The following is a 121,896-nucleotide window of genomic DNA, read 5'->3' on the forward strand; positions in this document are numbered from 1 at the left end:
ACTACAAACTCTTCTTGGCAGTATTCCAACAAAAATGTGTTTTATGCAATAAAAAAGTGTTACTAAATATCAGGTAAAATGATAACTAAGTAACCATTAACTGTGACACTCGGAATATCTTTTGCACACCTGAAGAAGAGCTCTGTATGGCTCGAAAGCTTGTCTCTCTCACCAACCAGAGCTGGTCCAATAAAAGGGATATTACCTCACCCATCTTGTGTCTCTAATAGCTTGGGACCGACACAGTTACAACTACACTGCATACAACTAAGCTACCATGTTATACAACATCAAATTAACAGAACATCAAAAACCCTTTTAAATTGTGGTTCTACTCTGAAAAGTGACTAAGAGAAGTTCTATACTGTAAAAAAGAAAAAGAAAAGACCCATGGAAGAGAAGCTCAGACCTTGGGTCAATCACAGATGCGGGAAGTAGGGGTGCTGCAGCACTCCCAGGTTTTATGGAGGGCCACTGGCCCAGTGCTCCACTCCCCAGCAAGGGTCTCAGGGGCCAGCCCCACGCCCCGCTCCCCAGCCACTGGCTCTGTGCCCAGGGCCCTGTTCCCGACACTCCACCCAGGACTTTGCTCCCCAGGGCTCGGGTCCCAGCCACCAGCCCCGCTCCCTGGCAGCTGGTCCAGTGCTCTCCATGCCACACCCCAGCCCTGCACCTGGGGCCCAGGTTCTAGCCGCCAGCCTCACTCCCCAGCTGCTGGCCCTGTGTCCGTGCCCAGGGCTTCACTCCCAGTCAGGTGCACGGGGCTTTGCTCCTGGGGCCCCGGTCACTGGCCCTGCTTTCCGGCCACTGGCCCCATGCCCAGGACCCCTGGCCCAGCCCCCCTTCCCAGGGCCCTGCGTCCAGCCCCACAGCTGGGGCTCTGCTCCTGGCCCCACACGTGGGGTCCTGGCTGCCAGCCGGCCCCTGCCTGGGGCTCTGCTCCTGGCCCCACGACTGCCCCCAGCTGTGGCCACAGCCTTGGCCCTCTTACCCCTGTCTGGGTCCTCCCCTCCTAGAGACACAGCCCTGCTCCCAGCCTCAGCTTCGGGGATGGGGGAAAGACAGGGGTAAGTGGGCTGGCTTTCAGCACCCCCACTACTAAAAATGTTCCAGCACCACCGGGGTCAACTGACTCGGGCTAGTGCTAAAAATAGCAGGGTGGATGTTTGGGCTTGGGCTGCAACCCAGGCCCTGAAATCTGACAAGGGTAGGGCTCCAATCCTGGGCATGTCTACATTACTATTTTTAGCCCCTAGTACAAGCCCGAGTCAGATGACCTGGACTCTGAAACTCACTGCTCCAAGCCTTTTCTTTGCAGTGCAGATGTACCCTATGTAAAATGGCATCTTTTCACTTAGCAGATCTACATCAGGGTTTCGAACTGACCAGTCAACCACACACTTCATTTGGAACCAGAAGTACACAGTCAGGGAGCAGCAGAGACAAACAAACAAACAAACAAACAAAAAAAGTGTGTGTGTTGGGGTAAGTACAATACTGTGTTGAAGGTAAAGTGCTAAAAAAAGGGGAAAGCAGCATTTTTTTCTGCATAGTAAAGATTCAAAGCTGTATTAAGTCAATGTTCAGTTTTAAACTTTTGAAAGAACCACGATAAAGTTTTGCTCAGAGCTATGAACATTTCAGAGTGATGAACTTCCTCCATTCCCGAGGTGTTCATAACTCTGAGGCTCTACTGTACTTCATGGGCCTGATCCTGATCTCATGTGCACTTTTTTTGTTTTTGTTTTTAAACACTTGTTTATTTCCATTGTCCTCAGTTGAATATGTGCTGGTGTGGGATCAGACTCAGCCCTCATGTGTATCCAGTGTTATATCTCATTACTTCAGTGGCTAAATATATATTTTTACTCCGGAAGTGATGCAGAGCCAACTTCTGTGAGGGAGAATGTACCTCAGCATAAAGGTCTAGTTGTTTTTGACTCAACCTGACCCCTTCCTTTCCCCCCCAACTTGAGTCATCATCATCATCACCACTGCCACCACCTCCTGCTCCTGGGTGAGCTCTCCTCCTCCTGCCCACGTGTTTAGCATGGTGGTGGCTGCATGTGCTGGCAGCTGCAAGCCCTGTTTCTGCTGTTCACTGCCCACAGCTGTGCTGTGTGCATACTGCAGAGTGAGAGGTGCTGCAAACATTTTGGGGGCACTCACTCTGTTTTCCCACCCAACACTTGTAGTTGGGTCCCGTTGGATTTTGGGATCTACCTCTGCAGCAGAATTATTTACTAAATTCCAATAACTTGTATGCGTGCAAACCCTTTGACAGCTACAGAGTCACATAAATGTAAATGAGGGCGGAGCTTGGCTTATGAAACCTTTATTATTGATGATGATGTCAAAGAATGAAAGAACCCAGCTTGGTTTTCAGATCCCAAGTTGCACATGCAGCACTAACAGAACACATCTTCTTACCTGGAACTGACCACATTTGACATAGAAATTGAGAGCTAATAAGCCTGGATTCTCACAGTCATTTAAACAAAGTTACATCTCAGAGTAAAACTGCACTTTAAAAGAGAGTTTTATGATTATGGATTCTGTTACCTCAGAGCACCCATCAATATATCTGTAATATTTAGAGCTTGATAGATTATGACAGTAGCATCAAATTCTGTGTTAACTTTGCAACAAACTGAAAGACTTGTGTGACTAGATGCAGCAAACACCTGACTATGGAGACTATACACATCCCACTTTAAAATAACGCTCTTTGATAAGCAGACCTAACAGCTGACAAGCATAGACTTCAAGTCATTGTTATTGCATTGGTAATTTCAATAATGAAAAAAATGCCACCTTGTTATGCCAGTTTTACAGGAAGTACATAAAAAGGTATGGAACTTTCTTTCCCAATGTCATTTATTATGACTCCAGAGAGGATCAGCAGACCTGTTTCCTGGCCTGTAACTGTAACTCATCTTTTAATTACATATTACTTCAAAGGAGGATGGAGGCAGATAACAACTACGCTGTGTTGCAGACATTTAAAAAAAATAAAATGGGAGTATTTTATGGTGGTAAAAGGTGCCAGACTGACAGCTTTGAAGATAGAACCGTACAGCACACTCAGCAGCAGTGCAGGCTTCCTTGACACAGCCCTGCCTACAAGTTTCATCACTGTCCTGGAGGAATCACTAGCGTTGAAAGGGTATTTAATTCCCCTTGAACTCTGTTAATGCTGCCAACAAGGGGCAACTGATGAACACAGATTACAGCATTGTCCTCAGTGCTGAAAGATATGCCTTGTACCTTGGTGTAAGTAACACATGAGCTATCCCAAGGTTAAAAAAAAAAACAGTGAAGACAAGGTACTTCAGTTTTAGGATGAGATAAACTCTTCAAGGTCAGCCCTATACCCCCACCTAGGACTGACCTCACCTAGTTTACCTCATGCTACAACTAATGTGCCTTGTCTTCTCTGTGTTTTTACCTCAGGATAGCTTATGTGCATTAGTTACCCTGAGATTAAAAACAACTTTTTTTAGCAGTGAAGACAAAGCCCAGAATGAGACCACCAGTTTATTTCATACAGACCACTGAACAGTGATCTGACAGGAATGGTTTTTAGTAGCTATCCTACACTGGGTCAGAATCAAAGAAGAGATTCAATGATAATGCCACTCGGCTCTTATATAGAGCTTTCCATCAGTATATCAAAGCACTTTACAAAGGAGATCAGTATCATTTTATGGACGGGGAAAGTGAGGCACAGAGAGGAGAAGTGACTTGCCCAAAGTCCAAGAAGGCTAATACCAGGAGTAGAACCCAAGTGCGAGTCCAGTGTCCTATAAAGAACGTGTACATACTACTTCAATCCAATGAAAATTCTTACTTATTCTCTCTCTCTCTCACACACACGCATATCAAGGCTATATATCTCCCTTATTCAAAAAAGCACTTAAGCACATGTTTAACTTTAAGTATGTGCTTAAGTCATATTGACCTTAGGTTAAGCACATGCTTAACCTATTTCCTGACTAGGGATGGGTTTCAGCCTATTCTTAAGTACTTTCATGAACTGATCCTATGTTTGGATCTCCCTCCCATCGTGAAACACTTGGGTTATTATTTCGAGCTGAAAAGCATTCTCTTCAATGATCAGATAACGAGGAGTCATGGATGAAATGAAGAAAAGTCAAAATTTAGACTGAATATTAGGAAATATTTTCAAACACAGAAATTGAATCTAGGGGACTGTGCAACAACACAAGGAGAGTGGTGGAAGCCCTGGCACTTGTACCACATAAAGTTGTTAGACAAAGTACAGCAGATTACAATGAAGAGAAGGAGAGGAAAGTAGATGACCTGCTGGTTCCCTCTCCTCCCCCCCCTAATTTTTATGATTCATATATAACATGTGTTGACATAACATGCTAGAATATATTTCAAAATAGAGTTATTGTAAAGATTTCAAGACTTTGGTTTCTAATCATGTGAAAAATTTCACCTTACCATGCCAGTTTTACAGGTATTACAGTACGTTAAAAGATAGCTAGGAACATGCTTTTCCCACAAAATTTATTATTGCACTATGGAGTTAACCAAACTTGCTTCCCCTGCATATTTCTGCCCACCTTTTAATTACAAAAATTCTAATGAAAGTCCCAGAATTGGACACAAATGAAGTATTACGGATTATGGGTCCAGTCCTGCAGGGGGCAGATGACTCTGGCATCAATCCTGCAAAAGCACTTAAGCTCATGCTTAACGTTAAGCATAATAAATCCCAATGACTTCAAATTAATTGAATAATCTAATCTGAGACAAGACAAACCTGCTGAAGTCAATGGGGACAGCTCAAGTGCTTTGTGTACCAGGGTAAGAATGCTCAGCATCAAGCCCTATATCACCTTATGGGTGAGAAAGGACATTTATCCACATTCATATGTGGCTTCAGAACAAAACATCTGTATTCACATCATGCATATAATTGAAAAAGAAAATTGAATTAACAGACTTCACCACAGAAGGTTTACGCCCTGCCTACCTCCTCCCTCCTTATTAATAGAGACCTTGAAGTCAGTAATTGTGATAAGGTATTTGGTTACATTGATGTAAATGTACTTTTTCTTATCAATAGGCAAACAGCACCCTAAATCTATTTATCTCCTTCACATTTTATTTACAAGATTTTTCTGTCTTTGAAGATGGCTTTCAAGTTTCAGTACTTGATGGTACCAAGCTGATTTCTGAAGCAAACAACATTCATTATGTGCAGAGGGGAATGTTTTTTTTTTTTCAGTTGCATTTTCCAGATTTTATCTTCTTCATGCTGCTTTGATAAGCATGCCTCAGTTGTGCATCTGATTTGCCCCCTTCAGGAATGCATTTGTGTAGCATGATCTTTTGGTAGTACCCTTCACTCGTCCCTCTTTACGTTCATCTCACTCAGTTGTTGTGTCTTGTCTTAGATTGTAAATCCTTTGGGGTGGGGAGCACATCTACTTAACATATCTGTCTCACCCACAGCATAATGGGGCCTCTAGGCTTTACCACAGTATAAACAAGTAAGTAGGGTTACCATACGTCCGGATTTTCCCGGACATGTCCGGCTTTTGGGGGCTCAAATCCCCGTCCGGGGGGAAATCCCCAAAAGCCGGGCATGTCCGGGAAAATCGGGAGGGCTCGGCTGGGGCCTCTTTGGCCAGGGCCGGTGCGGGGCCGGGCCGGGGTCGCGGGGCCGGGAGCCAGGGGGTCCGCTGGGTCCGCTGGGCCGCGGAGCCGGGAGCCGGGGGGGTCCGCTGGGCCGAGGGTCCGCGGGGCCGGGAGCCGGGGGGGTCCGCTGGGCCGCGGGGCCGGGAGCCGGTCCGGGCCCGCGGGTCCGCTGGGCCGCGGGGCCGGGAGCTGGTCCGGGCCTGCGGGGCTGGGAGCTGGGGGGTCCGCTGGGCCGGGGGGTCCGCTGGGCCGCGGGGCCGGGAGCCGGTCCGGGCCCGCGGGGCCGGGAGCCGGGGGGTCCGCTGGGCCGGGAGCCGGTCCGGGCCCACGGGGCCGGGAGGTCCGCTGGGCCGGGGGCCGGGAGCCGGGCCGGGCCCGCGGGGCCGGGAGGTCCGCTGGGCCGGGAGCTGGGGGGTCCGCTGGGCCGGGAGCCGGGGGGTGCGCCGGGCCGCCGGGGGCCGGCAGTGCTGGGCGGGCCGGGGGTGGTCGGCCGGGGGCCGGGGCCGGCACCCCAGGGCCCGAGCCGACCCAGGCTGGAGCCGCCGGGGGGCCAGCCTGGGCCGCGCATCCTCCCCCCACACCCCCTTACCTGCTACAGGCTTCCCGCGAATTAAATATTCGCGGGAAGCAGGGGAGGGGGCGGAGACTTTGGAGAAGGGGCGGAGTTGGGGCGTGGGCGTGGGCGGGGCTGGGAGGCGGGGGCGGGGCCCGGGCCCGTGGAGTGTCCTCCATTTGGAGGCACAAAATATGGTAACCCTACAAGTAAGGGATAATGGGAAAGGGGAAGAAGGGGCTGAACAAGACATGGAAAAGGACTTCTCTCACTCCTTCACTTCTGTTGCCAGCTCTTTTCTCCCTGGAGAGGTCTTTCTCCTCTCTCGTTTCCCCCCTTCTGTTTAAGGGTCAAATCTTGGCCTCATTAAAGTCTATCACAAAACTCCCATGGACTTCAGTGAGGCTAGGATTTCACCCATAGCCTTTTTTTACTTCCTCCATGTCAATTTGCCTTTTCCTTTTCATCCTCTGCTTCCCTGGTCTTTTAAAACTAATGTTGCCTCGGTCTCTAGAAAATCACCTGAGGCCAAATCTGGTGAACACTCTGTACATCATTCAGCATCTTAGGCTATGTCTACACTACCACTTATGTCAGTATAACTTATGTCACTCAGGGGGTGAATAAGCCACTCCCCTGAGCAACATAAGTTATATGATCTAAGCGCCAGTGTGGACAGAGCTATATCAGCAGGAGAGCTTCTCCTGCTGACATAGGTACCTCCGCTTGTTGGGGGTGGATTAATTAAATCGACAGGAGAGCTCTCTCCCATCGGTTTAGAGCACTTACAGCACTGCAGCTGCACTTCTGCTCTAAGCTCTCTACTGTAGCCATAGCCTTAGATCATATAAATATATTGTACCAGAGTTCTTAGTTGGATTTACTAGTGGCCTTAACTTTTGGCTGAGGTAGTCACATTCCTACTAGAGAGGGGTGCATGAAATCCAGGAATTTATTTACATGCTAACTTTTAGAACAACATCGTAACACACACCTGGAGGCAAGGAAATAGCAATCTCTGATTTCTTTCCAGGAACTTGTGGACATTGGAGTAAAAGCCATAGCATCCCATAGTAATACTGGGCATATGATGCCATCACTTTCTTTCCCCATTTGTTTCTCCCTGACCCTCACCTACTGCAGAAGGCATATGGTGAAGTCTTGTATTCTAACTATTCCAATAGCCTGCCCCAAAGGGGCAGGTAATTTCTTTTGGTCATATAACTCCAGTGGAATTCAAGCTCAAGTCAGTGCAAAATAGATCAGTGAATGCTAAAAATATTATACAATAATAAAAGTTTCAGAGTAGCAGCCGTGTTAGTCTGTATCCGCAAAAAGAACAGGAGTACTTGTGGCACCTTAGAGACTAACAAATTTATTAGAGCATAAGCTTTCGTGGACTACAGCCCACTTCTTCGGATGCATACCATACATAAATAAAATTATGCATACATAATAAAAGTGTTTCAGCACAGATAGATGCTATCACGGGGAATTATTAGCCCCAAATGCATACCTGCAGTTAACATATACATACAAACGATTGTTTTTAGCTGGACTATGTCCCAGACTCACTTTTTGCAGAACTGCAGAATGAACCATGGGTAGATATCTGAGTACTTGTACCTCCAGTTATTCGACTGGCACTTGCAGTTACTTACTTAGTGGCACAAGCACTCAGACTTCTACTTGCAAATTAACTGTGAACGTGGGTTCAACTTGTGCCTGCAAAAGGGAGGCCAACCACCTGGAACATGCTCCCATAAATTTCCTGCTATATTAAAATGGAATCTTTATTATATTTTGGTCGTAGGGACAAAATGCTCTGTTTTCATTGTTTGAAAAAAATACAGTTAGCTATGCATTTAAATGTGGTGTGCAATATGGAGATGTTTTAAACCTCTGGCTCAATAGTTGTGCTCTTTGGATTATCTATTAATTATATGGCCAGTTTCTACTACCACTGGATCCGTAGCAGCATCCTGTCATTTGTTGTCTTAAGTGCCTTTTCTGTTTAGACTCTTCTTTTAATAGTGGTCTGCATTTTGTATTCATTTATCTGGAGATCTTTTGCAATTAATCCAGAAGGCTGCTTTTTTTAACCCCCAAACCAAACTAAACCAAAACAAAAACCAAAGCGAATGAACTTTATTGGCTTGTTTAGTGCTGGATTGTGGCATGTAGCCACTGGCCTGAGGTGGATGCTCCTTCCTAGGCATGAGCAGAAAGGGATCCTAGCTTCTACTGCTTATGAGAACCAATCCCACCTTTAGCTCCTGACTGTAGTGGGGAATATACATTCTGCAACCCCTAGTGTGCCTAGCAGGGCTGGCTCCAGGCACCAGCTTAACAAGCAGGTGCTTAGGGCGGCCAAGGGAGAGGGGCGGCACTTGCGGCAATTCGGGGGTGGCAGGTCCCTCACTCTCTCTAGGAGCGAAGGACCTGCCGCTGAACTGCCGCCGCCGATCGCGGCTTTTTTTTTCTCTTTTTTCTCCAATTGCCACCGCCAATCGCGATTGCGGCTGGAGCCGGCCCTGGTGCCTAGCCCTGTAATTCTCAAACTGGGGGTCAGGACTCCACAGTAAGTCACATCCCCATTTTAATGGGGTTGCCAGGTCTGGCCTTAGACTTACTGGAACTTGGGCTGAAGCCTGAGCCCTGCCAGCTTTGGCCCTGGGTGACCAGACTCAGGTTTGACTTTGGCTTTGGCCTCCCCCACCTGGGGAAGTGTGGCTCAGGGTTTGGCTTTGCCACCCCCACCCGCCACGATGGCAGGGCTCGGGCAGACTACGGGTTAGGTCCCCCCTCCTGGGGTCATGTAGTGATTTTTGTTGTCAGAAGGGGCTTGTGGTACAATAAGTTGTTTGAGAACCCCGGAACAATGCTGTGGAATGCGTACACTTGGGTATACTGTTCTTATAATTGTTATTCTTCAGACTGCAGAGGGATGAGGAAGACAGACACACAGACACACACACACACACACACACGGCAAGGACAGGAAAAGACTCAGAACAGAGTCATATTCTGAGAGGGCGATCGAGAAACAAAGTAATAATTATACTGCTATGGCTATGCTGGTAAGTTTCCCTGGGTAGACAAGCCCTAATGGATAACAGGGGCTCCACAAAGCTCCCACAGCAGAAGGAAGGTGGGCTTATGGGATATTTTTCAATGGGGAGGACGCACTTCTTTTCTCACAATGAGGAACCACATGAAATAAATAAATACATACACACAATATTCATTTACATGGCTCCTTTCATCCTAGAGGGTCTCAGAGTACTTTACTGAGTTACACCGACACTATACAACTATTCAGTCATCTCCCAGTGAAATGCAAACAGATCCGTGGTGAAATACAATAGTAGCTTAGTAGAACACAGGCACATTATAAAACAGTTTAGGAAAACAGAGGGGAGAATAGTGAATCCAATTTATACTGTGCAAGGAATTTAAATGTAGTAAAGCACTACCTCTCTGATTTGGTAGCATTTTACAATCACTTTGCATTCATTTTGCCCAGATGTAAGGAAGAACACAAAGCAGTAAAGGAGGAGAGAATCAAGACCCAAGAGTGCAAGCTTAATGGCTGCTATTGGCAGACTTGAATGTGAAGAGCAGGACTGTTGTGTCTTTCTTGGCTGCTTTTGCTGAAGGACTTAATGGGGGAAGACCTATCCATCGCTAAGACTATGGGAGGCTGATTTGGCCTTTAGAATAAATAACAACAGTGCCTACCTCTTATATGGCTTTACAATCTTTAATGTATTTATCCTCACAACATCACTGTGAGGGGAGGAAGAGTTCTTATCCCCCTTTCACAGATGGGGAATGGAGGCACAGAGAGGCGAAATGACTTGCCCAAGATCACACAAGAAGTCTGTAGCAAAGCAGGGAACTGAAGGCAGGTCTCCCAAGTCCTAGGTTAATGTTCTAACCATTGGCTCATCCTTCAGGCCAGCTCTAACCATAGTCATGGTGGCTGTAGCCTTTTAAAAATAAATAAATCTGAACTTTAAAGTTGGGGTGAAACTCAAACTGTAACCCACGGAAAGCTCGCAGCATGAGGTGCGGTATTTAAAATTACCTATTGTTCAGTAGCACATTCCTACTGTAGGCACAATGGAGTGAAATAAAAACAGAGTTTCAGCTTTGTCTTCTCTTGAGATTTTGGCCCTTAATTGTAATAGCTCTATTGGAATCCACAATGTTCCAGCTTAAACCAGGAAAAAGTATAAGAGAACGTTCCAGGAAAATGCATGGGGATTTTGAATGTACTTTGATCAGGTTCTCATCTCTTTCACAGACCCTTTTTTTTAAAACTTGTGCAAATTTTTATTGAATGATGCAGAAACCAAAGTTTAAATGTGCATGCATAAAGATTTGCAGTAGGAATGGATCCATTCTCCTCCAACGAGGGAGCAGGCGTGATGTCATGTGGATTAATTGACCAGTCACACAACGTGAATATTGAGTACTGATTATGTGATTGTGAACAGTTTGCTGCACGTAAAATTAGATGTATTTTAATGTTGTTAGTGACTTCACAGAAGGTATTAATTTGAGAAAACAGAGAAAAAGAGTCAAGAAGATGTTCTTTTTCCTCTGGGAAAGCAAAGTACAACATTTCCCCCCCTCGCCCCGATCCTTTCTATATTTTGAAAGGGCATTTCTGAAAAAGCATTTAGGCAAATAGTAACATGTAACCGTCAGAATTTGGGTGGCTAACTCCTCTTCATGAGAAAGACACCTAAAGGTTGGTTTTTAGTTTGTTTGCTTTGAACACAGGATAGGCATAAGCATTTTCATGAATCTTCTCCCCACCTCCAGCTCTTCAAACAATGAGACAGAAACTTGGTTTAAAAGCTGATTATGGCTGAGTCTCTGCAGGACCTTACCTAGATACCAAGCTGTGAAGGATATTCTCCTAGAACAGGGGTCTCAAACACATGGCCCATGGCCCGCATGCCCCCCCCCAGCCTACCTCCAGGCCAGGGGTTGGCAAACTACACCCATGGGATTGCCCCCCTCGAGCCCCATGCTGCTCCCTGAAGCGTGAAGCAGCTGGCATCATGTCCCTGCGGCCGGGGGGGGGGGGGGGGTAGGGAGAGCAGAGAGCTCTGTCCGTGTGTTGCCCTGGTTCCAGGCACCACTCCCCCCGCAGCTCCCATTGGCTGGGAATGGGGAACCGCGGCCAATGGGAACTTCGGGGGAGGTACCTGCAGGCGCGGTAAGCAGCACGCGGAGCCCTGCATCCCCCTCCCCCAGGGGCCGCAGGGACATGGTTCCAGCTGCTTCGTGGAGCAGCGCGGGGCCGGGGCCGCGCCGCTGCCACTTTAGGTAAGCGGCTCCGGGCCAGAGCCCGAAGCCCTCCTGCACCCAGCCCCCCAACTCCCTGCCCTATCCCACATCCCTCCTGCACCCCAACTTCCTTCCCTGAGCCCCCTGCTGCATCCCACACCCCCACTGCACCCCAACTCCCTGCCCTGAGCCCCCTGCCTGAACCCCACCCCCCTGCCACACCCCTCACCCTTCCTGCACCCCAAACCCCAACCCCCTGCCCTTAGCCCCCTGCACCATGACCCCCTGCTGTTCCCCTCACCCCTCCTGCACTCCACACCCCAACTCCCTGCCCTAAGCCCTCTGTCGCACCCTGCACACCTCCTGCACTCCCTGCCCTGAGCCCCCTGCTGCACCCTGCACCGTGACCTCCTGCCGCCCCCCCCCTCCTGCACACCCCAACTCCCTGCCCTGAGCCCCCACCACACCCCTCCTGCCCCCTGTGGGGGAAGGGAGGGGGCAGAGTTGGGGTGGGGACCTATGAAGGGGTTGGAATGGGGGCAGGGAAGGGGTGGGAAGAGGCGGGGCAGGGCCTCATGGAAGGGGTGGAGTGGGGGCATGGCCGGGGGCAGTGGGGGAGGGGGGTCAGTGATGCGGCCCTCGGGCCAATGAACTAGTCCGCATGTGGCCCTCCTGGTCATTTGAGTTTGAGACCCTTGTCCTAGAGCTTGCATTTGTTTCCTTGAGGGATCCTGAAGACTGTTGTACTGACATCTCTTGAGCTTTTGCAGGGCTTACTTGCATGCTTAAGAAGATGTAGGATTTGAGATCCTTTTTCCTTTGCAGCACCATTCTCCCTCTTACCCCACATCCCTGATTTTTCTCTTGAATTTGGGAGTTGGGTGCCCAATTAATTTAAATTTTTGATTGATCAGTCATAAAAGATTAATAGACAAATCATTTGTAAGTTAGATATACACTGTATGGTGTTTTCTATGGGACAAACATGCCCCCTGCATAAAGGTTTGCTTCTTTGGAAAGACAGACCTGTGGCCTCACACAAATACAGATGTGCATATTTTACTGCCTCATTACTCAAAGAATTTATTTTAGGGCATAAAGCTTAAGGGTTTTAAGTTCTTAATGTGTCTAATGCTAGAATGTTACCAAAGCCTTCAAAGATGCACATTTGAATACAGTATATGGGAAACACCTGGCTTTAGAAACATTTTGGTAAAATTTGCTGTTATCCTTCTGTTTGACAAAAGGGTATATTTATCCCTTGACTTTTTGTCATGACCTTTGCATTCTGAAATGAATTAAAGGTTTATGTGCTGGAATGCAGAGAGCAGGAAATCAGGAAATAGCATGGGAAATGGCTTTCCTGTCCCATTTCACTGCTTTACGTACTGTAACGTCATCAAGGGCAGAGATTGTGTCAGTTTATGTCGGCATCACTAATTTGTGATGTGCAGGCCATATTGTTCGATAATGGTGAACAGAAGCAATGCAGTAAAATGAGATCTCTTAAAGGATACATTGTTGCTTTATCATATTGATTTCACTCCATCACTGTAAAAAGCACACACTGATCTCAAATTGATTAATAAATCCACTTATCTGCAAAAATAATAGACATGCTTGGTGTAGTTGCATCCAATTATACCACTGGTGAATTTGTTCTTAACTGCTGTATAAAAAGTAAAAGCAGCAAAAGAGATCAACTCTATCCCAAAGACAGACCTCACCCAATATTTTCGCAAACTCAGTTCTCCCTAAGAGGCTATTCAACTTGGAAAGAAAGTTATTTATGAATACAGGAAAAAATTTGCAATTTATAAAAAAGTCCCATAAGCCTTTTCTACGCTTTTAAACACTGTAATAAAGAACAAGGTAGACAAAGTGCACGACATATTTAGTGTTGGAGTTTACCACCCGGGGAGGTAATATTTTCTCTTAACAGTGCCTAGTCATAGTGCATTTAAATACTGTGTTGTGTGGAACAGCTTGCTAGCTCTCTCTATAAAAATAATAACTTGCCTGAATTGTTTTCCAGTGCTAATTCTGAGCTACAGGGCCACAGGACAATGAAAGACTAACCGATGCTATGAGGTGCTGGGCATCTCATGCGAAGGTCTATTGTCAATATTTTCAGAGGTGATTAGCACCTGCAGCTCCTACTGAAATTATTGGAAGATGAGAGCTCTACGACTACTAAATAGATTGGGCCACTTTTAGATCAGAGCCTAAATATGAATGCAGCTACCCAATTTTAGTCACCCGCATTTTAAAATTTTGACCCAAGTGCCTGTAACGCATGTTGAATTAACAAAGGCCTTCTTGACATCTGTGAGAAGTGAGGATGCTCTGCACCTAACAGAATGTGCTCAGCCCTTTGCATTAGCAAGACCCTAGTGCCAATCTTGCAATACCTGGCACATGTGTGCTGTTCTATTGAAGTCAATGGAATTACTACTCATAAAACCAGGCTAAGAGAGATGAGCATCAAGCCTTCTGTCGTTACCTAGCAATATCCTCGCCTGTTAAACAGGGCCTGATCCTGTCCTTATTAAAGACAATGGCAAAATTTCCATGATCGTTTACTTCAATGGAAAAAGAACAGGAGTACTTGTGGCACCTTAGAGACTAACAAATTTATTAGTTCAATGGAGTTGTTCCTAGTCGATACTGTTGTGAGTGAGATCAGAATAAATCCAAGAGTGTTTAACTTCTCTTAAAAAAAAAACAAATTAATATTCTCTTCTATATACTCTGGATATTTCCATATCTTAATTTACGCCTCCTTATCTTGAATGCTAATTTATTTTTAAAAACAAACCCACTAAATTTGTTAAAATGCATAGTTTTAAAATGATCATTTACTCACAAAACTGTTTAAAATATAGTATTTGGAATTGGATTGGTGTTAGCAGGAAACTGCAAAGTAGGCGTGTATATTTTTATGCAGTAATTATTTATTGTTTAATATACCAACTGAGAAGGCAAAGAACAGCACAAATGCATAATTGTTACCAGGCAGGGAGAAGTAGAGCATTAGGAGATAGCATAAATAGTCAAACGTGACCTCAAAAGGTCAAAAGAGAACTAAACAATTTTGTCACAGCACTCGCTTATTTAAGTAAATGCAAGCCCAATTTCCTCTCTGCTGTTTTGCCTGGTATTTTACATTGTCCAGTATTACTCTTATTTGACAGAAAAAGACACAGGGCTGGTTGTCCTAAGTACATTTATTAGATGTGTGCGAATATTAGGTAAGGACCACCTAAAGCATTTCACAAGTCAAACGAAACTATTTTGACTGTCATGCCACCCAAAATACTAAACTGAAATGTCTATGTTATATTAATTTCTAAAAATGATTTACTGAGGTCAGTCACAATAAAAATGCAAGTCAGCTGTGGAAGCATTTTGTAACATGGATAATTTTTTTAACCCTTCTCGTGCTGTCACAAACAAGATTGCAATTTGGTAGATGGAAACAATGAAGATCAAAATGTAATTTAATAGCCCAGCTCTCTTGCTTTCAACAGGACTTCAAATTTATCTCTGGAACAAACACCACTTATTAAATTCATTCATATTTCTGTAAGTTTCCCCCTTTTTCAACATAAGACTAGGCTTTCATTATGGGAGCATGGGATCACAATGCGTTCACTATATGAATGAGAGGCTTATTTGGTTTTACATTTAAGATCATGTTCATTTTTGCAGCACGCTCTGAACAACAAAAGGACATTTTATTGTCACATTAAAAAAAAATTAGTTTCCTATGGACAGTTATAAAAATCACTTAAAAGCTAAGGGGGAACTATGCCTCAGTGACAAAACAAATTTGCCATAAACCATTTTACAAAAGAACAGCAGGACTTTAGACTAAACTCAGGAACTGTTCCTATTCATCATTCATTTGTTTTGGAAACTCCACCCTCCTCCTGCCATGTTCAATATCTAATTGGCATTCTGACACTTCAGATAACTAAACATCTGCTGCATGGATGCTTCTTAGAAATCTTTTGTTCTGTAAGATGGAGTTCAAGGGATACAGCTCACTGATACACTAGATTCTTGCCATTGTTAAGGCAACTACTATTACGGAATAGGGGAGAAAAAACATTCAAAAGACAAACATGAACATTTTGCACAAATATCTTTCCCCCTCTGACAAGTTTTCTAGGCATTCAGATGTCAAAGGATTGCTGCCTCCTACCTATTTCCACAGTCTCTGGAGTATTGGGGTCTTTGCAATCCTACCATAAACAGCGATTGACAAAAGGTTAATTACTGTTGCAATGACAAGCATGTTTCATAATTGATTAACACTCAATGAATTTTTTAATATAGTAGTTCAATTAACATAAGTGGACAAGGTAGATGATGCAAGATCTACCTTTCAGGGTTGCTGTGGGACTTTAATTAATTAATGTTTTGAAAGCATTATGGAATAAATGTGAAGTAATATTATTATTGGATCAACAGATAAATCATATGCAAGGTTTTGGGATCAAAATTTCCATCCGTCTGATGCTAGAGCCTTTTTTGCCCGAAGGCTTGTGTTGCGTAATGTCGCTACTGATCTAATATTACTATTATTATTTGTATCACAGTAGCATCTAGAAGCTCCACTGTGCTGAGGGCTGTACAAAATGAGACAGTCCCTGCCCCAAAGAACTTACAGTTTAAACTGACAAGACAGACAAAGAGTGGGCAAGGAAAAAGGCAGAGAGAGGTGAAGTCTAAGGTCACACAGCAGGTCAGTACCAGAGTCAAGAATAAAACCCAGGTCTCCTGCCAGTGCCCAATCCACTAGGCCACACTGACTCGGTTTCCATATAGATATATTTTCCCTCTTTAACCTTTCACAGGGCCCAACATAGTAATATGGTTACACAAACACTTTCTACATTTCAGCTTAATATACATTCTCCTTTCAAAAAGATTCACTGTTTACAGGTACATAATGCATGTTTCTAATCAGTGCCAACATCTGGTTGCTATACAAGTTTTAAATGAGATCCACTGCTGGAGCTGTACAAAAAGCTTTGCTCCTAAAGCGATACCAACAATGGAGATCTGGCTGCGTTAGTCAATGTGAGGTACTGGGCCATCATCAGCGATAGACTGACTGTTGCAATAGCCAATGAGAGCGTCTGCTTCAAGGCTCCTGTTTGGCTGTCAGAGTGAGTCTGGATACTGTAGCCAATCAACGCATGTCTCGTTGTCTAGTCATTGGCTGGTGGGTTTTCTTTTATGAATCTATCCATGACTATAACTAAGTTATTTTAAACTCTCCGAGCCAAGTTTCAGAGGAGGACATAATGCATGGCCCTGCAAAACCCACTGTAACCACATTTGCACATACAAATGACTACTGAAAGTCCCACACAGGAAACTACCTGCATGGTTGTCCTTTTGCACACACAAACAAACTGCATGCATATGCATGAGCTTTGGCAGGCACATTCACTTTGCCCACCATTAAAAATGTCTCTCTCCTTATTAATTTAGAAAATGTTCAATTGTGTATGTTAAGGGCCTGATCCAAAGTCTATTGAGGCAACAGAGTCCCAAGTACTTCAATAGGCTTTGAATTGAAGCATAAAGTAAGTAAACTAATGTTATTAAACTACAACTAAACTGTCCAACAGAGGGAAGGAGGAGTCATAGCTATCTACCCATTACAGTGACTGGGACACTTTGGTGACAGAATGGTTCTCTCATGAGGGACTTTTGCATTTGATGAATCCTAGCCCACTCAACCCCCCTTTTTCATTTAAAGGGGTAAGGGACTCAAGAGGGGCATCTGTTAGTCTCAGTTGATGACACTGTTTGAAACTGCTCTTCTTGTCTTCTAAGTGATGATGTACACCCAGTGTGGAAGGCTCCAGAAGAGGAAAGATGACCCACTGCTTAGAATGCTAGCCCTTGGACTTGGGAAATTTGGGTTCAATCCCTGTTTCGCCAAATAATTCCAGTATGATCTTGGGCAAGTCACTTAGCTACAGAAGCACATTTGATGGATTGAATCATGGGCTTCTTGCTGGGATTGGAACAAAAGAAGTAGAGAAATAACTAGTTTTCCTCCTTTGTGGTCAGAATGAATATTCTGGTACATTTGACATGATCTCCTACTCTACCAACTTGTAAATATGCTATTAAATGGTATATGCTTTAATGTAACTTCTATTAAATGATTACAAACCCCACTCTCTCTCTCTCTAGATACTTGTCTTGCCTTTTAATTGGAGTTCATCGAAAAACGCCAACCACATTTGGTGAAAATCGTGTGTTCCCTAGATTTGCTCACAAAGCAAAACCCAACAGGAGTTTGTATTTCATCGAGAAATCTCCACTAGCATCACCTCCTCCCTCGAACCCTTTGAGGTTCCTGCAGAACTGACCCCCTAAAAAAATAAAAATAAAAAAAATAATCTATGAGATAGTTAAGTATCTGACAAATAAGTTAACGGGGTGGGCAGCAATCCTGTTTTACTGCCGTTAGGAATATAGTAGTAATGATATTATTCTTATCTGTATTACCATAAAGCCTAACCATTGTACTACATGCTGTACAAACTCATTTGCCTGTGCATAATTATTGCTATTGAGTACTATTCCATGTTATTTCAATATCCTTGTTGATTATGGGTAATAAGGATACTTTCCTGCTCACCCTTAATCAGGTTTCCCATTTTGCACCCCCACTTTTGTCAGCAAAAATAAACACCAGGGTCTGTTTGATTCTGCCAGGCTGGGTTGAGACCTTTCAAAAATCAAGTGCAGTGTCCTTAGTCCATGTGTGTTTCCACTGTTTGGCTCCAAGGAGCAATCTTCTTTTCACTGCCATTCCTCCCTTTCTCATGCCCCATGCTCCTGGCCTCTTCAAAGGAATCATCTTCTGCACATGACTGTTGGAGCCTGCTGTCATTTTCCCTGGCCCACTTTCCCTTTTCTTCTTGACTAGGGAAAAAAAAGAAGGTGACCATCTATGTCAATGAATCCCTGACCTACATAGTCTGACCCTGAAGGTTCCATAGATAATACAAGAGATTCAATTAGGCCAGCAACTGAGGAAAGGGCCTCTATAAAGCGAACTTTTTAGATGTGCTTTGCTGAAGCCATTACTTTCTCAGAATAGTGTGCATACATTCTAACCTTTTATGTCTTTTGAGGTCCTTTTGGATTTACAGTGATCAGCTACCCACATATTTTTGTCATGATTGCTAAATTCAGAGAGAGGGTGAGGAGGGGAGCTTCCTCATCTTCTCTGTCATTTGCCCCCTTTAAGGTATTGCTACGCTTGAGCGGATGTGACAAACTCAGTTCCAATAAACATAACGGAATCTGATCAGCATCACAGTTCCTTTCACAGGACTGAGATTGTACCATCTCTCCGTGTACTACATAACTTTTAGGGAGAAGCTCCCTTTGTCCTGTACAGAAAAACCCAGAGAGCAACCATGTATACCTCTTGTAAAGGGAAGTTAACACAAAGCAGGTAAGATTCAAGCTGATTCAGATGGGGCCAGCTTCAACATGCTTATATGCACAAAATGTCACTCTATACCACTCATACCTGTTTTAAGTCATGCACAAAACATACTAAAGCTTTACATGTGAATCAAAGGTCCTGCTGCTTTCTCATTTGCAAAAAGAAATCTCTTTACCTGTTGCTGAGAGAGGGAAAGAATGTCAGAATCATATATATTCATTCACAGCATGAAACAGGCTTCTTTACAGATGGTAACATAACATCCAGGTGTTAGGCCTCAACCCCACTTCAACTATTGTTTATTGCCATTGCATGGATTAATCCCCGCTGTCAGTCCAGTCCACAAGATGCTCTTAGAAAGAAAGGTCTGCATAGCATCACAATTGTCAGATCCTGCTTTGATACACTTTATCTTTTCTTATCCCTTCAGACTCACCATGACTGCTCTGACTGACATGCTAAGAAATGCTTTAGAATCGGTGCATATGGACTAAACTTTTGTTGTTGTTGTTGAGAACAGAACTCACTGTGGATCTGATAAGAAGTTTGCAGAGTATTCCATTACAAACTGGGAATCCCAAGAGTCAGTGATTCATTAGTAATTATCCTAGAGTTACAGGAAGTAAACAGCTTTTAGATGTGTAGTTTGCATCTAATTATGTCATAGTTCACTATCAAAGGTGTGTGGTTTTTAATTTATTACTCTGAAAAACAGATTTTACAACAGCATCTAGAAGTCAAATAGCTAAACAATTTTTTTTAACATAAGTAAAACACCTTTGCTACACAGTCAAGGCATACTGTGTCATTTGTTGTTTTAATTTAATTTACAGGGATATGAAAATGTAATTTTCTGGATGGACATGCTCTTTGATTTGATGTTCATTGTCTGCCTTCTAAGGAATTCAGAATAGATTTCTTTGTTTTTATATTTACACCACATTCACTAGTAATTTAAATTAAGTGACTAATAATTCATATTCTTTGTGGTAGCCACATGGGGCCCAATTCTGCTCTCAGATACAATGGAGGAAATTATTCTGAATTTATAATGGTGTATTAGAGGAGAGAGCTGTGCTCTTAGGATTTCTCTACACTTGAAAGTTCTTTCAGGTTAAATTGAGGTTTTTTGAATTAAGTGCCTTGGGGCCACACACAAGTTTGTGTTTCAAATTATCTGGCTTTTCAACCCCCATTAGCCAACCCACTTTGGAAATAAGTTGACTGAGATTTGGGATGAGTCTTCAAACAACAAAGTAGTTGGGACCATAGGGACCAACCTATGACTGTAGAGGTGTTAACAGGCCACTTTACATTACATAGTCCTTTACAATATGTGCTAACTACGTATGCTAAACAATCTGTTCCACCTTGCATTTTGTTGTGACTCTCCAAGTATCTTTCCCAGACCTGAAGAAGAGCTCTGTGTGGCTTGAAAGCTTGTCTCTCACCAGCAGAAGTTGGTCCAATAAAAGATAGGTTTCAGAGTAGCAGCCGTGTTAGTCTGTATCCGCAAAAAGAAGAACAGGAGTACTTGTGGCACCTTAGAGACTAACAAATTTATTAGAGCATAAGCTTTCGTGGACTACAGCCTGCATCCGAAGAAGTGGGCTGTAGTCCACGAAAGCTTATGCTCTAATAAATTTGTTAGTCTCTAAGCTGCCACAAGTACTCCTGTTCTTCTTTTTCCAATAAAAGATATTACTTCACCCACCTTGTCTCTCTAACATTCTGGGACTGACACAGCTACAACTAAACTGCATACAACAATGTTCTGCATCTGGCAGTCCTCCCAGTGCTATCCTGTACCATTTTGTTAGCTACCTGTGTGCCCTCTACTGATCTTGAGACACACAGACCGGATGTCATCTTCCCAATGAAATGCTGGTCTGTGGTCCTTTGTGATACCAGCTCATGTCAATTTCACATAGCCAGAGTCAAATACCAATTATAGAGCAGCCATGCTTCATGATTCCATATAGACCCACGGTGAGGTCTGGCCCTTCACTAGGGGAGGAGTGTGACCCAATTTATCTGAACAGGACAAATGAGTGAGAGGGGCACTCCTGGCACCTGAGCCAATGCTGTACCAAGGGAAAGGTGCTCCAGCAGGTTTATAAGACGGTCAGGTACAATAATGAAAGACCTCTGGGAGAGCTTGCATGGTCTGCAGATACGATCGTGAGCTGGATGGTATTTTTGGCAGACATGCCACACTGAATGACAGCATGTTGTGGACTCCACAAAGGACCCCACAGATATCGACCAGGATGCCAAGCTGATGGAGATTGAGATCTTGGATTTCAGGATCTCCCCAAGCTACTAAACCAGAGAGACTGCCAGAGACACAGGAGGCATCCAAATCACAGGCTCAGAACTAACTTGGAGAGGGGAGCAATTCCTGAAAATAATCTGTGTTATATTACAATAAAAGTGCACTGGGGGATTTAAACACATTTGTCCCGGATACTGTCAAGGTGTCAGCATATTGTGCTAGCCTCTCGCTGCCGCCTCAGCTTTTAACCGTTGGGTGCTCAAAATGGCTGGCAGCTACATCAGAGAATAAAAAAGCAAAATATGCAAGCACACAACCACCCCTCAAGGTTTCCAGGTCATGCCTTTCAACCCCCTTAACATATCGCTTACTGACCCCCCCAGCTGACCAAGATGACGGCACCACATCGTTAAAAAATAGCATACGCTGAATGGAAGACACGTTTTTTGTAGTGACAAATACAGGAAAGAAAAAGCAATCCTAACATTTTTCTGCCTCTCAGTTTCATTAATGCCCTCAGTTTTGAGCTAGCCTGAGATTTTACAAGGCAAATTGCCCAACTCAGGCTACCCAGACATTTCAAAATGCATAGAGAGTTTAAGGCACTAGAAGACAGGCATACTCCCTCCCTTGGATTCAGAAATTCAGAATTCTATTTAGTCTGCAATGCACTTTATGCTGATCATATAAGAGAATTTAAGGCAAAGATGGTGCTCTAATCTGGCATGCATGTTGCATAATAAATGCAGCTCTGGGAAGACTGCCCATGTAGCTTGTGATTCTCTTGCACCCCCACACCAGATTTGGGGGAACCATCCTGGCAAACAGCAGCGTGGTATAGCTTCCTGATTTGTTCATTGCCTTTCTGAACAGGATCCTCCTCTGCCTTTTGGGGACACACCTCAGGTTAACAACATCCAAAGTAAGGACAGCCTGCAGAGGTGCACATGCAATTACTGGCCTGACCTTGCTACTACCAAAACCACCTTCTAATCCCAGACCACCAACAATTTGCTGGAGGTACATGCAATTTTTAACCGTCTTTCCAGGTGTCTCAATCAAAACCTCCCAGCCACCACCCCACCCCATCTTGGGGTCCTATATAAATGGGGAAGAATATTTGAAAATGTCTTACCATCTCCAAACACACTTCAGGCTGGGAAGAGCCCATGGGAATGGAATTCCAAAATTTAGAAAAAGCAAGGTTTAAATGGTTGTTGGCATAGAGACTAGAATTCAGACAATAACTACTTCTGTTGTCCACTCCCCTTCCCTAGTGCTGGCACTGGACATGCTACAGTCCCCATGGACAGAGAGAGAGAGAGAGAGAGAGAGAAGAATGAAGTACAGGGTCCATCCCAACCTACCAACAGCCCTCTCCCTCTGAGAGCTCTGCATACTGGGATGCACCCTTCACTTTCCCAACTCCAAGGAACTGGCACTCCAAGGAACCCTCAACGATCCACATCACAGGACAACAGTGGATATTGAGAGAACCCTTAACTCCCATGATCTAACCCCATCCCATACCCCAAGACACACAGAACATTTTAACCTCTCCTCCCCTGTATACCAATGTGAGATCTTGAAAAAACAGACATGCAGTTCTTTGTTTATTAGTTCTGCTTGGATTGGGTTTTAAGTTATGGATGTTCAACAGAGGTTTTGTTTTAGCTATTCACAATGTACAACTTGGTGGATTATTTCTCATTTATTAAAAATCCTTTGAAAATGTGGGCATGTGGTTTACAAGTTTTATAGAAGCGTTGGACAAATCAACATAAAAATACAAAGTGAAGCTTGCACCAATCATCATAATCAATCCCTACACAAAGCATGCGCACGCGTGCATGCACACACACACAAAAACTTACACCAAAGGTTCACAATATTGTTCTAGCTTCAAAGGAAAAGCATAATGCATCCCTGACCTTGTGTCCCTGACCATTTCCAGCATTTTGTAGAGGCCACTTTTGTTGGCTTTTCATAATGTGCTCAGTAAATCTGTCCACCTCTCTCCTTGCTCTCACACCAGATGTTCAGTATAAGACTTCATAAGCCAGAAAAGCAGATGGTAAAAACTGGTCCTCCTAGAATGACAGGTGGAGTCACAATATCATCAGTGTCTATATTGGTCCTTGGAGAAAAAGTTCCATTTTTCCATTGCAGAAGACAGGCTAGCATTTCCAAAAGGTTCTGACATTATGGTCCTTTTACAGTGACCCCCCAGGCCTTCCAGCACCATGGAGAAATACCCCTTTGTGTTGATCAACTTTAAGTCCTGCTGTAGACAGCGAACAATAGGTGTTTGGGTTCCATAAATGGCCCCCAATACAATTTGGAAACCCCAACTGTGAAAATCCATCAATAACCTCCCAGGCAATCCTTATGACCTTGGGGAATAGTACTTCTTGATAACAGCACACACCTCCCTGACAGGCGATTTAGTAACAAACTGGTTAGCTAGTGGTGAGGTTCCAGCTGGTGATGACCATGCACTTCTCCATACTGCAGGGAAATCATGTGGGTGGCCCAGCAGTGCAGCTCAGGAATGAGCTATGCACAGATTTTTAGGAAAGTCATCTTTGACATCCTAAAGTTCTGCCACCACTATTGTTCATCCCAGGTCTGCATCACTATCCTGTCCCACTCCTCAGTGCTAGTTGAATGAGCCCAGAAGCAGTGCTTCTGCCACCAAGAGAAGCTACTCTAGGCATAAATCATACAGAAATGACTGCTCAAATTCAGCCATCTTCTCCTCAGGTACCCATATAGCCCGCCTCTCAAGCCACTGCACAATTTGAGATACAAACTCAGCAACCTGTTTGTGCTAATGATGGGGTCAGGATTTTAATGCTCAGCAGGGTTTCCCCCAATGTCGCCTGATGGCACTCTGAAAATGGTGTGAGCTTGCCAAAGAATGATAGGATGCAATGAGAGGAATTATGGGAATTATTTAGTTTGACCCCAAGTCCTAGAATTCCAGTAGCTTTCTGGTAGCTATCTCACAATGCTCAGCAAGAAAAAAATCCCAGAATGCACAGAGCATAGTGGAGAAGCATTGCACCATGGGACATCTGCTCAGAATGCTGAGTGCTTATTTCAAAACAACACAGCATTGTATGGACACAATGATTCTAGGGGGAAGTAGCTTAATCCAGGATATCAGTGGTGTAGATGTTATGTCCTGCTTGCCCAACAGTTGTTTTGGATCACTTAATGCAGACAAATATAACTCAAAACAGCTGTCAAGTGGGGACAAGCCCTGAGTTTATTTTCTGATTTTACCTGTCTGTAAAGTTTCCAAGGAGTTTCCAGGAGATACTAATTGGGATTTATACAGTCAACCACTTTCATTCACACCCTTATCAACAGGCCACATTTTCAAACTTCAAACTGATTTTGTTCACCCCCTTGTGAGAAAGACTGATTGCATCTGTAAGTGGGGCATAATCTCTATGCCCCAAAACACAGCTACTTGTGCATGTATATCAGACATTAGGTATTCAACTGCAGGGTCTGCAGGTGCAAACATGAGTCTTGTATTGCCAAAATAACACACACCCCTTTTTGTGGAAGTAATTCACCGCATGTGAAAACACAGGTGCACTAGATTGCAAGTTGGCTTGATGAGGTTTGAAAATTTGACACTGTATATTATAAGGGAGTTAAAAAGCATTTTAGAGCTGGGCTAGAAGTAAATGGGTATAGGAATATAGGAACTGACACAATGAATCACGACAATGCTCCATCTAATCCAGTGTCCTGTTTCCAACAGTGGTTAGCATCATATTCTCCATAGAAAAAGTATAAACCCCTCAGAACAGACAATTATGCATTAACATACACAAGAAGGAAATTTCTTCCTAATCCCTGACAGTTTGTAGTAGTCTTAGGCCTGGTCTACACTATGGACTTTAATTCAGATTTAGCAGTGTTAAATCGAATTAACCCTGCACCCATCCACACAACGAATCCATTTATTTCGAAATAAAGGGCTCTTAAAATCGATTTCTGTACTCCACCCCGATGAGTGGAGTAGCGCCAAAAATTGATATTGTCATTTCGAATTAGGCTTAGTGTGGCCGCAATTCGATGGTATTGGCCTCCGGGAGCTATCCCACAGTGCACCATTGTGACCGCTCTGGACAGCAATCTGAACGGATGCACTGGCCAGGTAGACAGGAAAAGCCCTGCGAACTTTTGAATTTTATTTCCTGTTTGCCCAGCACAGGAGAGCACAGGTGACTACAGAGAGCTCATCAGCACAGGTAACCATGCAGGCCGATAATCGAAAAAGAGCACCAGCATGGACCGTATGGGAGGTACTGGATCTGATCGCTATATGGGGAGAGGATTCAGTGCTAGCAGAACTTCGTTCGAAAAGACAAAATGCCAAAACTTTTGAAAAAATCTCCAAGGGCATGATGGAGAAAGGCCACAATAGGGACTCAGATCAGTGCCGCATGAAAGTCAAGGAGCTCAGACAAGCCTATCAAAAAACAAAGGAGGCAAACGGTCGCTCTGGGTCAGAGCCGCGGACATGCTGCTTCTACGCCGAGCTGCATGCAGTTCTGGGGGGGCCGCCACCACTACCCAACCTCTGACCATGGAAATCTCATCAGCTACACCTGAGGATTCTGTGGACAGGGAAGAGGAGGAGGAGGAGGACGACGACGACGAGCTTGCGGAGAGCACACAGCACTCTGTTCTCCCCAACAGCCAGGATCTTTTTCTCAGCCTGACTGAAGTACCCTCCCAACCCTCCCAAGCCAGTATCCAAGACCAAGCAAGCGTTTTTTAATGATTACTTTGCCCTGAGGACTTGGGATGCATTCATGGCCAGTACAGCTACTGGAAAAGTCTGTTAACGTGTCTGGGGATGGAGCGGAAATCCTCCAGGGACATCTCCATGAAGCTCTCCTGGAGGTACTCCAAAAGCCTTGCCACAAGGTTTCTGGGCAGTGCAGCCTTATTCTGTCCTCCGTGGTAGGACACTTGACCACGCCATGCTAGTAGCAAGTAATCTGGTCTCATTGCATGACAAAGCCTGGCATCATATGGTCCCGGTGTTTGCTGGCATTCAAGCAACATCCGTTCTTTATCTCGCTGTGTAATCCTCAGGAGAGTGATATCGCTCATGGTAACCTGGTTGAAATACGGGAATTTAATTAAGGGGAGAGAGGTGGCCGTTCCTCCTGGGCTGCTTGCCTGTGGCTCAAAAGAAATCCTTCCCTGCAGTTAGCCAAGCGCGGGGGGGAGGGGGGGAAATTGGCCCTGAGCTTTTCGCTTTTGGCTAGCAGGGATCTTCCTTGATACTAGCCACGCAGTGGGCGGAGGGATAAAGTGATCATCCAGAGAACTGGATGGGAGGGAGGGGTTAGTTTGTTTACTGCTGCTGAAGGTTAACAGGAAAACCGCAGCACTCAACGGGCTTTGCTTGGTATGTGGGAAAGGAGGGCGCAGAAGCCGAAAGACAATGGCTTACCATGGCCGCATGCAAGCCGAATTCTGTTGCCCGGACCTGCGTCTGTGATCTCTAGCAGCAAAAACACAGACACTCAATATTAAGAGGCAAAATGCAACCTTGCACAGAAATCACATGTGCTATGTAATGTGAATAGTGTTGGTCACCGTGAAAGAGTATAAGCATTGTTCTGTAAAATGTATTTTTTTAAATACTTCTCTCCCTTTTTTCCCTCCCTCCAGCAGCTGCAAATTTTTCAAGCCTCCCTCCTCCGTCCCGAAGGCTATCTCAGATAAGGCGTCGGAAAAAGAAGACGCGAGACAAGATGTTCGCGGAAATCATGGAATCCACCCGCAGTGAAAGAGCTCATCTGAATGAGTGGAAGGACACGGTTTCAAAGTATAGGAAAGATGCCAGTGAACGTGAGGACAGGAGGGACCAATGTGAGGACAGGAGGGACGCTCGAGATGAGAGGTGGCGGCAGGAAGATCAGAGGAGGCAGGATGCAACGTTGGGGCTGCTGCATGAGCAAACAAACATGCTCCGGCATCTGGTGGAGCTTCAGGAACGGCAGCAGGATAACAGAGTGCCACTACAGCCCCTGTATAACCCCCCCTCCTCCCTCACCAAGTTCCATAGCCTCCTCACCTAGACGTGTAAGAATGCGGGGGGGGAGGGGGGGGAGGCTCCGTACACCCTCCCATTCCACCCCAGTGGACAGCCCAAGCAAAAGGCTGTCATTTTTTTTTACCTTTTTTTAGTGGCCTTTTCCTTCCCGCCAATCCTCCTCCCAAACCCCACCCGGGTTCTCTCCCTCTTTTTATAATCAATTAATAAAGAATAAATGATTTTTAAATGATAGTGACTTTATTTCCTTTGAAAGCAAGCTGGGGGAAGGGGGAGGGTGGGTTCCTTACAAAGAATGAGTCAATAAAGGAGGCGGGTTTTCATGAAGGAGAAATAAACAGAAATTTCACACTGTAGCCTGGCCAGTCATGAAACTGGTTTTCAAAGCTTCTCTGATGCACAGCGCTTCCTGGTGTGCTCTTCTAATCGTCCTGGTGTCTGGCTGCGCATAATCAGCACCACTCCGCCATAAAGGTCTCCCCCTTACTTTCACAGAGATTGTGGAGCACACAGCAAGCAGCAATAACAATGGGGATATTGGTTTGGCTGAGGTCTGACCGAGTCAGTAACGATTGCCAGCGACCTTTTAAACGGCCAAATGCACATTCTACCACCATTCTGCACTTGCTCAGCCTGTAGTTGAACAGCTCCTGACTCCTGTCCAGGCTGCCTGTGTATGGCTTCATGAGCCATGGCATTAAGGGGTAGGCTGGGTCCCCAAGAATAACTATTGGCATTTCAACATCCCCAACGGTTATTTTCTGGTCCGGGAAGTTAATCCCTTGTTCCTGAAGATGCGAGCGTCATGAACCCTTCCCGGCCAGCCCACGTTGATGTTGGTGAAACGTCCCTTGTGATCCACAAGTGTTTGCAGCACCATTGAAAAGTACCCCTTGCGGTTTATGTACTGGGTACCTTTGTGCTCCGGTGCCAAGATAGGGATATGGGTTCCATCTATCACCCCACCACAGTTAGGGAATCCCATTGCAGCAAAGCCATCCACTATGACCTGCACATTTCCCAGAGTCACTACCTTTCATAGCAGCAGCTCAGTGATTGCTTTGGCTACTTGTATCACAGCAGCCCCCACAGTAGATTTGCCCACTCCAAATTGATTCCCGACTGACCGGTAGCTGTCTGGCATTGCAAGCTTCCACGGGGCTATTGCCACTCGCTTCTCAACTGTGAGGGCTGCTCTCATCTTCGTATTCCGGCGCTTCAGGGCAGGGGAAAGCAAGTCACAAAGTTCCACAAAAGTGCCCTTACGCATGTGAAAGTTTCGCAGCCACTGGGAGTCGTCCCACACCTGCAACACTATGCGGTCCCACCAGTCTGTGCTTATTCCCAGGCCCAGAATCGGCGTTCCACGGATAGAACCTCCCCATTAACAGACTGCGGGAACTATGGGATAGCTATGGGATAACTACCCACAGTGCAACGCTCCAGAAATCGACGTTAGCCCCGGTACATGGACGCACACCGCTGAATTAATGTGCTTAGTGTGGCCGCATACATTCGACTTTATACAATGTTTCCAAAATTCGAATTATATAAATTCAGATTAATCCCGTAGTGTAGACATACCCTTAATTAGGATATGTAGAAAAAAAACAACATTTGTGCACACGAGCAGGTATTTATGCAATTGGAGCAAGTAGTGCACATGCTACATTGAGTTTCCACTTATAACCAGTTTGTCAGACAAGCTTTGGCCAAATACTGGCAGGTGTTTGGAAGCAGGCTCTGCCCTCTTCTGCCACTGATGGGCACATCGGGCACATCTTCACTGGCAACGTTAATGTGGCTTGTGTAGTCACGGCAGAGCTCTGGGAGCTACCAGCGCTGGTGCACTGTCTACACTGGCACTTTACAATGCTGAAACTTGCAGCGCTCAGGGGGGTATTTTTTCACACCCCTGAGCGAGAAAGTTGCAGTGCTGTAAAGTGCCAGTGTAGACAAGCCCTAAGTTGCATGAGCAGCGGAAAGGGCTTCTCCACCCTGGCTGAGCCCAGTCCAGTGCACAATCCCCTTGCTTGTACTATTACTGCTAAGAGTACAAATAATTTTTTTTGGGGGGAGGCTATGTGTAGGGTGCGTGCAACTGTCTAACTAGGTTAGTGACATAAGTGCATTTATGGACCATCCCCTAAGAGGAAACCAACAAATTCACTGACAGCTGTGATCTAAGTAAAGCTGGTCAGAAAACAATTCCCCTTCTCCCTCCCACTAAGAAATTTTTCTTCCAGTAGGTTTCAAGCCAATTTCAAATGAAAGGTTTTGTTCCAAATCACATTTCAAAGTGAAACGAAAATGTCTGTTTTGTTTTAAACTTAAAAATGGCATTTTCCGCTCCAAAAATGTAGATTTCAAATTAAAAATTTTGTTTCAAAATTTCCTATGGGAAAACCAGACTTCTGTGGGAATGACTTTTTGTCCCATGAAATGATTCATATTGTTAAATAGGAAAACTGTTTGGGGGCAGCTCTAATGTAGGACATGAACTCAAGTCTCCAAATATGAGAGGCTGGTGTAATAACCTCACGTATTACTCACCCCAGAAAACAAACAAACAAACAAACAAACAAACAAACAAACAAACCCCTAAGATTTTTCTGAATCTTTGGACAATCTAAACTTTGTTCTAGATATTATGTATGGTCTTGTGGTTAAAACATGGGGCTGGAAATCAGGAAATTGTAATTCTATTCCTGGTTTCACAATTGATTCACTGTATGACCATGTCACTTCAACAACTTGTGCCTCGGCTTCTCCATTCCACATAGACTCTTCCAACTTCACTAGGCTATTGTGATGGTACATTTCTTAATATCTTTAAAATAGTTAAGATCTATTGACAGAAGGCACTCTGGAAGACCAAAACATTATTATTCTATTGAGTTTAATGTGCATATAAATGGCACCTGAGTAATCAAAATTTCTGAGTTTGTTTTTCTTGCTGCTAAACCAGTATTTCAGTAATGAAAACAGATTAGTCCACTTAGGCTATGTCTACACTACTGCGGTAAGTTGACCTACGCTACGCAACTCCGACTCCAGATACATTATTCATGTAGCTGATGTACCTTAGGTCGAGTTACCACGGGGTCTACACCGCGGGGGGTCGACGGGAGAAAATTTCCCGTCGACTTACCTTACTTTTCTAGTCGGGGGTAGAGTACAGGGGTCGACTGGAGAGTGATTTGCAGTCGATTTGGTGGGTCTTTACTAGACCCACTAAATCGAATGCCGGTGGATTGATCTCAGAGCGTCGATCCCCGCTATAGCATAGACCTGCCCTAGACTCAAATCTTAAAAGGGGCATTATGCAGTAGCAGGCTGTCATTTTATTCAAGGCATACATTGTATTTCCCAGGACTGGCTGCACCAGTGGGACAATTCCATCTGGCCCCCAAATGCAGAACAAAATGGCATCCTCTGAACATGACCTCTCATGTACAATGTACCATATACGCAAAGTCATGCAGTGCGGAGGATGCCATTTTGCACGCCTGGCTAAAAATGCCACAGCATACCACTGGCGTTCAGTTTCTAGGAAACTAGAACTGAGAATATTTTAGGTTACTTTAAACAAAATTTAAAAATGCTGCTGGCAGTGACAAAACAGAGTTTGAGCCGAAGATGGAAAGTGTATGGGTAGTAAATAACATTGAAGTTAAAACAAATTGATTCAGTCCCAGAGTTAATCTATTATATTCTTTCAATGGAATTTGTTTTGTTTAAAAAGGATTATATGAAATCATAACTAAAGCTTCATTAACTTTGAGTGATTCATTTTTTTTTGTAACCACATGTTTAGTTACAGCTGATAAAGCATGAAAAACTGCATTCCTTGCCGTTTGTTTTGCATGGGTGTGTTGGGTAATGATGTCAAATATTAAGGTACAACATTGCTCTTCTTTATTGATGTGTTAGTGACTGATCTGCTTATCAGTTCAGTGGGAGAACTGAATGCTAGAAAAGCGAAATGTGAATCTTTTCTAAAGCGCCCTAAGGAGTACTGAGTATTTATAGCACAGAACAGATTAATAAATAATAATAATAAAAAAATTAGAAGAGAACCTCTATTGGGAAAACATCATTCTCTATGGAATAACAAAGTAAACAGTGAAACTTTGGAAGAGATGCTTCAATTGCTGAGATTATAGGAGAGGTTAAAAATTCAGATATGATGGCAGTATTGCATGTTTCTGGCAATCTCTCTTTTCATTACAGATAGGATTGTGTATTCGTCACAAGTGCTTACATAGGACCTTCTTAAAAATCTTGCAATAGTATTGGGTGCTAAGCACTTTTGGAAGTCTGGTCCTTTTTGCTTTAGTTTGCTTTATCTCCCTTGTCAGTATTACTTTGTCTTTTTCATATTCACAACATTTATACCTTAATACTTCTTGTATTTTCTAGTTTTGGGGTCAAAATCTCTTAAGAATAACTTCCAAAGTTTATCACAAATGGAGACTGTAACTCAATCTTTAAGATCGGTGGAAATGGAGAAGGAAACTTCAAGGTTTTTCTTAGCTGAACTTTTTATAAACAGAATAATCATTTCCAGAAATAGAAAATGTCAGTCAGATCATCTTTGACACAAGGTCAACTTTCTGCAAATAATACTCCTGGGGGAATTCTGCACCAAAAAAGATTAAAAATTCTACACACAATATTTTAAAATTCTGCATATTTTATTTGTCAAAATAATCACACACAGCCAGCCCCAGGTGGCTGACAGTGGGGAGCCCCAGCCAGAAAAAAAATGGAAAAAAGAAGCATTTTGGTGGAAATCACAAATTCTGCATAAACAAAAAAATAGAATTCCGTGGGGAACGTTAATTCTGCACAAATTCTGTATGGCACAGTGGTGCAGAATTCCAGCAGGAGTAAAAGAAGGCTGGTGGCATATCAGATGGGAAGATAAAACAATGTTTTTCCATTATGTGAGCCTAAGATGCAGTTACCTGCTAGAGGGCTTTCGCATTATTCATTTAGAGAACAAGTCCTAGCTTTGGATGGAGGAAAATGTTTTTGTATTCATTTTTTAAAATGTATGTGTTTCAATTCATTACTCTTGAATGTGATGGATTGGATTGACTTTAGCCAGGCAAGAAGCAGCTTCCATAGACTGGGACCTTGTCTACACTGCCACTTAACAGTGCTGCAACTGTCTCACTCAGGGGTGTGAAAAAACACCTCCCTGAGCGCTGCAAGTTTCAGCACTGTAAAGTGGCAGTGTAGACAGTGCCCCAGCACTGGGAGCTACTCCCCTCGTGGGGGTGGTTTTTTTACAGCGCTGGGAGATTTCTCTCCTAGCGCTGGTGCCGCAACTACACAGCCATGTTAAAGTGCTGCCGCGGCAACGCTTTAACATTGCCAGTGAAGACACACCCTCAGTCCTGTCCCGCAACAGCTCCGTCATTCCACTTCTGGCCTTCTCTTGTGCAGACACTGTCTGTCATGCACAAATTGTGTGGTGGGTTAGGCAACATTACAGTGTTGCTCACTCGCAATTTTTTACACCCCATCTTAGTTGATTACGTGAGCATCACAGTTCTCTTTTTCTTTCTAAATGAGTTTCTGGCCCTTATGGTTGCAGAGAAAAGCCTGAAATTATGGCTAAAAATCCAAAAGACAAAGGCCACGTCTACACTTACAAGCTTGCAGCAGCCCAGCTGTACCAATGCAGCTGTGCTGCTGTAAGAGAGCTTGTGTAGCCGCTCTATGCCGATGGGAGAGACTTCTCTTGTCGACATAAAGCCAGCTCATTGAGCGGTGGTAGTTATGTTGGCTGGAGCCCAAACTCCCGCCGACGTAGTGCTGTGCACGTGAGCACTTATGCTAGCAAAAATTATGTTGCTCTGGGGAGTTGTTTTTTCACACCCGAGTGACAAAAATCTTGCTGACATAACTGCTAGTGTAGACATGGCCAAAGAGAACTCAGCATGTATTTCTTAAAACAAAACAAACAAAATAAAAAAAACTCCATGATTTTTAAGCCAATCCCATGATTCTTGGAGGCTGACGCAGGATTTTTTGAATGCTTGAGGGCAGCAACATTAATATAACCCCCTCTTCCCCCCACTATTATTTATGTACAGTGCTGCCCACTGTACATGCCAGGTATTTTCCAAACACTGAAGAAGAATAGTTTATACTCCAGCCTAAAGATAGACAAGTAGACAGAGCTAGGGAAAAGAAACAATAGGCATAAGTGGTTAGTAGAATGAGACTAAACCTTCATTGTATGTTGTGGCCTAAATTTAGATTTGAATGCAGATCTTTGGGGTGAAAAGCTTGGGCACTAGCGTACTGTGTCATCTAGCTCACTAATTATATTTCAAATGTCTTGAATATCTATGCTATCCAAAAGTTGTTTCTTTGCCATTATTGTGCAGTTTGCCAATATAGGAAATTAGGACCAGGTTCTAAAAAGTTAGAGGCATGCAAGGTATGTACCAATGGTGCACATATTTAGCATGGACAGTTACCATGATTGTGCATGTACATAACTACACACATATGCAATTAGGTACATTGGCAAGAGCAATTACATAGCCTTTTCTGACAGTCTGGATCTTATTTTTCCCCTAATATTTCTGCTTTGTCATTCATGGACATGTATTTCTGTCATGTAAAAAAACCTCAAACAAGCAAACACAACACACAACACCTGCTAAATAGACCTCAGGATAAGGAAAGCCCTTGGAAATATATTATGTGACCAGTAGTGGTAGCATTTAGCAGACTAAAACATCATCATGTAGACTGAACATAACAAAAGCATTTGATTTTTCTCTGTGTCCTCACTTGAGAAAAAAAGTCAAGCATGTTGTTAGGCTCAGGCATCTCATAGTCTATCCAGTTCCTGACCCCCAACACATTTGATTTTGAATAGTATCAAATTTACAAGAGCAAACCTGTGTGATGCTCCTGTAGATGGTGTGACAGGGTGTCAGATGTTGCATTCTCCTGTGTATGCACAGCTGTACTCTTTTTAGAAGAGGCTGTCTTGATTCTTTGCAGGTTAAATATGATGGAATTAGTAGGCGATAAGATTTGAATGATTCTATTTCATAAGTTCATATATATGAATAGTGACAAAATACAAAGTTTTAAAAGGCATAATAAAGCAGAACGTGTAAGGAAAAGCTAGGGTTTTATTTTAAAGGGAACCTTGCACTGAGATTCCTATTTGTATCTTTGGACTTAGATGCATGTACTCTGTCCTTTTGACACGTATGAGCAGTAGACAAGTAGGAGGATTATAGATACTGAAAGCATTTTTTAATGTATGTTTTATATATATATATATATGCAGATGACATACTATACATTATCACAATTAACTAGTTAGACCACATTCAGATATCTGATGGATCTGACATAATTCAAATATTATGCCCTGCAGCAGGGGTATGACCCAAAGCCTGTTGAAGTCAGTGAAAAGCCCCCAGTTGACATCAATAAGTCTTGAATCAGGCCACAGATCAACATTGCCACAACTGGAGAACATCAGCAATGCTTCACTGAGGCATGAAAATCAACTGCCCTTCAAAGAAGTGGGACCTTTCAACAAGCAGCAAAATTGTACTTTAAGAGGTAGGATTGCTCTGGTTTTGAAGGCACACAGTGCGCCCACAGTGATTTGTACAATTGTAATTAGATCACTAACCATGTGTTTGCATCTGGAAATAAAGGTGCCCATCGGTTTGATGTGGTGTGGGGAAAGCTTGCATTGGTACTTACTGTGTTGTATTTAGCCTCTAGAGCGTGGACCTCAGTCACCAGAGATTTCATTCTGGTATTTTCCATTAGCAATAGATTGGTGGGGGGAGGGAGAGAAAATCCCTGATTGCTCAGCTTGCACTGAGTTCTATCCACATGGTGTAAATGAGAGTTTGATGATGATTTGGTAGATCTGAGAGTATGAGTGTAAGATAGGGTCAGACACATGCACCAAAATTTTATTGGGTGAGGCTACATCTACATTGCTCAGTTTGTACACTTCAGTTCCCTTTATAGAATGCCCCGCATGCAACATGGAATCTTGTATAATTGTAAAATTATTTGTTTTAAAGGAATAAAAATAAAAAATAAAAAAATAAAAAAATTCACAAAAATGCCACAACACTACATTTAAATTGCCTATAACAATGAATTTCCCTCAGGAAAACTGGCAATGTAGTGGAACATCTGCCTTTCTCAAGAATCTAATTTTCAGGTCCATAAAAGATAAGGTTAAAATCAGAGACGGGATCTCATGTTCTACATTTCCTCCTACCTAATGAGACTCAGAGAATGTTTAGCTTTTTGTACAACAAGCATTACATTCAGAATAGCAATTTATGAAGCTGCTTTAGATGGCATTGGGCCTGCCGTGTCCTTTTGAAAGCTAAACAGTAGTAATAGGATACCCTTAAACTTCTCATTACAAGAGATGTTTAATGAACCCAGGATCTAACCAAGATACTTAATTTCTTTTCTCTTGCTTTCTTTTCTCCCCCCTGAACAAGCTAAGTAGCATTTCTTGCGTAATGCCTATATGAATGACAGCATGCACAAGGCATGGCAGAGGATTTCCAAAACACCCAGGCTTGTATTGTGCTTTATTGTGCTGCACCTTATTATCATTCTCTAACCCTGCACATATGGTCATCTTCCATTCTTCTAACTGGTTCCAGGGCCCTGGAATTCAGCATGACCCCTAAGGGCTATTCTAATGCAATCAGTAGGAATACTATATCCAGAGCCAGTCCAAAATCAAAGGCCTGGCCAAAGCCCAGGATAAATTACAGCTGTTATAAAGAAATCACCTTTTCACCTTGGCCCTCATATTCTTTCAGTTTACAGTCATAACTCAACAAGGCCAGAAACATTTGTCATTAATAAACCTGGTTGGATAAACAAGGCTGATGGATTAACAAGTCACATGTAAAGAAACTTGAGAAAGTGAAAAGCTTTGGACAGAAGGTAAGGATAAGCTAAAAAAATTTTCTGGGAGGGAAGATTTAATATATTTTATATCTACTTTCCCATACATTATTATCTCTATTGGATTTTGCTTTCATGATTGACAGCTATAGATACAGTAGTTCTGATTTACTGCCAAATTTTAAAAAGAGAGAGTAATCCTATGTGCTTTTGGAATGCAAACATGACTTATTGACCTACAGCAGACATGGCAACTCCACCAGTCTATAGGCTTTTTTGCCAATATGTATTTCTTATCTGAACTGAAAAAAAAATCTCATTAATTGAATTCAGAAAAGGCTTGTGGATATTTGTCTTTGAAATACATGTTCATTAAGAGGTTGCATTTCAGAGTGAATTGTGTCATATTTCTCACTTTATGTAGAAGAATTATTTTTAAGTTTGTTTTGTGGCGTGGATATGTTTTTGGCCTTCTGATTAAGTGTGCTAGACTGAAGACAGATTCCAAAATATGTTACTTATGTAACTCAGCAACATATATTTCTGCTCATCAACAATGTTTGATCTTCCCCCTAAAGCCAAAAACAAGTCACAGCACGAGTGATTTCATCCCAGAAGCTAAAGGGTTAAAACCAACAGTTTGGTAACAGAGCTTCAGGAAATCTGTGAGAAAAGGAGGAAAAGCAGGTTGTATTTTTACCCAATTGTCTCAGAAAAGATAGGTTTCAGAGTGGTAGCCGTGTTAGTCTGTATCAGCAAAAACAATGAGGAGTCCCTGTGGCACCTTAGAGACTAACACATTTATTTGGGCATAAGCTTTCCCAAATAAATGTGTTAGTCTCTAAGGTGCCACAAGGACTCCTCATTGTTTCTTCAGAAAAGATAGTAAGACTTTTTTCTTTGTGCTTTACCATTCTCCTCAGATTTTTATTATTAAAATTTAAATTATTATTATATACAGCAAGTCCAAATGCTACTGTCACTGAATGACACCACTAGAAATATTTATGTTCACTACATTTAAGAATTGCCTAGGCACTTGCAAGTATAATCATCAACTCACATAGGTTAGTACATTTAGCATTTAAAAAAAAAATAAAACTACATACCCATTGGTAATTTGAAGGAAGACTGTTTGAAGGGACAAGACAATTCAACTGCCAAGTTTCTAAGAAAGTGATTCCCAGGTGTTCAAAGATGTTTAGCTTGAAATTCAAACTGAGTGAGAAGGCTATATTCTTTCTATTTCTGTTTCTGACACAATTTGATTTAATTAGTCCTAATTTGCCACTCAGCATAGTAGGTTATAATTAGAAGAGAGGGTGGGGGCTGGTGAGAAGAATATAATTTAGAATGGCTCTGCAAAACACATTTTATGTGTGACTTAATACAAGGTCATGGAGGGGGAAAAAATCAATTATTAGTTTGGTGGGCATTTTAAATATTTGGCCTTAAACTGTCTTCATCTGGACATCAGCTGTTTACTCTGCAAACATCCCCACCCAGTCCACATAATGCAAGGTACTCCATTTCAGACCAGGGCAGCTGCAGAGCACCTTTTGTGTTTTCAATTTAAAGCCTTTCGGTTGATAGTTCACATTAACATGGAGAGAAATATACAACTTGTGAGTTTGAAAAGCAGTTTTTACTCATAAAAACCTTTGATAGTTTAGCCATCTGGTCAGAGTGAAAGAAGCTCATAAAAGAGGCCCAAATAAGGTTAAAGGTCATCTGCTACGTGGGTCAAGGGGGCCTAAGAAGGTTTGCTGTAGTGGACTTTACTAAAAACTTGTCAGTAAGGATCTTTGACAAATTATGGCACATTCCATGGCTTTTGGGGGAAAGTATTTGATTACAGTGTGCAGGAATGTTGTTGATATTTGCAAAGGTAAGTAAAAAGAGACATTTAAAATGAGAAACTTTAAGAATACTTTAAAAATTGTTCTTGTCTGAACATGCACATAAAATGCCTCTTATTTTATTCAGCTTTTCACTATTTTTTTTTCTAAATCATTTTACACTGAAAAAATATCTCCTGCAGAAAGCTGGCTAAAGGCTTTGACCTTTGATTCAGGTCATTTATTCTTTTAAATGGTCTTATTATAAAACATCCTAATTACTCCCGGTTGGTAAGTCACTTTTTTTTTTTTTTTTTTAATTTTGTATCTTCCCTCCTATTGTTGTATTTACATCAACCTAACTATATTTATAAGTGGTTGTTGTGGACATAACAATCTAGGGAGATTAAAAGGCAATGTTCCTGAAAGGTACAGAAGAAAGCAAACTTATTTTTGAGGCGTCTGTAGGCGCAGCATTTATTAGCATATTTCCCTATGCTGAATCTGAGACACCTAGTAAAATTACTCTTATTCAAGCAAGTTCAACGGCAATTAATCGTACAAACATTCAAATTAACATCAAGGTGCCTGAGCCCCTGTTAAAAAGAAATACTGCGCAGTTGGGCACAGGCACTGACTTTCCGAAGTGCCGAGGGGTGCTCAATGGCCGGCTCTGCCCCAGGCACCACCCCCATTCTACCACTTCCCTCAAGGCCCCACCCCACCCCGCCTCTTACCACCTCCGCTCCACCCCCACCTCTTCCCACACAGTTCCGCCCCCTCCCTCAAGCGCGCCATGTCCTCGCTCCTCCCCCGTCTTCCCCTCCAGCCTCCTGCATGCAGTGAAACAGCTGATTGCAGTGGGTGGGAGGCGCGTAGGGCAACCAGATATCCCGATTTTATAGGGACAGTCCCGATTTTTGGGTCTTTTTCTTATATAGGCTCCTATTACCCCCCACTCCGTCCCGATTTTTCACATTTGCTGTCTGGTCACCCTAGAGGCGTAGGGATGGAGGAGGAGGAGGTGCTGATCCGCAGGCCCCGCCGGTGGGCAGGAGGCACTGGGGGGTGGGGGCGGAGGAGAGGAAGCAGTGGCCGGGAACGGCGAACCACGGCCACTGGGAGCTGCGAGCAGCCATAGCTGCGGACGTTTAGGTAAATAAAGCGTCTCACCGGCCCACCAGGGGCTTACCCTGAACAAGCCGCGAACCAAGTTTGGGAACCCCTGGGGGTAAGGGATGTCCTGGTCTGTGTCTTTGCAAAGTTCTTCCCCACTTCCCCTCCCTGGCTTCTGTGTGGCTGGAAGCAGCTTTTTCCCTTCCTGCCTGCACTGTTTCCAAAGGCAGCTAGCACCTCCAGGCTGCTGCTGGCCACAGACATAACCCAGCCCCCTTCTTTCCCCCACCTACAGCACGGGCAGGAAGGGGTTAAGCCCTAAGGATGTATTGTGCAGCAGGGCCCAGGGAACCTGACTGCCGGGGCTTCAGGGAACCCGGCCAGAGAGGTGGCTCAGCAGGGGAGGGTGCCTAGGGGATGGAGCAGCCCCTCGCTCCCTGGGGGCAGGACACAGGGTGGGGGTGAAGAAGGTACTAAGTCCCTGCCTTGGGGACTGTGTGGAGTCTGCGGGTTTGGGGTGTGAACAAGCTGGAAATCGCTCTCCCCCCCACACCACTCCAGAGCTTAGCTGAGGGGCGGAGAGGCTTCCCCATGCCAGCGCTGTGCAAGGCTTTGGCTGATATGGGGAGAGACAGAGAATACCATGACAATTTGCCTGTTTTTCAGAAAAAGTTGGGACACCTCCAGGAGGGCTTAAATTAGAGACTATCCCTTTAAAAATGGGATGTCTGGTCACCCTAAGCATTATTATCAACCATAGTACCGAAGTCATGTCTTAAGATACAGGACTACATCACCAGGTAACTAAAAAGAGGCTGCACTAGAAAAACAAAAATAACTATGCCAATATTTGCAGCTCTTTTATCCTTCATTTTAGAGGAGGATAGTTAGGATTCTGTATTTAAAATGTAGAACTTTAACATTCACTCCTTAACACAAACCCAGCTCTTCTGGTTTACTCCAACTTCAGACTTTGCAAATGCAAAAAATGGTGATTACAGCTACCAGAAAGTTGGACGTATATCCATTTTGCTTGAGCAAACCCTACATTTTCACACTCAGCTTTGTGGGCACAATCAGTTTATTTAAAAAAAAAAAAAAAGGCAAAAGTAGTTAGGCCATATTGGAAGCCGGGCTGAAAACTGGGTGGTATAGCAATATGGTTTATAAAGCATTTTGTAACTTGTTGATTTTCATTATTTTAAATGTTGACACTGCAGTTTTAAGCCAATTAGTGACCCCAGAGAAGAGCCGAATATTGCAAAATATCTACTCCTATGCTTGCTTAGACCCAGGGGTGGCTCTATGTTTTTTGCCACCCCAAGCACGGCAGTCAGGCGGCATTCGGTGGCATGCCTGCAGGCGGTCCATGGTCATGTGGATTCGGCGGCGTTTCTGTGGGTGATCTGACGGTCCTGCGCCTTCAGCGTACCTGCCACTGAATTGCCGCTGAAACCGCAGGACCAGCGGACCTCCCGCAGGCACGCCGCTGAAGGCCGCCTGACTACTGCCCTCCAAACGACTGGCAGACCGTCCCCTGCAGCTTGCCGCCCCAGGGATGTGTTTGCTACGCTGGTGCCTGGAGCCGCCCCTGCTTAGGCCATTGCAGCAGTGTGTTTAAAAGTACATAGCAATGCACGTGACATCTCAGCCTTAAAACTGAATCATTATATCTCCTAGTCCAAAACAAAAATGTTGGATTACACCAAACTAAATAAAGATATACATCAGTCAGTTGTCACCTGGACATTAGTTTTCTAAGCATCATAAATCAGCTTTAATAAGATTTTTAAAGAAAAGCTTTCTCTACATAATATTGGCCCTTGAATGTTGTTTGTGTGTCCTACAAGCATATTGATTCATCTGGTATCCATACTCGCAGCACATCATTCTCCAATGGAGAAATGTTCATTTGAGTTTATTTTACAGATATAGGGTCAGATCCTCAGCTAGTGAAATCAGCTCCACTGACGACAGAGCTATGCTATGCTATGCTAATTTACGCTAGCCGAGGAACTGGCCTGTGAGGTTTATACTGCCTTAAAAATAATGGTTTCTCAATACTTTTTTTTAAAAAAAAGTTTAAGAGTGCAATTCTGCCCCCAGGCAGGTTACTGAGTGAAAATGATTTTCTGTAGTCAATAGAAAAAAAAAAAAAAAAGTGATGTGCTTTAACAGTGGTGTTGGAACAGTTTTTATATTGGGGGTGCTGAAAGTCATCGAACAAAACTTTAAACCCTGTATATGATGGAAACTACTTTTAAGCCAGGAGGTGCTGCTACACCCTCAGTATCTCCTGTTCCAGCATCTCTGTGTTTTAATTTAAAAGAGTCAGAAACAAGAATATCATCTCTATTACTTAACAGAGATTGTCTGGAGGCATTTGGCCATGCTGCCAGATTTTGTTAAATTATTTTAAAAAGAGCTGTGTGTGTAGAAGGCTAATAATGGTGGCTCGATCCAAATGGATATAGGCATTGCCATAGCAGAAATGAGCAATGGTTCATCCAGTATGGTACCTGCTTGAGTGGTCTATACCAGTACCCAATATTTCACAGGGAAGGAGAAACTGTGGACTAATGCACCTGGTCAACACTGTATCACAGGCTGGGGGAGTGCAGGCAGGATTGTCCTCCTCCCTGGGCTGGTGATCAGTTTGTGATCTCATGGATGTACTAATAGTCCTTCCCCCAGCCCCTCTAAATCCTAACTAGTGTAACCAGCAAATGCTATTCTTATTCATGTGTCTAATCCTTAAATCCTACTAAACTATTTGTCTCAGTAATATCCTGCTGCAGTAAATTCCACAGGTTAATCATATACTGAGTCCAAGATTATTTTCTATTATGGATTTTAATTTGGTTGCTTTTTAATTTAATCAAGTGGTTCCTTTTTTCATTGGATGGATGAATAAGCACAACTGATCATACCATCTTGGTGCGATTCTACACACACATATTTCTACAGAATCTCAGGGGCTCCTTAAACATTGAGGTAGACCAACCCCCACACCCTTCACGTATTTGTTAAAAGCCTAATCACCATGGTTATATTCATGACTCCACTCTGGATGAGGTGCACTTGGCATGTCAAGTGTGGTGTCCCATGGCTGCAACTAGGTGGAAACATTATATTTTTCCCTGAAGGAAGGTCAATTGACGTGCCCAAGAGGTCCATTTAGCTAATGGGGCCATCAGTTGCCATTTGATTACATGTTCTGTGGCATTTATACAGACCAGCAGCTGCTGTCTAACTGCAAAGTTCCCATAGAATTTACGGAGACAAGTGGTTGCATTCTGACTGCATGGAGTTTATGTAGATCAGTAACTAATGAAGCTGAAGTTATTGCAGTGATCCCTCCTGTCTTTGTAATGAGAGAGAATGATTAAATATGAAAGTAGCACGGAGAAAGGTTTGAAGTTTAAGGAAGAACAAGCACAAACAAGAAGTCATTTTCATGCTTAAAGTTGTGCATGTGCTTAAATGCGGTCTCAAATAGCTATGCTTTCCTGAATCAAGGCCAAAATCCTGAACTCATAAAGCAGACTCTCTTTTTAAAAACAAAACCCTCTCCTACTTCAAAGCCACAATAACACTAGCCATAGAGATGTGCCAAACCAGGACAAAAGCCGTGCCCTTCTAGTTTTCATTCACCTCAATGAATTGCATCTTTTTAAGAAAAACAGTTTAGGCATAGTGGCTTATCTGTTAGATGTGATAGAATGAGGAACACGTTGAAACAGACTTAAGGACCATACAAATTCAGCTAACGTATCTAGGACTATTCTGTAGTTGACAGGTCTTTTTTTATTCTTCTGCCCTAGTCTTTTCTTTCACCAGAGGATCAGTTTGGTGTAGTCAATATTCACCAATTTAATCAAGTTTCTTTAATAAGTGTAAAGTGCCCATTGTTTTCAAGAATTTGTTCTTCACAATCTAGTTCCAGGATCCGGACAGCATGTTGTCATAGCCTGGGACTTTACTGCTATACTGATAGCAAATGGCTTTGTATTTCCCATTGAGTTGACCGAGCTGTAACTGTCTTTATTTTTCTTTTTATTTATTAGGAGATTCACAATATTCCAAGGTTAACCCCAAGCATGGCGGAGATGGGTTTGATTTGTATTTCTCTCTTTATTTGGCTGCACTTTTCTCATGATCTTAGATTGTCTCCTTTTTACAGTAAAACAAACAAAAGTGGGCATAATGATGAGCTAATCAATCTCCATTAATTATATTAGCAGTGTGGGGAAACAGTCCATTCTGTCATCTCTCGAATATTGCTAGGCTTCAGCTTTTGCTCTCTCAATCCGATTTGTAGGTGCTTATTCTTGCACTCGTGACCTCCCGATTGGATTATTGGAATTCTTTGTTGACAGCTCTTCCTGATAAGGCATTGCATAGGATTCAATCAATCCAACACGCAGTGGCGAGGATTCTGTCTGTTCTCAATGCATTGACCCAGTACTATAACCCACGCATTGGCTTCTTGTAAAGTGTCAGGCCCACTACTACCAGGATGATTTGATTATATTCTAAGACGCTACAAATGCAGCTGCTGGCGTACAGGGACTTAGTGAACATCTCATTCTTCTCCCTTTCCCTATATTCCTGGCTCTACAATGTGATGTGCTGGACTTTGGGTTATTCTTGATCTTTTTACCTACTGACCTTCCAGTCCCTATTTGTTCCAGATTTTGAAATCCTTCCATCCCAAATATCGTGATGTTGGGAGGGACATTTGTTTAAAGGGCTCACCTAAACATTGTTTGATTTGGATTTACCCGATTTATTTTTCATAGTGCAGTGTTCACTGTGCATTCCGGTGGTGAAGTTACACTGTGCAATAGAAGACCATGAAGATGGTGGTGTCATTGAGCTGTAAAGCCTTCTAAGGACTTCCTTTCTTCCCAGCCACCTCGACTACAGCGGAGATCAGCTGAAGTGTTCTGAGTGATAGTTTCTATGGCTGGTGGTAAGACAGTCTCAACAGAGAGCCCTTGGCCTTCTCTAGTCCAACAGAACACAAGTCCATTGTCCTTTAGGTTACAGGGCAAAGTCTTATTTTCTCAGGCTTTTGGCTAAATGGTGTGATTGTTATGGTCAAAAGTTGGTCTACTTTAGGCAGAGAAAGACTTTGACTTAATGTGATGGGAATTCCTTCCTGCACACAGCTGGGGGCAGAATTTAGCTGTATGGAATAAAGTCAATGAAGCTACACAGAGAACCATGCAGGTAGATCTCTGCACCTGCACAGAGTCCCATTGCTTGCAATGGAATTCCAAGTGGGTGCAGGGCTCCTCCAACGAGATTCTCTTTGCAGGATTGGGACCATGAAATACTCTGTCTCTTCTGTGCAGCTGAGAAATATTTTCAGAAAGTTTAATTTTATTACTTCAGCACGGTTCATCAAAAAAATTATGTGAACAATATCGGGCTGAAAATATTTACATACAAACATTTTAACCTATTAAAGTAAAACGTATTACTGAGACAAGATACAAGACAAGAAAAAAAGTTTCCATTTTTCTACATGGAACATGGTTTACATTACTTGGCCAGATCCTCCACAGGAATAAATAGATGTAGCTCTTGTCTTCTCTATATAGATGCAAAAAATAATTACACCCTCTGAATCCAGTGGCTAGCTATGTAATTTGCAAGCAGAACTATTACATACGTGTGTGTAAATTAGCAACATAGAGCTATTGTTACCCAAGCTATTGATGGCTATGCACTCAGGAGCACAACTCGCACATAGCCATTAAGAATATTTAAAAATTTCCAGAGCCAAAAACCCTCATGAATCTTCTTTGTAAATCCTAAGGCTTAACAAGTATTTATCAAAATCAAGCATTTGTGTTGCCGAGGGCTTACCGTAGATAAAATTTAGATAACCTCTCAAAATTAGGGGCCACTAATGAAGTTCACATGAGGAATTAACATTGTTACTTTGAGAGTCCACGTTGGCCCAGAGTTAAAAGGTTCTTGGCCTACTAAGATTTAAAGAACCAAGATTTCACTTCACATTTCAGCCAAGTGCATTTACACCAGAAGAAAGTGAGCATGTTTTCTTCTAAACAAAATGCAGACAAAGCCAGTTAGTGAACATCTGAAACATTTATGATTGGAGGAGCTAGCCCCAAAAGACTTGGAGTAAGCTCTGAGAACTTCAGCCCTGAAACACCATATTCTAAACCTGCAGGGCTCACCCAACTGATTTTAAAGGATGCCAGACAGGTTGCATGCACTATTCACTTTATTATTTCTGGGTTCTCTGCATCAGAAGCCCAGCTTCTGGAATGCTGGCAAATCACCTGGCTTTATAGGGGCTATGGTCCAGATTCACAAAGGCACCTAAGTCCCAGATTTGAGCACCACTGCAATCCATACAGCCCTGCATTTACTAATTAACCTTGCAGGTGGCTAAACCCACTGTGCCTACATTTTCACTGTAAAAAGTTCCCTAGGCACCTATGTTACTGCCTTTGAGCATGTGCACTGCTACCCCAGGAAGATGTCCTGATTAGGGTCACCACCCTTCCCGAATTGGATGGGACAGTCTCGAAATACAGAGTTCAAGTCCCGGCTGGATGGGGATCTGGGCCAGGGGCTGCTCTTGGACACCCCGGTTCTCCACCCAGGGTTCCCCACAGCAGCCAGGGCTGCCTGGATGGCTCTTACCATGACCCAGCTCTGGCTTCCAGCCTGGCCAGGAGGCAGGACTTTGGGGGGGAAGAAGAAGAGCAGGGGGCCATGGAGGGGGCAGGGATCCTGCATATCTTTAAATCAGGTGATGATAGATGATGCCCCACTTATCTTGCCTGGGGGCCCAATCTGGTATGCGTGCTCTGAGCACACCTATCTCCACAGAAAACAGCCAGGGGAGGAGGTAGCAGCGGTGGTGGCCTCCCATATAATTTTAGTACTGTGGTTAGGGTTCTCACTCAGCAAGAAAGAATGTCTGTTCAATTCCTTCCTGTCTGATGAGGAGAAGGAGAGACTCCTTACCTTGTACAGTAAGTGGAGTTCGTTGTGATGTCTTGTCCTTTTGGTTCCCCAGGTGAGGATGTGTGTGGCTCATGCACTCTTGACCAAAGATTTTCTTTTTTGTTTTCAGTGCCCACAGGTCCTCACCTGCACTCTACACCTCCTCATGCTCTAGTACAAGGTCACAGAGAGGGGAGGACCTACATCAGTTATTGTACAAGGTAAGCATGTTGCAGTGAATCTGGGAACAGTGTAAAATGGATGCTGGTTAGTGTCAAGCAGCCAGGCAATAATGAAGAGACTCAGAAAAATCCCGGAGTAGAACCAAATACATAGAAATCAGTTGGGAGCTTTGATTAGCCAGTGTTGGATAGATTGGCGCTACACCGTAATGACAAGCAGGTGCTCTAACTAAAATGTGGGTCTTTGTGATCACAGTTGCTAAAGGAAAAGAACAAAGGCAGGCATGGATATGCAGTTAAAAGGCTGCATGTTGATTCCTCCTTTTCAAAGAATAAGATGCTCCCAACTAGTTGATGATAAATGCCATGCATCATTACATCCTAAAACAGTAAAAATGAATGGTCCATTCCAGAGAGTGTCATATTTCTGGAGGGGAGGATAATCAGTGTGATTAAGAACTTAAATCTATCTGCTCCATTAAACTCTGGAAGTTAGACTAGTTCTAAGGTTTTAGAAGCAATTAATATCTTTCAAGCAACAACATTCTTGAACAGATGACTCAGGATTCCAGTTACACCTGAGCAGAAAGTAATACTTTCCAGTGCCTTGATAGAAAAACCTCATTCGGAAGTGCAGTGAGAGGTCATAAAAATTTAGGATTACTTTTAGTTAGCCATTTGTAACAGGTAAATGCATCTGTTTAACTTCCTGGAGTGGGGGGGAAAGGTCTTTATGATTTTTCCAGGGTTATGAATACATAAATAACAATGGTCACTTAAGAAGGACAGGAGCTTTGGGATTAACCTGCCCACACATTTCTGAGTAACCTATTGACCCAGTAAAAGATTTTTTTTCTTGTTTGCTATCGGCATCAATCATATCTATAGGAAATGTAAACGTTTCACCATCTAGTTCAAAATGAAAACTAGAAAATAATCACCCGACCTTTACAATTAGTTATTTACACTCAGATGGCTTTTGGTAAAGGAATTCTTGAGCAACAAATTAATAGTTTTTCAAGCCACATCATGCATTCTTCCATTTCAGAAACTAACCCATTCTCACAGCCAGAATGGAAATAAATAATTTAACTATAGCCGTGAATTAAATTATCCCCCCCGTTATGCCACATTCTTGTTTGTTGCTTGTGTTACTTACTGTCTAGGTATTGTGTTGCAATAAATTGAAGTCGATCATTTCTTTTAAGAAGTGGGGAGAAGACACGCACTGCCTTTTTTCCACATACACATCACAGTACATGTGTGTGCACCTTCCCCCTTTTCCCCCACCTCGTACTCAGATGAGGAGTTCCCAGCACAGCTTGGTGCGTGTACACATGCGTGTACAAAGGTTGCATCTGCACTCCCACAACTTGGGAATGGCTGCATGTTGGGCCACAACTTAGAGAAATGTGAAGAATGGTAAAGCGTTAAATATGGAACTGATCAGTTAAGGTGAAGAAAAGATTCTAGTATCCCTTTCATATTAGACATTTCAGTCAGAACTTTAACTTGACCCATGGTAGCTACTAAGCAACAAATATAGTACTGCACTTTTTAAGTTATAAAAGACTTGGTTTTGTCTGGTAAAAAGAGTGGCAGAGATGATGATTCAGCCCTTATTTTTACTACACTGACGTATGCAGAACACAGATCACTTAGACAGGTTTCCTGCTCCAGTCTCCCGATGTGCAAAGTTCTCCTTGTCCAAAACTAACTTGTTTAGTTTTTGAAGCCTGATCCAGCATCCATTGGAGACTCCCATTGGCTTCAACTGGTGTTGGATTGGACCATTTGGTGTCTGAGATTTGCCCACCAAATACTGGGTAAAAACTAATCAAGCTGTTCAGGGCAGGGAGTGTTTATTACTCTGTGTTTGTGCCAGGGCTGGATCCAGGCACCAGCTTAACAAGCAGGTGCTTTGGGCGGCCAAGGGAGAGGGGCAGAACGTGCAGCAATTTGGGGGCGGCAGGTCCCTCACTCCCTCTAGGAGCGAAGGACCTGCCGCCGAACTGCCACCGCCAATTGTGGCTTTCCCCCCCCCAATTGCCACCGCCGGCAGGGCTGGCTCTGGCTTTTTTGCCGCCCCAGGCAAAAAAGCCTCCAGCTGCCCCCCCCCTCCAGCGCGGCAGGGGAGGGCGGTCGGAGCCCCGGGGGGAGGGCAGCGAGCCCCGGCCGGGGCTCCACTCTCCCCGGCGGCCAGAGCGCCAGGGGGAGGGCAGCGAGCCCCGGCCGGGGCTCTGCTCTCCCCGGCAGCCAGAGCGCCGGGGGGAAGGCGGCGAGCCCGCTGCGGCTCTGCTGTCCCCGGCGGCGAGCCCCGGCCGCGGCTCCACTGTCCCCGGCGGCCAGAGCGCCGGGGGGAGGGCGGCAAGCCCGCCGCGGCTCCGCTCTCCCCAGCGGCCGGAGCCGGAGCACCGCACCGCCCCCCTCCAGGTGCCGCCCCAAGCACAAGCTTGGTGGGCTGGTGCCTGGAGCCAGCCCTGGCGGCCGGTCGCGATTGCGGTTTTTTTTTTTTTTTTTGCTTGGGGCGGCAGAAATGCTGGAGCCGGCCCTGGTTTGTGCCTAGCACAATAGGGTTCCAGTCTCAATTGTCCCTTAGGCATAACCATTATACAAATAACAGCACGAGCCAGATAGAGGATACACATAGTTAAAATCACTTCTTTGGGAAGTTTTCACAGTTTGTAATATAAAATATTTTTCATGAATTTCCTTTCAACTTAGTGAAAAAAGTTTGTTCATCCTGAGTGTCAAATTTTGGGAATGTAGAGATTTGAATTTCAAGAGTTGCAAGAGATGAAACCTTAACTACAAAGAGATTATTGAACACTTTATATTATTCTATATTAATATGTCAAACTGCCTTCAACAAGTTGTTATGAAAGAGGTAGGTTAACATCTTCAACTCTCAGTGCTCTCCGCATGTTCTTATCCTGATTTTACTTTCACCTTTAGTGTCTGATCCAAGGCTCAATTAAAAGATTCCCATTGCCGTCAGCGGGCTCTGGATCAAGGCTTTAACTCCTAAAACATTTGAGGTTATTCTGACCTCTCAATTGTATGCCACTGAACTATGACTGCGTAGTGCGAAATACATTTATGTTATTACATATATGATTAACAGCATATATAGGGACATGACATGTAGAAAAGTGCCCAAACATTTCTTCATGCATCTGACTTAGGAATCCAAATGTGTTTAGGTTTCAGAGTAGTAGCCGTGTTAGTCTGTATCCACAAAAAGAACAGGAGTACTTGTGACACCTTAGAGACTAACAAATTTATTAGAGCATAAGCTTTCGTGGACTACAGCCCACTTCTTCGGATGCATTGTTAGTCTCTAAGGTGCCACAAGTACTCCTGTTCTTTTTGCAAATGTGTTTAGTTACTGATGTATCCACCCTGCCTATGTGTGCACATAGGAAAGCATCCGTGGAGTTTTGGATGTGCCCAATTAAGTTTTTGCCTCTAATTTGCAAAGTATTTTGGGATTCTTCAAGACGAAGACATCAGCCATTCATAACATTTAAAAATCTCCTTCAAGAATTACAAATTAATTCCTCGTGTTTATTGTCATGTTCAGGGCCGGCTCCAGGGTTTTGGCTGCCTCAAGCAGCCAAAAAAAAAAAAAAAAAAAAGACGCCATCGCGATCTGCGGTGGCAATTCGGTGGAAGGTCCTTCGCTCCGAGTGGGAGTGAGGGACCGTTCGCCGAATAGCTGGATGTGCCGCCCCCCTCCGGAACGGCCGCCCCAAGCACCTGCTTGCCAAGCTGGTGCCTGGAGCCGGCCCTGGTCATGTTAGATTTTATACATTCAGCTCTTACTCACTAAAATTGCCACTGAGATTTTCCTGAATAAAAACTGAGTAAGGTCTTCAGGATTTAGCCATGGTTTGTTTTTTTCCTAACATTATTTTCCTGTATGCTCCTTGTTGTCATTGCTCACTGAAAGTGCAACCTCTGGTAGAAAGAATAACTTTTTGCAGTTTTATTAGATATATATATTATTAAATACTTGTAATGCTACGAACTATGCACCAAAATTACAACTAGAGGCTATATTTTTTTGCATGTGTATGTTAGGTGCACTAATATTTGGACACACTAATCTGCCCATGCAAATTCTGTCATTTGCATATGTAAACATATATGTACTCAAACTATATATAAATACCATTAGCATGTGAATAATTAAATAGTCATTGGATCAGGGACAGGGATTTGAACCTCCCACATCCCAAGTGAGCTGCCTGACTCTGGAGTTATAGAATCACTTGTATTCCCTATGGCCCAATGACTATTAGATTATTTATACAAAGTGGAACAGCTTCAAAAGGAGAGATTGGGTGAGACCCACCCCCATTGCACAGAGGCAAGGGCACACCTGGGAGTTCAAATCCCTGCTCCACAGCAAGCAGAGGAGGGGATTTGAAACTGGGTCTCCCACAACTGTGGGTGAGTGCTTTAATCATTGGGGTAAAGGAAGGGCTTAGGTGCCAAACTCCACCAAAGGGTTCACAGCTATGAATCCTGAGCAGAGGGAGGCACCGGTTGAAGGGTAGGGCTTAGGTCTCACCCTTCTCCTCAACATTTCCTATTGGCTAGCTTAGGCAGTTCCCTGCTCAGTTTACTTATTTTTGTGAATCCCCTTCTGTGGCACCTAACTCTCCCCATGCATTGTATAGCGAGCTTGGGCACCTAACTTGGGGCTGTAGCAGGCCGCCTAAACCTTAGGAGTTGCAACACTCAGTCTAATTCCCCATTGCAGAGCTAGTCTGGAGCACCTTGCAGGATGCAGCCACCATTACATAAGACTGAATCCTACCCTACTTCAGTGGGCCTAAAGTCAGACACTTGGAGAAGGGATTATGGGCCAGATTCTCTGCAATGGCCAAGATACATTCAGTTCAGCACCGGGGGGAGCTTTCAGGTAGCTAGTTTTAACTCCCTAATTCTGTGGCTGGTTCTTCACTCCACTAGCTGGTCCCCAGGACTGTTCACCAGCTGAGAACTGTATTTCTGCTGTGCCCCTTTGCTACCGCCAATGGACCCTCTACCATGGGGATGTGAGGGGTGGGGTGACCAGATGTCCCAATTTTATCGGGATAGTCCTGATTTGGGGGGCTTTTTCTCTATTACCCCCTGTCCTGATTTTTTACACTTGCTATCTGGTCACCCTAGTGAAGGGGCTGGCACGAGAGTGTAGCTATGCCAGCCCTTTGCCTGCTGGGAGATACTAGTATGACAGTGGAATACATTTCCACTCCCTTTGTGCTAATGAAAATTTTGATCCCTGCCCTTTCATGACTGTTAAGCTGCTTACGCAACATGGGCACTATATAAATAAATACATAAATAAAAGAATTAGATTTTAAAATAGATTTAAGGAGGCACTGGCAATTTCTTCAGAGCCAAAATTTGATCCACCCGAAACACTGAAATGTGTCAAAACACTAGAAATTCATTTCCCCAAACACTGTGTTTGTTTTGTCCAATGCAGAGCATACTTTCCCCCCTTAAATATTCTATCAATAAGAATAGTTTCTGTTTTCTACTGATGGGAAGAAATCAGTTTTTAAATTTAGTAAGGTATGAAAAAGTGTGACTTGTTTTTTCTCTCTAACAATCATTGAAAATTATATCTTTTCTATTTCTTCTTTATTCTTTTTATAATATGGGTTATAGTCATTTCTGCATGGATGCATTTATCAATTAATTCTATGCTCAAAGTAACAGCGCTGCCAAACCCAAACATTCAAAATCAGATTTAGGCACACCCCTCCCCCCATCATGAGAATGGCTTAAAAATAAATTTCTTTAAAAAAAACCCCTAGTCTTTTATTGTCCTTTAAGCCTTTGAACAATCAAGTTTTCCTCCACAATCATAAGGATTCTAAACATACATTTTAAATAAATGAAAACTGAGATTCTCACATTATCACTTGACTCCTGGAGCTAGAACTTTAAGAAAGACACCAGATAGTACTTTCCCCAGACCTGAAGAAGAACTCTGTGTGGCTCAAAAGTTTGTCTCTCTCACCAACAGATGTTGGTCCAATAAAAGATACTACCCCACCCACCTTATCTCTCTAATATCCTGGCACTGATATGGCTACAACTACATTGCATATACCAAATATCATGAAAGTTGTTATAAAAGTCAACAGAATTGGCAACACTGAACATTTAAGCATTAGTTATTTTTAACTACTGATGGATTGGAAATGTAAAAATAGAGTTTATGATTTTGTATTGAACTATGAAAGGGCAATTTCAATCCATTATCAAGTTATGAAACTAATATTTATATCATAAGCCATCTTCTAAAAGTCCAAGAAAATGAAGCAAATATGCTCAAAAGCTAAAAGTTCAGCACAGTGAAAAACAACATACTTTGCATTGTAAGTGCTAAACAGTTAACTGGATTCCACATTAATAAAGCATATGCTTTTATTAATGTCCAGAGAACAGCTGAAGTGAGGTAATAATTGGCAGGGACTGACCTTGGGCTAATTTGAACAATCCAGACTCAAAGGAAACCTTTACTTTTATGAAGACCTCTCCACGCACCTCCGCTCCTAAATACAGAAATACTGTATCTGCCATCAGGTTTATTTTTCATATTAGCAAAAACACAGACACACACACACAAAAATCAAAAGAATACAGGCATTCCCCAAAGCCCCCACATTGTTAAGTGACAGAATTGTCTGGAAATGGCAACAGTACGAAAATTTACTGCTAATGAGTTGCAGCTCTGCATCATAATTGAACATCCAGATTTCCATTTACAAAAGAAGGATGTGCTCAGTAAGAACAAACAACACATAGGGCCAAACAAAGAAGCGCCAACAAAAAAAAGTACAGTTACTGACAGAAATTTCAGCCTAATGGCTGAAGACATGATGTTTGGTATGTGAATAATGTTAGGTAATTCAGCCAGCCTATATTTTTAATTTGCTTCTTGAGCTGTGGCATGCTATTCAGAGCACTGACTTAGAGTTTCCCTGATAAATATTTGTGATAAAGGCTTTCACACTTTTCAGTCTTTAAAAACAAAGCTGCTTGGGAAGTTATTTTCATCCCTCAAGGAATAATGCACACACACAAAAAGGAAAACACAGAAAAAAATAAAATTGCCAGAAATAAAAGAAATTAAGCCTGCCATAAAGTCTGTGTTTCATGTTAACAGGCTGCACTATCCTGCTGTGTTGACCATAATACTCTATCACAAGTACTGTCAGGGGCCCATGCTGGGTGGCTAATTAAAACAATTACAGAGACAAAGAAGATATCAATAGCATTCCAAGCAGCAAACAAAGAGATAAAGTAGTGAAGATTTAAATTATCAATGGTTGATCTCTTCAGTCTGGTTTTGAAGTAGGGACAGTGTCCCCAACATGGTATCAATTCAAATAACTGAGGTGTTGGCTGGTTCAATTGTAATTACTGTATTTCATTTCCCTGGGTGTGTGTGGGGAACCATTAAAAGTAGCTTCTAAAAATAAACAATAAAACAAAATGTCAATATATCTTCGTTGCATGCAAATTTCTATTGGTTAAAACTGGTATAATTTGCAGGATAATCTGTTTAAAGCTCACTAAACAGATAATAGTTTTTATTCATTAAAACCATCTTTTTTCCTCTCCAGCAAGTATAGGCATAAAAGAAATTCTTCAGTTTTAATTCTAGGTCTTCACAGACCTAAGAGGCAAACATATTATTGAGTGAGCCATTGGAAAAAAATAGATAGTTGCATAAATTAGGCAAGATTCTCTGATTGGGTTAAAGATTTTCCAAAGTTTTGATAAAGGAAATGCCGCAGGCTAGCTGATACATGGAAAAATGGCAAACAATCCTGAAGTGTTTGAAACTCAAGTTGTAGTAATACTTTAGACAAACAAGCTTACCTTGATTGAAGCATGTAACTGATGTTTTTCTCTTATCCTAATATAAAGCCAGCTTTCTTAAATTATATTTTTTCATTTCATACAATCTATATACTCCAACACAAACTATTATTTTGCAGAAAAACTTTAAAACCATAAATGGGGTTTTAAAAGCGCTGTCAAGCTCAGCTGGCTATCTGCAAAATATCATGAATTGGGTGGGTCAGGTATGTAATTTCATTCTGAATTTCAGTCAGCTGTGCATTTAATCATCAGGGTAAAGAGTCAAATATTCCAATTAACCAAGAAGGAACCCTTGAGGGGCAAAGAGAGCATTTTGTCTGTCACCCACCTCCCTCCAGAAGAAAAGTTACTGGGAACACAATAGGTAATGGGGAAAGACTGTACAAATATTTAATGTGAACAACTAAAAGCACACATTAAAGATCAAGTATCAGAGGGGTAGCCGTGTTAGTCTGAATCTGTAAAAAGCAACAGAGGTCCTGTGGCACCTTTAAGACTAACAGAAGTATTGGGAGCATAAGCTTTCGTGGGTAAGAACCTCACTTCTTCAGATGCAAGTGAGGTTCTTACCCACGAAAGCTTATGCTCCCAGTACTTCTGTTAGTCTTAAAGGTGCCACAGGACCTCTGTTATTAAAGATCAAGTTTCAAAATGTTGGCCCAGGTAGTGGATCTGCAAAAATGCAAATACACTTAACACATCTGAAAAAAACTGAATGAAAGTGCCAAAATGGAGTTACAAACACTGGGCAACACAGTTAATGCACCTACCTTTGAAAAACACGTTCCCAATTTACATATAATTATGAATAAGGATTATAAAAATGTAACTTCAGTTTGTAGCAGTTCTGAACAACTCTGAACTCAATTCAATTGTAAACAACTGTAAAATGCCTCTTTGTGTAAGTGAAATAAGATTAGCAAATCTTGAGAACCTGATTTTTCACTGCAGCCCCAAGTTGGCACCATTTTTGCATGAATACATATGTACATATTGCTGAAAGGTCCAACACAAAAGCAAGTAGGTATTAGAATGTAGGTTATGAGAATGCAGATTCCAATATCAACATGAGCAGGGATTAGGCTCTAGCACCTGACCGTGCAAAATTGTGACAGAAGCTGGATCTGAAGATCAGGCCCTAAGTTTTGAATTGGACTTTCCAAACGAGCAGCCACATCTAATATGTCAGCTAATTTTACTGACTGTTATAGGTGAATTAAAGAACAGATAACAATCCCTTTCAGGCTCTTGCATGCATCCAGAGCTCAGGATAGTCTGAAGTCATAAATAAATTGAAAGAAGCAGGTTGTTATATCAAATGCTGCATGAAACTTTGCAACTTTGATTCATAGAGATCTTATGAATATTTTCTTTAGTTTCAACATGTATGGGACATGAACAGCCTCAATTACACATATGAATGAAGCCAAAATCTCAAACAGAAATTCAGTGGATACTATAGAGTTTCACGTGGTGCTGCGTTGCTAAACAAAACATCTTGTAGTGCTGATGCGAAAACAAAAAATAGGCCCAGTTCATTTGAAACTGGACCCAGGTTCAGCCAGAAGGTTTGTGAACTTTAGCAAACCTCTCAGAACTGGGTCTGAGCTTGTAATTTGGAATCCAAACCCAGAAAAATTTGGCATGGTTTGGGTTTCATGGAGAACATTTTGCGCAGCTCTAAAAATAGGCTCTTTGTTGAACTGTATGAGGACTGTTTTCTCACACACACACATATTCATATTGCAGGGACATATGACAGTAAGTGATAATTTCTGCAATTTCTATAACTTAAGAAACCCAAGGAGTAAGAACAAAAATGACTGTGAGAATCTTTCCCTAATTGTTTTGAGACCATAGTTGCATTATAGTCATCCATGTTCCCAGCCTATGATTGGTATAGAAACAGCAGACCTCCTCAATGTGTGTAATATATCTCTGCCTGTGTTGACTACCCATAAATCCCACCACTTTCAGCACTGCTCCCGTGTCATCACACTGACTCCGATTGGTAATCTATTTCTTCTGCAGTTGATATCATGAGCAGGAGATGGAGATTTGGCTTGGGAGTAAATGGGAGGTGACAGAATCAAAGTAAGGCCTTCTTCCGTCGAACTAACCATGTCTAATCAGGGGTTAGGCTGGCATGCACTGCAGCTACGTTGCTCTAACTTTTAAGTATAGCCCAAGCCTAAGTAGGAGAAAATGAAATATTTGCCAGTTGCCTGTCTGTATGTTCTAAATAATAGCTGTTGTTCCCCTAGCAAAATCCTCTTCTCTACATTTCCTTTCTATTTTTGCCTCATTTTCTCCATTTATAGTTCTGTTTTTAAAGCCTATATTATCTATTCATGTTAATCTGTCTCTCTGTTTCAGACAGGGTTAAATATGTAACTTATTTTACTTAGAAAAATAGCTGGAGAGATAATGGCAAGACTATATCACCCAGCATTCTAAAGAGGATCTGTCCTTTACACTTTGTGAATAGGAAAAACAAAACTTGTCTTTGAATTTTATTAACCAATGTAATTGCTTTTAACGCATCAGGAAGAAAGGCAATGACTTTAAGACCTGTTTGCATAATACTGGAAATACTATGGTTTCTCACTGGCTAACTGTTAAAACATCATTTCTTTTGTTTACAGCCACTGGCAGTAGCTATATAATCCCTTACCCACAATGGTGTTCTGTAACATTTGCCATGGCTACTGTCTAAATTCTTTCCAAGCTTTTCATCATATCCACGGAACAGAGATTAAATTAATGTAACTGCTAGCTTCAATTCATGCTAGTGCTTGTAAAAACTGCTTCGTCAAAGCACTTAGTTCAATTTTGCAATAAATATCAGAATCCAATAAAGACTATTAAATCTGACTCATTGCCTACATACGTATTATATTTGGAGACGCAGTCAGCTATTATTCAACAGTGATACAAACTATGGTGAATATAAGACCTGGCCTATAAAACTTCCTCATAAAAACTCACTGCAAGTCATGCATTAGGAGAAGAATTAAGTGCAAGTCTGAAAATGGCCAGTATTTATATTTGAAGATTCAAGTTCTTTGATCTGGCAGGAAGGTGAATATGAATCCAGAAGAAAATAAAAACATTTAAAGTGCTTAGCTTTTGGAGATCTTCTTGGAGCTTTCTCTATTGCCGAAGATTTCAGAGAACTTTTTGAAGTCATTTCTATTCTGCTTTTATTTACTGAAAGATCCCCTTTTCTATGAACATTTATCAAGGTTTTTATTACAATGATGGAGAATGACTATTTTTTGTTTATGGGAGTGTAGCAGTAATTTTAAAATGCGACTCCCAAACTCTTGAGGACAAGTGCTGTGGCTGGGCATGCAACTCAAGTCACTGAGGCCTGATTCAGCACATTTTGGTATGTACATAACTTTAACCACATGAATACTCCCAGTGGTTTTCAGTGCAGTGCTGGATTGAGGCCAGAATGCACAAAATGGCCAATTAACGATCTTTGCACTTGCAATTGCCCAGTTTGCACTCACAGTTGCAAAGTTTTCACACAGAGACCTATTGATTGTTCATGGAAATTGAATTCACATTTTGCACATGCATTTCCAAGCCTAATTATTTGAAAACCAGATCCTGATGGTTTAAACTAAACCAGGATGAAAAAAACAAAACAAAAAACTCTCCTGTTTTTTATTTATTTAAAGCTTATTTATTTTCTTTTGGCCAGGAAAAGGGGGCAATGTCAGGGTCTATCATTCTCCTAATGTTATTGCTGGCAGCAGCCATCTTGTGGAAAGTGACAGCTAGAGCTGGAAAACAATGGCAAATTTTCAGCAAAAAAATTTGCTGATGTTGATATTTCTAATGTTTTGAAATCTACCAATCAGCCCTAGTGACAGCAATAGGAATCCCTCAGTAGGGGAGCTGCAGAGCTCTGCTAACCATTCAGAACAAAGTGTAAGATCAGGTTTTACTATGATTCCAAAACTCAAGCCAGATATTGACTAAACTGAGATACTGACAAAGCTTTCGATTCCACATATGCCAGGTTTTACTTGTCACAGCTGTCAGAGTCAGAGTTGAATCATGCTGACTCACATGTCAATGGCTTTCTATGATTTCATTTTGAATATTTTAGGTCATTTGAAATCAAAGCAAAATTGAATGAGAACTAAAAAAAAAAAATGAATTGCCAAAACTCATAAGAACTAAAACTGTTGCATTTTGTACAATTGGAAGGGGCATCCAATGTAAAAGACGGTAAAAAACAATACCTCCTATGTTAACATTAGACTAAACAGTCAGAAGAACTTGAATCAGTTTGTTTACTATTGTGTACCTTCCAGTTAAGAATCTCCATAAGAGCTTTACAAACATTCATTTAGTCCCTCACAACACCCTTGTGCAGCTGCTTAAGTATTATCCTCATTTTACAGAAAAGGAAATTGAGGAACAGAGAGATGGAGTTGCCCAAGGTCACAAAGGGAGTTTGAATGCAGGGTAGAGCAGTGGCAAACAGACCCATGATCTAAGCACTAGATTATGCTCTCTTATGGCATATCTCAGTATAGTCTATACTGCTTACAATTTATTGCTTCTTTTATTTTTGACATCCATGAACCGTAGAAGGCTGAAAATATGTTGTTCCCCATAGAAACTAAACATTTCACATCAGTTAACTATAATGCCATGTTGGCAACCAGATGATTCTCATTGTAGTTAATTATTCCCTTAAATTAATAAGTGATATTACAAAGAAACCCAGTCTTTCCCGATTTACAGGATACTGATTTCACTGCTGACTGTCAATATGCTTTTAAAAAGACCCTAATATTTTCCTGTGTTGACATATGTACACAAGCACAGCTGTGCAATCTTCAGTGAATGACAGGGCAGGCAAGGCTTGTGGTCTAAAACTAAGGCCTTGTCTACACACACAAGTTGTATCACTTTATATGGGTATAGTTAAAATGGTACAACACACTTAGTGTGGACACAGTTATATAGGCATAGCTTATTTCCATAGGGGAAGGGGAATAAGCTATACTGGTAAGGTACCAGTAGTGACTGCTATAACAGTTTTAGTGGACAATCCACTATAGTAATTTTTTTACTATAATTATATCAGTAAAAAACCTGTTTGTAGATCTGGCCAGAGCTAGGAAAACATCTACAGTGTGAATTGAAAATAAGATCAGGAATATGTTTCTGAGAGACAAAACAGAGAAACAAATGAAATAAGAAAAAAAATATGCCCTATAATCTAGGACAGTGCTTGCAATTTGATTTATAGGTGTGAAACAAAGATAGATATACAATTAGTGACATTGTGTTGTAGTGGTTGCTCAAGCAATAAAGATCTATGAATAAAACTCTGATGCTATATTTTAGGCCTAAGTAAAAACCAGTGTTCATATAAAAACTATGATATTGGATCTGTTTAGAGAATGTAAATATGGTTAAAACGGCTGATGTGACATTCTCTTTTATGCACACAACATTTTTGCCAGTCTGATCCTTGATCTTGGCCAAAATGCGGAGAAAAGGTGCTATACAGGTCTTTGTAAGGTGACTGAATCTGTAAATGTGATGTCAAACTAAATTGTTTGGAATCCACACTAGTTATCTATTGTAAATATTGCAGTCTTGTTTCAACACAGGGCTAAGAGGCCCCTTGCTATTGTCGTTATTTTGTAGTGCCCAAAGATTTGCTTCACAGAAGACAAAGAAAGACATGGTCAGTGATCCGGATCCCAGGTGTACAGATACCAAGGTGATGGGTGCTGTATAGGTCTGCTTTAAAGTCCAGTGAATTCAACAGGAATCTTTGACTATAATGGGCTTTGGATCAAACTCTATACAAACCTAAATTGAACAGGATAACATCAAAGAAAGTATAATCTGGGTTTTCCCTACACTCAAAAGTTGTATTATCTCCCCCCATTGTGGATGTAGTTATACCAGTATAATGGTCCTAAACTGATATAGCTTATTCTTGCATGGGGAGGAGAATAAACTGTACCAATATACGATACTATAATACTGGCATGAATGTGCCCACACTATGGGTATGTCTACACTGGCAGAGTTATAGCACTGGCAGTTACAGTGCCGCTTAGAGAGCGCTGAAGGGAAACCGCTGTTGTGTGTTCACACTGTCAGTTGCCTGCGCAATAGCGTGTTCACACTTGCGGCACTTGCAGCAGTATTCGGAGCGGTGCACTCTGGGCAGCTATCCCACAGAGCATCTCTTCCTCTTCTGCTGCTAAGAGTTGTAGGAAGGCAGAGGGGGTCGCGGTGCATCCAGGGTCCTGTCACAATGCCCCATGATGCATTGCTTCGCATCCCAGCAATCCCTGTGCTTTCATCCTCATTTGGCACCATCTTTCAATGGTTTGTGTACGGCTCTGCCCCTTCGGTCTGCAGGAATGGATCCCAAACTGTTGACCAGTATGCTGCTCTCTCTGACTAACACGTCATGAGTGGCAGTGGAAGTTATTCCTTAAACTATAAAGACAAGAGGAGTGAGACATTGATCTCTCCATGCATAGTAGCTATGACACGAGATTGTTTGTGGCATTCACGGAGGTGCTGACCACAGTGGAACACCGCTTTTGGGCTCGGGAAACAAGCACTGAGTGGTGGGATCACATTGTCATGCACATCTGGGATGACAAGCAGTGGCTGCAGAACTTTCGAATGAGGAAAGCCACATTCATGGGACTGTGTGAGGAGCTCGCCACAGCCCCGCGGCGCAAGGATACTAGAATGAGAGCTGCCCTGCCGTTGGAGAAGCACGTGGCGATTGCACTGTGGAAGCTGGCTACTCCAAATTGCTACTGATCGGTCACTAACCAGTTTGGATTGGGAAAATCGTCCGTTGGACTCGAGTTGACGGAAGTGTGCAGGGTCATTAATCGCATCCTGTTCAGAAAGACCATGACTCTGGGCAACATGCCTGACATTGTGGATGGCTTTGCACAAATGGGCTTCGCTAACTGTGGAGGGGCGATAGATGGCACCTATATTCCAATTCTGGCACCAGCCCACCTAGCCACCAAGTACATTAATCAGAAGGAGTATTTCTCTTTGGTTCTCCAAGTGCTTATGGATCACCGTGGGCATTTCACGGACATTAATGCAGGCTGGTCTAGAAAGGTTCATGATGCACGAATCTTTTGGAACACTGGCCTGTTCAGGCAGCTGCAAGTAGGGACTTTCTTCCTGGACCAGAAGATCACCATAGGGGAAGTCGAAATGCCCATCGTGATCCTGGGAGACCCTTCCTACCCCGGCTTATGAAGCCATACACGGGGCATCTTGACAGCAGCAAGGAGCGGTTCAACAACAGGCTGAGCAAGTGCAGAATGACTGTTGAGTGTGCTTTTGGCTATTTAAAGGCCCACTGGTGCTGCCTATATGGGAAGCTGGACCTGGCCGATGACAATATTCCTATGCTTATAGCCGCATGCTGTACGCTCCATAATATTTGTGAAGGGATGGATGAAAGCTTCACTCAGGACTGGACCGCTGAAGCTCAGCGCCTGGAGGCTGAATTTGAACAGCCAGAGACCATGGCTATTAGAGGGACGCAGAGTGGGACCATAAGGATCAGGGATGCCTTAAGGCAGCAATTTGAAGCTGAAAGCCACTAATATTTGTTGCTATGCTTGAGAGTGCAGTGCTTGTAATGCTAGGAGGTGATTGTTTTTGCTGCAGATGATGCGCTATGAAGATTTAAGATAATTGTCTGTTGCTTTGCAGAGCTCTGTTTGCTTTCAATTAATAGAATAAAGATGGCTTTCAAACCAACACAATTGTTTTATTAAAAAACAACAAATGGAGGAGAGAGACAAAAAAAAAACAACATATCAGCACTGGGAAGTTGGGGGAAAGGGAGAGCCCCAGGAGGAGGTGAGGTCCCGGGACAGTTAAAGATTTGTGTATGTCCAGGGATCATATCCAACCTTCTCCTTTGGAGTGCAGTACAGTAGGTACTGTACTTCAGCAGGACTAAATTGCAGAGGGACAGGTGTTGAGTGCAGTGGTACTGGGAGTTCTCAGTGCTGGACTGTGATGGGGGAGGAGTGGAATGCCGCGGGTACAGACTGGAGCCAGGAGGTTGATAAGAGTGTATTGGCGGTGTCTGGGGGTGGTGCATGGGAAATAGTTTTGCGACAGCGGCTGCAGGAGAGGGCGGGCACAGAGCTGTTTGGTTTGAAAAGCTAGCATTGCCTGGAGTGTGTCTGCTTGGCGCTCCATAACGTTTAAGAGCTGCTCCGTTTGCTTCATTCTGGCGCGCTGCATTCTCCTTTTGGTCCCTCTTCTCACTGTCCTGTCACTCCTTCAATTCCTGTTTTTTGGTCGTGGAGTGCATCATAACCTCACGCAGAAAGTCCTCCTTAGTTCTTCATGGCCGTTTTCTAATTCTGCGCAGCCGTTCAGCTGGCGATAACAAAGAGGGAGGCCGGGCTCCCAAGGTCATCTCAGTGAAACCAAAACGCAACATTTTACAGAATCAGTATTGTTTGCAACACCCAGAACACAGCCACTATTCACATACCTGTCACTAACTGGCTGACCCCAGGCAAGCACACATGAGCCACAAGACCCCCAAAATGGTGAGTAGCTGCTGGGGCAGGGTAAAACAGTATTCCCGGATCCTACTGTACACTGGGCACGTGGCTCTTGGGGATAGTCAGCACTGTAGACACAAGCCTGCTTTCTGCAACCCGCCTGCCCCCAACAACTCGCTTCAGCAATTTCCAAAATCAAAGCCACCTACCAGTGGCCTCCTCTCCTGATTGCGCTTTGCCAAGATTCAACAGCTGTGACAGGCTAGCCTCCTCCGGGTCCCTCTCCCCCTCCACATCCTCATCCAAGATTTCTTCCTCCTGGCTCAGTCCACTCTCGACTGGCATGCGAGCCACCGAAATATCCATTGTGGCCTTTGCAGGGAGAGGGAGGTGGAGTTGCTGTTGAGTATCGCGTCCAGCTCTTTGTAGAACCGGCATCTCATGGATGCAGCACTGGAGCGGCGATTTGCCTCCTGCGCCTTGTGGTAGGCATTCCACAGCTCCTTCACTTTGACCCTGCACTGCAGTGTGTCCTGGTCATGGCCCCTTTCTGTCATGCATCGTGAAATCTGTCCATAGGTATAATTCCTACGGCTGGAGCGCAGCTGGGACTGGACAGCCTCCTCTCCCCAAATGCTGATGAGGTCCTGCAGCTTGGCATTGCTCCAAGCGGAGGATCGCCTGGTGCATGGAGCAGGCCCAGCCACTTGGAAAGATGTGCTGAGACCACTGTACATGTCACCGAGCAAACAGGAAGCGGACTTTCAAAATTCCAAAGGAATGTACGGGGTAGGGATGACGGTTGGTCACCTGAGGGCAGGGTAGTAGAGTTCAAACCGATGACCAGAGAGGCAAGAACAGGCATTGTGGGACACCTCCTGGAGGCCAATCGCAGTGCTGTAATCGATCAGGGTGTCTACACTGGCACCGCAGCGCTGTACCTGCAGCGCAGAAAGCTGTACGCTTCTTGTCGGGGTGGTTTTTTTATAGCGCTACAACTGTGCAGTTTCTGTGCATTAAGTGGTTTGACAGTGTGTACACCTCAGGAGTTACAACGCAGAAAGCTGCTTTACTGCACAGAAACTTGCCAGTGTAGACAAGGCCTAGGAGTTGTACCAATATAAATATTTCAGTTAAAAAAAAAAAAAACCCTAACCCCTCTAATCAAAATAATTATACCAATACCAAAACTGTGTAGACGAGGCTCTAGTTTAGACATAATAAAATGAGTGAGTGCCAGAAAGTTGAGGTGGGTTGGGGCAAGCAAGGATGAGGAAAAAGCAGTTAGTTAGTAACATACTTCACATTTCTTTAGTTTAGCTGCACCCGAAGGAAGAAAAAGAAACTAAGAGGACGGTGAAATAAGTAGGTTTAATGAATGCCTGTAAGGCCAGTCAATTGACATCAGCACCTTGTCTGTCAGTCACTGTAGGAAGTAGGAGATGTGTTAAGAATAACAGGCCATTTCCGCTTTCCCAGTCCCAACCTCCCAGCTGTACTACAGAGGAGCAGAGAAAGCCAAGGCCAAGTCAGTTAGTGACATCTTAAGGCTAATAACAGAACTGGCAGGATAATTTTTTTGACACACTTTGTACACAGTAGCAGAGCTAAGTATATTAAAATACTGGAAGAGAGTATTTCCAATCTGATGGATCTGAACATCATTTGAATAATACATAGGCTCCACTGAGCTGATAATTGATGCATGCAGCTTGTAAAAAGAGAATTCAGCTTTTTAAAAATAAATTAAAATTGACATTTTAGTTAAAATGCTTCTCATTGTAAAAGTGAACAGAAATGCTTTAAAATAATTATGGATGGAGGAAGGGAACCACTGTTTATGATCTCAAGTAATTATTAGATAAGATAGGGGAAGTTTAAAAGTTACAAATACAATTTTAAAACAAAATATTTTGAAATCATTTTATCTTTTATTAATGACTTATATGCCACCAAAAGCATGTTAGGTTTTTCACAAACAAATAAGAGAACAAGGTCCCCTCTACTCCAAGGAGTTTACAATATTAAAGGCCTAATCCTGCAAACTTTACTCACTCAAGTATTCCTTATTCACACAGGTAGTCCCATTAATGTCAATTGCCTGTAATATCCAGACTGTAGCTGTTAAACACTCATTGACCTACACACAGTAAACTACTTGCTACTTAACTTAGCTCTTCATCCTTCCAACTTAAGCTACATGAGTAGACCTGGCTACAACTTGAAAACGTGGCTCCACAAAGCTATTTCAAATACTTATAGACTACTAAACCAGAGACACGGTCCAACTGTGGTCCACTGTCCACAAAGCATTTGATGGTGGTGTAAAGAGCTGGCTGGTTCTTCGGGGTTGGCTACTCCTGGTTTTTAGCTGGCAAAACTCACTAAGAGACAGCTAGAAATACTTTCCTAATATTAATTTCAATGTAAAGTCATTGCTGTACTTGTCAGAGGAGGTCTCCATAAAAGAAAACTGTTGACCCCCCTCCCCCCAGCAGTAAGCTGTCTCTTCCATCTTTAGACAATGATTCACATACAGTGTAGCAGAGGTAGAGTATTCAAAGAGTGCTGCTCTGAGAGTATTTTATTTCACAGCCTGGTTACACATCCACAATGAAAAAAGCTCTCTGGCAACAAAACGGCCTGTCTACGTGCTGCATGAGGATGGCTGAATTTTTGACAAATACAATGAAACTTTATTCCATAACTTCATGTGCAGTAATGGTTTGAACATACTGTGATGGGGTAGTGTGCATGGAAGACAGTAGCATCTTGTGGTCAGCGTACATTACCATCTAGCATGGCCCTTTAAGGGTCTGGAAGAGTTGAACACATATAGAGACCCAAGGGTCCCGGCAATGAATGGTACTTGGGGGAAAGAATCCTGACACTGTACCTTTAAGGCCCCAAAGCCTTGCAGAGAGGGTAGGGGAAGGCTCCCCTCTCACCCAATCAACTGGGAATGAGTTGGGAGAAGGGGACCAGCAGAAAAGCTGTCTCCGCCAGATTGGAAGGTTAATTGGAGAAGGTAGTCAGCTGAAGGGAACTGGCAAAACCCTGACAGCTGATTATTCTGAGGCAAGAGACCTGAGACACAAACCTAGCTCCAGGAAGAGGTCTGGGAGAGAACTTCTTCAAGGAGAGGAAAGACTGACTATCCTAAGGGAAGAAACCTGAGATACAACTGTCAATTCCAGAGAGAGGGAACACCTGTCTGGAGGAGAGAGATATTGATTGCTATAAAGGTAACAGACTGTTCTCAATACAGCCCAGATGCTACAGAGAAAGGCTCTGAGTGGTCTTTGAGAAATCACCTCCATAGATGACTAAGGAGAAGCTGGGAGGAGCTACACATCCGGGCAGGGAGAGCAGAGACCTGGAGAAGATCTTAAGAAACAGTCTGAAGATGGGGCATCTCAGGGAAGTGATGGGGGCGGGGTGGGGAAACTGAATAAACAGTCCGTATCTGCCTAAAACTGGATCCTTGGGCTGGAATGCAGAGAACAGGGTGGGCCTGGATTCCGCAGACCAAGTGGAAGAAGCTGAGAACTGTAAGCCCCAACTTGGGGTAGAAGTCTGGGTTTAAAACCATTGCAGCATGAACTAAATCACTGATTACAGATGATGGAAAAACATTCAGCATAAGTATGGACAAACTTATTCCGTAGCAGGAATTTAGAGGAATCCTGGACTTCCACATTTTTTGTTTTTGTTTTTTTTACTGTTAAACAACATGATGGAATCTTCATGATCTATCTGGACAATGATACACAAGAAGAGGCAAATACACCTAGGCTGCAGTTCTGTTTGGAAAAGCTGTACCCCACCAGAATACAAAACGGCACTAAGGATTCGTACTGTACTTCATTTATTTATTTTCTATGACTCATTTTCTTATATTTATCAATTTCCTTAGAAGAATTAATCACTGGTGATTGCCTAGGGACCAGTGATCATGACCTGATTATATTAAATTGGAGCAAACAGAGGACAGTCCCAACCAGTTTTTATAACACACACTTGGTGCTTCAGAAGGGCCAATTTCCCAAAGCTGAGGAAAATTATGAACAAAACTGATTGGGAGGAAAAACTTAGAAAAATATGAATGAAAAATTAGGAGTTCTTTGAGAGGAGTTTTTTAAATGGCCAAAAGAGCTATGATTCCACAATCAGAGGACAAAATTGGCTAAAAGCCTATTCTCATTTAGTGGCAAAGTGAAGGCAGCAATTAGAAATTAAAAAATGGAAAAAAGAGGAAATAGATAGCAATCAATATAAATTAGAAACTATGAAGTGTAAAAATGATAAGGGAAGCTAAAGACATCAGGGAAAAATCGATAGCTGGCAGGCTAAGGGCCCATTACTAGACAGAGGTGGTAAAATTGTTAATAATAATGCAGAAAAGGTGGAAGTATTCAGTACATATTTCTATTCTGTATTTGGAAAGAAGCAAGATGATGTACTTGTATCACAGGAGGATGACTGATAGAGTATAAAACCCAGAAAGAAGGTACCATTATGATCATCTGGCCTGAGCTCCTCCATAACACAGGACTTCCCTGAATTAAATCCTTTATGAACTAGAGCATAACTTTTAGAAAAACATCATATCTTGATTGAAAAATTTCCAGTGATAGAGAAGCCACTAAAACCCTTGGTAAATTGCTTCAAGAACATAATAATATAGGTCTTATTTCTTGTCTGAATTTGTCAAGCTTCAGTCACTGTATATTGTTATACCTTTGTCTTCTAGATCAAAGAGCCCTTTATTATCAAGATTTTGTTGCCCATGTAGGCAATTACTGTGATGAAGTCATTCCTTTACCTTCTCTTTTAACTGAACTGAGCTCCTTGAGTAGATCACTACAAGAAATGTTTTCCAACCCTTTAATTGAGTACTTTCCAGTAACGAAGGAAGATGTTAAAAAGCCTCTACTATGGATAAACATTTTAAAATCACCAGGCCTGTCTGTATAACTTGGACCCAAAAGTCCATAAAGAATTGGCTGAGGAAATCTCTTGTCCACAGTTAGCTTTTATTAAAACTTGGAATATCAGGGAAATTCCAGGAGAGTGGAAGAGTACTAATTGTGCCAATGTTCGTATAGTTCAGCTGGGATGACTTGGGTAGCTAAGCAGGTTAGCTTGACATCAATCAGAGTAGAACAGTGGGAAAACTAATACAGAATTCACTCAATTAAGAATCAAAAGAGAACATAATATGGATTTACAGAAAATGGGCATCAGACAAACATGATTTCATTCTTTTATGATATTGCAAACTTGGTAGATAAGGTAACTGAATAGATGTAATAGACTTTTGCAAAGCATTTGTCTTATGCTGCAAGACTTCTGATGAAAAAATTAACCTTTTACAATATCAAAGTGCACATTAAATTAAATAACTCACCAACTGATAGATCTCAAAAAAATTGTCAGTTGAGAATCATCATTAAATGAGGGTGTTTCTAGTAGGGTTCTGCAGGGATCAGTAGTAGGCCAGATGCTATTCAACATTATCAATGATCTGGAAGTAAATAAAAAGTCACCGCTGATAAAATTTGTGGATGAAAGAAAGACTAAGTAGTAAATAATGAGGAGAACAGGAGTCCTACAGAGCGAGCTGGTAATTTGGTAAACTGGTCCCATTCAAATAAAATGCATTTTATACAACCAAATGCAAAGTTATAGATTTAGAAACAAGGAATGCAGGCCATACCTGTAGAATGGGGAACTGCATCCTCGAAAATAGCAACCCTGAGAAAGATTCAGAAGTAACCACTGACAAGCAACTCAACATGAGCTCCCAGTGTGATGCTGTGGCAAAAAGGGCTAGTGCAATCCTTGGATGTATCAACAGGTGAGTAGGTGGAGGAAGATGATTTTTACCTCTGTACATGGGCGGTGAGTGAACCACTGGCTCGGGGAGGCTAGCCCCTGGCCTGGCCCACCCCTTCCGCCTGAGACCCCAGCCCGCGTTTCATCTTCCTCCCCCCAAGCCGTGATCCCCCCCTTCAACTGCCAGGCCTCCCCCCCCCCCTTAAGGCTTACATATTTGGTATCTAAGATATTATGTCACACTCCGTGCCATCTGCTAGCTGACAAGGGCTAGGGAGAGACCTACTCAATGGGTAGCTTACTCCATAATTATCCATTATGGTATCTTTAGAACTTGTTCTGAACCACCTGAGGTTTCCAGACTAGATATTCCACTGTTGTGATGTGGAGCAACATTTGCTATATTTCTGTACCCTTGTACATCTGGACATTCCCAAACAGTTGCATTGGGTGTATGACCGTGCACAATTTGTAAAATGTTTTTGTGGTTGATAGATGAAGTGCTTTAACTGAGGATAACCAGGATTCCCCAGTACTTGGTAAAATCCAGCCTGGGCTAAAAGGTGGTGAATCAAGCTTTCTGGGACCTCTGGCACCCAAAGGACCCAATGCCAATGGAACTATTGACACACATTTTTAATACATAACTACTGTTGTATATATGCAGAGCCAATAGTGTTCAGCATAAAAGGGTATTTTAAAGTGCCAATAAAACCACTTAGCTTTTACAACACATTACTGTTACTCTACTCCACCCCCTCCCACCAAAAGCTATTCTTTTGAACTAAGTAACTTATATATTGGGCCATTGTTATAAAGTGGCTATTTATAGCAGATTTTATAGCTATAGATTTCCATGGAGTAGAAAGGAGACTTGCTTTTAAATGCAGCTTTAACAGGCAACTTTGCATTGATATCATTATCAACAGGTTGTAGGTATAAAGCGAATATGTTCATGCAGGGGCTTTGACCTCTGTTTCAGCAATTGCAGCAATACTTTATTTGCTTCTCTACCAAACAATTTATTTTAAAATTCCTTGGACTCATTTAACTGCTATTAACCAGCTTTCTAAAATATTAGTTCAATTCCTGGATTGCAGAATTTAGCTGATATAATTGTTCTGCATTTCTAACTTTGCCCTCTTTCTTAAACAGCAATAAATGCTTCATGATCGTGGAAAAAGCAACTCCAAGGGTATTATTACTATAATATGATCACTGACACTTGGCCATAACTTGTGCTTCATTATGCCTCAGGGTTGCATTTATCTAACAGAAATCCATTTGCTACCGATGGCTTAGCTCATCAGCCATTCTAACTACCTCCTTGCTGCCAAACTATTTTGTATTATGAAAGCGATACCTACTTACATCAGATAAGTCAGCTGGAAGGGTAAGCATGACAGGTTTCACTGAAAGTTTTCCACTGCTGAATTCCCTACTTCACCAGGAAGAAGGGTCCACAGCAAAATACGTCTGCTGTTAGTAACTGTTTTAAAGCAGCATAGATTTAAATTAAGACGACAGGGGGCTCAGATGTGAGGGTTCCCTCCAGAAATATGCTTTGGGTTTGTTCAAAGTTCTTTCTCTACTTACATTTGTATAATGATATTAAATATTTTAACTTTAAAAACATAGCTCTGATTTCCTGTGATCAGAAGGAATTAACTTTTTGTTCGATGTACTGGACTTTTCATATTGATGCTGCCTCACTGGTTAGTGAAGTGTGTTTGCCTGGCAATCATTTTTCTTTAGGTTTTATTGTTTCCTAGTCAGTCTTCACTATGTCATGTAAAACTCTTATAGTTTTCTTAAAGAACAGGCTAATTATGCATGTAAATACTTGGATGTCACACAGAACTTGTATAATTATGTAGCTAAATGGCTAAATTATGAATTTTTTGCATGCAATTATTGGATTTAAACATGCAAATGCAGCAATATAGGTAAGCAACTAGGCAATGTAAAATAGTTAAAAATCTGGCGCAGAATATTAATAGAGTATCGACATGTCAGAAAGATAAATGGGCAAGTAGCACAAACTGATTTGCTTTATTTGGTCTTTTCCTAATTAAGTTCAACCTATGGAAAAGTTATGCGAATTTTTGTATCGAGGAATAGCACTGGGTGCATTCTGACTAGGGGCCTGATCCAGAGCCCATTGAAGTTACTGGCAAGAATCCTATTGACTTCAAGGCACTTTAGATCAGGCCCCATATGAGGATCTTGTGTGCTATACATGCAGCTACATATTTCTCAACACGTGTTTTATAGATGATACCACATCAAAGAGAATATTAATAGCTTAGGTTTATTAGTATGATTCCACTGCAAACAATAAACTGATTTACCGGATATCTCTTTTGCTGTAGTTTCATCAAAGTACTGAATTATATACACTTAGCTGAGGCCAGCCCACATTAGTTGTTTCAGGGCTTAGAACTTTATTCTCAATTCCGAACAAGGTGTAAATGGGAGTCATGGACACTGTACTGAACTTTTAATGCTGACATGCTATTTGGAGACCATCAATTCTAGATCTTTTGGGGAGAACCTTCAATCACAATCCATTATAAAGAGCTTTATCAAACTGTAAACATCTTAGTTTTATTACAAATGCCCCTGCAGGAGGTGGTGAAAGTTATATCAGCTGTACATCTATTTTAATGACAGGTTTCAGAGTAGGAGCCGTGTTAGTCTGTATCCGCAAAAAAAACAGGAGCACTTGTGGCACCTTAGAGACTAACAAATTTATTAGAGCATAAGCTTTCGTGGACTACAGCCCACTTCTTCGGATGCATATAGAGTGGAATAAATATTGAGGAGATATATATACACACACATACAGAGAGCATAAACAGGTAGGAGTTGTCTTATTGGCCTCTCAGAGTTGGTAAGACAACTCCCACCTGTTTATGCTCTCTGTATGTGTGTATATATATCTCCTCAATATTTATTCCACTCTATATGCATCCGAAGAAGTGGGCTGTAGTCCACGAAAGCTTATGCTCTAATAAATTTGTTAGTCTCTAAGGTGCCACAAGTACTCCTGATCTATTTTAATGTTTTTTCTTCCCTTTTTTCCCTTGATCATCAGTCTGTCTAGGCTATCATGATTTACATTTAAATGTAAAAGTGGACTGTCCACCACATAGTCTTTGAAGCTATTAGCAGTGAAAGATAATCAATTGGGAATGGGTCCCTGCAGAGCACTTCTCAAGCAGAGTCAACCAAAAAGCAATTTTGCTGGAAACACCCTTTCTCCCCCCCTCCATGAATATCACTATTAAAAGTAATACCGTCTGCTGATCTACATGGATTTACAAAGCAGGCAGCATTTGTTTAAACATTGATTTTTTGTATGATAAATTTTGAACACTTTTAAAGGAAGGGAAAAAAGCAAAAGTTTGCAACTTGTTCATTTTCCCCTAGCCACACCATATGCAGAGTCTGATCCAAAGTCCTGGGAGGTCAGTGGAAAGTTTTCTATTGACATTAACAGGCTTTGAATCAGGCTTATAAAATTTTAAAACCCCTCTATTTACCCATTTCATTTTACATCTCTCTGCAGAGGCATCTCATGTTGCTGCACAGTTTTAGCAAAAGGACAGACAAAAACCTCTCCATGAATGTTAAGGAAAGGCATTTCCAGAGAACTTTAATTATTTGCCTGCTATGCATTATACAGTTTAAGGTTTATACATTCCTGTTCTTTCAAATTCTCCTTCAGGCCATTATGCGGCCCTCAAATGTGATTATCTAGAGTATCTATCTAAGTATTTATACCTTGCTCATCACTGTGGTATCTCATCCAGCAGCAAGTATACTTTTTGTGACCCACTTAAAGTGGGTTTCCAGTAGCACTTGTATGATGAGGGAGTATATGTATTAAGGCTAAGATTTCTTAAAAGAAAACAGGAGCCTAATATTAGGTGTCTTAATTATGAAATTAGAAACTTACATCAGTGGGTTGATTTCCAGAAGTGTTACATGGTCAACAGCACTTCTGAAAATCAAGCCACTGATCTAGGTGCTTGAATAGGATTTTAGTAGCATAACTTTAGTCCTTTTTTTTTTTTTTTTTAAATCTTGGCCTATATTAATACTTCACATTTATAGTAGGGGGCCAACTATGATGGCAAAAGATTGTAGCAGAGACGTGGCCTATGACTGCAATGCTGCTTATCTTAGTGGAGCTAAAATGTCCCTCATTCTGAACAATATCACTCGTTTTAGTCACAAAGATCCCTCTCTTTCACTGTTGAAAATTTACATCAGAAACAGAATCTTGCATCTGAAGTTGCAGAAAGAGTTCTCTGCAGTGAAGAAATAATGGTTTTGTGTCCCTCATCTCTCTATCCTTCTGGGGTCCTGGCAGAATGAAAGATGTTTAAGAACAGAGCCTTTCAGTTAGGTGGGCAAACAGATGCAAGAATATATTGAAAGAAAATCTTTTAATTTCTTTTGTAAAACTTAAGTGAATAGGATAAAACAGTATTTTAATTCTTTTTTCCATAAAATTCACCTTTTTTTGGCCATTAACCAAGAAAAATTTCAGCCAAACCACACTTTTAAAAAAAGTATGGAAGGGTCTGAAAATAAGGATTTATAATGGATTTTTTCCTGTGACATTAAAGACAAGTAGGATTTTATAACACAAATCTAAACCTAAGCTATAATCCCTGTTTCTCACAAATACCAGAGTTTGGAAGCTTAAAGTTTATGGGCCAATTTTACTGATGTATTTGCTCACAATTGAAAGGAATTACTCCAGCAGAGAATTTGGCCCTACATAAAGCAGTATTTATTAGTCTAATAAAATATATAATTAAACAAATCAGCTTTCCATGAACTTTCAGTTCCTCACAACATTGTGTCTGTGAAATTTCTTAGATATGAAAGATAGCCGTGTAACCAATTATTGTATGTTTTTATGAGTCCTTCTCAATGTCTAATGACTGGAATAAACGCCAAGGCAGAACTAGGTATCTGGGAGAGAAAAGAAGTCTTTCCCTGTTAAAGACTTCTAATTCACAATGATATCGGAGACATTATTTTCTAGAGGTCACTATAGAAACCATTATCTTATGAAAGGTTAGCTGGATAATTGATGAAGGACGTTAGTTACTTGTAAAGTTGGTTTCTCTTCTTAAAATTTAAATAAAAAAGATTAAAGATTTTCTAACTGGAGATGCAAAAGGCTATTAGATCATCCAATCAATACCTCTGAAATTACAGGATACAGGCCTCTCCACAGAGGACATATCAAATATTGTATTGATAGCACAACATCACATTGCAAGAAGGACAGACACTGAATGCAAGCTGGCTGCCAACATAAAACATAGAACAAGGTCAGATGAGAGAGAGCTACAGAAAAATATTGTGCAACACTTTTTTTAAAACACAAAAAGGCATTTTATAATTGCTTGTAACCCAGAGAAAGTATCTCTGCATTTTTCTAACATTTTCATCTTTTTCTCATAAAGATTAATAATAAAAAAAACAATAAGGCTCAGAGTGTTATATTCTTATTCACACTGAATGGTACCTTACACTACTATTGGTTCTGCCAGAGTCAGTGAGACGATATGTCGAATTAAGGCCAAAATGTGATACTTCCACTCTCAGTGAATAATACCTAATAGCACATGGGTCAAAGTCCCATTGACTTCAACTGGGGCTAGGATTTCACCTCAGATTTCCAAGCCTAGACCAGCCATGACTTAACTTTGGGCAAAATCATACTCATCATCTTAAGGTTTCATCTACAGTGGGGATTTGCTCTGATTTCAGCTACTGGTAAGTGACCACTGGTGTAGGTGCACCAGTGCCAACCTCTGGCACAGTAGATAAATCAAGCTTCAATGTGCATTAGTGTTTACGGTGGTTTTATGCACAGGTAAACTGTATTGGTATAAGTCACAGACTAAGTCCCCCAGGGACAGGGAGAGTAGTATCACTGATTGAAGAAAACAGCATATGGCCCTGAAACTAAGTCCATAATCCACCCAACTGTGCTCCCATAGATATTGCAGCACATGACACCTGAGATCACATAGATAACTGCAATACTGACACAAAATGAAACATGTTACACACATTTCCCTCTGAACTTCTGATGCCTTTTGTTTTGTGTGCTTTCATCTGTTACATTACAAGAACACACAGGAAAAAAATACATAAAACATTAAGACTAATAATATAGTAGCTCTTACAAATGACAGTTCATCCTCTGTGGAACTAAGGCCTATTTTTATGACCAGTGTAACATAGTAACCACAAGCCTTAAGTATGGGAAAAGTATTTTATTTGAAATATGTGTACTAAGGATCAATGATTTCTTAGTGTTGTTGCTAATAGCTAGTAAGTTATTGTTATTATTACTGAAAATAGTCCAGGATGAAAACACCATTTTTAAAAAGTCAGAACTGTAAGCTTTGGGCTCAGTGGGTAAAATGTTCATAAATGCCTGTGACTTATACTCCTAAGTCCCAAAGAAAGTCAATGGAAGTTAGTCTCATACACCGTTTAAGCATTTTTGAAAAATTTACCTTATATTTGATATGTTCCTCTGAAGGGGAGCAGAATGTACTGCAGTGGAAACTAAGCATGATCTATTTTGTGTAGAGTGGAAGGTGCTTCTGTCTAGTAGCCAGGACTCCTGAATTCTGTTCTGGACTCTGCCACTAACTGATAATGTGACATTTTGGCCAAATCACAAACTCTATGCCTTAGTTTACCCAACTGTAAAATAGCTGTAAATACTTACCACAGGGAAGTTGTGAGGCTTATATAAATATCTGCAATCAAACTTTGAGGATCCTCATATTTCAAATCCTCAGGTGACGGCCACTATGTATGTGCACATATTATTTTCACTGGGAAAGACAAATTGCTTAAGATCTTAATGACTGTGGCGGAATTCCAGGAGGAGCTCTGAATTCCGTGGCACTCAAGCAAAACAAACGAGCTCCATAGGAGAGAGACACTTGTTATGAACTAACAAGGGAACAACAAGGAGTCCTTGTGGCGCCTTAGAGACTAACAAATTTATTTGGGCATAAGCTTTCATGGTCTAGAACCCACTTAATCAGATGCATGAAGTGGAAAATACACGGAAGGATGGGAGTTGCCTTACCAAGTGTGAGGTCAGTCTAACGAGACAATTCACTTAACAGCAGGATACTAAGGGAGGAAAGATAACTTTTGAAGTGGTAATGGGAGTGGTCAATTTCAGACAGTTGACAAGAAGGTGAGAGTAACAGCAGGGGGAAATTAGTATTGGGGAAAATAGGTTTAGGTTTTGTAATGGCCCAACCACTCCCAGTCTTTATTCAGGCCTAATCTGATGATGTCCAGTTTGCAAATTAATTCCAGTTCTGCAGTTTCACGTTGGAGTCTGTTTTTGAAGTTTTTTTGGTGAAGAATTGCCACTTTTAGGTCTGTAATTGAGTGACCAGAGAGATTGAAGTGTTCTACTGGTTTTTGAATGTTATGATTCCTGATGTCAGATTTGTGTCCATTTACTCTTTTGCGTAGAGACTGTCCGGTTTGGCCAATGTACATGGCAAAGGGGCATTGCTGGCACATGATGGCATATATCACATTGGTAGATGTGCAGGTGAATGAACCCGATGGTGTGGCTGATGTGATTAGGTCCTATGATGGTGTCCCTTGAATAGATATGTGGACAGAGTTGGCACTGGGGTTTGGTACCTTGGTTGGTGTTTTTGTTGTATGGTGTGTAGTTGCTGGTATTTACTTCAGGTTGGGGGCTGTCTGTAAGTGAGGACTGGCCTGTCTCCCAAGGTCTGTGAGAGTGAGGGATCGTCCTTCAGGATACGTTGTAGATCCTTGATGATGCGCTGGAGAGGTTTTAGTTGGGGGCTGTAGGTGATGGCTAGTGGCGTTCTGTTACTATCTTTGTTGGGCCTGTTTTATAGTAGGTGACTTACTTACTTCCGGCGCTGTCAATCTGTTTCTTCACTTCACCAGGTGGGTATTGTAGTTAGACTGACCTCACACTTGGTAAGGAAACTCCCATCCTTTCATGTATTTATACCTGCTCCTGTAGTTTCCACTTCATGCATCTGATGAAGTGGGTTCTAGCCCACGAAAGCTTATGCCTAAATAAATGTGTTAGTCTCTAAGGTGCCACAAGGACTCCTTGTTGTTTTTGCTGATACAGACTAACATGGCTAGCACTCTGAAACAAGGGAACAATAATTCAGTTGATAGCAGCATGAACATACTAAACAAATATCAGATATTAAAGCAATGTGCTCTATTGGCTCTAATACATAGTGGTCAACATTGCATGTTTGTGTTAGTATTCCGTGGAAGAAAAAAAAAATCAATCCTATTTCAGGCTACCCTATTTTTGTAGTATGGAGTGGGAAAAACCTAATTCTATAGATTATTTCCTCAAGTGTAATGCAAACAGTTAAACTGTTGAAGACAGCAATACTATGCCATTGTCTATTCATTCTCACCTTTTTATCTTTCCTGTTTATCTTAGAACTATACATAGGACCAGCATAAAGGGTTAGCCTTCATAATACAACATCAATCTACTGGTTTCCTACTTTAAAAGGTAAACAACTCTGTTTTGAGAAAGTAAAATGCAGATAACAGAACTGTCTAATGATGACACTGGAGTTAATATAAGGCTCCTGGGAACTCTGATGCAATAGTGCACACACAAAGAAGCTGCACCAATGTAAATTCAGACAATTTTGACCAATAACACTTGTGCTGAATTTGCTTATTTTATGCTACTTACTCAGCTGCTCCGCTACAGCTGCAAACTGTTTAGAGATTAAAACTAAACTGAAAGGGAGTTTTTAAAATTAATTTTCTGTACACTTACATTAAATTGGTTCTATCTAGAAATCTGCTTTGAGGGGGACAACACAGATCTTTACCGATTGGCATAGTTTGTTCTTTTAATTGCTCTTAAAATGCTGACAATTTTAATAATTTTTACTGTTAAGTGTCCTGCAACTTCTTATGGAAGTAGGCATAGAGATGTTTTTTTTCATGTATAACTAGCAAAGAGTTGATGACAGAAAATCATTAAGTTTCTGTTTCACAGGAAATATATGTACTTCGGATAAAATTTGAGCTTAGCCAGTTACTTGAATCTCTGGCACCACCTATAGATGATATAAAATATTTCATCACTTTAAAAACAATCTGAAATCCAATATATAGTAATTTGCTGCATACAGAGATATGAAAAATACCAAATCTTGCTTTCCAGCAGCTAAAGGTTTGTGCATTTATATTGGAAAAATTAATAAACAAACCAAATTATCCTCTTATCCTTCTACTTTCCACATTAATGGTTTCTTGTCAATTTTCAACAAATGGTTGCCTCGAAGTACAGCATCAACATGTGAGATGGGATGGAATTTAAATTTTCTAGCCAAACTAGCCCATGATTCTCTGGTAGCCAATGCTATAGAGGACATTCTACAATCAAAACCGTAATAAACTGAACTCAGCATTCCTGCCAACTGGAGGGGATGGCCCAACTCTTGTTCCACTAGCAGCCGGGCAGCACTATTATTCTCTGGAGCCAGAGGGCTGTCTAGCTGATGATAAAGTCTGCATGATAATGCTGCAAGTTGGGGAAATGGACGCCTGCAGCTGTGATTGGGAATTTTAATTTACATAAGAACATAAGAATGGCCCTACTGGGTCAGACCAAAGGTCCATCTAGCTGGTATCCTGTCTTCCGATAGTGGCCAATGCCAGGTGCCCCACAAGGAATGAACAGTACATCATCAAGTAATCTATCCCCTGTCACCCATTCCCAGCTTCTGGCAAACAGGCTAGGAACCATCCTTGTCCACCCTGGCTAATAGCCACTGATGGACCTATCCTCCATGAACTTTAGTTCTTTTTTGAACCCTGTTATAGTCAAATAAAGCCAGTCTTGGCCTCCTACCCACTGACAGAGAAGTATTTTTTAAAAAATTGTTAATTTTCCTAAAATAAAATGGAGGAATAGTAACTGGGAGAACTCATAGGGTATACATCTTGGGAAGCATATTCATTTTGACCCAAAGGCTAAGAGTAAGGATTCTCCCTCTGCCCAAATATCTCAATGAACTAAAATGGGCTCTAGATTAATTTTGAACAGATTCTCCAGCTCATTGGGGCTGAAGATTCCTAAATATTTCATATGTTTGGGTTGCCATCTAAAATTCCAATCATCATAGATTCCCATATGAGCAAATTTGCTTACGCTCAGAATTTGACTTTTCCCAGTTGATTTTATATTCCAAGAGGTGTCCAAATGCATTATTTATACAGGTTAGGAGCAGGATTTTCAGATTTAGACACAAGAATGTTGCCAGGATAAACAATGATCTTCTGCTGTTTTTGTTGACACTGGTACCCCCACATAGATTACAGTGCAGCGACCTTGCCAAAACAGACTGCTGCTGGAGATGTGGGTCTCCCAGAGCCACACTGGCTCACATGTTTTGGGACTATCCCATGCAATAATACTTTTGGCTAGAAGTAGGTAGGATTAATATAACAGATACCTCCCATCATCTTAACCCCTCCAACTCATAGAAAGTTTGGTTCTCTAAAACAGTGCTTGTAGCCAAATGACTCATATTGCTTAGGTGGAAGAACAGACTGCTTCCAGGAACAGAAGCTTGGCATAGCAAGTTGGCTGACCTGGCAGCTAAAGAGCAAGTAACCTTTTGGAGAAGAGAGACCTCCGACAAATTTGAAAAGATTGGGTCTAACTTTTTAGAAACCTTTGATTATTCCCTAGCAGATGGAAACCAAGATGTCATTCTCCTTTCCTCTCCCTTCCTTTACTTTTTTTGTTCTTTTGTCTTTTTTCTCCCCTTTATTTTGAAAAAAATATATTTGCCTAAACTGGGCATAAGCCTTTGGGGCTTGGTTTATTGGGTTTGCTTTCAATGTTGTTCTCCAGTTGCCTGTCATTGCATACTACAAAGGGGCTGGCTCCTTTAACACAGAAGTCAATAAGGGCTTTGCCATATCATTCCATTGATGAAGGATCAAACCGAATACCCTCCCTTACTGAATTAGGGCTTGTGAAGCTCAATGAAATTTTGTCTTGAGAGGAGAGAAATGTAGTTTGCTGTTAAAGGATTTAAAATGTCTGCTTGTTTTGTTTAATGTCTTCTTTTGCCTATTGCTTGCTCTTCACTACAGCCTGCCCACTGTAACTATATTCCAACTACATACCATTTCCCTAGTCTCAATCTCACAAATTAGAATGTGAACACTGACTACATACCCGGAAGCATCTATAGATGGTTTGACTGGGAGGAACAGAGAACACGAAGGGATTGTCTACCTGATAACTGACTGTTTGCCAAGCCAGGTTGTGAATCTACAGCAGTGGTTCTCAAACTTTTGTACTGGGGACCTCTTTCACACAGCAAGCCTCTGAGTGAGACCCCCCCTTATAAATTAAAAACATTTGTTTATATATTTAACACCATTATAAATGCTGGGGTGGAGGCTGACAGCTCGCGACCCCCCCATGTAATAACCTCATGACCCCCTGAGGGGTCCCGACCCCCAGTTTGAGAACCCCGATCTACAGCACCCCAGCTTGCCCCGCAATAATGTCACATGTGATACTGCTTGAACGCAGTAAACGTCCCAGTGTGTCTTGATCTACTACATTATCATATATTTTACTGTGCACTTTAATTCAAAGATAGGTAAAACATTATGCTATCAGCTAAAGCAATAGTTCACAACCTGAAGATCAGTGACCACAAATAATAAAAACGTAGTGACCACTAAGTGCTATTTCATCTTCAAAGTGCTTTACAAACTCATTAAGTTTTCAATATGCTTGAGAGGTAAGTATTATGTCCATTTTACAGTTGGGGAACCCGAGTGTGTCAGGATTAGAACTCAAAATTTCCAGGCTCCCAATTAATTGCTCAGACTATACTTGCCCTCTCCTTAGCTTTGGGTACAGCAACCTCCTTTCCCATTCCATTTCTGATCTTACATTACAGTGGGTTTGCTCAATGACTTGCAACTAGTCCTCCTCAGATGTGAGCTCGCCATAAATCAGCATGCCTCTACCCATAGCACTTTAGGAACTGGCACAGATGACTCTCAGACGGCTATGAAGAGAATCAGCTGCAAATGGAATCATCATATGGAAGGCTGAGAACAAGAACCATTATACTAGAGTATGGAGTGCTGATAATCTTTTTAATATAGATATCCACAAATTTCTCCTTCAAACTGCAATGCAGCGTGGGAGCTAAGAAGCCATCTTCCTTACTAATAAATTAGTTCCCTGTTTAACATTCTCAACATTTATTTTATAACTAAACAACAGCCTTTTCTCCCATCCAGAATGTTGGAGGGTATATATTGCTAACTGGTTCTAATCAAACCAAAGCCAGGATTCAGGAATCAAGATTATTAGTCTGAACTGCTTTCTTAAAAGGAACATGATTTTATGGCCTCAACAAAACAAACCTCAGAAAAACTAGATTGAGTGGCTTTCATGGAATAAGTTGGCATTGCTGGTGGATTCAAGTGTACAGAACATATCTAATCAACTCCTGTGTCAACAAAAGTGAAGGGTTCTAAAACTGTACCTGTAATTTGTGTTTGCATTTTCCCATATCATTTTCAAGGATACAATGACTCAGATTTGTGAACGCAAACATGAGGATGGCTAGAAAAAATGCATGTGCAAACGGATTTTTTTAAAAAGATACTATAAAACCAATTTCAAATATGGCTCTTCTTATGTATCCTATCAAAACATGTTTTCATACCCATGGAGAAACATTCTCTCCTCTCTCTAAAAAACCTAACAAAACTGTTAATCAGATCCACTGATTTTTTATGACTGAAGCCAAATACTAACATGTACATATTTATTCTTTATATAAATATACATTCATTGCATGGTGATGTTAAGCACACAAATAGCCACCTCTATCTTGTTCTGTACTAATATTAATGTAGTTATATATTTTTTAATTAATTAGCTTTTTGATCCCCAAAACGGAATCTATGAGTAGGTTTTGTATTGCAACAGGTTTTCTTTTCCGCTCTTTAAGCTGCATTCTTACACATAAAGAACAGAAATGGAAATGCAAAATACATTTCTTTTCAATCACACAATTAAAAACAAATGATAATGCAGCACCAAAACAAATGACATAAAATTGCAGCACTGTATTTGGAAAAATATATTGTATTGTTTTTTTTTTTTTTTAAAAGGACCCTTCTGATACAGAGCATTGTGCTGTATACATGATTTGCATAAAAGATCTGTTATGACACAAAGTATCACCAATACACAGACAGCATTCTATTATTTTAAGAGAAGTACTTTGGGGCCTGATTCTGCATGAGTGTCTCAAGCAAGGTGCTAAGTGCCCCCCAACCCCTATTGACTTCAATACACTTTTCATGTAATTAGCAATTGCCTCAAATCTCTAGACAGAATCCCAAAATCATTTTTGTGGTGCAGGGCATTCCTTGGGGAATGATAATCAGCCAGGACCAGCTGATGGGCTCATGACAAGTTAGCACAACTATCAGAGATACAATTTTTAGTATACCTTTAAGGGGTTTATGGTTCGTCTTCCGCCTTTTTGAATGTACATGTTGTGATGCCACTATGATATGCACACAGTTCTGGGAATACAGAGAGCATTACAGCCTGTTAGCTAAACAGCCTGCCAAGGGTCTGATCCAATTCCTACAGAAGTCAATGGAGTTCTTTCCATCAACTTCAACAGACACCAGATCAGACCTCAGGCTCTTTGTCAATGCTCCATTTAGCTTCTAGGGGCCAGATATTGAAAAGATCTCAGCTCCCATTTATGCACTGAAATCAATGCCCAGATTTTTTTCCCCAAAAAACTCAGCCAGAAGGGCTCTGAGCATTTTGGAAAAATCTGGTGATAACTGTCACATTAGGAGCTGCTGTGTGCGGAGCACTTTTGAAAATCTGGCTCCAATTCATCCTGATAAGTCTGGTTCTGAATCAGACCCCAATCCTGAAAACACTTCAGTGAGGCTATTCAAGTGAAGTTAAGCAAATGTGTAAGTGTTTGAAGGACTGGGGCCTTAATTCTTAATGTTGTTTAATATACTGTTAATTTTTTATCTAAATAGTAGCACCTAGATAGCATGAAATTCTATTAGAATTATGTCCAGCAGTTTGAATGGTCTAACAAGTAATAAAAAAATGAACAGATGTTTGTTTTGGGGAAATTATAGGTACCATGTACAAAGTCCAAAAAGTAGAACCACTGTTGTACTATGTTAGCAACAGACAGATTAACCACAGAGAGTGCTCCCATTACAGACCCAATCCAACAAACCACCTAAGCATATGTTCAATTTTAAGCATGAGAAAAGTTCCACTTAAAACAATGGGGCTACTCATATGTTTAAATACTTTGCCTGATCAGGGCTTATATGCAGTAGAGCACAGCTACAGGGTAGGTCCTACAGTAACCTGCAAGAGGAGGTTTGGGCTGGCTAGGTTTTAATGGGTCTCTGAATAACTGTTTTGGTTCGTTGCACAAAGCCACCTTACTCAGGGCTTGTCTCCACTTACCGGTGGATCGACGCTGCGGCGATCGATACACCAGGGGTTGATTTAGTGGGTCTCGTGAAGACCCGCTAAATAGACTACAGATCGCTCTCATGTTGACTCCAGTATTCCACCGGATGGAGAAGACTAGGAGGAGTCGACGGGAGAGCGTCTTCCATTGACATAGCATAGTATGGACCCCACGGTAAGTAGATCTAAGCTATGTTGACTTGAGTTATGCTACTAACGTAACTCAAATTGCGTAGCTTAGGTTGACTTTCCCCCATAGTGTAGACCTGCCCTCAGATTTTTCACAGGGGATGGGAATTTGTCATGATGGTATCTTAAGGCGAGATGTTCTTTGCATTTGATTAAAAAAAAAAAAAAAAGCTATTTTGTTTAAATAAGACATTTGCTGCACAAAGTAAATCCTGCTCTGGGAAGTTTTTTTGAAACGTGAAATTTTAAACAGTTGCTTTGATATTCAGGATCACATTTTTCAAAGACTGTAGCCTCTAGTTTCCAATGCATGTAATTGTGCACAGCCTTGTGTGCAGGTACAAGTCACTGCATGTGCATGTGAGAATGCAACATATGACTATATGTGCAAAGTGGTGCAAATGGAATGTTAGAGGCCAATCTCAGGACACTGAAAATCTGGCCCTCACTTCAGTGTCATGAAAATCCCACTGACTTCAAGGCGTCACAAGGCAATCCAGGGCAGAATCTGCGCTAGTTTTTTAACTAATCCGGTATGGAGTCTGCAGGACACAGCGAAGCTGTATGGGCTCCACTTTGAATGATGGAGTAGGTCTGCTTAGGTGCTTGTGTGTGAGAGGATGAGGAAAAGATGGGAGGGGGGGGAGCTGAAGTTGACACAGAGATACTCTGACCTCCATCACTAACCACAGCCACGTCTGTTGCCCCTTCTTGAATCAAAGCATTGAGCCCTTCCAAGTCAGAGCAGCTGATTCCAGAATCATTGATGAAAGTCTGGCTTGCTGAAGCCCTGTGACTACTGACTGAAGCAGCAGGAATCAAAGTCTGGTGGAGAGTACTGCTGTCACTTTGGTCGTGGGCAGTGAGAAGAACTGCTGGCTGCCCCACTGACACAGCTTCGCTTTGAGAAACAGGGGGATGAGGCGGTGCCAGCAGACTGACTTGGCGCAGTATTTGCAACTGGCTACTTGCAGATAGGTCTTCCTGATTCTGGCTAACTAATGTGGGAGGCATAACATTCACTGAAGCAGCCTGAACTGTTCCATTAGCTTGAGGCACTTGATGGCCAGCAACGATCTTGACCCTTTCTTCATTGTAAGGAGAAACCTGAGTGGCTTGAATTGGAACTTGAAGGTGACTTACAGTAATCGGGGCACTGGTCTGTCTACTGGGGTCCATGTGCAACTGCAAAACAGCCAATTCAGTACTTTTGGTCCCATTATACTCTCTGTGCTGCTTCTTATGGCTCCTAAGAGAATCTTCTCGGACAAAGGAAGCCTCACACAGGCCACATTTAAATGCTTTCTTGGCATCCAATTTGGCTACTTGCCTGGAGCTGCCCTGCTTTGACTTATCTCCCTCTTTCTTCTCAGTAGTTTGCTTTTTAATCTTGACTTTGTCTCCATGGGCTTTCTTCACGTGCGTGGTCAGATTGCTCCGCTGCTTGGTATCAAAGCTGCAGAAGTCACATTTGAAAGGGCGATCCTCGCAGTGAATTCTCTCGTGCACCTTGAGAGCTGCCTTGTTAGAGCAAGAGTAGTTGCATTTTGAGCACTTCACTGGCTGCTCAGGCTGATGGGTTCTTAAGTGATGCCGAAGGGTTGTTTTGTTTCCGCACTGGAACTCGCACTCTGGACACTTGAGTGTGTTCTCCATGCTGTGTTTGATGCGGATGTGCGATTTCAGGTTCCCTTTCATGGCACAGCGGACGTCACAGAACTCACACTTGTAAGGCTTCTCTCCAGAGTGCACACGCATGTGCCTCTTCAAGTCCGAGTTGATTTTAAATTTAGCACTACACATCCGACACTGAAACGGAGCATCTCCTGTCAACAAAACACGCATTTAAATTAGAGGAGTCAAGCCACGAATCTACAGGACTTCCTGGATAGACTGAAAGCTTCAATTAACTGCATAAACTTAAACTGGTACATGAACCCAATTTGTTCCAGTTAAAATTTCCCAACATATTTCCACAATGCACTAAATTCTTTAGTAAGGTGAAATTCAAATGTTGCATTCTCTTGTTTCACCTGAAGCTGATCAGACACACTTTTGTGTGGGAAACACAGTAGCCACTCCTGGCTCAGAGTGCTTTTGGGTAGAGAGAGTATTTGGGCATGCTTGCAGGACCCTGCAGTTCCTTGGTATTTGTATTCCAGATGTTCTCCACTTCTAGTTCATTTTAGGGGTATGAATGGTGGAACACTGTTCCAAAACAAACTACTGAAGATTCTCAATCCTCCCTCATTAATAAGATTGAGCATCTCAACTAATGCTTTTAGCTAACTGAGATAAACATTAAAAACCGAAGAAGTTGTGTCTCTGCTAGATTTTGATGCATTATAAACCTTTCCTAAATATACACGTTAGCATATACATATAACTGTAGTCATGCTGAGAACTTAAGTATGATGGAGTATTAAATCAGTTCCAAACTATGTGGAATTAAATTACTAGCTAATCATCTTTTTAAAATATTTTGATCATAAAATATTTACCACTGAAGACCCAAACTAAAAATCATCCTCCAAAATAATTTACACGTCTGTTCCTATTCTTCTATGCTACATTTGCCCTAGAATATTTGGCTCAAATTTCTTATATTTGTAGAATCTGGTAACTAAAGGTGCAGTGTTCAGCTAGATTTTCAGTTTTTGAAGCAAATGTTGAAAAAGCAAAGAAGGAAGGTGATAGGGAAGGACAACACTTAGTAGCATATACTTGGATGCACAGAAAATACACTGGTTACTCCAGATTTACAAGATATTCCTACAGTTTGTATTGGGGAAAAATTTAATTGTATTGTAGTGGGGCACCATAATTGGAAAAGAAAAATTAAAAGACTGAAACATGCAAAAGATAAATAATGATGTATGGATTCATATGAGTTTACTTATATAGAAATGTAACATTAGGGAACTATTTAGTATATAGTTTTGTCTTGCAATTCAACAGTTGGAAATGGAGGATTCTGCGTTATGTGACCAACCAACTTTCCACAAGCTACAGTAAAAGTTAATTAGGATGCATGTAGGAGTGTGTGCCTGCACAGTACATGTACATGCACAATTTTTTATGGGGACACACATGAAGACTAGAAATAGCTGCAGCTGAAAATCTGAAAATCAAAGGATTCAAATGCTAGATCTTGCAAATGTTTTTGTATTTGCTCAACTTTAACCTCATGAATAATCACTTCAAGGGAACTACTCACATGGGGAAAGTTAGTTATGTGTATAAGCATTTGCATCTTCAGGGCCTAAACCTCTGTTCTTTGCATTTCCTTGTGTTCGAAGGGTTGTCACAATATGTGCGGCCAAAATAACCACATATATTTAATTCATAATCACTGGATCAAATCCAGGGCTTGGATTTATAAGACAATGACTCCATTCAGAATATGATGATTTAAAAAACAAAAGAAGCTGACTGTAGTAACTAGCATTAGCAAAACAATACTATTCATTCTTAACAGTTCTTCTCTGATCCACTTGAACAGTAAGACATCATTTTGGTATTACTCTGTCACGCCATGGAAGGAGAAAAGTGAAAGAACTATAAGGTGCTATGTAAGACAAACAAAATGCAGGAATGTACTAAGTTCAGTCAATGCTTTGTTCATTAATAATCAAACTGCATATGGCTAATTTATTTTACATGTTAATATTTTATAGATCTTTGTGATATCTGTATAATTTTGCATAATTTGTTTATCCAGCTACATATGTCATTGATTTAGCTGCTTATTTTTCAAATCAAGTTGTGGCATACTGTGCAAATCTCACATCTGTTTAATAATTGAGATATATAGCGTATTATGTTTGTGATAAAGATTTTTATTAACGAAGATACACTAGCAACTAATGTAGCTTATTTATTTTACAGTCACAGTTGCATACTCTTCTAGTTGAATTGTAAGATTCCACTATTGAATTTTTACGAAGTTTACTGATGAAGGCATAGTACATATTTCAATAGCTCAATTTTCATATATTGGACTGACAGTGTTACTCACTTTTGTACTCAAATTCTGCAATACATATGTTTTCTAAATTGCAGATTGATCTATTATACATATTTACACTACTGGCCTTGCACAATTTGACACTGGCAGAGGTAAAAAAGAAAGTCAGGGCCCTGATCCTGAAAACTATTACTCATGTGAATTGTTCCACTGAAATTAAGAGAATGAAAGGATTAATCAAATTAGCAAGGGTGTATAAAATCTGACTCCAAATTATATACAGTAGAACCTCAGAGTTACGAACTGACCAGTCAACCACACACTTCATTTGGAACCGGGAGTATACAATCAGGCAGCAGCAGAGAAAAAATAAATAATAATAAAGCAAATACAGTACAGTAGTGTTAAACGTAAACTACTAAAAAAATAAAGGGAAAGCTGCATTTTTCTTCTGCATAGTAAAGTTTCAAAACTGTATTAAGTCAATTTTCAGTTGTAAACTTTTGAAAGAACCATAAAAGGTTTTGTTCAGTTACGAACATTTCAGAGTTACGAATAACCTTCATTCCTGAGATGTTCGTAACTCTGAGGGCTTGGCCACTTGCGAGTTACAGCGCAATAAAGGAGCCCCGGGCGCACTAGCTCACTACCCATTCACACTGGCAAGGCACACAGAGCGCTCTGACTCCGCGGCTACAGCGCTGCTGGTACTCCACCTCGGCGAGTAGAATAACGTTTGCTGCGCCCCCGCAAGAGCGCCATGGCGCCAGTGTGAATGAGGTGTTGCATTACTGTGCTCTGATTGACCACTGGAAACATCCCATAATCCCCTTAAGTTAAGTGGCCACTCTTGTCATTGTTTTGAACTCACTGTAGGAAAGCTGTAAGAATGCGGATATGCCCTTTCAAAGCTCGGTTTCTGACAGCTGGCTGCTTATCTGCTCCGGAACAAAGGAATGCTGCTTGCTTTGAGTGAGAGAGAGAGGTGGGGGGGAGGTCTGCTGCTGTCTGAACTTACAAGACAGCATGCTCACACACTCTCAGCCCCCCCAAAAACCCACTCTCTCTCCCTCCACATACACTCAACATACTCCCTGTCACATTCCACCCCACCCCCCACATTTGAAAAGTACATTGCAGCCACTTGCATGCTGGGATAGCTATCACAATGCACTGCTCTTTGTGGCGTTGCAAGAGCTGCTAATGTGGCTACGCCAGTGCGCTTCCAGCGGAGTGTGTAAACACTCAGCAGCATTTTCCCTGCTGCAGTCTCTGAAGGCTGGTTTAACTCCCAGCGCTCTACAACTGCAAGTACAGCCATGCCCTGAGGCTCTACTGTAGGTCACGAAGACATTTACCTCTATGAATTTCTAACAGATTTCTGGTAGTACAGAGAATGGTTGATTCAGTACCATTAGGACCTGCATCCTGGATACAAGTCTGAATTTTTCTTTTAAACTAATCCACTCCACTTAATTTCTTAGTGAACAATAGGGATGTAATCATTTTTTAAAGCTTTGTATTTATATGCAACGAATGACACAAGTTCTTCATATCTAAAAAGATTTACTTGGGAAAGATAGAGTTTAGTTTCTTGCTCTAAAGACTTGACATCACATACTGAGCAATGAAGGGAAGTAGAAACAGAACAGGGTTAGGGTCAGAAAAGACCTCAAATCTGTAGAAACAGGAACACAGCTCCCACTTCAACACATTCCCTCTTGCCTCCTAGCCACCACAGGACATCTGCAAGAGTGGGCATTCCTAGATAGATAGGAGGTAGGGATGAAATCTGACCCCACTACAGAATGAGGTGTTCTCAGAGGTAATCCATACAAAACTTACTGGAAGAACTCCCCTCTGTTTGCAATTCATCTTAGATTCAAGCCTGGAAGGGCAAAGGCAGATGCAGCATGGTTTCAAAGGGAGCTGTGCTGCTAATGAAGTGAAGAGTCATGAAACCTAAAGTGAAAGGATAACTTTTCTATGTAGATAAATTGGGACTATGCTGACTTCTCAGGAGACCCTAGAGAATCTGCTCCTGGCACATGCCTCTTTCCCTCATCCATCCTGGAACAGCAGGGAAGAGACCATTTTAATTCCACAAGTTCTAGTATAAGAAGTCAAATTATTTATTTGGAGAGGGAGCATGTGGCCCTGAAAGGACAACTTGACACAAAGGCTGTGCGTGCTTTTAAACTGGCAAAGCAAGACTGCGTTCTCATGACCATGTCACCCTATTTACTTGCTAAATATCACAAAGGGCTTATTCACTCCTTGTTCTTCACTGGCTGAATCCTTCGGAATCAGGGCCACTTGGCCTCCCAGTGGCAGAAAGTATATAAGTGCCAATTCATCAGTCTTCACAGGTGGCAGTGAAAAGCTACCTTACTCTGGTGGAAAAGCGGAGAAGAATAAAGCAAAACTACTGTTTTCCTTCTCCCGTGGATTAATCCTTCCAGGAGCACTACTGCTACAGTTTACATATATGTACCTGTGTGTAATCTGTGCACACTTGCGTTAGAGGAGGTAAATCTACATCAGGTGTTCTCTGGACTGTATCTATCATTACTATCTGACTCACCCATGTACAATTCCTACTGGCCATCACATCCTGTTATGTAGCAGCAGAAACAGGTGAACCTTGTAAAACAGCTCCCTAGTTGTCCTGCCTGTGGCACCACAGCAGATTTGTGAAGCATAAAAGACTCTTCTGCTAAGGACAGATTGGTTTGACCCTCTGCTCCTCTACATTTCACACGTGATTTATTTTTTTTATCTGCTGGAAATAAATTCCACACTGCCTACATCTGAACTAATGTACAGTGTAGTACTTCAATTCTGAATCAGAACCTAGAGCAGGTTCAAAGCTAATATGGTAAACCCTGAATAGTAATCACTTTACAGCTAACATTCACAGAATTAATCAAATCTGTAAAGGACAACATGGAAACCAATCTAATACCACAGAATAAGCGAAAAACATTGTATGTCAGAGATAACTGTACAGTCACACAAAAATTCTGTATCTTTACAAGCTACAGGAGAAAATCTGATTAAAAGAGAATTTAGGAAAATAATTTAACTATAAGAAGTTATGGATTTAGTGTTTGCAAAAGGTGTGTGGGCTGACAGCCCTGGAGACTGAAATCATCTATCCACAAGTATAGCATGGGCAGCAGCAAGGCCAGTTTCCTCATACTGTCCTGCTAACATGCCTCAGCCTTGACCTGGAGGGGACCCCACCAGCAATGAAAGTTTAACTGAATTTAGTAATTTGCAGATGTAAACTAAGATGAATTAGGCAGAAATTAAAATAGTTCAAGGGTGTCTACATTTGGAGATTGCACTGGTTTAACTAGTTCAATATCGCAATCAATTTAGTTAAACTGTTGCAACTTTTCTATAATAGACTCCAGATTGGGAGTTAGACACCTCGGCACTTCTGAAAATCCCACTGGGCACCTATCTATATCTTTAGCATCAAAATACCTCAAATATGGCCCAAGGCGTTTTGAAGTCTTACAGACTGAAATTCTGGTCTAGACTTACCAGTATGGGATCTGAGATGGACAGTAAGCTGGCTAGAGTTGCGGCTCGCATAAGGACAGATCTGGCATTTAAAAGGACGCTCATTTGAGTGGATGCGCTGGTGCTTGTTGAGACTGCTGTTGTCGGCAGCTGCATAGTCACAGTGTTTACACTTGTAAGGTTTCACCCCAGTATGGGAACGCATGTGCATCTTCAGCTTATCTTTGCGACTGAAGCACTTGCTACACACCTCACATTTATGGGGCTTATCTCCTGAAAACCAACAAAAAAGCATCTAAATAAGAACTTTTGTAATGACACAATCTTGGAACTAAACAAAACACAAAGAAACTATATAGAATTTTCAAATCGCCATAGCCTGAATTTTCCAAAGGCCTCCTTAACTTCACCTCCAATGTTTATGCCTTTAAACACCTCCACATTAACCACTCTTCCTAATAAGCACAGAAAAGATGGTAAGGAATCAAGCACAATTCAGAAGACCCTTTGAAAAATTGTCCCCTTACACTAGCTTTTGAAAGTTCATTTGAAAATGATTTACATTTTTTTTTAAATTATTGTGTCAAACTAAAAATTTGTTAACTTCTTGTCCTAATCTATAGTACAATGCGGTGATGCACTGAAAAAGTAGCTTCCCATTCATGCCACATAGGTTCCTGTGTGTCAGTGATGAGTGAAGCGTACATCATTTTTGATGTTCTGAAATCTGAGGGCCAGATGACTAAGTTACAAACTGGCCTATACTAAAGTAGTTTGTACCATAATGTGGGACTTGGCATGTGAAAGAGACAGTTCTTGCATTCCAAGAAGCTAGGGGAGGGATTGTGCCTCTTGAACATGTAGGTTGTACCACCTAAAACTCGACGCTTATTTTGTGGGAAAACATCTATTGACAATAACAAGAAGGAAAAATAGAAGGTGATGGTTTTAGATTTTACCTGTGTGTGTTCTTAAATGACGTTCCACGTCTTTCATACCATATGATGTCTTGAATTGGCAACCTGAAAATAAATTAGATACCACAAACAAAAAATTAGATTTTTAAATTTAAGAAAAACAAACAAGACAACGGGACGGGGGACATGTACTTTGACAGATTCGGGATGTTGCCTTTCTCGGCATATATCTGTAACATTGCTGTGTCAAATTTATCAACGCTCTGTGTGTGTAAGTCAACACTGCCGGAAAATGTAGTCCACATCTTGTTTGCATATACTTACTTACAATAAGTAAGTAGCTATACTTACCTATAAACTTTAGTCTTCTAGTGCTTCCCTAGAAGATAATTCATTCTCTGCATTAATTCATTCTGGAATTTCTCGTGGTAATCTCTAAAACAAATTGTGTGGAATCTCTGCCTGGGTTTTGAGATGCACTCTACAGTACACAGGGGACACAGGGAGACTAATTAATTTCACATATAGTCTCAGATTAGAGATAGTGGGTGCCTAGCTAACACATTTGGGCCTTCATTCTCAGGAGTTTTGCCTGAGTCAAGAATACTGGATAGGGCCCTGAAAGTTTGTGTGCGCGCAAACTAAAACTGTGCATGTGAAATAAGATTCTCAGGTAAAGGAAAGATTTGAAACAATACTGTAAACTCTATTTAAATAAACAAGACTACCCATGTGAGGAAAGTTTAACTCCCAAGCCTTGCAGCACTGAATCCTATATGAAAGAATTAAGCATCTGTTTTGCAGGAATTTATATGGTAACTTTGCCGATTAATATGATTTAAATATTGACAATATTTAAAACCAGTCCATCCTTGCAAACGCTTTGGTTCATCAGAGCTGTGGATACAGTGCAAATAAATTTCAGGATTCTTCACATGAGTTGAAGGATTGGGAACACAGTTAGGAGGATACAAATCAGGCCCTACTTTTACAGCGATGTGTGTCAGCACACCTGGAAGCCAGGTAGAGCCCCATTGATCCTAACCAGCACACATCATTAAAGCAAGATCAGAGTCTGAGGGTTTGATTCTACTCTCACTGAAGTCAATGGCAAAACTCCCACTGACTTTAATTGTGTAGGATCAGGCCTAAAGAAGCATATCATGTTGTCTTCTGGATTCTGTGCAGATTAATTTCATGAAATTAGGCAAACCTAGCATATTTATAACTATACTAAACACACCAATTGCAAAATGAAAGAAAAAAGAAGACATAGCCAATACCTAACCTGGATAGCAGCAGTTCAATTTCTTTTGGACAACTGCAGTAGTGGATTTTCTGGAACGCGTTTTTGATGATGGGGCGACAACAGTGGCAGTCTGAGGTTCACGGCTCTCATTGGGCAGATATGTTTGGTAGCCATGCTCAAAAACAAACTCTGGAGCAGAAACTAAAAACATAAAATGGCCCACTTTCTTAGTATAAACATCTTCAATCTGTATCAAATTCCATTAAGCATCACCCGTACCTAGTTCTAGTTTTACAATCACATTTGCCTATTCTTTTATAAAATGTTTTTCTCTATTACAAGTGAAAGCCCCAAGTAAGCAAAAAAAAAAAAAAAAAAATGACAAAGGCCCCTATCCTGAAACTGGATATGCATGGCCTGCAAAACAGATGCTTTGCACCAGTACAAAGTTGCACTGAAGCCCGTGGGATTTTGCACAAGCACAAGGATGTGATGGTGTGGATCCAATTGCAGGACTCAGGGCTAAGTCAGTTTCTTCTGCTGTTTGTGCGGGGGGGTTACTTATATGAGTACAGTTATGTATGTTGTTAAATGTTAGCAGGATCAGAGCCCTAAATCAGTATTCAGGGGAAACAGCAAAACTGGCTTTATACAAAATGCTGTCAAAAGTATGAAGTAAACAAACTGAAAAAAATAGTTGTTTTTTTTTAAATATCTAATCTCTTTCAGTTACAGGAATTTTAAGTTATCAACTGTAAACATAGTAAGAAAAAACATTTTAATGCGGACTAATTAATGGCTTTTAAGTTGATTAAATCTCACCCCTGTCCTAATATCAAATAGGTTGGTATTATTGCCCTCATTTTACAGGTGAGTAAATAAGAGGCAGATAATTTAAGCAATTCATCCAAAATCCAGTGAATCATGGGCAGGGATTTAAACTCAAAAATTCCTGGCAGCCAGCCCTGAAATCAGTCCACTTGACTATCCAATTTTTCACTCGTTTTAAGGCTTTTGTATATCAGATTCTTTATCCCAAAACATTTCTGCAAATCTCTCTGAAAATTTATGTGTCTGTTCAAATTAGTTCAAAGTAAATGAGGCCCTGAGCCTGAAAACATGCACGCATGTAACTTTATGCAAGTAAAGGTCTGCATATGCTTCAGCCTGACTTAAACCTTTGCAGAGGTAGGAATACTGAGTATCACGATATTTCTAGCTAATTAATTGTGGAAGCAGTTGTTCCAGATGCAGTGTTCTCTTATGAGGAGGACCTGGACTGAGGATCAACAAAAACTCTAAGCCTGTGTTTGTTACCCAAGGGCACCACTAAAAATGCCCTTTCATTAAGTGCTGGCTGCACGTCACATCAGGCTTAAGATATTATAAATGGATTAATAGTTTTAATTGTCAAATTAAGTGCATAGCGTTATACCAAAGCTAACCAAATAGTCAGTTTGCTTCTTCTTCCTTCACCAAATCATATGTGAATACTTGTGTGCAAACTGGTATTTTAACTGAATGTGATGGGGTACATGGATTTACATTTCTATTTTCTTATAGGATGTCTGCTTTCAAATTCCTAAGCAATACCTGTGATGGTCTGAGTCTCTGAAGTGATTGTTCTGGTTGTGGTTTGAGTCTGTGTTGATGGCACAGTTTCTTCTGAGACAAACTGGACTGTACTAGTGGTTCCATTTGCACTGATCAGCTGACAGCCGCTTTGCTTGTGAGCAACGAAGGCATCTAGGTTATTGAACTGCTGCTTGCAAATGCCACAAATGTGAATATCTGGGGTGAGCTCCACTAGGACAGTGGTGCCTCCTGGAACTACAAAAATGGAAGGAGATCAAATAATTTACACTGATGAAATCAAAACATTCCTACACAAAAGCGAAGAGAGACTCCAATAAGATTATCAATTATCATATGGATTAGGTCCTCGATTACTATATCATGCATTCAGTTTCTCATTGAATAACTGCAACGTTTCCGTTTCAACTACTACTGGGAGAGCTATAATAGGACCTGTGAAACCAAAATGCTGAACTCTATAAATACTGTCCTCTTCTTAGCATAGCATTCAACAGATGACAGCACATGGGTGTTACAACCACTGAAGAACTAAACATATTTAGTGGTATATGAAGCTTCTGGGCACTGACTTCAGTAGGAGTTGATTGTGCTGAGCAGCCTGAAGTGCAAAGCCACTCGATCATCGCCAACCTAAAAAAAAAGTTACACTAAGGTTCCTGGGAAACGTGATTCGTGAAGCCTGCATGCCTGCAATGCTGAACCGTAGGTTGCTGATAAGGCTACATTCTTTTTCCATGTTACACACTAGGCCACAGGGGCTTGCATGACAGTTGCAGTCTGGTAACTTGCATCTTTGCATGCTGCGCAGTGACACTCTCACAGCCAGGCGGCTTGCACAATGCCACTGTGCACTGGACCAATTGCTCCTTGCATTAGGCCCAGGGAGCTTGCCCTATGCACCCGGGGAGCTTTCCCAGAAAATGTGCTCCAAGTATGGGGCGGGGGGGAAGTGTGTGTGTGGGGGGGAGGGGGTCCTTAATGAACATGGATAGTCCTGGAGGCAGCATGGAGTGCACCCACTATCTCTAATCTTCCCCTGCCTCAGTGCCTCCCCTATCCCTAACTCTCCGACATGTCCCATCTGCCTTCTCCCAAACTCCTCCTAGCTCCCCTTCTTACAGTTACTACTCCTTAACAGGCAGCCCTGACTGCCCCCACACCTCTAACCTATCCCTCTGCCCTACTTCTGCCGCCCCTGCTCCCACCCAATACCCCCCAGTGGGGGGCTAGAACAGTCCCCGCCCTTCACTCCCGGATCCCTCTTTCTCCCTGACCCCCGATCTCGTCTCCGGAGGAGGGCTGGGGAGGGGAGGCGGCAGGCCAGAGTCGATCTCCGCCGGGCAGCGCCTATCGCCTGCGGCCGGGATGAAGGGGCTTCTCCTAGGCGGGGTGTCGGAGCCCGGGACCCGCTGCGGTCCGCCCTCCCCGGTTAGCGACGGGACCGGGGCGGCTGATGGCTCCGGCCGCCTCCCCCGCTCTCCGCGGAGCGACCCCTCGCTGCGCCCCGGCACCTGCTGCTCGCCCAGGCCCCGGGCCCCCTGGGGAACTCCGAAGCGGGGCCGCCCGGGGAGCCTCGCTGCGCGCCGGGGCAGGCCGCCCAGCCCCCTGGCTGCTCTCACTCGGGTTCCCCCGAGCCACGTTCCCGGGCTTGGCTCCCGCCCGCTTCTTGCGCTACTCAGGTTTCGGGGCCTGCCCGGGCCCCGGAGCGCGCATAGCCCGCTCGGCACTTACACGGCACGGGGCCCGGGAAGCCCGGCGCCCTCCCGCCGCCCGGGTTCATGGCGCGCTGCACGGCCTGGCCCGGGAGCTCGGCCACCGGCAAGGAGCTCACTGGCGGCGGGGACCCCCCCGCCCCGGGCAGGGACGGACGTGGAGAAGCCCAAGCCGAGCGTGCCCGCGCGCTGTGAGCATGCTCAGTGACAGCAGCGGAGGCCGCTGCCCTCCCGGGCCCCGGAACCCACCTGCTCGTTCTGGGACGGCACGTGGGGACACAGGGGACCAGGGCGGCTGCTGCGCCTCGCCTCCCTGTGCAGCTCTAGGCAGGTGCCTGTTTAGAGTCTCTCTACACTGGGCCCAGGCCGCCGCCAGGTCTCTGTACAGCGCCAGGCAGCCGGCTGGTGAGTCTATAGACACTCGGTGCAGGCTGCTGCTAGTGCCGTTTATAATCTATACCTAGTGCGCTGCCTGCTGCTGTGTGTGTCTCTGCAGGCTGCCGCTTGCTGGTTATTCTCCATGCAGCTCCACGCAGCATGCTGGGCTGGTGCTGTAGCCTGTCTCTCCCCAGCTCTGCACAAGAGGGTGCTCATGTTTACCCATCCCACACAGGGCGCACCCCGCACGGCTCGTACAGCTTGGGTAGATACAAGCCCAACAAGGCAAATTAAGTGCCTCCAAGTGACAGAGGGGTAAGTCTGTATCCACAAAAACAACGAGGAGGAGTCTAGTGGCATAAGCTTTCGTGCGTAAAAAACCTACTTCCTCAAATGCATGGAGTTTTTTACCCACAAAAGCTTATGCCCAAATGAATCTGTTAGTCTTTAAAGAGCCACCGGACTCCCTCTCCATTTGCATTCCTGTGTAGCCACCCCACAGGTAGATTCCTGGACACAGACCTAGCTGAGCAGGACTTTCCCTACAATCACTACTCCCAGGCTACTATGTACTAGGTATCAACTGTAAGAGGTGGAATAGTCTATCTGCTGTGCTCTCAGTGATTCCTCTGCTAGTTCTGAAGTGGAATAGAAGCAGCTTCCCTCAAATGCAGAGGGGACAAAGAGCTGGACCAGGTCGGAGTGGGAGAAGGCCACCGAGGGAGCAGATTGGAAAAGTATTATGTGATTATGTAATTAAAGACTAGATCCCAATGCAGCTCCACAAAGGGGGTGAATTAAGGTTGAACAGGCAAATTTAATTCTGACATTGCCTCACTTTTGAGTGCTTGACTTTGCACCCGGAATATTCTTTTTGCCTAGTCCTTTGTGTGTAGTCAATTATAAATGCTGGCAGTTTAGTGTATACTCTAACCACATGCACATAGTTCCAGATTACAGTTCACGTTACAATTGGAGTTCTACTACCCTGGGAAAGTGGCATCCACATGATCTCTCTCTTGATTTATTTTGTCAAAACAATATGCTGCAGACATAGGACCGACTAGGATGCAGGAGGGGAAAATCCTAGTTCTGGTCTCCAGAGCAGAGCCCGCTGAATAAATGTGTTGAATAACACATGGTAGGTTTAGGAAGAAGATGATTGAAAACACTACATATGTCCCTCTTTGAGACTACAGGTAAATTTTAATCCCAGTTCTAGATATGACGTCTAAATAATACCATAAAATTATTTAAAATAATCCCCAAATTTGAATTAAGCCACAGTGGCTTTGATAACCTGAACATCAATATGGTTTTAGAAATGCATTTGGGATCCTCAAATCACACTAGACTAGACTTACAGGATTTCCATTAAAACTCTGGAAACACACCTTCTATTGTGTCAGCATAAATATATAGTTATTGCCTATAAAATGAGTTTATGAAAACATAACCTAGAAGTAGAAAATATGATAAGTGCTAATGATGCTTTCTTTGGAGTGTGTCCAAAATATATCATGGTTAAGATATTTACAACAATCAGCCTTAATCTATTTTTCCACAGTTTAGAGAAGGCTTCATCGTTGAAACATCACCTCTCATCCTTTTTACTATTTTTTGCAATAGTAAATTAATATTTACTTTTATCCAAGGTAGATATAACCAAATTATTTTTTTCTGCAATAGTAGTATACTTCATTTCAGCTGCAGTTGTACCTTGGAGTGTAGAAAGAACGAGGAGTACTTGTGGCACCTTAGAGACTAACAAATTTAATTTGGGCATAAGCTTTCGTGGGCTAAAACCCACTTCATTGCATCCGATGAAGTGGGTTTTAGCCCACGAAAGCTTATGCCCAAAATAAATGTGTTAGGCTCCAAGTACTCCTCATTCTTTTTGCTGATACAGACTAACATGGCTACCACTCTGAAACCTGTCACCATGTTGGAGTGTAGAATAATTTGTTTTAATCAGTTTTCACTCTGTTATTGCCTTCCATCAAAACATCAGCCTGTCGCAATTAGAAAAAGATAGTATAGATCTCAGACATTATTTGTTTTGGGTTTTTGTTTGTTTTCACTGAATTTATTACCTATGGAAGGGGCTAGAATGACATCCAGGAAGACTGAAGTCCTTTCTTTTTCCACACAACAGCTACAGCATAGGCAACAGAATTGAAAATGTACTCACTGATGTGCCTTCTCTTTTGGACTGGGTGTCTGGAGACACTTGGGTAACAACTTTTAATTGATACCAGTGAAGACTGGAGTTGAACCAATGAGACAGAGGCGCTGGAACTAGGGGTGCTGGGGATGCAGCAGCACCCCCTGGTTTGAACTGGTTTCCATCATATACGGGGTTTACAGTTTTGTTCAATGACTTTCAGCACCCCCAGTATAAAAATTGTTCCAACGCCACTGGACAGAGGTGAAAGGCACAGTAGCCAGTCCATTAACAATCTTTGGGACCATCCAGTTCCCCAACAATCACTATTACTTAGTCAGCTGAATATGATTAAAAAGAAGACTTACATTAACTCATAGGAAGTACATTATACAATAGTGCTGTTATCACAGCAGCGGCACAGCTAAACCATGCCGAGTACCTACTTATGGGGTTTAGGCGGGTTTATACTTGTCACCACTAAGCTGTGCTGCCACGGCTTGTGCTACTGTGGCTACGCTACTATATTTATACTCGTGCTAGCTCTCATCGAACTAGTGCAACTCTGTGTATGCGAGCTACAGCCCTAGCTCATAGTGTAGACATAGTGTTAGATGCAGGCTAACATCACTCCTACAGCTGGCAGCTCATAAAGGAATGTATTTCCCCTTATTCCTGCCATTTCTCTACTAACAAGCATTTGGGGGCCAGTCCAGCATCTCAACAGCAGCCTGAGCTGCTTAGCTCCCTATGCTTGCAAGGAAAGGACTGAGGGCAATCTGAGGAAAGGCATTTGCCAGCACCTCCTGAAATGAAAAAGGGGGGCAGCTGCACTCTTTTACTAATCTATGGAACTTCACACAGAATGTTACAAAGCAGTTCTGAGTCACAGCATCGCTGAAGATCAATTCAGCAAACTTCTGTATTTAACTACACTAAACAACATTTAACTTTCAAAAGAATCACCCAGTTGCATGAAAGGTTTGCACGGAAATATTCCTATAAACACTAATGCATATGGATAACTTGACTCACAGAAGTACCTTTTGTCAAGTGCATAATGTTTGCAGGGTCAGGGCTTTATTTAAATTGAAAGCTGTTTTGGACAGAGACCTGGTTTTCATATCTGTCTTTATAGGCCTTAGCAAACATTTGACGCTACATAAATAATAAATAAAACACCTTGCGGTATGAGGATTGACTTTTGACAGTATAATACTATATTGAGAGCTTGAACCACCGAGCAGACTCTGTGGAGCTCACACTTGATGCTATTTCCAGCCTATAAGGCATAAATCAGTATGCATGCGTAATCTTTTTCACCCTTAACCTGACTGAAATGAAAATACCACACTGCTGCAGGCCCTCTCCAAGTGCTGTGCAAGTGAACTAGGCTCAGAAAAGACAAATGTCAATCATGAAAGACGAATTTAAAAAACATATGGGTGTAAAGAGTTCCCTAACCAGGGAATTCTAAACAGCCATTTCAGAGCACTGCATTGGACAACCATGGCCTAGCTCAGGGGCCTGAGGGCTGCATCGGGTTTCCAAAATTGTATGGAGGGTCGGTTAGGGGAGGCTGTGCCTCCCCAAACAGCCACACATGGCCTGGCTCCTACCCCTTATCTGCCCCCCCCGCTTCTCACCCTCTGATGCCCCCCCCCCGGGACTCCTGCCCCACCTACCCCCCCCCCGCTCTCTGTCCCCTGACCGCCCCTGGACTCCTTGCTCCTAACTGCCCCCTGCCACCCCATCCAACCCCCCCTCCTTCCTGACTGCCCCCCGAGGCCCCTGCCACATCCTTCTCTACCCCTTCTCCCTGTCCCCTGACCGCCCCCGGACCCTCCACCCCAACTGCCCCTTGGCCCCCCATCCAACCCCTCCTCACATTCCTAACAGCCTCCCCGGGACCCCTGCCCCATACATCCCCCCTGCTCCCTGTCCCCTGACCGCCCCAACCCCATCCATCCCCCCGCCCCTGACCACAACCGCGAACTCCCCTGCCCTCTATCCAACCCCCCCACTCCCTGCCCCCTTACCGCGCTGCCTGGAGCACCGGTGGCTGGCAGCACAGCTGCACCAGGACAGGCAGCGGTGCTGCCCGGCTGCAACCAGCCACACACCGCACAGCACAGAGCACGGGGTGAGGCCAGGCTCGGCGGCTGCGCTGCCCCAAGAGATCGCCATCCGCCGCCCAGAGCATTGTGCCAGCAGCAGAGTGAGCTGAGGCTGTGGGAGAGGGGGATCAGCAGGGGAGGGGCCGGGGGTTAGCCTCCCGGGGCAGGAGCTCAGGGGCCGGGCAGAAGGGTACCACGGGTGGCCCGCGGCCGTAGTTTGCCCACCTCTGGCCTAGCTGGTTTCCCGAAGAAAGAGATTTATGTACAACGAGAACTGCATAGACAATTACCTTTATATAAAAATTCCAGACATCCTTACGTCATTTGAGATCACACTGGGGCAGTGTTATCCTAGCTTTCCAGCTTAGAAAAACCAGGGAGCTGATCCAAAACCCACTGAAATAAACAAAAGATACCTTTTGATTTATATGAACTATAGATAAAGCACTAAAAGTGAGACAAACCCCTAAAATATTGTACCTTTTATTGTTGTATTTGTCTTGCAAACCAGATAGAGTGTGAAAGGTTTAACAGGGATGAGAAAAAAAATCAGATTAAAGGAATGTTAAAGGAATGGGTGTAGGAGAAGAGAAATATTATGAAAAAGTACAAAGGTAAAAATTATTGGAATTAAAAAAGGCATAAGGCCTGATTCTAGGCTTGCAGGTACTGATGTAAATCAGGATTTATTCCCCTGTTCCCAGTGTATTTACAGTGGGGTAAAACCAGTTCAGGTGAGATGAGAATCAGGCCCAGTGGGTGTGGGAAGACGAAAAGAAATGTAATTCGTAATTAAAATTTTCAGAGGTAGGAGAAAGACAAATGAAGGATGGATTTATAGAAATATAAACAGGGCAATTAAAATAACAAAGATTCTAGAAAATAATTCTTAGTAATTCATCATTATATTGATGGATAATGACATATGCAGCAACATAAATTCATTGTGCATCAAATTAATTATGTTAAAAGAATAGGTAATCTGTCTCCATGATGATAACGTATAATTACGATAATTCTTTTTCAAATGTTTTAAAATAATGTCATTTCAATTCATAATGCAAGGTAGGTAGTTTGACATTTAATACATTCTCTATTTATACAATATTTTCAATATAAGTGTGTGTTGCGGATTGTGGGGGAGTTAGGGCCCTGCACCCCTCTTCCCGAGATTCACTGCGACTCTCAGCCAACCAGTAAAGCAGAAGGTTTATTTAAGGACAGGAACACAGTCTCAAGCAGAGCGTGTAGGTACGACCAGACCCCCTCAATTAGGTCCCTCTGGGAGGTTCAGGGAGCTTAGACCCCAGCTTGGGGTTCCCTGAGTTGTACCACCCAGCCCCAACCGAAACTAAACTCCCCACTCCTCCCGCTGCTCCTCTCCTTTGTTCAGTCTCCCGGGCAGAAGGTGTTAATTCTCCCCACCCCCGTTCCTGGCTCAGGTTACAGCTCAGGTAGCTTCCTTCAAGGGAAGTCCCACATCCCCACTGCAACCCCCCTGCAACATTCCCAGGTCAAATCTGCCCTGCTCCCTGCTCCGTCACAGTGTGCTTCTCAGATTAAATGATCGGATTAAATGAAGATATCTCTTATTGCTCTACGAACCCTAAAATAATTCTGTGTGAATATTATTCACCATGCTAACACAACACATTGACAACAGAGAATATACTGCAAATGAATAATATAACAAAATAATTTGTTTCTTTGTAATATATCTAATTATTCATTGTCAGAAAGTTGGTTTAAAAACTATGCTGGGTAAATTTTCAGGGTTTTGTGCTGTTTAGTGCAGCAACCAAGCTTTGTTGTCAGTCACAAAATAAAAAATGCAGGGCCGTGATTAGGAAATTTTAGGGGTAGGTGTCCTGGATTAAACTCAGTTTCCCAGTAAGCTTCTGATTATACTTATTCATTTCCACACATCAATGATTTATTACTAATGTTCGTCAGCCTTGCTTTTTGGAATTTACATGTTAAATTACAGTGTGTGTGAACCTGAACAAACAAATGACCAGCTGCATCATTTGCATGCACATATGCTTTCTGTTTGTGTATGCACCAATTGTATGCAGAGCTGTGGTAAATGCACAACCTGATTAAGGTTTTAAGTGCACAAACATACAATTCTGGAGATCTAGGCCTAATAGCAAACCATTTATACCTTCACTTAACTTGGAAAAGTATTTTGCATTTACAGGATACAGGCCAAGTTTTGTAAAATGGAATGCTGAAATTCATATTTAGGTACCTCGATGAGTGGCCTGTTTTCCAAAGTGCTGAGTACCCAGCATCTTGTGGTCAATGACTTCAGTGGGAGTTAAACTGGGTCCTAAAACCTCAAATTAATTGATCCTCACAATATTTTCTTCAACAGGTTCTGCAGCCTAGATTTACTGCCTGTAGCTTTGGGAAACCCCAGAGTCCCACTAGTGATGCACTGAATGCTAATTTCCCTCTTGCTATTTGGGACAGTCAGGCCCTGATTCAGTAACCATTTAAGCACATGCTTAGTTTTAAGCATGTGCTTAAATATATCTCTATTCAGCAAAACACATACTTGCATGCTTAACTTTAAATACATTCCTAACTCCCATTCATGCTTAAGCTAAGTATGTGCTTCAGCATTTTGCTGAATCAGCCACAACAAAGAAATCTAAAGTGGCTGGATTTTTAAAAAAAGGCACCTGCATCTTACTTTTCATCTTTGCAAGCCTGTCTCTGTTGTGCTTGTCACTCCTTCTTTCTCTTCTTACTGCTTCGTGCTTCATTTTAAAATTCTCTTTTTTTCCTAGATACTGGCTGGCTGCTATCATAACCTGAACAACCTTTAAAACAAACAATTTATACTGAAGGTTGGCTGTCATAATTAACAGGTTATTTTGATGATGGATATGTCATTTTTGAAAATAAACTAGTTATCTTGTGAAATTTATTTAGCCACGTGTTGTATAAATAAAGCAGCATGGTGAAACACTGCTGGGATAAACATGATAACTAACAGATATATGATGGATTCAAAATTGCACAGCTCAAGTCTAATATTTAGTCATTTTTATGATATTATTGGGTCGAAAATGGAAAGCAACCCCAGCAGAGGGACTCCTTTAATACTCGGAGGAGTTTTGCTTGCTCACTAGCATGGTACAGAGATAATTCTATTCTAGAAGCTTTTGAATGCTTTACAAGTAATAGAAACCAAGTGGGAAAAGCATATTCCATATTTTAGTGCTGACATTCTTGCAGAAAAAAAATAAAAAAATTAAAGATTCAGAATACTTGGCTGTGATTCAGTACCTAAAGACTTTCTGGTGTTTTTCAGAATTCCCCTGAGCCCTATAAATGCTTCTGTTCTAGAGGTACCTATTGTAGCTATAGTCACTTATGCCAGTTTATCAAACTAACGAGCCATTGAGTGATGCTATTCCCAGGTTCAACTCCACCAGGGAGGGAAAGTGGAAAACAAAACTGAAATTTAGACAGAATAGAATTCCTAAGGGCCAGGACAACTATAATTTATTAACTCATACACACCAAACCTTACCAAGAATAATATTCTTCTTTGAGGTTTTTCTCTACAAATCTTATAATCTTTCATAAAGTCCAAGCATATAGATAAGGCCACATAATTTCAGTACTAGTAATGCCTACTGATCTCTCCACAAAATAAATAAAATAAAATAAACATTCTCTCTGGCTCCTCCACCCCTTTTCCAACCACAATGTCTGCAAATGGCTATAAAAGGAAAGAAGAGTGTTTCACTGTGTCAGATGACCGTAAAAATGATCACTGCTTCTATATTAGCCATAGGAGATCAAGCCTTCCCACCTTTTTAATTAAAAGATGTCTTCAACTTGACATAGTGATGATGGATAAGACTGGGGGGAAATGCATTTTGTGTTGTATAATTTTGAAGCATTTATGAAACTAGTGGGGAGTATACTACATTCTTAGCGCCTGGACCTGCAAATCCTTACCACATGCCCATATTCCTTAATCACACGAATGCTCCCACTGAGTTCAATAGGATGATTCATGTGTGTAAAGGCTCCTTTATATGTTATTAGTACCTGTGATGTTTAATATGACGGACAAGAATGAACATTTATGTGGAATAATGCTTCATTTTTAGGGCAGGCTTTAGCCAGCCTAACAAAATCACACAGGGGAATAGTGGGGAATAAAGCCCTTTCATTCCCCTGAATTAGGGCTACCTAAATTGCAGCTCTAGTTTCCCTTTGGCACCAGCATTCTAACTAATATCTGCCCCCACAGGAAAATTGGTGAAATGATTTTCTTCCCATTTCCCCAGTGTGATAGCCAGTGGTGCTGACTGACTGCAAGGGGTGAAGGAAGCAGGACCCTTTTAAAGGTGGCAGTAGCACACTTCATCCTTGGAGCAAGTGGGGAGCAGCGAAAGAATTGTGTCTCAGAGTTGGAAGGAACAGTGCAGCTATGCACTGCCCCAGCCTCCAGGACTGAATTTAAAAACTCAATATAACCCTTAAGGAATAATTCCCAATATAGACTGACCCTCCTCACCTGATAAAAAAAAGGTCAGCTGGGAGAGCATTAGACTGACTATATAAAGGCCTCTCATCTCTTCTCTGGTTTCGAGAAAGCCTTTTGTTGTGGGCTGGCTAGCTTATTTGGCTAAACTGTAGCAGGGCCGCCAAGAGTGGTTTGGGCCCCGCAGCAAGGGCGGACCGGCTAAACAGGGCCAGCGAAGCCGGGGAAGCCAGGCCCTGGGCCCCTTTCCGGACCACCGGGCCCCAGTAATTTGTACCGGCTTTACCCCCCCTCCCCCCCATCAGCCCTGAACTGTAGTGCTACTAACACTGAGGTCAAAGGTTTGATCCCATACTGGCCACTTTGGCTAAGGCTCCTTTGCATGGGCCTGTTACACAGGAGCTCAGACCAGATGATGTGATGGTCCCTTTTGGCCTTACAATGTACAAATCTTTCTTTGCCAGGTTTGGTTTGCAAAGAGCCCTATTGCTAATATATTTTTCATTGTTTATAGTAATTGTTTTATAAAACACCAGCTGACATTCATGCTGACCAATTTCAACCACAAACCTCTAAATTACTGGGGCATCTGGTTTATTCAGTCCTGACCTAAGGTCTCCTTTGCTTTTGCACTGCACCAGGGATGTTCTTGAACTCTGCATCACCCAAGCACTCTGAAGTTAATAATCCTTCCTAAAGGTTTATCGCAGTTTACATCGTGTCACAAGAAATTGTAAGTAGTCTATTTGTCCAGGTGTTGAAAGGAGCATGAAATTGTTAAAGGATAGCAAATATGGCAGGGTAACGTCTTATGTTCCTTTAGAGCAATTTCTGTGGTTAAATATTAGAGCTAGGCAAATACTATGCAAAAATGCAGCTAATATTCATTTGAATTTTAAAACTAATTCTTTTTGACTGTGGTCACACTCCCCTCGGTGTTTGCTTTCTGTGAACCTTGTAGGAAATGAGTTTATTGGCAAGAACTGTGAATTTTAAGGGAATATGGTAGAATAGTCATTGAAAGCTAATTTCAGATTTGCACTGGAAACCTGATCATGAGAATTAGGATTATCCAAGGAACAGAAACATACCAAGTGCATCTACTCAGAACAGACTGAGTATCGAATACTGGCAACAAACTGCTCATAAAAGAGCCATGGACTAAAAATTAGCTACAGAAATTCCTTCCCCCAAATTTTTATATAAAAAAATACAGTGGAGAAAATTGTTTACAGTCTATTCAGCGAGAGAGAGAGAGAGAGCGAGCGCATTTATTGAATGTTATTTGTTACAAATTATTAACCCATGTCTGATAAATATCACCCTCCCCCCCACACACAAAGAAATTATATTAATGTTAAAATATGAAAGGATAAAGTCAAAATGTGCTAAAAATGAATAGGACAAGAAGCAATGGGCTTAAATTGCAGCAAGGGCGGTTTAGGATGGACATTGGAAAAACTTCTTAACTGTCAGGGTAGTTAAGCCCTGGAATAAATTGTCTAGGGCAGCTGTGGATTCTCTGTCATTAGAGTTTTTTAAGAGCAGATTAGACAAATACCTGTCAGGGATGGAATCGACAATACTTAGTCCTGCCTTGAGTGCAGTGGACTGGACTAGAAGACTTCTCGAGGTCCCTTCCAGTCTGTGATTCTCAGATCTACTCTTGAAGTAAATGGAGTCTGACTTTCTATCCAGATTTAGAGATTTAACATGAAACACCATTTTAAAGACTAATGTTTAGAGTAGTTCTTTGCGCCAAATGTATAATCTATAGCACCGTACTTTCTCTCCTTTTCCTTCAGGACCAGTATGACTCCAAACGTTGTCTTCAAAACACAATTTCAACATTTCGGTAAAATCCGTTTGAATAAATGTTATTGTCCAGCAGAGGACGCTGTTTGGTTACGGATGCAATTTTCTCTGTTTATATGCAATGACTGATACAATTGAGTGTACTTTGAAATCCCCTTCCAGACATTATTTTATTTTAGGCTCATTAGTGTGAAATTCCATTTTAAATAGCATAGCCTGACTCTGAAAACTTCACTGACAGCATAAATTCCTGCTCAGCTGTATTAAGCAAAACACTCAAGTTTAAATTCCAGAGACGCGTTGTGTCTTTTGACTGGTTGCTACCTGTATTTTACAACATAATGGTAACTTTGGGGTAATATAACTGCTATCCCTGGGGGCTCTCATGAAAATGAGATGTACATCTCATGAGGCTGTTTCTGTGACTGCACCCCCTCCAAAATAAATAAGAATATGCTACAAATAATCATACTTAGCAGTTTTTATTTTCAAAAGAACTAAACAAACATTAACAAATTGGTCCTCATACCACCATAGGAGGTGAATATTTTTTTATCTCCATGTCACAGATTGGGGGAAAGTGAGGGAGAGAGGTTAAGGGACTTGCTCACGACCACAACGGGAGTCATTGTCATAGTCAAATTTTGAAGGGAAGGAATATCAGGTTCCCAGTTCTCTGCTCATGCCACTAATGCCATGCCTTCTCTCATAATTACTCAAAGATAATTCTAAGAAGTGTCTTGAGACTCAAAGACTACAGCAGATTAGGGTCTTCCAAAGATTTGCCACAAGAAACACATTTTCAACATGACACATGCATTTCTTTGCTGCGGAAGATGCCAGTACATCATTTGTTCCCTTCTGAACCAGTCAGATCATACAGATCCAGACCGACTCAGCCCATGTCTTACATTTTCAAATTGGCATGAACTGAGGGTGAAATTTCATCCCATGTAGCAGGCCAACACAGAGCACCACTTCTTGTGCTGGCCCCTCTCTGTCCAAGGGTGAAGTGTACCCTAAGTTAGCATCTTAACACCCATTGATATAAATGAGAGTTGAAAGACTACAGGCACCACTTTGGAAATGTAGGGTTAAGTGTCCAATAGAGAGGTGAAGTAGAAAAAGAGCAGTTGGGAAATCAGTAGATGGCCATAATCAGTGGCAGATGGGATGGTCTTGTGGCTTAGGGATAGGAGTGGGAGTAAAGAGGTATAGATTTGATAGTCAGCTTTTTGTGCCTCAGTTTCCCTATTTGTAAAATGCAGATAATAATGTATCTTTTCACACAAGTCTTAGTTACTAATATGCAAGGAACTTGAAGATCATTGGATGGAAGGTGCTATTGAAATACAAGTTATTTTTATAGCATTAGAAAGGTAGTAACGACAGCTTTAAAAATAAGAAAATAATAATTTTTAACAAAAAAATTATAATTAAATTAAAAAAAAATCTCCTAAATAATTTAGGCTAGAACCTATGGGAGTTAGAGGCTCAAATCCCATTAAAATTCCATAAGAGCTAGGCATCTAAATTTCTTCATCATCTTTAAAAATTTCAGCTCCAAATCTAGAGCAGGATTAGGAAGAGTGGGCTCTTGCCCACCTTATGAGTATTATTGTACTTGGAAAGCCCGGTCTCCAGACCTGTGTTTATAATTAGCTATTACTGAATTAGTTTCAGTAACCTCTGTGGATTATTTATTTAATTGTACATAGCACTGATATATGAGAAATAGCATAGCCCAGCAACACATGTACCTGGGCTACTTAAGGTAGTAGTTGGAGGTCTTTTACTTGCGGGGAAAAATTAATTTGATTTTTTCCCACCTGACACACTTTGAAAATCATGTCTGACTAGCTCTTGGAATGCACCAGGAAATTCTTTGTATATGCTGAGAAGTATTAGTTTCCTCAGGTATGTTGCTGATATGCAGTACTGTATATGAATGAGAAAGTTTGAATTAAAATTGCCATTTCTGTGATGCCAGTGACTGTCTTGTTGAAAAGTATCATTAGCAGTTTGGAGGCCAAATGTAAGAGACTGCAAAGCTATTTGAATCCTGGCATTCGATGGTGGTAAGGGCTGGTTGAAAATTTTCCACTGAAATTCGTTTTTGTTGTAAAACTGCATTTTCAACCAAAGAAAAATGTTCATGAAAAGGGTCTGCTTTCTCGTTGGAAAACTGAAAATCCACACATCACATTTTTTTTTGGCCAAAAACTGAAAAAGGTTTAGTTTTCAGCAGATTTTTTTTTTCAGTTTTTGGCAGGTTTCCTGTGAATGTTTACTGTTTGTGGTTGTTGAAAACTGAAAAGTGTTCTTTTTTTTGATGAAACATTGAAGTTTTCCATTGAAAAAGCCCATTTTCCGACCAACTCTAAAGATGGCAAAACAATCAAAAAAAGATTTTGCTAGTACACATTATACATTTTCGATCAAACTCTGCTCTCGGATATATAGTTATTGCACTTTAAAAAATAAGAAGCTGCTTCTCAGCCTTATTGTGCACCACTCCTTCCCTAAGCCCCAGCAATTCCCAGCTCTCAGAACAAACCCCTGGAGTCTTGGGCAGCCTAGTGCAAGGTTAAACTTAGGTTGGAAGCCAGGCAAGGCCCAGATTGTCCCCAAGCTTGTGGCAAAAGGGTAGTTGAAAGCTACTATTGCCTCCCACACACTTGGTCCTGTACCAAGCACAGCGCTGCCAAGTAAGGGAATATGGCCCTAATTACATTTATTTAATTCGATAAATACCTACATCAAAAAAAAATTATATACACAGGGTAATAATATGAGCTTATGTACACATTTTATATTCTTGAACTCTGCAATTATTTGTATTTATATTGAAAATGATACATGATGAAAAGTAATATAGGTCCAGATTTTCATATTAAGACACAATTGCACACCTGATTTATGTACACACATTTTATTAACTAGAATTTATTATTATTTGCTAAGTGACAACAATGTGCTTATCACTGGACAGACACAAAACTCTTTGAGGAGTTTACAGTATACAAGATAGAGACAGATAAAATGAATATGGAGACCCCAAGAAGAGTGTTAGCTTAGAATATTAAGTGTTTTCTTCCTCAGAATGTTATTTTTTAAAATTAGACAGAAAACTTCCTAATCAGTAATTTTTGCATAAAATTCCTCAAATTGGATGTGCAGTAGCAATCATCACATCAGATGCACAAATTAGACATGCAGTCAAGCAACTAACATGTATGAAAATGTGGTCAATTACAGGTAACTTGCATTAAACAGTTTTGTAGTGTTCCTATACACTTTAAAACAGCTGCCACAACACTCTCCAGAGGTGGTTGCCTATGTGTGCAAGGTGAAGTGATTCTTGTATATCTCTTTGAGAATCTCTGGGATGAAAAGCATAATATAAATGTCACTTATCATTTTCATGTTATTTGACAAGCCTTTTAATGCTAGAAAGAGACTCCACATTGTAGACAAAGTGCATAACTGATGAAAGTAGAAGGACTATGAAGATTGACCATCACCTGTCATCATGTTTATTACACACTATTTGTATTACATTAGCACTCAGAGACCCTAGTCAGGATCCAGGCTTCACTGTACAATGCATTGTATAAACGCATAATCAGAGCCAATCCCTGTCCACAAAAGCTTCACAATGTAATTATGAACTTACAAACCGCCACACAACTAAGACCATACGGACATGTCAAGCAACAGTAAGAAGCAGGCATCAGTACAGCAGTTCAACATGACATGAGTTTTGATCTGCTCACGCGTTGCATGGATTCGGGCTACAGTTGATAAACTTATCTTGAAGTAAGACAGAAGTTAGGCTGCTGAAATTCCTACCATTTCCCTGACATTATACAGCTGAGAGTCAAGAACTGTCAAATTACATGAGTAATATCTATCCATATTTAAAAGAGCAAACTGTTGACAATTGCCTCTCATCCCTCTTTTCAGTGTATGAGCTCCATGGAATGGTTAGGAATGATCAAACTGAAGATGAGGCAAAGCTATGGCCACATAATCATAATCCAGACAAGGAGCTCAACACTGTCTACAATGACAGGTTTCAGAGTAGCAGCCGTGTTAGTCTGTATCCGCAAAAAGAAGAACAGGAGTACTTGTGGCACCAATGACAGGTTTCAGAGTAGCAGCCGTGTTAGTCTGTATCCGCAAAAAGAAGAACAGGAGTACTTGTGGCACCTTAGAGACTAACAAATTTATTAGAGCATAAGCTTTCGTGGACTACAGCCCACTTCCAAAAGCTTATGCTCTAATAAATTTGTTAGTCTCTAAGGTGCCACAAGTACTCCTGTTCTTTTTACTGTCTACAATGGAATGGATAGCAAGAAGCACACAAAAACTATAGAGATAATTCTTCCTGGACCTCAGTGAGGAAAAATGATGGAGATTGTGCTGACATTATTGAGGTTACACACACTATAAGGCTAAGTACAACGCCGACAAGTATTTTTTTTTCCTGTTTTGAAACAATCACATGATATCTTTTCATAATATCTGAGAAAGTTTGTCATCTGGCATAATGAAAACCAAGCGACAGGCAGATAAACTTACTGGCTATTTATAAAGTCTTGTATGGTATTCTCAGTGGTATACAGATAAAAAAAATCACAATTGAATTGTCTACAAACAGCATTAGAAATGCATGTAAGAAGAAAATAAGGAGATTGACTGGAGAACATGGATACATTTTAGATGATTAAGATTGGAGATTTTCAAAGGCATACAGGAGAGCTTGGTACCCAGTTCCCATAAGATTTCAGTGGCAGGTAGGCACCTAACTCTTCTCTGTGGGCTTGTCTTCACTACCCGCCTGGATCGGTGGGTAGAAATCGATCTCTCGGGGATCGAATTATCGCGTCTCGTCGGGACGCGACAATCGATCCCCAAATCAACGCGCGTATTCCACCAGCCCAGGTAGGAGTAAGCGCTGTCGACGGGGGAGCTGTGGCGGTCAATTTGCCGCCGTCCTCACAGCGGGGTAAGTCGGCTCGGATACGTCGAATTCAGCTACGCTATTTTCGTAGCTGAATTTGCGTATCTTAAATCGACCCCCCCCCCCAGTGTAGACCTAGCCTTAGTCTTTGAAATTTTCCCTTTGAAGGTCTGCCTGAATTCACTGGTATAAGCAAAGTCTTGACCACCTCACCCAGGTCACTGGATTACATAGCTTGACTAGCTGGCTCCTAAAGCAGCCTCATCCCTGCCTTTTCTAAATGTTTTGCTCTTTAATTTCTTCAAGTGTTCCTTTGCTTACCTTTTATGGGAAGGGCTAAATGGAAGGTACTGATCACTTTTTATTTTGAAAACCTCAGTCAAATGAATAAACTTAGGCCAACATTTTCTCACCTGGATGCCAAAAGTTAAGCATACGTAAGGCCTGATTTTGAGAGGTATTCAGGACCCACAACTGCCATTAACGTCAACAGCAGCTGCTGGTAGTCACTGCTTCTAAAAATCAAGTTATTCAACAGCTCATTAAAAGTGGCAGGATTTTCAGAGGTGTTGAGCACCCACAGCTCCCATTGACTTGGGAACTGGGAGGCTAAATACGAAAATCTTGGCCCTAGTATTTTAAATATCTTGTTATAAGAAAACCCCTATATATCTTTAACAATCTTCAATGCCATTCTCTGGGTCAGTGTCTACTGTTTCTTCCTTAAGTGGGGCAGCCACAAAATGGATAGAGAACTCAAAAAGAAGGCCTCCTCTTTTCAATATAATGCCACTGCATTCATTTTAAAAATGTTATTTTACTCTATCCTTTTTTTAATGCATGCAAGCATCCTATTAACTTTTTCAACTACTGGTTTGCTGACAGACATTGTGACTGGACAGACAACTTGACTGAGCTATTTTTCGTAACCTCCCCCCCCCCCAATATTGTTTTCCTTCAAGGGAAGGAAATTCCAATAATGCATGGCTGTCAGATTTCCAGAGTCCAGCACAATGCCCATTAAAAAGCCTAGAAATATACTGTCTCCCAGGTAATATCCACCTGGAAAGTGGCAAGTTCCCTAGGATTAGTACATAAGAATAGCCATACTGGGCCAGACCAACGATCCATCTATCCCAGTATCCTGTCTTTCGACAGTGGACAATGCCAGGAGCCCCAGAGGGAATGAACAGAACAGGTAATCATCAAGTGATCTGTCTAATCAGGGACTTTATCAAAAGCTTTTGTTACTCCAATTATGTCAACTTAATTAAGATTTCCCTTAAAGTTTTAACATATTAGACATACTTTCCTCTCAGATTAATTTGGGTTAAAAATGTGAAGCTCAGAGATTAGGTTTAAGGATTAGTTTTCAAAATGAGATTTAAGATAGTGCACTATGTCCAATTGCTACTGTTGGTGCCATCTAGAGTTTGACACCTGTATCTTTTTTAATATCCTCAGAAAGGACAAAATGTGCCTATCAGTAAACACTGCCTTCGTGGAATCCTACTACCTATTTCTAATTATGGATAGTATAGTAGCATCTGGGTGCTTTTGATCTAAAGCTGATTTATTTTCAACTGATGACTCATTGTTACTGTGAGCTTTGGTTAAGGTTATCAGACCTTTCATAGCCTAATGCAAACAAGTTTAACATAGCCCATGTTGTATAATATAATGTAAATTTTGAAAAGAGCTATGGTTTAGGTCAAAGTGGAAATCCTTACACTCCACTACCTTTTTTCATTAAAGAAGAAAAAAGAATTCAGCTGGACAAATGAGCTAAAATCAGAAGAGTCTTGAACAAATATCCCATTTTTAAATAATTTATATAGAAAGAAAAAAATCAGCAAATAATTGAGCAATTGCAGACAAATACCAGAATGTCTCATATTTTCAAAATCTCATCATCAGAACTGTATACCTCTGATTTCCAGGTTTATTAATGAAACAAAAAGGCAGCTACTATGGATAAATAATACATCATATGGAATTTACACACTCCAGTTATAATGAAGATCAGTGACATCTATCAAATCATATTAAATCAGATCATACATATTTTGCCTCGTTTGCAGTTTGTCAATCTCGGCTTTCTAGTTAATAGTTACATTTAACAAAAAAGTACTGTGATGCTTAGCACAGTCCAGTAAAAAACATAGATTTACCCTTTACTCAAGGATCTGTTCAAGCATTAATGAATTAGTCTCGATGTCACATCTGTGGAGTTGGTAGGTGTTAACTTTGCCTAAAGATGGGTAAATTGAGGTTACATGATTTATCCAAGGTCATTGTGAGACTTTCCAGAAGAACAAGTCAGTTTCAGGGCTGGGAATAGAACTCAGGAGTCCAACCACCAAATTCTCTTTTTCGACAATGAAACTATCTCCATCCCTGAGCTATGGACGTAAGAAATCAGCAAAGTATAGTAATACTGACCTCTTTTGTAAAGCCCTTTGACATCTACTGCTGAACAGCACTACATAAGATCTAGGTAGTATTATTAATTTTTTTTTTTATTAAGAAGGTTCTGTAAATTAGTGGTATATTTAACAAATCTTAAAAACTTTACTATTAAAGTATAAAATAACGTGAATAAGCTATTTTGCAGAAAAAAATATTTACCATCATAAAGTTGAAAGTTTCATAATCAGTTCAGAAAGTTGCAGAAAAGCAAACTTAATTGTTACATCCCCAAAAGTGGGGTCTAGAGAAGCTGAAAAACTGGACATTGCATTAAGCTTTTAAAATATAATTCGTGATCTAACATAAATAGACTCACTGGCTGTAGTAATGTCTGTGGCAAATAAATAACAGTTGAACACAATCAAACTCTCTGTAATGTACTCCGTTGGAATATTGATGGCAACATATGGCAAACATCTGACAGATGTTAAACAGATGTGGCAATTAGCAATCCTTATGGTCATGCTGTTAAGATTATTATGCAACACGTTCTCCAGCAAAATTAGATGACTTCCTACTTTCTGAAGCTTTATACATGTGGAGTGCTAGTCTAATGTCCCATTTAGGCAATATTGCTAGCTAATGTCTCCTAACCCATATATTTTTTTTTAGTTGATGCCTCATGGAAGATTTAGAGAAATCCAGAATTTAAACAAGAACAATATCAATTCAGCTGTGTAGCAGATACTTCAATTATAATAGCTAATGGACAAATTGAGAGATAAAAAGACTTTTCTATCATGTTGAAATTCAATGAACAGTTTTCAATTAGGCTCAGAGTATAAAAGGGAAAAAAGAAAGATACTTTTCCTTGATGTTAACATTGCAGAAAAAGATGAGAGTAACTTTGCTTTTTCATTATACAGAAGAGATGCATATAATGATGCATATTTAAATTATAAATCAGGTCACTATCTGCCAAATGAAAGCAATATCAATTAGAGCTAAGGTGGATCAGGCTTTAAAACTCCTTATATTTAATGACAAAAGTATGACTGTTAATCTCAGCAAGCCAACAAAGGGATAATTTAAGGCAGTAAGAAATCAGAGTGATGTCACAAAAATAAGCCCTCACAGCTTTTTGGATAGTATTATTATAATTAATAGACTTCGAATGACTTTTTTTTTTGTGGGTTATGGGCTTTCACAAAAGCATTTATTGCAGGCATAAAATATAAAACTCTAAAGAGTGGGTTTGACTAAGGTTGACTTGAGGGTCCTTAGCCTTTCTACTACAGTAATTCCTGTAAAATAATAGTTTCATTTATAGGCTCAATTTATAATGTTGAATTTATGCCAGTTCATCTGATATAAATCATGATAATAGCATGATCCATTGTATGTCACTTGTGCTAATGCAAATTAAATATCATTACATTAAAAAAATCCCTATGTTAAAATAACATTAAGTGTGTAACTTAAACCAATGAAAGAAAAAATAGATTAAGGGTGAATTCTCACAACTTTGTGTGAGCATATATGCAGATAATAAATACAAAACTACATATAGGTTATACATAAAATTATAAATGTGCACAAGGAGGAAAAGCTAAGCAAAATATAAAATTGGTTAAGGATGGACCAGCAAAACCGTATTATAGCTTTTATGTTTTTAAACCACTATCATTTGCAACAACTCCTTTGAAATAGGAAAATAAAGTGTCAGATTTCCAAAGAATTTAGGTGTGCAAAGTACATGTGCCATTGAATGCCTAATTTGCAGTCACTACTATGGGCACAAGTGAGGTATCTGCAGAAGTGGCCACTCCCGGTACACATTTGCACAGGAGTTATCCAATTTGTAGGAACACTTGCATTATTTATTGGCACAGGGATGTTGCATAATTATGGAATTTGAACCAGAGAAAAAATATTTATCTTGTATAACTACCTATTTATTATTTGTATAGCAGTTATGCTTACAGGCTTCAACTAAGGTTTGCAACCCAACATGCACAGCACTGTACAAACATGTAGTAGGAAACATTCCCCGCCCCAACAGCTTACAATCTAATTAGAGAAAATAGATGAGCAGTTGGGGAAAAAGGGATACGACATTCAAGCAGAGTGATCCATGTGATGGTTTGTCAATGTCATGGTGGTTCTCCTCCTTACAAAAAATCAGATTTGGTTTTGTAAGGAGGAGAATTGCTAAAAGAAAAGGCAAAAGAAAGAGCAGCGGATATACAGGGGTGGGAGCCAAAGTGAAAAGGGGAGGGAAAAAAACAGAGACAAAGAAGGGAAGAAAGGAGAGGAGTAGGGTGACCAGATGAGGGAAAGAAAAAATCAGGACACATGGGGGGAGGGAGGAGAGCAAAAAAAAAAAAAAAAGCCAAGTCAGTCCCTGCCGGCGGATTTTATCGGGACGTCTGGTCACCCTAGAGAGGAGCATGGAGGACAAATGGAGTGAGGTTGAAGTGAATTGCTTGTGTGGGAAGGCATTGGAGCAACCAGCCAATCAGCACAAAGAGAAAATGTCTGTCAGCCTGGTCCCTTCAATTTTAGAAGATTTCTTATGGAGCATAAAAGAAACCTAGCATGGAGCATTTGCATTCTTCTTCACACCACACTGATATCACCGTTCTTGAGAGTAGTGTTTGTAACTCCTGCTGGTTCTGCAGCAGCAGGGCTCAAAACACAGTACCTCACATAATCAACAGCTATTGGACTTATGAAATTCCCTTTGGGCTGTGATCCTAGCAGATCTCATTAGCTAAGCAGGGCAGTAATTTTATCTATCTTAAGTGCTTATCTGACCTCCATTACCATAGTATCTGAGTATTTCGTAATCTTTAATGTATTTATCTTCACAAACACTCCTGGGAAGTACGAGAATCCCTATTTTACAGAGGGGAAAGTGAGACACAGAGAGACCAAGTAATTTGCCAGGGCCATACAGAAAGTCTGTGGCAGTGCAGGGAACTGAATTTCCCACGCAAGCGCCCTAACCATCCTTTCTTTCTTTGTGTAGTTGGATGGGAAACCTCCACGGAAAATAAAAGTGCTGCAGCACTTCCCCGTGAGTTGGCATTGAATCAGTGGCTCAGCATCATGCATTTTCTTTCTTTGTGTGTTGATGGAAGTGTTGTCTTTCAGAGTCAACAAAAGTCCTTACCACTGTGGTCATTAAAAGATTCTAAGACATTTGACAGGTGAAGATCCTACAACCTGGGCAATGCTTTTTCTCCTGGCCAAATTCCAGAATGGGTAGTTGCATTCTGCCTAGGTACACAGAAGGAGCTCGGTGGCCAACAGACGGAGAAGGAGTTGCGTGTGTTTTTGCACAAGATCCTGTGCCCAGGACTTCTGTTTGCAATTCTGCTTTTCTCTTCCATTAGGTGAGGGCATTACTTATATCAAAAGCACCTCTCACTGCTTTACGTGTTGGTGATGTTCTTAGCTTTTGGAGAAGGGAATACAGAACTCTGAATGCAGGTCATGGCAGGTAAGGGAAAGGGAAATGGATTGATTTAAAAGATGTCTTAAGTCTGATGATGATTTGGGAGTTTTAATAATTCTACTCTTTAATTTGTATTAAAATTCTTATTTATAAAGTCCAGTGTACTGGATATAAAATCAGGGTATGGGATTGGCTGCAATCGGAAAGTTTATGATGGTGGGGACACGGCAGAAGACAAACAGATGATAGGCTGCCAAGGAAAATAATGCAAATACGACCAAGGTCAGTCCTACATAGAGGCCAACCACCAGCTAGATGGCTGGACAGCATACCAAGAGACATGACCAGGTTGGGCTTAAGAAAGAAACAAACCATGGTCAGGAATGAATGGTGTGATGGAAGTGATGCTGTACTGCTCTCCATGTCTGCAAAGATGCTCTGGGGTGAAAAGAAGAAAATATACTTCTGCAATTACCTATTTTTCATGCTAAAATCCTAGGCTTATGCTTGCAATTGAGTGTGCTCTGGGCTGGAAATTTTAAAAATCTTGTTGAAAGTTTATTTTAGCCTAATACTTGGCTGAATTTAACTCATTGCCACAACATATAATTAAGGTCAAGTGCTTAGAAGGTTTCAAGAGTATTCAACATTTATTTAGAGGGATAATGAGAACACAGTTAAATTAGATTACTATTTTTATATGGAATAATAGGTATCACTTTTCAGGGCATAAATCAATTACTAACTGACATAGGTTCCAATTATGCAAATAAACTTTAAGTATATGAGTAACTCAACTGGAATTAATAGGATTATTCACTAGGGCGGGCCAGGAAACAGTTTTCCCATCCCACAAGAATTTTGAAATTTTTCCCATTTTGAATCAAGAAAAAAAATTAACAATCTCAAAAATTTTCACAAACCAAAAATAAATTTGGTTCAGGTTAATCAAAATGTTGTGTCTGATCATTTCAAAACGTTTCATTTCGATTTCACCTTTTTTAAAAAAAATAATTTTTTTTTAGTATAAAAAGTAAAATTTCTAAATGAAAAGTCATTTTGAACCAAAAAGAACGGAAACTTTTCATTTAGAAAATGTCAGAACTGGACATTTGATAATTCTGAAACTTGTTTTCAACTTTTTGAACTCAGGAAATTTGTTGAAACTGACCCTTTCCAGTGAACTGGTTTCGTTTTGATGAATTGGCATTTTTTGGTGATAAAAAACATTTTATCAAAAAATGGTCACGACATTTTTTAATAAAATGTTTTTTTTCACCAAAAAATGCCAATTCATCAAAACCAAACCTGTTCACTGGAAAGGGTCAGTTTCAACAAAGTTTCTTTTTCACCATGGGCCCAATCCTGCAAACACATTCATATGCTTTAACTTTAAGCGTTGGAGTCTACTACACATTCATATGCTTTAACTTTAAGTGTAGTAGACTCCAACGCTTAAAGTTAAAGCATATGAATGTGGTTGCAGGATTGGACCCATGGTGAAAAAGAAACTTCCTTTAGGGGCAAGTTATTTCATAACTGTCCACTACAGGGTTTCTTGCAGCTTTCTCTATAGCATCAGATACAGACTGCTGTCAGGATAGTAGATTAGATGGACCACTGCTCTGATTCAGTATAAAGAACAGGAGTACTTGTGGCACCTTAGAGACTAACAAATTTATTAGAGCATAAGCTTTCGTGCGCTACAGCCCACTTCTTCGGATGCAACTGGGCTGTAGTCCACGAAAGCTTATGCTCTAATAAATTTGTTAGTCTCTAAGGTGCCACAAGTACTCCTGTTCTTTTTGCGGATACAGACTAACACGGCTGCTACTCTGAAACCTGATTCAGTATGGACATTTCTATGTTGCAGCCTAGTAAACTGTGTCTTACAAGTGCAAAGTTTTCTATGTCAACTTCATTTCCTACAATAGTTTCCTACTGACTCTGAACCACGTTCTTCTAAACTTGTCCTGTATCTGCTATGAATTATTCACCTTGTAAATAATTTATTAGGTAAATTTAACCACTTTTTTTCTGTTCACAAATTGCCCCTGAGCAATTTTTAATTTTCTTTTCTTTAAAATTATTCACTGAGTGTTTTCTGTGAATAATTCTTTGAGCTAGATTCTCCACAGTGCTAAAGTCTCTTTGCACTGCTCAAATCAGGCTGCAAATGCCCAGCAGGATAATTCCTCTGGCTGTCTGCTAGGTGTAAATATGCCAGATCTGGGTCTGTGCCTACTGCTTCCCCACCCCTGCATAGGGGACATGTCTGGTGGGGTGAATGTGGCAGAGCTCCACTCCCCGAGGCTTATCCTCCACTATCTCTATGCCAGTAACATAACCCAGCAGCAGCTTTAAGCATTGTTAGGACTGAATGTAGCCCTGAGAATCATGGAGCTGTAACTGGCTACCTGATGCTCTCCACTCTTTCTTGCATGGAGCAGAGATCTGCCACAGGAGACAATCATGCCCTATGTCTGTAAGCTGAGGTGAACAGTTCAGTGAGTGTCTTTGAGCTGAAATGAAATGTGAAGGCCAGTTTTGCAAACTCCCCTGTGAAATGTGTTGTGTGCTGCTTGGCTGTAGCTGGAGATCTGGGTCTATGGCCTGGTCTACACTACGAGTTTAGGTCGAATTTAGCAGCATTAAATCTAATTAACCCTGCACCCGTCCACACAGTGAAGCCATTTTTGTCGACATAAAGGGCTCTTAAAATCGATTTCTGTCCTCCTCCCTGACAGGGGGAGTAGCGCTGAAATCGATATTGCCGGTTCGAATTAGGGTTAGTGTGGACGCAATTCGATGGTATTGGCCTCCGGGAGCTATCCCACAGTGCACCATTGTGACCGCTATAGACAGCAAGCTGAACTTGGATGTACTGGCCAGGTAGACAGGAAAAGCCCCACGAACTTTTGAATTTCATTTCCTGTTTCCCCAGTGTGCAGAGCTGATCAGCACAGGTAACCATGCAGTCCCAGAATCGAAAAAGAGCTCCAGCATGGACCGTACAGGAGGTACTGGATGTGATCGCTGAATGGGGAGATGAATCCATGCTATCAAAACTCCATTCCAAAAGATGGAATGCCAAAACATTTAAAAAAATCTCCAATGCCATGATGGACAGACTATAGGCTGAGCAAGAGCAGAATGGTGGTTCACTCTACTTCCCTGTAAGCCAACTGCTCTCCCCTTCCCACTTTGATCTCTGCTTGCAAAGGCAATAAAGTCAGTATTGTTTCAAATTCATGCATTCTTTATTACTTCATCACACAAATGGGGGGATAACTGCCACGGTAGCCCAGGAGGGGTGGGGAAGGAGGGAAGCAACGGGTGGGGTTGTTGTACGGGCACCCCCTAGAATGGCATGCAGCTCATCATTTCTGCGGGATGTCTGGAGCTCTGACCTGGAGCGGCCACTTGAATCTGTGGTTCTTTAGTAGGCTTGCCTCATATTCTAGGCAGCACTAAATCTCTATTAGACAAAACTTAAAGAAGAGAATGACCTGGGGAGTCATTCCCATTT

At 41.7% G+C, this 121,896-nt stretch overlaps 1 protein-coding gene and 2 long non-coding RNA genes across 7 annotated transcripts; 1 reads left to right on the forward strand and 2 right to left on the reverse strand.

The window, feature by feature from the left end:
* Positions 1 to 14,739: 14,739 nt before the first annotated feature.
* On the reverse strand, positions 14,740 to 38,813 carry LOC135975349 (uncharacterized). The gene is made up of 2 exons (XR_010592284.1): positions 37,438 to 38,813; positions 14,740 to 18,487 (listed from the first exon to the last, which is right to left on the reverse strand). It is a non-coding gene; the product is annotated as an uncharacterized LOC135975349 (long non-coding RNA).
* Positions 38,814 to 81,984: 43,171 nt separating this feature from the next.
* ZFP64 (ZFP64 zinc finger protein) lies at positions 81,985 to 97,223 on the reverse strand. 5 transcript variants are annotated; one of them, XM_042858350.2, is made up of 6 exons: positions 97,009 to 97,223; positions 94,834 to 95,070; positions 93,280 to 93,441; positions 92,034 to 92,096; positions 91,096 to 91,347; positions 81,985 to 85,402 (listed from the first exon to the last, which is right to left on the reverse strand). In XM_042858350.2, exons 1-6 carry the CDS (start codon positions 97,085 to 97,087, stop codon positions 84,102 to 84,104), a joined length of 2,094 nt encoding a protein of 697 aa, XP_042714284.1. In that variant the 5' UTR covers positions 97,088 to 97,223; the 3' UTR covers positions 81,985 to 84,101. The 5 variants fall into 5 exon arrangements, with proteins under 5 accessions (XP_042714284.1, XP_005284235.1, XP_005284234.1 ...); XM_005284178.5 differs by lacking the exon at positions 97,009 to 97,223 and adding an exon at positions 96,798 to 96,931; XM_005284177.5 differs by lacking the exon at positions 97,009 to 97,223 and adding an exon at positions 96,568 to 96,702.
* LOC101934839 (uncharacterized) lies at positions 96,815 to 121,597 on the forward strand. The gene is made up of 5 exons (XR_006176401.2): positions 96,815 to 96,953; positions 106,359 to 106,450; positions 107,523 to 107,572; positions 118,306 to 118,412; positions 121,312 to 121,597. It is a non-coding gene; the product is annotated as an uncharacterized LOC101934839 (long non-coding RNA).
* Positions 121,598 to 121,896: the final 299 nt, after the last annotated feature.

This window comes from Chrysemys picta, chromosome 13 (genome assembly GCF_011386835.1).
Source record: "Chrysemys picta bellii isolate R12L10 chromosome 13, ASM1138683v2, whole genome shotgun sequence".
Classification (NCBI taxonomy): Eukaryota; Metazoa; Chordata; order Testudines; family Emydidae; genus Chrysemys; species Chrysemys picta.

Excerpts from the sequence above, each read along its gene's own strand:
- ZFP64 (XM_042858350.2), bottom strand. The coding sequence starts at position 97,087 with ATGCTGCGTGGAGCTGCATGGAGAATAACCAGCAAGCGGCAGCCTGCA. Across the intron at positions 92,097-93,279 it reads ATTGAACTGCTGCTATCCAG|GTTGCCAATTCAAGACATCA; the intron begins GTTAGGTATTGG and ends ATTTATTTTCAG. Across the intron at positions 91,348-92,033 it reads TCATTTAAGAACACACACAG|GAGATAAGCCCCATAAATGT; the intron begins GTAAAATCTAAA and ends GTTGGTTTTCAG.